Source organism: Saccopteryx leptura, chromosome 3, assembly GCF_036850995.1.
Source record: "Saccopteryx leptura isolate mSacLep1 chromosome 3, mSacLep1_pri_phased_curated, whole genome shotgun sequence".
Classification (NCBI taxonomy): Eukaryota; Metazoa; Chordata; class Mammalia; order Chiroptera; family Emballonuridae; genus Saccopteryx; species Saccopteryx leptura.
The window spans coordinates 130,129,124-130,273,302 of NC_089505.1; the positions used below are offsets into that span (position 1 = coordinate 130,129,124).

Sequence of the window (144,179 nt, forward strand, 5' to 3'; positions counted from 1 at the left end):
CTGAAGGCCCAGGGTCAAGGCACATTTGAAAAAGCAATCAATGAACAACTAAGGTGTTGCAACGAAAAAAACTGATGATTGATGCTTCTCATCTCTCTCTGTTCCTGTCTGTCTGTCCCTATCTATCCCTCTCTCTGACTCTCTGTTCCTGTAAAAAATAATAATAATTAAAAAAAAATTTATTGCTAGAGTGACATGGAGTTAAACATCAATTCTGTTCTCTTTTTTTTTTTTTTTTCATATTTACAGATGTCAGCACTGAGAGACCTTATTCTCAAAAATAAGTGTGGGAGAAGAGTTTTGTTAGAGGAATGTGGCTCATTCTTTGAACTTTATCTAAGCTATATTCCGAAAACCACATAGTGAACTATCATCAAAAATTATTTTGAGGCCCTGGCCGGTTGGCTCAGTGGTAGAGCGTCGGCCTGGCATGCAGAAGTCCCGGGTTCGATTCCCGGCCAGGGCACACAGGAGAAGCGTCCATCTGCTTCTCCACCCCTCCCCCTCTCCTTCCTCTCTGTCTCTCTCTTCCCCTCCCGCAGCGAGGCTCCATTGGAGCAAAGATGGCCCGGGCGCTGGGGATGGCTCCTTGGCCTCTGCCCCAGGCGCTGGAGTGGCTCTGGTCGCAGCAGAGCGACACCCTGGAGGGGCAGAGCATCGCTCCCTGGTGGGCAGAGCGTCGCCCCCTGGTGGATCCTGGTCGGGCGTATGCGGGAGTCTGTCTGACTTTCTCTCCCCGTTTCAAGCTTCAGAAAAATACAAAAAAAAAAAAATTATTTTGAAAAATATATCATCTGATAGTTAATAAATCAGGAGCTCAGCACAGGGCATGCTAATTGTGAGGTGCCCCTTAGACATTCAAGCAGAGATGTCAAGGGGCTGTATCTACCGTCTCCTATGGCAAGAATGGTGGTGCCCTGGCAGAATCGGGATGTGAGAGGTGGCAGCAGAGGCTGACCCTGACCGTGACCCTGACCCTGACCGCGACCCTGACCCTGACCGCCAGTGGAATCGGGAGAATGCTGCAGTGGAGTCAAAAGACTTGGATAAGTTATAAAATCTCTCTGGGCCTCAGTTTCCTTTTTTCCTTTCATGCAGATCCACAGAATCTGGAGGCAGGAGGAACTCTACTGGGACCCAAACTTTTTGAGTTCGGTAACTTCTAAGGTAACAAAATAACACAGGTGCTCCTGATTAACCAGTCCTGCACTCTGACTTTTTATTATTATTATTTTAACTTTTAAATGTAAAATACACGTAACATAAAATTACTATCTTAAACCATTTTAAAATGTACAGTTCAGTGAGTGTTAAGTATACTCACATGGTTGTACAACCAATTGCCCGAACGTTGTCATCTTGCAAAACTGAAACCTATACCCATTAAATAACAACTTCCCATTCCCTCCTCCCCTCTGCCCCTGACAACCTCCATTCTACTTTTTGTTGCTATTACTCTGACTACTCTAGATACCTCATGTAAGTAAAATTAAACAACACTTGTCTTTTTGTGACCAGCTTATTTCATTTAGCGTGATATCCTCAAGGTTCATCGTGTTGTGGCATGTGTCAGAATATCCTTCATGTTAAGGCTGAGTAATATTCCATTGTAAGGATGTACCTACTCAAAATGTTATCCCACACCGAAATGAGATTTTTGTTTATTCAAGAAATGTTTATTGAGCACATACTATGTTTGTGTACATACATCTGTATATGCTGTACTATCTATGCCAAACAAATATAAAGTTCAGAGTCTAGTGGAGATTTAAAGTAGACCCCTTGTCTTGTCCTATCTTTTCATCAATCAACCAAGCCTCTAAGTCAGACTATCAAGTTGGCACCACAATCTCAATATTCCAACTTGGAACCTGAAACTGCTAATTTCCTCCTCCACAGAGACAATGTATCTCCAGATTCTTCCTCACACCCACCCAAACCTCTGCCCCACCTACATTCACTCCCTTATAATAGCTTCGCAGTGCCTGTACCTCTCATGGGATTGTATAACTATTGGCAAAGAAGAAGCTATAAGATTGAATACTGTATTCCCAGCACTTTAAGAAGATATTGGGCACATAAAAATATTCAAAAGCTGTTTTTTTAATCCCTTATTTCAGGGGTCCCCAAACTTTTTACACAGGGGGCCAGTTCACTGTCCCTCAGACTGTTGGAGGGCCGGACTATAAAAAAACTATGAACAAATCCCTATGCACACTACACATATCTTATTTTAAAGTAAAAAAACAAAATGGGAATGAATACAACATTTAAAATAGAGAACAAGTAAACTTAAATCAACAAACTGGCCAGTATTTCAATGGGAACTATGCTCCTCTCACTGACCACCAATGAAAGAGGTGCCCCTTCCGGGTGTGCGGTGGGGGCCGGATAAATGGCCTCAGGGGGCCGCATGCGGCCCGCGGGCCATAGTTTGGGGACCCCTGCCTTATTTATATATTCAAAATAATTTTGAAAATACTGCTTGCCTACTTGTGCCAGGCTCTATTTTAGGGGATGGAACTATATTACAAAGAACAGACAAGCTTCATTCGTATTCTCATGACACATTCTGGGCGGGGGGTGGAGGTTGGGGGGTGGGAATCAACAATGAGTAAAATACTAGGCAGTGAATAGAATAGAGTGCGAGAGTAGCAAGGGCCTGTGTTTATGCCAGTTTCTACTAGAGGGTCAGGAAAGTCCTTTCTGCAGAAGTGATAGCTGAGCAGCGATCTGAAAAACAAGAAGGAACCAAGCAGGGGAAGGTTATAGGAAAGGGTGTTTGAGGGAGGACAAGCAGAGTGCAGAAGTCCTGAAGCAGGAAAGTTATATTGATGCAAGTTAAAATCACACTATACCTATTTTAGAAATCAGACAACCGGACTGAAGAGAGAGGCAGTGATTTTTCCACCTCTCACAGAAGTGGTAGCTAGGTCAGGAGTTGCATATAGTCAGAGAGTAATAATATTTACAGGGTTTGCAAACATTTATCAAAGCAATTTAATCTTCTAAATAGAAAAAGAATAATGGTTCTGGCCAGTTGGCTCAGTGGTAGAATGTCAGTCTGGTGTGTGGACGTCCTGGATTCGCTGCCAAGTCAGGGCACACAGGAGAAGCAACCATCTGCTTTTCCACCTCTCCCTCTCCCCCTTCTCTCTCTCTCTCTCTCTCTCTCTCTCTCTCTTTCTCTTTTTCTTCCTTTTCTGCAGCTATGGCTTGATTGGTTCAAGCACATTGGCCGTGGGTGCTGAAGATGGCTCTGTGGAGACTCCGTCTCAGGCATTAAAAATAGCTTGGTTGTGAGCATGGGCCCAGATGGACAGAGCTTCTGCCCTAGACAGGGGTTGCCAGGTGAATCCTAGTCAGGGCGCATGTGGGAGTCTGTCTCTCTATCTTCCCTCCTCAAGAAAAAGAGAACAAGAACAAGAATTGTTCCTCAAGAACAAGAAAAAGAATAGCCTGACTGAATTTGATCCAATACACTCCCCCCACCGGGCCGTCTATCTCATCTACTTCTCATGGCTTTCTTTACCTTTACTGTGTTCAGGTGGTTGACTCCTAAGTCCTTCTTCAGCCCAGATGTCTATTTTGAGCTAGAAATTCTAGCCCACAACTGGAAATACAAGCTTTATACATTACGATATATCCAAAAACAAAGCATTGTCTGGCACATAGTAGATACTCAGTACATATTTGTTGGATGGATGGTTGGATGGATGGATTGATGGATGGCTGGAGGATGGCTGGCTGGCTGGATGGATGGATAGATGGATGGATGGATGGATAGATGGACGGACGAACTGCTGGCCTATTTATCCAACTACTTATCCAACTGTATATATTTACCTCAACATCCTACAAGCACCAGAAGTTCAACATATCCAAAACAGAACTTTGCATCTCTTCAGCTCTCTCCTCTAAACTGCCTTTTTCTTATTTTCTTTTTCTGAGATCAGTACATACTCTACCCAGTTGCCCAAGCCAGAACCCTGGGCATCACATTTAGTTTCTTCTCTGTATTCACCCATATCTGATAGGCCATGAAGTCTTCTCAATTCTCTATTTCTAGAATTCGTTTCTATACCTATATCCCTTCTGGGTATGCTTTGTCTAAACATCTTACTACTTCTTTCCTGGATTATTATAATAATCAACTAATGGTCTCATTTCTTCCTGTTTGCCTTACAAACCTCTATTCTGTACAATGCCTATAAGAGTGCTAATTTTTAAAATGTTTTTAAATTGTATAATCTACATATTTATTCTAAAGGTATAGTAAGTGTAGAAAAGCTTAAGAAAACAGAAACCATCAATAATCCCACTATACAAAAAGAACTGTAATGTTTTGCTTTGCTTGTTTGTTTGTTTAAAACCAAAATCAGAATCATTGTATTTAAGCTTTGAATTTTTAGAGGGTTGACATTTTATTATGAATGACTTCCTACCAGGCGTCCCCAAACTAAGGCCTGGCCCGCAGGCCGCATGCGGCCCCCTGAGGCCTTTTATCCGGCCCCCCACCGCACTTCCAGAAGGGGCACCTCTTTCATTGGTGGTCATTGAGAGGAGCACTGTATATGGCGGCCCTCCAACAGTCTGAGGGACAGTGAACTGGCCCCCTATGTAAAATGTTTGGGGACCCCTGTAATATTGTTAAATATATTTGAATGCTTTCAAACATTACATCAATTGGATGTATCATAATTTAATCATTTTCCAATTACTTAACATTTACAGTTTCCAATTTCATTATTATAAAACAGCATTCGTACCTACCGTAAATTTTTGTCTTTATCTCTGATTTTTTTTCTTATGATAAATTTCTAAAAGTAAAATTATTAGATCAAATGGCTCTTGACAGTTTTGTCAAGGTGTATTGGAGTAATTTAAAGAATGCAAATCATATCATGCTAGTGTCAGCTCATTAAATACGTCAGGTCTTTGGACATGGTCATGTTCTTTGCCCAGAAATCATAATCCTTTTTTTCCCCATTTATCCAGCTCCTAGTTGTTGCTTCAGAATATAGCATAAAGTATCATCTATATAAAGATAAAATAAAATATTTTCCATTTAAATGCTTGCAGTAAGTGAGACTCTATGTTGAAAAAAAAGCTTATTTCATTTCATCTTTGCAGCCATTTTGCATAGCTATGTTATCTCCAATGTCCAGCTGAAGAAATAGTCTCATGTAGGGTGTGGCTTCTGTAGTTAAGTGGCAGAGTGGAGATTTAAAACCTTTCTGATTCTAAGCCAGTGTTCTTTATCGGTATGTGTATGATTTGCTTTTCCTCTGATCTTCCTGTCGCTTAGATTCCTCTTCTTTGGGTTTCCTACTATGCCGGGCTCACTTTTGTCTTTCTGTTTGTCTATATATCAGTCTCCTTTGTTAGACTGTAAATGTCTTAAAGACAGAAACTGTGTCTAATTCAGTGTCGGAGTTCAGTGAATATTCATTGAATAAATGAGAAATTCGATAAACAAACACTGGTTATAGTCTGGTAGCACTGACCTTGGTTTTTCTTAATTTCCTTTGCTGTCACTAATAATGACTTTATGAGCTTGTTGCCTTGGGGGATCACCACTCATTTCCTCTGATGTCTTGATTCATGCTGGGGTCCTCCACCTGAGCCGCGGTGACGTCATGGTCAGAGAACTCCTCTGCCAATCAAGGTGAGTCAAGCAGAGGAGCAAGATGTCAAGATAGAGCACTGGTAGAAAGTTTGTTTGCCAACATGCACCAGAGTAATGAGGGGAAAGGAAACACAGTAATAGAAAACAGAGGCTTAATGGGATGGAAAGAGGCCTCTGTGTGAGGCTGGAACTGGCTTCAACAGGTCAAAATAAAAATGAAAATTAAAACCTTGGCACATAAGCTTCAGTTGGAATCAAAGAGATCAGGTCCACAGCAGCCATTTTTGTCCACCAAGGCTGTCCCATTGATATCAGACCTCATTCTGCCCCCTCCTCCCAACACCTTGAACCCAAGAGCACTGTGCGGTTTGCTTAGGTACAATGGGTGCCTCACCCTATGACAGGCCCCTTCTATAGGGAGAGATTCTGAGAGCTGCTAAGACCACATATTCCACAGTTTGGTCACCAAAGTGGCAATTATCCTTTATTTCTCCTCTCCACTGTCACCACAAACATCATAGCATCTCCACAAATGCTACCTAAAGGTTTGTGTCACCCACTCAGATTATGCAGCACAAATGCACATACATGCATATGGACACAAACTTTCATGCATATCCAGAGATACACAATCATGTATTTGCAAATACATACATACATACATATATATACTTACACACACACTTTCACACATCCATGTATGTAAACTAAAGGATGTACTCTCTAGGCATTTATTCAATCACTTGGTTCCATACTAAAAAAGAAGAAAATTAAAGAAAAATGAAGCAGAAGACAAGTTCACAGTCATTAGCTGAGATATATAGACATATAGTCAATCAAAGAGCAAGAAGACAGTAGAAAGCCTGGCCTGTGGTGGTGCAGTGGCTAGAGCGTCGACCTGGAACACTGAGGTCACTGGTTGGAAACCCTGTGCTTGCCCAGTCAAGGCACATACAGGTGAGCAATGAACAACTAAGTAAAGCAACTATGTATTTATACATCTCACTATCCTCCTCTTCTCTCTGTAAAATCAATAAATAAAATCTTTAAAAAAAAATCACCAAGGTGCCTGTGACCTCATTTCTTTAAAAAAAGAAGAAGAAGGCAATGGAAGGCCAACAATACCATTCACTCTAACCTCTGGGCCCAGAGTTTTCCCAGTGAGGGCGGAAGCTGGCCTGATCTTTGAAGATGACTAGGAAGAAGTAGTTACATATGCAATAGCACAGTGGTATGAGTTTGGGAGAATTGAAAGCAGCTCAGCATGACTGGATTTCAGGGGATAAGAAAAAGGGAAGGTGTGTCAAAAAATATAGGCGTAGTGGTCCTGGCCCCATAGCTCAGTTGGTTAGAGAGTCGTCCGGACATGCTGATGTTGCAAGTTTGATCCCTGGTCAGGACACATACAAGAATCAAACAATGATGGCATGAATGAGTGGAGTAATAAATCCATGTTTCTCTCTCTCTCCGCTTCTCCTCCTTCCTTTCTCACTAACAATCAATAAATAAAAATTCAAAAAAAAAAAAAAAAAAGAAAGAAAGAAAAAAGAAATAGGGGTAGAGAGATAGGCAAGTCTCAGATCACAAAAGGAATTCCATGTTGAAATTCCAAATCTAGCAACATGATTGACTTACCTACTGTAACATTACCTCCCCCACAAAAACACAGAGAAGCACTGCATAAAATATAACAGCTCCTGCCACTGAATAAAGTGTAACAGTTTTCTTCCTTTTTTTTTTCTTAAGTGAGAAGCCAGGAGGCAGAGAGACAAGACTCTCACATGCAACGGGATCCACCTGGCAAGCCCCCTATGGGGCAATGTTCTGCTCATCTGGGGCCGTTGCTCCATTGCTGGGCAACTGAGCTATTTTAGCACCTGAGATGAGGCCATGGAGCCATCCTCAGTGCCTGGAGCCAACTTGCTCCAACTGAGCCATGGCACCATGGCTGCGGGAGGAGAAGAGAAAGATAGAGAGAAGGGAGAGGAAGAGGTGTGGAAAAACAGATGGGTGCCCTGACCGGAAATCAAACCTGGGACATCCACATACCAGACCAACAGTCTACTGCTGAGTCAACCAGCCTGGGTCAGTTTTCTTTCCCCATTAATACATGGACCAGATCAAAAATAGTTACATGTATCAGAAATGAAAGGAGAGTATAAAAGCAAGTTAGTACCTTCAAGCTGAAGCTGTAGTTAGAGATGTATATAGAGGGAAAGTCAAGGTCTTGCATATCTATCTAAGGAGTCCAAACTATTTTCTGAAATCCTTTTTTATAGAGTTTAAATAGAGAATACCATGATTAGATTTGCATATAACTACTTTGATAATGCATATTTACATATATACATATGTAAACCCACAGAACCTTTCTATTATTTAGCTCATGGATGCATATATATGTTGGGTCAAGAAAGTAAACCTGATATGAAAGGATGCACACCGACATTCAGGATAATGGTTGCCTTGGGTGGGACTCTGTGGAGTAGAGGGACTGGTCGTAAGTTGTATTGATATCTTAACAGTTTATGTCTTAACAACAATATTTGATCTGGAACAAACAGGGAAAAATGCTCATCTGTGATAGCTGAGTGGTAAGCATGTGGTTCTCATGTTATTCTCTGTAGTATAATTTTTAAATAAATTGAAATTTTAAAAATAGGAAAAAAAATAGGATTTTATTTGCTAAGCAGGTCATCAAGTGGTTAGAGTTGTGCTTGGAGAGTTCCCTTTGGCTGTGAGGACTCCTTATCAGGAGGTTGATGAGGGCAGGGATACCCGGGAAAGACACTATTACCATAGGCTGAGAAAGAGTGGATGAGGCCCGGTAAAAGTTAGTGGCCAGGGAGTAAAAGGGAGAGATGGGTTTGAAAGCTATTTAGGAGGTAAAATTGGTGATATACGGTCATCCTTTTCTTTTTCTCTTGGTTCTTTTTTTTTTAAGTCCCTCTTTTCCACTTTTTAATTGAACTGTGACATAACAATAGATAAGTATCTTTATTATATGCGGTTTAAGTGTCTGTTTGTCGCCAATAGCTTATTGGTTGCTTGTGTAACTGTACTAGCCAGTGGGGTGAAGTTGCCACGCTGAACGCAAATTGAGCAGGTCAGGGGGAAGGTGAACATTTGTTTGCATTGGCAATCATCTGTTTTACATAAAAACTACATCTTAACGTAATTTCTTTTAAGAATGCCTCCTAGAAAATACAGCACTGAAGAGGAGAGAAAAGGAGCTAAAGCTGCACAAAAACGGCTTTCTCGACAAAAAGAAACCACTGAGCAGAGAAAGACAAGGCTTGCTTCAGTCACAGAGCAAATGCGTCTTTCTCGGCAAAATGAGACTGATGAGCATAGAGAAACAAGGCTTGCCTCAGATGCAAGACAAAAAAGCCTGTCTCGACAAAATGAGTCCCTTGAACAAAGGCGGGAGAGAAAGGCAAAAAAACGACAGAGTAATGCTGACCGAAACGCAACACCTTTATTTATTGAGCTAGCGGTGGCTCTTAAGAAATGTACCACCAGTGGTTTCCTTCATTGCACTCTACTTGAAGCAATTAAGCAAGTAGAAGGGGGAAACCTCGTGGGGCACTAAGCAAAGGGGCGCCCTCGCCGCCTGCCCTGGGTAATTCAGTTTGAATTAACAGACACCTTTGCACAAATCATTTTAATTACAATTTATAATATCTAGAACAGCGGTCATTTCGTATGACCGCCAGGCTTTCTAGTATAAATCATAACTGTACTGCTTCATAAATTTTCATGAAGTGACCACCACCACTCAGATAAGTACTCTCCTGGTCAGTTTGCCCCTCAAAGGTAATTACAAATAGGACTTTAGTGATTGTAGATGACCTTCACCTGTTTTGAATATCATAAAAGTGAATTCATCCAGTATGTGTTTTGTGTCTGGTTTTATTCACTCAATATCATTTCTGTGAAATTCACTCATATTGTTGTGCATAACAGAAGTTTGAACACGTTCATTGCTAACTGTGTACCTCATGTGAGTATTTAATTCTACCGTTTAGTTATCCACTCATTTGTGGCTGGGGATTTGGGTTGTTTCTGGTTTTGGGTAGTGCTGCCATGAGCATTCTTGCACATGTCTTTTGGTGAGATATATGCATCCTTCTGTTAGGTGTATTTTTAGGAGTGAAATTTCTTGAGGAGAGGGTATATGTATGATTGGCTTTAGGAGATATTGCCGAAGTTTTCCAAGATGGCTGTTTTACATCCCCACCAGCAGTGAGCCAGAGTTTCAGTTGTTTCACATCTTCACCAACATTTGGTACTATCAGGTTATTATTATTTTTAATGTAAATGTAAGTAGTGTACCTCATTGTGGTTTTAATTTGAAATTTCCCATGACTAATAAAGTTGAACGTGCTTTTATACAGGGTGTGGCAAAAGTAGGTTTCCAGCTGTTTGTATGAAAAAGAAATAATACAATAATTAATACATAATAGTACAAGAATAAACTGGGTTTCACGTATTTACAACTGTAAATGTACTTTCACCCCACCCTGTATGTTTATCTCTCATTTGTGTATCCCCTGTTAGAAAGTTTTTAAAAAATGGGTTGTTTCTCTTTTTCTTATTCATCATTATTTACAAACTGCTTGGTATTCAACAACAACAAAAATTACCAAAGCATCCTTGATACTTAACATTCATCTCTGATACCTGAAGCCATTCATTCCACATTATTGTTTAGCAGGAGTGGGGAAGCCGAATGTGCTTGTGTGCACGTAGGTGTGTTTAAAAAGTTCAAAGGGCTGTTCAAGGCTGATTGGCATCGTTGGAAGGATTCTTGCAGAAGCTGGCAGGTGTTTTCAGAGTTGGATGCTCTAGAAGGTTACAGAAGGGGAGAGGGTCCGTATAAAAGACATCCAAGTCTTTCTGACTCATTCCATTTTCGCTCCCACAGAGGTAGGTCCCTCCTCCCCTTATCACAATACCAAAATTATTTGTTTACTCACTTGTCCCTTCTCCGACCTAGTCCTACCTGGGGCAGGCCTTTTTCCATTCATTTTGGTACAGAGGCATGGCGTAAACAGGCATGGGGCCCTAGGTAGATCTCAGGGAAACCACTTGCCGATAGGACAGGTCTTCCTGCCGAAATCTCCATAACTTCCTATATTCTTTCTTCATGACCGTCACATTAGTTCTTACTTACATATTTGTGTGATTATTGGAGTTTTTGCCTTCTCATCGAGCTTATATAAGCCCCTGGAAGCTGACAGCCCATCCATGTTAGCCATTATCCTATCTCATGTGTTTACCAGTGCATAGTACATAGGAGGTAGTTAATATTAGTTAACAAATAACTCAAGTGGTTTGGATCTGAATCCCAGAGCTAACCCATCATATGGCATGGCTTCATTTTACCCGAAGCCCCCACAAAATGGGGTTATTTTCTTCTTGAGACCAGTTTAGTCCATTAAGTACTATTGGAAAGATATAATAAAAAGGCTGGAAGACTAGTAGTAAAGGGAGACTTGGCTTTGGTCTCAACAGTTTTTCCATTAACTTGCTATGTGTACCTCTTTTCCTGCCAGCAAGTTATTTTGTCTACCTGGACCTATCTATGATCCCCTAGATTTGAAGGGAAAAATTTGGACTCTGGCCTTAAGTGTCTCCCTAGCTGCATCTTGGGGCCCAACGTTACATTTCTACTCACAGCAAGATCCTGAGAAAGTGCTGAGCTAGGGCAGGGGCCTAAATGGGGCGTGTCTACACAGCAATAATCAGGCTGACCTCGGTGGCAGAAATGAAAGCCATAAGCCACATGGGTTTATTCCCAGGCCCTGATACCAAGTGGACTTTGCCTGTGGACTTTGAAATTGCTTGGAACCAATGACTCCTTTTTTCCTTCCATTTTCTCTTATTTATTTATTTATTCATTCATTTTAGAGAGGAGAGAGAGAGAAGGGGGGAGGAGCAGGAAGCACCAACTCCCACATGTGCCTTGACCAGGCAGGTCCAGGGTTTCGAACTAGTGACCTCAGTGTTTCCAGGTCGACGCTTTATCCTCTGCGCCACCACAGGTCAGGCATCCATTTTTTCTTTTGAACAATAATTTCTGTAACTGTTATTCTATGCCTGTCCTATCATTGAATTATGGGAGCAGACAACTTGTTCCTTGAGTTTCACAGGTTAACAGACGGAGAACAATCGTGCCTTGGATAGATTAAACCCAGAACTTTATCTTTACCTGATTCAGGTAATGTAGTTTAGATTATGAGATTTGAGACTTTTGAGTTGGTAAGATTTAGATGACAGTTTGGATTTAGGGTTGATGCTATAACATGTTGAGATTTGGGGGAATGTTGCCATATTTTGCACGTGGGATGTATGCAAATTTGGGGGGCCAGAGGCTGAACTGTGGTAGGCAGAATAATGGGAATAATGGCCGCCTCAAAGATGTGCCTGTCCTAATCCCTGGCACCTACTAATGTATTATGTGATACAGCAAAGGAGAATTAAGGTGGCAGATGGAATTCAGGTCACTCATCAGTTTACCTCTGCATAGGTAGATCACTCTGGATGGAGCGCCCAGTGTAATCACCAGGGCCTTCAATGTGTAAGGAGCAGAAGAGGGAAACCAGGGAAATGGCAGAGAAAAAAACTGGGCCCAGTGTTGCTTGGCTTTGAAGACAGAGGAAGGGGGCCAGAAACCAAAAAATGCTGATGGCCTCTAGAAGCTGGGAAAGACCAGGAAGCAGCTCTCCCCCTAGAGCAGGGCTAGTCAACCTGGTCCCTACCACCCACTAGTAGGCGTTCCAGCTTTCATGGTGGGCAGTAGCAGAGCAACCAAAGTATGAATACAAAGATAGATTTAGCCTCACCAGGTGGTAGCACAGTGGATAGAGTGTCAGACTGGGATGCAGAGGAGCCAGGTTCAAGACCCCGAGGTCACCAGCTGGAGCATGGGCTCATCTGGTTTGAGCAAAAGCTCACCAGCTTGGACCCAAGGTCGCTGGCTCAAGCAAGGGGTTACTCGGTCTGCTGAAGGCCCGTGGTCAAGGCACATATGAGAAAGCAATCAATGAACAACTAAGGTCTCGCAACAAAAAACTGATAATTGATGCTTCTCATCTCTCTCAGTTCCTGTCTGTCTGTACCTATCTATCCCTCTCTCTGTCCCTGTAAAAAGAAAAAAAAAAAGATTTAACTATAGTAAGTTGTTTTATAAAGATTTATTCTGCCAAACAGCGAAAATCCAACATAAAGTACTTGGTAATTAATTATTATTATATGCTTTAATTTGCTATAACTCTGCTTTATACATTTTATAAAGTAAAGTTACTTCCCTACTTTATAAATCACCATTACTATGAAACCAGTGGGCGGTTAGAAAATTTTACTACACAGAGATACAAAAGTGAGCGGTAGGTATAAAAAGGTTGACTACCCCTGCCCTAGAGCCTCCAGATCCGTTAAGACAGTAAATTTGGATTGTTTTAACCCATCAAATTTGTGGTAATTTGTTAAAGCAGCAGTAAATATTGAATACAAGTTCTGGCCTGCTGTTTACTCTTCCAGTCTCTTATTTCTTTTTCTTTTTTACAGAGACTGAGCGAGTCAGAGAGAGGAATAGCTAGGGACAGACAGACAGGAATGCAGAGAGATGAGAAGCATCAATCATCAGTTTTTCGTTGCAACACCTTAGTTCTTCATTGATTGCTTTCTCATATGTGCCTTGACTTTGGGGCTACAGCAGACCGAGTAACCCCTTGCTTAAGCCAGTGACCTTGGGTCCAAGCTGGTGAGCTTTGCTCAAACCAGTTGAGCCTGCACTCAAGCTGGCAACCTCGGGGTCTCGAACCTGAGTCCTCCGCATCCCAGTCTGATGTTCTATCCACTGCGCCACTGCCTGGTCAGGCCTACTCTTCCAGTATTTTAGACAAGTTGTTTTCATTCCCTAGTATTCCTTATTTCTCAAAATAAATAAAAAAATGACTGCTATAAGGATCAAAAGTGTCGAAGTGCCAGGCAAACAGGTGGCTCGATAAATGTGAGTTTCCAACTTTCCCTCTCCTTCCAGGAAAGACAGAAAAGGAAATGAGGGTCCAAATGCCATTCTGAGCAGTGTACCCTCCTTTCCTTGACATTGGTTGTGTGAAAGGCTCCCGCAGTGAGCTCCCCACACTTATCTATAGCAACGCACCATATCTGCCTTTGGGGCGCCCACAGCTCCTCCCTTCCTGGAGAAACCTCTTTTAGAACACAAAGCCTCTTTAAAAGATCTTGAGGTCTAATCTTCTCAGTTCCAGTCGAGATGGAAGCTGCACTCACCTCCTCCCATGTCCACATCATGGGGTAATGTAGAAATATGGAACAATTAAGTTCAATAACCATCTGAAGACCAGCTGAACAGAAGTATTATAACTAAGGATATAAAGAAGCTGCAAGCCACATTGAGACTGGTAGGAGGGGCACAGATGTGAACAGGCTGACCCCATACCCATGTGTGGCAGCTGAGAATTAGGAGGGATATCTCAGGTATCCTGAGGTCCCCAAGCAGCAAGGGGTCTCAGCCCTACACCAGCTCCACCCTGACGACTCTGAGACTGCGCCCTCTCCAACTCATGTACTTCCAGAGGCTTTTTCAGGGGCTGAGCCTTATGGGCAGCAGGCCGGCAGCTGCAGGCCTCTGCGTGTCTTGGGCCTTTCGCGTACTTGCCGCCGCCATCAGCCTGGATTTGAAGCATGGCCCCTACCATCTGTTTCCAGGCCCAGTGCAGGCAGCTACCAACCATGGATTGTTCTAAAGGTCCTAACAGGTAGCTCTGGGCTGGTCACAGGCAGGTCTGACATTGATCTGCACCAGAGTCCTTCCTAAGAGGTCCCAGAACCAGCTTCAGACAGAGCACCACCTAATTAGCTCCACAAGCAGCACACCCAAGGGGCGGTCTTGACAGGCACCAGATGGAATCCATGGGGTCAGCCCCCACACAGCGGCTCATACACTGCGGTTGCGGCCAGTCTTCACAGCCTGAGGGTCGGTCCCACCCACAAACGGGCCAGCGGCAAGCACGGCAACTACAACGGAAGGGCTCGCATAACCCACGCGAGGGCCACCCCTGAAGCTCCTGGCTCAGGTGATTACGAGGACAGGGTATAATAGTGAATGTCAACTGTAATTGGAAAAAAACAAGAAGGGAAGGATCTGAGATGAGAGCAGAACCAGAGCCTCACTTGGCAAACAGGCTCTCAGAAATAAAGAACAACTCAGACCATCTGTACGCATAAAATGGCCGCCATATTTCCCAATGAGAGAATCAGGAAGTAGTGCCCTGAGCGGAAGCAAGCGCATTCACAGAGATGGGCCCACTACGCCCCCTCTTACCCAAACACCCATGACAGACTTCCCTCAAACATTCCAGGCTTCCAACTCCTTCATTAGTTGTTATGGCTTTTATTTAAAAAGCATATTTAATACAAGTATAGTTTCGCAGATACAAGTTTTCACTTTGTATTCTACAAAAGTCTTTGAATATTATTCTCTTTACAAAATGGAGCCTTACAAAAATACTGACAATTTAATGTTTTTATACAGTTTTCTCTAGTTGCCGTTATTTCTTTTATTGTAAAACAATGTCTACCACAGAACTACAATATTTTAGTTGATATTAAAAAAAATTAACTCAATGCTTTTTTAAGCAGCTAATGAAATAACACAGGTCGAGACACAGTTTATAATCATAGTGGATATAGCTAAAACTGTTTCAGAAATAATATTTTACATAGTTAACTTTTAATGTTTTATACATTATTTATATAATATTTATATATAAAAATCATAGCTTGCTATAAGTTGAAATGACAGGACGGCTTCTGTGGTAAAGATGTGCTTGTGGTTGATCCGTGTGGTTACATTTAGCCCTTTGAAAGGTTTGCATCCAAGGTCTGAAAGCATTTCTTCCTTCCTCCTTTCCTCAAAGGTTCAGTAGAAGGAGTCCCATCTACTGCCTAGAGTAAACCTTCCATGGGAGGACCCTTATGGATAGAGGATGAAAACTCTGCGGAGATTTAACCCACGTGTTCTGCCCAGCAGAACCTACCAGGAACTGCCCTGGAGATCAACCCCAAGACAATAGTGCTTTACCCAGCTTAGCAAGAGCGACTCCCACAGAGACTCTCGTCAGCTCCGCTGTCTGCAAGGGCAGCCCCTCAGGCACAAGACGGTCTGCTACTCTGGCTCATTCTGACTTTGAGTAGCCAAAAGGCTGCTTCATTTTTCACTCTTGCCCCTTCATTCCCCCATCCTTTGTACGGAAGGCTGCTTTCCATCAGCCAGTGGCAGGCCACCTCTTTGCTCGTCTCTGGACCCTCACAGGAAACTCGGTGGTCACAAAGCAAGGATTTCAAGGGAAAAGCAGTAACCAAAGCTAACCATGACTAAGAGTGTGCAAGTGCCCGGGTGACTGATGTACACAACACCAGCATCCTGCGACCGATGTTTTGACGTTGCAGGATGATGAGTCAGAAGAAGACAAACGAGGCCCTGTCCCCTCGATCTCTTCTGAAATTGTGCTATTTGTGAATTCCCTCATCCACAAAGAGTCTCCTAATCACTAACGTGAGGGACTGTGGTGCTGGCCTATAGGCCAGAAAGTGAGTGATAAGGCTTTAGGTTTAGGAATCTGGATTCAGGATCTGATCATCTGACTGAGCATTTGCTCATTCTTTATATTTAAAAAACAAACAAACAAAATAAACTTCCTGAACCAAGGTCACAGTAGAAGATAGAGTGGTGTGGACAGAGGGACACAAGAGGGGAGCCCTCCAATGGCTATTTTCTTGCTTCAGTGCTATTTCTGGCACCAGGTGCTACAATGTGAATTTGAGCTTTTCTCATAGGCCTGGGATGCCTCAGATCACAAAGGCGACCAGCAGACTCTACGCAAAACATTTTAGTGTTTGTTCCAGAACAAGCCCGTGTTCACTAGAACATGAACACTTAAACCAATTGCACATCCAGGATTCCGGCACTTGGTGTGAGTTTGCTGTTGTTTCCACATAGGTGAACACTACCTATTTTGGAAGGCCACAAAGTAAGACACATAATATATATTTTTTTTCTTTTTAAAATCAGTTGGGTAAAAAGTTTTCCCCTACATTCTACTGTCTGATGAGATTGGAGAGCAGCAAGACCTTGCTGTAGCAGTCATTCTACAAGAACAGCTCAGGAGGTGAGCTGCACCTACACCATGTTGTGGTGATTGTTCCTGTCAATAATGTCCACAGGTGAAAGGATTTCCTTCCTGATAGAGGGAGACAGGGAGAGCGCCGTCTTGGTCTTGAAGAGGTCCGACACGAAGAAAACCTAGAAGAACAAATCAGATATCCAAATCAGAAACTGACATCTGGGGTCTGGGGACGACAAAGGGAAGGTGACAGGAGTGACAAAGGGAAGGTGACAGGAGTATGGACTTTAGGAAAAACGGGGTCCTAAAGCATAGATTTTTGACTAGAGAAGGGCCGAGACATGCCCCAGGCTGCCACAGTAGAAATAGAATTCAGTTCTGTGGATTGCCAGCCCAGGGCTTCATGTCTTCAACCCCCCACTTCCTTATTTCTCAAGGCAAATGAACAGCAATGAAAGATAATCTCCTAAACAAAGGAAGCAAGTCCTAATTGGTCCGTCATTAATCCATGATAATTTCCCTTGCCTCACAAGACTCCAGGGTGTAACCAAAAGAGATCAGTCACTATGAATTCCTATCAGCAGGAGTTGGAGTAGGAAGCAGTTGTGACCACTTTTCCTGAAAACCCAATGATATCAACAATTTGATGGGGGTCAAGAAGCCAGGGTCTCGTTGCTGAGGGAGTCAGCAACTCACCCGGAGGGAAGGTCAATGAAAACCCGCCTATCGCTCCTCCCAAGTCCTTCCTCTGAGCATGCCACCTCACAGTCTCTCTTGATTCACTGAGAAACAGTTACTAAACACCCACTTGCAAGGGTACAAGGATGGCTCAGGCGTAGTTCCTGTCTCATATTAACTTCTGATGAAAGATTCAAGAACTTGGTGAGTTACTGGAGCAAGAAAAATTTATGCTTTATATTAGCTGGCAAAGTAAATACAGACATCAGTTTGAGCCATTTAGGAACAGGAGTTTGTATTAAGTAACCATAAGCGGCACCTATCAGTCATGTAATTTAATAGGAAACACATGGCAGGGTTTCAAACTAGGGAATAAAACACTTTCAAAGTTCCTCTGTCTAACAGCTTTCTGGATGGAAAAGTCTTTGTCCTGCAAAGGGTAATGTTCTCACTTTTGTTTTTTTTTTTGTTTTTTTTCTGAAGCTGGAAACGGGGAGAGACAGACTCCCGCATGCGCCCGACCGGGATCTACCTGGCACACCCACCAGGGGGCGATGCTCTGCCCCTCCGGGGCGTCGCTCCGTTGCGACCAGAGCCACTCTAGCACCTGGCGCAGAGGCCAAGGAGCCATCCCCAGCGCCCGAGCCATCTCTGCTCCAATGGAGCCTCTGCTGCGGGAGGGGAAGAGAGAGACAGAGAGGAAGGAGAGGGGGAGGGGTGGAGAAGCAGATGGGCGCTTCTCCTGTGTGCCCTGGCCGGGAATCGAACCCAGGACTTCTGCACGCCAGGCCGACGCTCCACCACTGAGCCAACCGGCCAGGGCCATGTTCTCACTTTTAATGATGGCATTGGTAACTCATTCTGGATACAGTCTAGGCAAAAAAAAAAAAGACTTTTTTTTTTTTTTTACAGAGAGAGTCAGAGATAGGGACAGACAGACAGGAACACAGAGATGAGAAGCATCAATCATCAGTTTTTCGTTGCGACACCTTAGTTGTTCATGGATTGCTTTCTCATATGTGCCTTGACCGTGGGCCTTCAGCAGACTGAGTAACCCCTTGCTTGAGCCAGCAACCTTGGGTCCAAGCTGGTGAGCTTTTGCTCAAACCAGATGAGCCTGCACTTAAGCTGGCGACCTCGGGTCTCGAACCTGGGTCCTCCGCATCCCAGTCTGACGCTCTATCCACTGCGCCACTGCCTGGTCAGGCAAAAAATGACGTTCTTAATAAAAGTTCATCAATGTCATGGTTCTAGCAGCCAGGGACTGGCCACACTAAGGACTTGGGTCATTTGTTGAACCAGCTGCCATAATGTCCTTTCTGTGGTGATGCAACCATCAACCAAGTGCTATAAAAATCACAGCAAGAAACTGGTGATGCGGGTTACCCCAGGAGAGCTGGGTGACTGGGAGACACGAGCAGAGCCGAGACTTACTGGTCAACAGAAAACCCTTGGCACCCTTTGAATTTTGTGTCCATTACATGAATTGTTCCCATGCATTACCTACTGAAACTTTTAATTATTATTTTTTTTTATGGAGAAAAAAAAAAAGAAGGCTAGGCTATTCCTATGCTACCCTAAGAAAGTGAAATATTAGCTAAGAAATGTAAGATTTGAATATGTACATTTACAGTCCGAGTACTCTTGAATATACCACTTTGCAAAGAAAAGAATTTAGCTTTGTGTCCCTGCCGTTTCTAAGGAAGTAGGACCAGTAAGAACTTGGCCCAAGAAGCTCTGTCTCCTAAGCTCGAGATAAACTTCAGAACCAGGAATGAAAAAAGCTGTATTCAGCCCTGCCAGGAGGCACTCCTCTGTTCGGGAACCTTTCTAAGCACTCAGAGAAGGGGTTTTCATGTGCTCATATAAGGAAATACTACCGAATATGATTCAAGTTAAATGTGGAGATAAATACACTTTCCAACTCTCCTTGGATTGGTACAGAGCCAATGCCATCATCTCTACCTGGAAATTACCGACCCCTACCTCCTCCACTGTGTACAGAGGAAGGTTTCGATCAATCCCTCTATTGCTAGATTTCCACGCCCTAGTGGCTTATTTCCCAATTTAATTTTCTGAGCACATACCCACTACATACTAGGACTTCCCATTCCTAACCGCAAGATAGGAATCATATGAAGGTTAAAGACAACGCTGTATTTGAGAAAACCTAAAGCTATGTCTAGTACATAGTTTAATAAAAGGCACTCCTTTCTGTAATTCCCTGGGCACCAAAGTAATAACTGAACCTAGATAGAGCCACATCTCCCAAACTTTGCTGATCAGCCTTCCTTTCTAGATGGGAGGCTTCTTGAGGATGGAGCCTTGGACCTAATCACCCTGTATCATGCTCCTACAGCACTCAGCACTAAGCCCTGCACACACCAGGGACTGCACAAATGTTTGTTGTTAAATTTCTAAACTCCTCCCTACTGGAAGCAAGCACTCCGGCCTTGGATCCTATTAGCACATAAAACGCCTACGGACTTCAGGGGAAACCACGTTGTCACACCACTTGCATGCGGCCCAGCGGCAAGATGAAAACTTGAGTCAAGTCCAACAGAATCCCCCCCAAAGCTGTATTTCACTTTCAGCGTGGCTTGAGGTTACACAAACACTTTTGTGGGAATCATGAAACACGATCCTGTCAAGACTCAAATGGGGCTTGGTCTTCCTAAGGCTTGGACAGCAGAACACAGAAAGGACCAATAAGAGCGAAAATGTCTTGGCTTGGAGCAGCAGTTCCATTTCCTGCAGAAGATTGTCTCCACCCAGAAAGAAAACCCAGAGGCCCAGGCTGGGGAGGGTCTGTATAAGTTAGGTAGCTACCTTAGGTCCAGGGAACAAATATACCCTCAGCCCCAGCCCCGCTCCACAGATCTCTCCTAAAAGAAAGAACACAACAGACAATACACAGTCTGCCTCCTCAAGCACAAACTCTGCATCCGAAGCACCGAGCAGAGCTGGAAGTTCAACCACCCTGATCTAGGCTTTCAATCCCATCTTTCCTTTTGTTTGCATTTTATAAATTGCTTTCTTGAGAAATGCAATCAGTAAACACTTACTGAACGATTGCTCTGTGCCACATCCTGAGATTATAAAAATAAATATACAAAAGACAGTATCCTTTGGCCTCCAAGATCTCACAGGGCCACGAGGGAGAGATCAGGGAAAACATACCACTACAATTGTTGTGTTTTAAGGATTATGATAAGGGGGAAGCCAGGGTGTTAAAGAAGCACGGAGAATGTGGCATCTAACCTAAGCTGAAGGGGAGGAGAGAAGGCCTTCGAAGGCTTTCCCTAGAGGAGGTATATTTGAGCTTGGCTTTGAAGGATAAGTGGGAGTTAGCCAGGTGGTGAATGCCAGGAATGTTATTCTAGGCAAAAGGGAGCAGCGTGCGCAAAGGCACAGCGGCGAGAGCTCCGCACGCGCGGAAGCTGCAGGAAGCTCAGCACGGCTGGGGCCAAGCAGTCAATGAGGCCGGAGAGGAGACGGCCCCATCTTCAGAAGCCTCCTAGGACACGTTAAGGAACTTGGACCTTATCCTCTGGGCCTTCAGAGCCCTTGTCAAGGCTGAATCAGGAGAGCAGCACGTTGGGAGGCTTGCACTGACATCACGATGGTATCCAAGAAGGAGGAGTTAGAAAGGGCGCAGAGAGCCCGAAGGCAGGGGAACCAGTCAGGACACTACTGCAGAATCTAGGAGAGGACGAGTCCTGAGCAACACCCATGCAGTGCTGACAGAGAAGAAGAGACGGTTTCTGCAATGCAGACAGGACTGCAGTGGGCGGAGGTGTTGCGCATGTGTGTAGGGGGAGGTAATGCTTTTCTCTGTTTTCACCTCTAGAAATCTTTGCATTTGTTCCCATCTCGAAGTTTAGGTAACTCTGCTAGTGAAAAAAAAGCATAGCTCTGTTTTCCTCTGGCTCCCCTGTGATAATTGTCTTGAGGAAGTGGTTCTTCCCTCTTCCTGGGTCCAAAGGGCAGGCTATTCTGGACCCAGTTTACTCCAGCAGTCAGGACAATGTAGCCCTGCCATCAAGAGCAAGCTGACACACAAACAAGGCCACTGTAGGCCAGAGGGGCCCCATTCACTATGATGAGGAGCTGAGAAATGTACAAGGAGTCCCCTGGCAAATGATGACCGACTGTTGTTACTCCACTGGGTCCCTGTCTCTCTCCCACTCCCCACCCAACATGCACAGCACTGTTCAAAGCTTCGCTCTGTGGAGAGGGACAGACCTGTCTTCAAAATCCATATTTTGCCATTTCCAGCAAAACACCAAAGTGGAGGATACACGACCTACCTCAGAGGGTTACTCTGAGGTTCTATGACATAACAAAAGGTACAGGTGTGGTGTATTGCCTGGTGCCCTGTAAAAGGCTGATAAACAGGAGGCATTTCACTGGCTTGTATGGTCAGTACCTATCTACATAAAGTCACTTCTCTTTTCTTCCCCTTGCGTGGAAAGAGAAGAAAGAGGAGAAAGAACTAGAAAAAAGGAGAGAGGAAGAACCAGAAATGCCTGAGACTGTGAATGAACATGGGGACGCTGTAGGATTCAAGGACATGAAGAACACGTGCAGATGGGAACATCTACTGGACAGAGGACTTGCTCTCAATGTCCTGATATTTCTGGGGCTATTTTGGAGAATGAGTCAGAACGATCAAAAAGGAAGAAGCTCCAATGTCTTGTTGCTGGCATTCACCAACGTGGGAGATGCCAGCCTCCCGGGGCACGTGCAGCCCAGCCCTGCTGTGGGGGCTGCCTGGCGGGACTCACCAGCAACCAAGCTGGCAAATAATAAGAAGTCTGGTGGTGGCCAAGTTGACAAGTTCTGAGGGCCATTTTCATGGCAGATTATGACAAAATTGTCCTTTAAACGTTTCTGGAGTCTCCGAGTGTTTCAACTTCTGAGAGTGTGTAAGAGCACTCTCTGAAGACAGGAATCGTATCTCCACTCATCAGGGTGTTTGTAAGTCCCTGTGGAGCTCAGATGCCAGCACAGAGCAGGGGAACATAAAAGCAGAACTCTGGAATCTTAGAACCAGAAGACAACAGAAAGCTGTCCATCCTGGTACTTCTCAAAGTGTTGTCCTCAGATCATCAATTTCAGAATCAACTGGATGCTTCTTGAAAAAGCAGATTCCTGGGCCCACCCAAGGCCTCCTGGAAGGTGGCCTGAAAGCAGATTTTAACAAACACTACCAGAGTTTGTTATATGGGCTAGAGCCTGGCAAACCATTAGTGGGCAGTTTATAAAATTGAATAGATGGGCTCAAATCCTAGCTCTGCCATTCAATGGCCATGTGTTTTAGATAGCTTGTAACTTTCTGAGAGCAGCTCTCTCATCTGTACCCCGAGCTTCATTGATACCTTTCTCGAGCCACCCTTAGCTTCTGTCTTTGGTACCCACACCAAACTTCTAATGACCCTTTGTCTTAGCATTAGGCATAGGCTCTAATGCAGAATGCTTTAAATACTACATTATGTTTCCCCTTTAGACTGTGAGCTACTCAAGGGAATTAACTGTGCTCAGAGCCCAGCAATGGTCGCCCTCAATAAATCTAGCGTGTCCCCCTACGCGAGGATCGACACCACGTGTTGCTTCTTTTGCGTGCACCTCGGCCCTGGAATTTCCTTTTGGCATCCCGCTCTAACAGAATAAGCAATCTACAGATTAAAGAATGATTGTCTATGCAGGGGAAGCCTTGGGACCTGGCTCACCCTCTTGCCCTAAGTATAGTAAATGTCTACAGATAAGCCATCTTTGGCAGCCTTATTTTTTGACTAAATGAGAGTTAAAAGCAATCCTTACTTTTTTACCTCAATCAAGTGCTGCCAGCGGCTTTGTGCACCGGGGGTTTGTGTGATTTCCTAACATACCTGAGAGGAAACATGATGGGGCGGAAAGAGTGTCACACGAGGAGTCAGGATCTAGTCCCAAAATTGCTACAGCTCTGTGACCCAGACCAAGTCACACTCTTGTCTAAGCTTGAATTTTTGCAAAGTGAAGAGGTTTATGACGTCAGATGATGATTCTGTGCTGTACTTAGTGCAAATGTTACTTAAAAATCTACCTTTCCATAGTTACTGTAAGGCTGAAATAGAATAATTTATGTGAAAACATTTATAAAGGTCTATTCAAATCCTCCCACAGTTACCATCGTTCATGATTATCTTGCTACTGAGGGGCACAAAGTTGGTCCCTTAAAAAGAAGGAGTCTGAGCAGCAGAGGAGAGAAAGCTGTGGGCGATTCTGGACAATAGGGATCTGTGTCCCGCTGAGAAGCTTGCAGAAAGGCACTTTTAGGCTGTCACGAAGAAGTCTCTGTAAGGAGGACCCAGGAGGCTGAAAGCTTTGCCACTGGGGTGCTAGATTCAGCAGGATCAGGAGTTCAAGAGAGTGGTACCTATGGATGCTAGGGGCTGGCATGGACCTCCACTCCTAGAAACTAGACATTTTAATGCTGAAAGTGTGAAGGGGACCACGATGTCCTGAGCCCTCCTCTCCCATTATCCCACAAGTTCCATCATTTTTCATTCCTAGGGTCACAAGACATACCATACTTTCATCCCTCTCTAAGCCTGTGCTATTCTTTGAGCATGAAATGCTCTTCCTTATCTTTTGTATCTCATAGAAAATGTCCACTCATATTTTCAGGAATCACCTCCTCTAGAAATTTTTTTCCAGCTCTGTAACAGCCTCAAGAAGAATGAACCATCCTCCCCTTGAGCCCCAATGTCCCCAGTAGAAGGTCCTGTCCTAGCAGCTGTGCCCTTCAACTGCATGTTTATTCATGTCTTCCTGTTCTAGATCAGTGGTTTTCAAACTATGTTATATGTCATTTGTAAGTTAGAAAACCAATATACTGAGTGGTCACCACAAGCATTTTTAAAGATTAAATTAAAAATATCAGTGTATCACACACAGGAAGGGTAAATCTTAGCTTGTAAAATATTTGAGTTATGTGTGGGTGCCTCCATTGGGTTATGATGGAAAATGTATTTATTATGGATTGTGGTCAAGTCTCGGAAAGCTACTACACTCTAAGCTCTTCAAGGGCAGACTCTTTTTAGTGCTAAATCTTTACACAAAGCCTAGTACTTAACACATAATATACGTTCAATCAATGTCGCATGTACCAAGCACAATACATTTTTTATTCACTGAATCCTTAATCCAAAGTTTGCGTAAGGTCATTACCATCGGTACATCATAGAACAGGAAAAGGTGGATGAGAAGAAGTGAAGTGGCAGGAATACACCCCTTTCAGTCTGCTTTGGCGTCCACCTTATCCATCCCAGCAGGGGGAACGTCAGAGGAGGTTTTAGAAGGACTGTAAACTACAGAATACTGCAAGGATACTGTCATCCTCTGCTGCGGGCAAAAGTTTATCTCTACCCTTGCTTCCCTCTCTCCCCCACATTCACATTCCTGGCACCTCTGCCCACCTGAGAGTGGGGACCTGGGGGGGGGGAGGGCAAAGAGCTAGGGGTTTGCAGGGCCAGAAGAGATTTGGGAGGTCATTTCATCCACTCCTCTGTGCCCACGCAGAGTAGAACAAATCCAATGAGAATAGATGGCCATCTGTCCCATTGGAGAAGAAAGACATCTCACACATTCATGGCATAAACCAGGTATGTTTCTGGAGGTTACTACTGTATTCCTTTGATAAAGAATTGAGACCCCTGGGATCTGGTTTCTACTCTGCCGCTGTGTGTTCGGGGCATGTCACACATTCTCCGTCTGGACCCCGCTTTCCTCTTGAGGGAGTTGTCACCACCGAACCCTTCTTCACGCTCACATTCTCGCTTGTCTCTTTACTTCATTGGGGCAAAGACAAAGCGTACCCTCACCCTTCCCCGCATCCTGGAGGAAGACAGCAGCACACAAAAGAGCTGCTGCTAGCAGGGCCCCACCCCCGGGGCAGAGGAAAACCAGGAAAGACTCGGCTGTGTGTTTATGAAATTCACCAGCAGCTGCTTCCTCTGCTGAACCCACAGCAATGGAGGCCTGGCCCTGCCCTGACCCCTCCCAGGGCCCCATAATTTGCCATCTGTTAGCGGGTCAAAGGAAGAGGTGACCAGATAGGCAAGTTGTCACCAGACAGGAAATGAACTGATGTCTGTCCCCTCATCCCAGTCCCTGGGTTACCCCAGGGAGTGGGTATAATGAGTCCAGCTGAAGAGTTCACATCTTGAGAGGAGTGACCGTGTGCATGTGTGCGTGTGTGTGTGCAGGCGGGAGAGGAACTGGGGAGATCACTATGTGCCTATGTTTACACTGAGCTGCCTGTGTGTGCCTGTGGTTCTGAGGGCAGGCGAGAGGCGGAGAGGACATGCCTGTGTGTCTGGGCATGACTGGATCTGCCCACATACCTCTGGGTCTCGGGGCGCTGGCTCTCTACTTTTGTCCTGGGTACCTCTGCCCACATGTGTGAATGCGTACAACATTGTGCACGCCTATCTGATCCTGTGTGCCCGTGTCTTCATATTAAGTTCATGATGCCATGGATGTTAGCTGTCTGTGTCAAATGTCAGTGTCTTCTCTCTCTGAAAAGGGTTCATCTAGTGAGCAGTGGGGAAGGACACTGAACCCACTCCTGTATGGCATGTGATTTTTGTCTAGACACATCAGCTCGCTGTGACAGGACTTACTCTCAGACCCGTGTAAAAGTGCTTGGCTGTCAGCCTGTTGCCTCGGCTCTATGGTGACTAAGCTAACATTCTAGGGTGATGCACTATATTCCAGGAGGGCTTAAAGATATGTCATGACCTCCAAATAGAGACCATCTCCATGGGCACTTCAGGGCGATGGCAACATCTGGGAAAGCAAGGCAGCTCAGTTACTACAAGCCAGCCACGCCATGGAGTCTCTGTGGGAGAAGGTCACAGAGCTACAGGGCCTCCAAGATCAGTTCACAGTTGAGGACATTTGGCTCAGAGGGGAAGTATCTTGCCTGAGGTCACAAGCTAATTCATCACTCATTCTTTAAGGAGTGCTTATCAAGCACCTAGTGTGCCAGCCACTGTTCAAGGTGCTGAGAACGAATAACCAGATAGTTAAGCCATGGAGTCTGTTATTAAGGCATTTGCCATCTAGTTGGGGAGACAGAGATATGAGCAGACATGATAGAACCAGGCTGGACACCGTTCCAGGGAAAGCGTGCAAAGGGCCATGGGGAGAGCATTTGAGAGCTTGCTCTCCGGCACATGTCATCAGTTTGGCTCAAATAAACTCTTACAAAAATTCTTAAAAAGGAGGGAGGGTGTAAGGAAGTCAGACAATTCTGTCTTCAAAGAAGACTGAGGGAAGGTGTGGTGGACTAAACGATGGCCACCAAAGACATCCTGTCCTAATCCCCAGAACCAGCAAGCATGTTACCTGACATGGCAAAACAGACTTTACAAATGTGACTAAATTAAAGATCTTGAGATTAGCCTGGATTACCGAGGTGGGCCCCATGTAATCCTAAGAGTCCTCATAAGTAGAAAAGCAAGAGTCAGAATCACAGAAGGAGATTTGACTATGGAAGCAGGGACCAGAGAGAGCAAAAAAGAAATTTAATAATGCTATGCTACTGGTTTTGAAGATAGGGGAAGGGGCCACAAGCCAAAGCATGCAGGCAACCTCTAGAAGTGGAAAAGTCAAGAAAATGGATTCTCCTTAGTGCCTCCAAGAGGAACACAGCCTTGCCAACACATTGATTTTATTTAGCCCAGTGAGACCCATTTTGGAATTCTGAACTCAAGAACGGTAAGAATATGAATTTATACTGTTTTATACCACTAAGTTTGTGGTGTTTTGTTACAGCAGAAACATGGGAAACTAAGAGAAGAATTCATTAGAGATGAGGAAGCTGGAACTGCTCTACATCAGGGGGACAACTGTGGAAGGTACGAGCTCAGGGTGTTGGCAAACACGGATAGGTTCGGTGTGCCTGCCGAGGGGAGGAGATGTGGGCCCTTAAAGGAAGCTTGGATCTGGCAACACTGGCTCTATGTGGAATCACATCCTGGCTTCTCTACTTTTTCTCCATGTATCTTAAACCTTCCGAGTCTCTATTTTCCCATCTCCTCAGTGGATATAAGTAAAGTACTTAACACAGCGGCTGGCATACTGAGCCTCCACTATACGGTGGGAAATATTATTTCTGTGTTAAGTTAATAGGGGCCCATCAAAGCCTGGCTGAGGAGGGTATCAGGCAGAGTGGGAAATGGACTCTGGGTTCTTGGCACCCCATGCTGTGGCCTTGTGCCACATTGTACCACCTCTTTCTTGGTCCTCCTAAGCAACCTCAGATGACGCCTCTGTGCTTCAAGACACATGGATGTTCTATAAGACACCCCTTTCCAAATCACCTTTGCACTGTAAAACAGGCTTTTGGATGCAGAGCAATGGCTGGATCAGCCCATAGGGAGGCCTTGGACACCCCCATATGCCCTTCGAAGCAGCTGTCTCTGCTGCTTATGCGTTGGGTTAACTCTGGCTGACCTCAGCTCCCCTCGCCATCTCTCCTGCCAAGTGCACAGGGCAACACTTTGGAGTCAGGGAGCATCTGTCAACTAGTTCTAAACCTTGGATGACTAGGGTCATCTCTCTGAGCCTCAGTGACCTCATCTGTAAAATGGGGCTTTGTGGACCCAAAAGGAAATGATGGTAAAGGATCTAGAACAGTGCCAGCACAGAGTAGGTACTTTACAACCGCTGGGACTGAATTCCTATCTTAGGCTTCAGTAGGCCAGAGCCAAACAGGATAAAAGTCAGAAGCCTTCAGTTCCCTTTTGTTTTTTCTTTTTTTTCTTTTTAAGATTTTATTTATTGATTTCAGAGAGAGAGAAAGTTGGTGGGTGGGATAAGGAGCAGAAAGCATCAACTCATTGTTGCTTCTCTTATGTGCCTTGACCAGGCAGGCCCGGGGTTTCAAACCGGCGACCTCAGCATTCTAGGTCGATGCTTTATCCACTGTGTCACTACAGGTCAGGTAATCATTTCCCTTCTTGAAAATAAACCCTGGTTGTCCCAGACACTTGGTCTAATTGTGCACGGCCAGTGCTCCAGGATATAAAAGAGAGGAAGGCTATGAAGGATCCCCAATCTTTTAGTTTTTTAATTGGGGTGCAGGAGACTCTAATTAGGGCAGTGGCGCCAAGAAAGAAAACACAACAGCAGGCCTTGCGGGCCTCCTCCCGCTGAGAAGGGCACAGCCAGCAAAGGGTTAGCGGTTCGTGCGCACTCCCATCCCCCACTGTCACTTCACATGAAAGGACCCAGCATCAGAGAACAAACTGGTCAGTGACAGCGGCTCTCATTATCGGCTGCTCCCTCAATTCCTCTCCCTTCTGGCCCTGACTGAAAAAAAGAAAGTAATGAATGAAGCCATCAGAACAGCCAGTCCCTTGGGTTGGGGCTCCCATGCCAGCCTGACAAACAGCTCAGATGCTGCTTCCTCTGTGGTGCCCACTCTGATCGCCCCAACTCCCCATGCTTCTTCTGGCCCACGGCATGGAGTCAGACCCTCGCTAGTGGCTGACGGGCCATCCCTGTCCCCACCGCAGCCCTGCACTCCACTGGAGCCCCTGTGCTTGGCCTGACTGGGGGAGCAGCTGGCCTGGCATCTTCTCAGGAGCAAGGGCTATGCCGCAGCCATCACTCTGCCTTCAAGAAAATGTCCCTTACAGTGTTCTCAAGAGAGGGCACATCAACTCACTGGTTCTAGCTTCTTTCTGATTAAGCATGCACTTACTTATTCTGAGCCAGGATCCCCAAGAGGCCTTGGTGAGACAGAATAACATATACATTACATATGGTCCCTGGCCCTAAGGCACCCACATTTGAAAACGAGTCACGCATCAACAATTTTAACACAGAAAACATTCTCATAGGCGAGGGAGAGAGGTTGTCATAAGAGGAGATGGGGTTGCAGCCAGGCTGAGGAATAGGAAAGGACAGGGGTGGTTTATAGCTCTCCAGTGTTCATGGTTCTTACTGTGAATGCGCAAGGGTCATACCAAGAACAACACAACCTGTAAGCGTGGTGCTTAGACACCCAGACATTGCTGTATTCTGGGATTCCTGCCGGACTGGGAAGGCATAATATCAGAATAGGTACTCCTTCGTGTTTGCTGAATAAGCCCTTCAAAACTCTTACCAGGCCGGAAAGGCAAAGATTCTGGAGGAGACAGAGGCTCAAAGAGGTAAAATACCTTATCCCATGCTTGCTGGGGTCGGTATGTAAAAAGTGTAGCCCATACATTTGGAGCAAATCAGAACTGTGGCCTGATCCAAGGCCATTCTCGAGGGAGCTCTGTGACTTGCCCGGTAAGGCCCGAGGGCTGGGGGAGGCCCTAGCCCTCACCAAACTTCCTCTTATCCAGCCAACATTGAGGGTAGGGTTTGACCAAAGGTCACAGTGGGACAGAGATATTTTCCAAGAAGCTGAGTCCTACTAAATAGTAAGTGTCCACCTGACCTATGGTGGTGTAGTGAATAAAGTGTCAACCTGGAAACGCTGAGGTTGCTGGTTCAAAACCCTGGGCTTGCCTGGTCAAGGCACATATGGGAGTTGATGCTTCCTGCTCCTCCCCACCTTCTCTCTCTCTCTTTCTCTCTCTCTCTCTCTCCTCTCTATAATGAATAAACAAAAAAATCTTTAAAAAAAAATACTAAGTGTCCACCAAATCAGCATTTGAGCACTATGAGTCAGGGACTTAGACGTGACATGTGACCTGCTACAAGTTTCTTCCTCCCTCAAACCCTAAATGTCCTCAAAGATAAAGTGAGTTAGACAACATCTAAGATCTCTTCCAACTGCCACGTTCTACGAGCCCGAGCCTGCCACAGAGGATTTTCAGACCCTGCTGCATGAAAACGCACGGGCTTGAAAGAAGCAGTCATTATTCCCATTTTACCGGAGGGGCGCCGGGGTAGGGCGACTCTTCAGATACCAAGCAGAGAAGAGGGTTGGCCCTGGCTTTGGTCACTGAGCTGGAAACATTTACCAAGCAGCAGTCCAGGGCTCAGCTTGTACCCTGATGACGCGATGCTACTTACTATGCAGCAGGCGACCAGGGCTCCTTGAGCAAATCCTGCCAGCACGTCGCTGGGATGGTGCTTGTGGTCAGAAACGCGGGACAGTCCCGTGTAAAAGGCCATCATGATCAGAGTGAACTGCAGGAGGGGCCGAAGCAGACGTGCACCTCGCCAAGTGAAGCGGGCCTGAAGGTACAGCTGCAGGCAGGAGACAGAATGAACAGACACTGAGTAACTCACCGTTGGCCCGCGTTCTAGCTCCAGGTTGGCGCACGCTACCCCCCAACCTTCAGATTGGCCTGCTGTAGAAAGAGCATTCACCTTGGACACGACCTCAAGCCAGCTATTTAAACCTTCACCCTTAGTTCCTGTACTAAAAAAAAAAAATAAGAAAAATGAACTTTTTCTAGGGAATTCGGCTAGAAAGAGCTAAGGAAGAGAATACATGACAAGGGCCTAGCACATTTCCTGGCACATATGAGACACGGAATAAACGCTTAGCTTCCTTTTCTTTACTTCTTGATTAAACCTAATTAAAGAACAGTAACCAGGGTTACTAGAGATTTCTTTCTTTTTATAAATTTTAATGGAGTGATTTTAGAGAGAGAAAGAGAGAGAGGAAGGGAGAGAGAGAAGCATCCTATGTGCGTATTGGTTGAGTCTTCCAGGGATTGAACCCTTGGCCTTGTCATATCAAGACAACGCTCTAACCAGCCAAGCGACCGGCCAGGGCGAGAGGTTCTGTTTGTTTGTTTTTACAAATGATAACTCATTTAACACCTTTGAGTGTTTCTTGGAGAGGAGGGCTAGCAATCCCTACACACTGCCTGCCTCTTAGGATTGTGATGGAAATAAAGAGGCATGATGATAAGCAGACGTTATTTTAATAGTCACAAGGAGATGCTGCCGCTTCGGAAGAAAGCAAGGCTATCAAAGGGCAAGTTTCTAAGTCACTCCTTGGGACTATGGATTTTGAATTAGAAAACAAGGAAATACATAAACCAACCAGACAATGCCAAAGAACTTTCAGAGCTTGACAGACACTGGGCTGGGTGGGGCAGGAAAGTAACCTGAAGAAAAAATGAAAGAAGGAGAAGAAGAAAAAAAAACACCTCTGGCCAAAGCAAAGAAGCTGAAATGACGTCAACTGGGCATTGTCCCCCAGAGTTATCTTGCTGCAGTTTCCGTTCTAACCTCTGGGCACAACCTACTTCCCAGGTTTCTGTGGGAACTTGGGAAATGAGGGGGGAAGAGGCAAGGGGACAAGAGGAACTTCCGACTACAAATCAAAGCAAAGCGCTTGGAGAGACCAGGAGAAAGGGAAAGAGACCCGAGGGGAGGGGCTGATGGCCTAAAGATAGGCCTCTGCCCTTCCTGAGACTAAGGGACACTTTCCTTCGGCGATCAGGAGTGAACACGCCAGAGGCAGATCTGGAGGAGGCGGAAGAGTGGAAGATTCCGGAGTCACTCTTGCCCGGGTAGGAAGACTGTCTGGCACTGAAACCTCATCTACTTGGAAGACTATTTCAAAAATCCAGGCCTGGAAAATAGCAGGCAACGTCACAATCATTAGGAAATTATATAAATGTATTACTGGAAAGCTAAGAATAACAAAAACATAATTAAGGGAATGCATTAATATTGTTGGCTGTTAAACAAGTGATAAAAAGCAATGGTTTTTCATATATAAAAAATAACCAGGCCCTGGCAGGCTGGCTCAGTGGTAGAGCATTGGCTCAGTGTGTGGAAGTCCCAGGTTCAATTTCCAGCCAGGGCACACAGGAGAAGCGCCCATCTGCTTCTCCCCCCACCCCCTCTGCTTTCTCTCTCTCTCTCTCTTCCCCTCCCACAGCCAAGGCTCCATTGGAGCAAAGTTGGCCCGGGCGCTGAGGATGGCTCCCTGGCCTCCACCTCAAGCGCTATAATGGCTCCTGTTGCTGGGGAACAATGCCCCAGATGGGCCGAGCATCGCCCCTGGTGGGTATGCCAGGTGGATCCTGGTCAGGCACATGAGGGAGTCCGTCTCTCTGCCTCCCCGCTTCTTACTTTAAAAAAATACAAACAAACAAAAAAAAGTTAAAGAAGTAAAATCATCAGAATAGCAAAGATGATTAAATAAATCATAATTAGCTTACAAAGAACCACATAGCCTTTATAAAATAAGGGACCTAAAGGACAGTTTAAATAGTGAGCTAGAATTTTATTTATAAGAACATTCATTTTTTAAAACACTTCACTTATAAACTCTTATATTGGCATGTAACTTCACTCAGATTTCCATGAAATATCCTATAAAAATTTGGAGAAAAAAAACTTGAAAAAAAAAATATTCTAAAAATAACCCAGAAGGCCAAATCTGTGGAACTAGGGAGAAGTAAAATAAAATAAAAATTCAATTATAAATAAACATACCAGGCACTCTGATACATGCTGAGGCCACAGACATGATAAATTATCATTGGGTTTTTGCAATAGTCTTCCAAGTATTTGAGGTTTCAGTGCTAGACCATCTTCCTATGGATCATAACTCGGGAGGAGGGTGGGATACATGGAAACAAAAATAAGTATACTTAGGGGTCTTAAAAAGGAGTTGGGGAGCCAGGGTCAATTACTAAGTGGAAGAGATAGTTGACTTGAATCCTGAAGACGAATAGGTGTATGCTAGGAGTCAGGGGACAGTAGTGAGGGCCGCGTCCCAGCGCAGTGGTGACTTCCAAGCCAGCCGTCAGAGCCGCACAGCACTGCACACCGTTCATGCAGCCCAAGAGGGTGGACAGGGGTGAGGAGAAACAGGCTAGGGGTAAGCAGAGGCTGGGACTCGGTCTTTATTAAGTAGGTCAGTCTTTTCGGATTTATACTACGTGGAATATTAAGGATCTTTTTTTTTTTTTTTTTCTGAAGCTAGAAACGGGGAGAGACAGTCAGACAGACTGCCGCATGCGCCCGACTGGGATCCACCCAGCACGCCCACCAGGGGGCGATGCTCTGCCGCGACCAGAGCCACTCTAGCGCCTGGGGCAGAGGCCAAGGAGCCATCCCCAGCGCCCGGCCCATCTTTGCTCCAGTGGAGCCTTGGCTGCGGGAGGGGAAGAGAAAGACAGAGAGGAAGGAGAGGGGGAGGGGTGGAGAAGCAGATGGACGCTTCTCCTGTGTGCCCTGGCCGGGAATCGAACCCGGGACTTCAGCACGCCAGGCCGACGCTCTACCACTGAGCCAACCGGCCAGGGCAAGGATCTTTTAAAATAAAGATTGATATACTAAATCCTTACTTTCGTCACTTATAATAATTATTTTTACAGAACATCTACCTATTGAGTCCCCATCGAGAGATGCTGCTGGAAGCAATGGTGAAAAATTCAAAGGTTTTAAGCAAGGCACGCAGCACCATAAAAGGTGGGTTCCTCATTTCCACTGAAATGACCTAAAGGCAAATTCTACCAGGACGAATCAAAAGCTCCCTTCCTTTGGGGAGTTGGAATGGGGATGATGTTGTAGCTCCCACTTAACACAAATCTTTAGGTCAATGGCCAGTTCAGGGAACAAGGAAGAGTATATTTGTATTGTACCCATTATGGGCTGATCTCCCTCCAGCAAGTGTTTTCAGTGGATGGGGTGGGGTGAGTAACAGAAAGAGCACAGGTTTTTATCAGAAAAGCCTCACTGAGCCTCAGTTTTCTCACATAGGAAATAAGTGTAACAACCACTACCTTACAGATGGTAATACAGGTTGGTGGTAACAAAGATCGAGTGCCTGGTGCCATATGCTGCTCAATCAACAGATAATCTTACTCTCTAACCATTTATCTTTGTTTTAAAGTGAGAGGAGAGGAGATAGAAAGACAGACTCCTGCATGCACCCCAGCCAGGATCCACCAAGCAACCTCCCTCTGGGGCCAATGCTCAAATCAACGAAGCTAATTTTTAGCACCCGAACCAACACTATCCTCAGCACCCAGGGCCACACTCGAACCAATCACGCCACTGGCTGTGGGAGAGGAAGAGGGAGAGAAGGAGGGGAGGAAGGGAGAGAGAAGCAGATGGTCACTTCTCCTGTGTGCCCTGACCAGGGATCCAACCTGGATGTTCATATGCCAGGTCTATGCTCTACCCACTGAGCAAACCAGCCAGGGCTTAACCATTTTTTTTAAGATTTTATTTATTCATTATAGAGAGGGGAGAGAGAGAGAGAGAGAGAAGGGGGGAGGAGCAGGAAGTATCAACTCCCATCTCCCATATGTGCCTTGACCAGGCAAGCCCAGGGTTTTGAACTGGCAACCTCAGCGTTTCCAGGTTGATGCTTTATCCACTGTGCCACCACAGGTCAGGCTTAACCATTTTTTCTTAATTTGGACCTGTGAGCCCCTAGATTTCGTAATTTCCCTCAACTGAAAATGCTTGTTCAAAATCCTCCAAAACTTCTCCCTGCCCCCCTCCATGTAGACTTAAGGTCACAGGCTTTGGAAATCAGGGTGGGGCTGAGGAAGGGTGGGTTTCCCAACCGGAGAAGGCACGTATCTTCCCCCACCCCTTCCACTGACTCAGATACTTAAGGCTGGAGCATAATAATAATAATAATAACAACAACAACAACAGGAGAGGAATTTGAGGAGAGAGGAAGAGAGACCAGCCATCAGAATAGCTTCAGGAAGAGAGTGTTTGTTCATGAAGAAGCAAGAAGTCAGGGGCCATGGGGAAAGAATCTCTTTGGAAAGCAGTCAGACCTGAAATTACAGTGGGTGGGGGGAAGCTTGTCCCCCATCTCCCACGCCCATATCCATCAGGAACAAACACATTTATGGAGAAACATCCTGAGGTCTCGGTACTGACCCTGGTGTCTGCAGCTGGGGCTTCAGGGGAGAGCAGAGTGGCAGTAAAGTGAGTTTTGGGGGTGATAGCCCTGATTCCAGTCCAGGCTCTACCACTGACTGCATGGTCATTTAAATTCCCTAAGCCTTCCTCATCTTTGAAACAGGTAGAACAGCATCTCCACCTCAGGGTTGCGCAAAGCACTCTTCCAGAAATCCAGGCCACCCCTTCGCTTTGGTAAACGAGCTTTACTCAATGACTGGGCTTGATTTCACCAAAACAAGTAAATTGCCAAAAAAAAAAAAAAGATTACACAATGACCTTCCACCCAGGGGCTACTTCTGATTTGAAAAGTAAGCTGGCAGCAAGACTTTCAGGCTGATGAGAGCACCTGATAACTCCCTCCATCCCACACGAATCAAAAGTCAATCACCTTGAATTTTGCTGGTTCACAGCCCAGTTCGCAGGAGCCATTCCAGGCCAGAGGCTTAGGCCTCCCCACAATCTGTGAGGACTTTCTGGAGTGCCCTGCTCCCTTGGAAACCTGAGCCTGGGGACACCATGTGGGTCAGGAGGCTCCATTCACTTTCACTCCACAGGGCAGGAAGCCCTAATTCAGGAGAAAAAGTGAAACCTTTGGACCACAAGGATATAATGTCCCTGTCCTGAACCAAGGCAACTTTCCCAGAATCTGAATTCCTACAGGAGCTTTCTAAGTCCTAGGCACCCCGAAAAACAGTGGTTTTAGGCATGGGGTAAGCAGAGCTGGAGAGAAAACCAGAAAGCCTACATCACCCTGACCTCTCCTATTGGTCAGCAGCTCTGAGGTCCTGTCTGATCCGTCTTCACTTCCCCAGCTGTGAGAAGATTTCTGGGCTGGAAGAATCCACTTCCTTTAATTTTTTTTTTTTCTTTTTTCTGAAGCTAGAAACGGGGAGAGACAGTCAGACAGACTCCCACATGTGCCCGACCGGGATCCATCTGGCACGCCCACCAGGGGGCGATGCTCTGCCCCTCCGGGGCGTCGCTCTGTTGCGACCAGAGCCACTCTAGCGCCTGGGGCAGAGGCCAAGGAGCCATCCCCAGCGCCCGGGCCATCTTTGCTCCAATGGAGCCTCGGCTGCGGGAGGGGAAGAGAGAGACAGAGAGGAAGGAGAGGGGGAGGGGTGGAGAAGCAAATGGGCGCTTCTCCTGTGTGCCCTGGCCGGGAATTGAACCCAGGACTTCTGCACGCCAGGCCGACGCTCTACCACTGAGCCAACCGGCCAGGGCCAAGAATCCACTTCCTAACCATCCTGTGACATTGCAGAAGGTAGATCGTGTTTGACTTGCAGTCTGAATAACTAGATTTGAATCTTTCCTCTGCTGCGTGAGGTCTGTGTGACTCTGGACAAGTCACGCTACTTCTCTGAATTTCTGCTTTCTCATATATAACAGAAGGGGATTTGTTCATTAAAAAAACAAAACAAACAAAAATCCCCCACATGTTGTGAGCATCTATTCTATTCTTAACTTTGAAAGACACAGACATGAATAAAATACGTTCCTTCATGAAAAAAGAATCTAAACTTAAAGTCCTTTTCTTGTACTTTTTTCTTCCAATTGCTAAAACTGCTGATTGTAGATACAATGAAGATTACAATAGAAAGGTGTTTGCTGTCCACCCCCCCCCCACCCCCCCACCGCTTCTGAGGGCGTGTGGAAGTCCCTGGCACAGAAAACTCACTCCATGAATGGAGTTCTCTTCTTCCTGGTCCTAGCTCCAAAATCGGGGTCCTGTGGAATTCTAACAAAACCTCCTTAGAAAGCTCTGGCTGCATTCAGTCTGGCTCCTCTGGTCTGAACAAGCAGAGTCAGACGTGGCGTGAGTCACGCTCCGCTTTTGCTAAGTCATTTGTGTTTCATTACATGATTTGCATACTGGTGAAACAGGTCGGTACTGTCCTCTCACTTCATTTCCATCACTCTGGGGACTCTGCTGAGAGCGAAAAGGAGGCTTTTGTCCTTCCTTCTATCCCTGCCTGCTCTCTTCCTGAAAGTGTGTCCAGATCACTGACACCCACAGGGAAAAGCTCTCTCTCCCTTCTCTCATCTCCTCAGTGGCTCACGCTTGGCTCTGCTTCATGTGCCTGGTGACTCGTCTACATGGTGCAGAACTGGAATTGCTCTCTGGGAAGTCATTCAACTGCTTCCAGAACAAAAGAGAAACTTTCATTTGACTTTTCTCCTCCTCTAAAAGGAAATAGATCTCGTTTGCTGTCACTATCAGGGGTCGAAAAAGAAACTACCATTTGGCAGAGCACTGTTTTAGACCCTGTGCTAGGTGCTTAGATGACGTAGCTTGCATGGTCACATCATTCTGTCAGGTGGACACACCATTGTGCTTATTTTGCAGATAAAAAGAACAAGGCCAAAAAGGGTCATGTCACTTGCTCAAAGAGGCATAATTTATATGGTTTAAGATCTGCCTTGTTCTAAATCCATAGCTCTAACCACAGAACCACCTGGCTTCCTTAGGTAATTAGAGCTTTGCACACAAAGCATTGCGGTCTTTTGCATTGGACTTCTGTCTTTGAAGAAAGTAGGAGACAGGACGACACAGCTGTCGCAACTGAAGGACAATCTGCATGGGACATATGAACTTCAGGCTCCTCTCTTTTACCTGTCACACATTTTTATAACACCATGTCTGAAACACAGCTTCTGTAAGAGTTTGAGTAGAACCTCTGGCCTGACCTTAATTAAGGAAACCCTGTGGACGAACTTAGGCCCCTCCCAGCAGTGTTACTAGCCCCTTCTCTGTGCTCCCACTTCAGCCCACCCTTCATCAGAGAAGGTGTCCCGTTGTTTGGTAGCAATGTACTTTTCAGGCTTTCCACATAGTGGTTTCACGTAATGAAACACAAATGACTTAGCTCCACATAGTGGAGCTCTTTCAGTGTCCACAGGTGCTCACCCAAGGTCTAGTTACAGGCCACTAACACTAGGAGAATAGGAGGGAGGGAGTGAGGGAGGGAGGGAAGGAGGGAGGAAGGATATATATGGATGGATGGAAGGATGGAAGGATGGAAGTATGGAAGGATGAGGTAGAAAGGGAGAAAACACATTTGGCATCATAGTGGATTCCCCTCGCAAACAAAGTGTCTGTTGGTGTCTGTGGGGGCTGTCGTGTTGAACAGGGTGGCCAGGGAAGGCTACTCTGGCCTGAAGAAGGTGAGGGGACAAAGTGCTGATTCCTGAGAGACGAGCAGAGCAGGACCAAGGACAAGGCCTCTACAGGTACCTGCTGCCTAATTTGAGCTGCACAAGGAGGAGCTGGGCCCATGATCCCACGTGTCTTCTCAGCTCCCAGCGTGCCCTCCACTCCCTGCTTCCTAATGGCCATTGAACGCTTACTGAACTGAATACCTACCGTTCCCAAAACACTGCCCTCCTTCCTTCTCACCTACACACAGGCAGCCCTTCCAGCTCTCCCATCTTCACCTATCAGAAGCTTTCCCTGGCTTCTGCCACCCCCCACTCAGGTGAGCTGCCACAATTCTGTGCATCTATGACAACCGACACAGCCCTAGCCCCTCCTGCACAGTGAAACAGCCTGTTGTCACAGTCTGCCTGCTTCTCTAGGCTGAATTCCCCCAGGACTCTGTCGGTGCTTTACTAATCTTTGTGTTCCCACTCCCAGCAGGGTGCTTGGTGCATAATAGTCAGTCACCAAATATGGGTTGAATGCTGAATACAGAATGCATAGCTGAGTCCCTGAAGGACAGGGCCCAGGTCTCTGATTCCTCGCAGTAGCCACAGAAGGTGGCAAAGTGACAGGCACAACAGAGAAGACACCAGGTATGCTACACAAATTGGTGCCTGCCCTAGTGTTGGCATTTTAGCCACGGCCCTCAGGAAGTGGCAGAGCTCAGAATAGAACTTAATTTTTCTAGCTAACCTTTTTTTCAAGGGTTTCACAGTAAATGTGTCCCTAATCAATCTGGGGGTTTTATGTACAGAAGGGATTTAAGCTGGGGCTGGATGCTGGACATGGGAATCAGATGTAGGTACTTACCACCAAATACAGCATAGTATACATGGAGAAGGAGGCGTGGCCAGAGAAGAAGGACTTTCTGCAAGAACAAGAGAGGGCCATGAAAGGGCCATATTCACATTCCTGAGTTACGTTTGTCTGCCTGTCTTCCCTCCAGATTGTGACCCTGAAAGCAGCACTGTCTCATTTGTTCTTGTATCCTTGATGATGCTTTGGACAAGTTGCCTGAAACTCCACAGGCACCCGTGAATGCATGAATAAACAAGTGCACGAATGAATGAACTTATCCCTGCTGTATCATAATGGTTTATTTACAAATCTACCTCAATCATTTGGTTATGAGTTCCTCAAGAACAGGGACTCCGCCATACCCACCCATCAAACCCAGAACCCCGCGCGGGGCTGGCACCTCGTAGAGGCTCAGCACATGCTCCCTGGACTTCTGTCATCAAAGGGGTGCACACACACAGTGCACACAGGAGGTGGGATCCCACCTGGCTTCCTGGACTTTGCTGTCATCGCCTCTGCATTTGTAGTTTTCAATATAGCCTTCAGAACAGTTGATCAGATTGAAATCAGGGTTGCAGACGCTCAAGAAATGAGGACGCAGGCGTCCTATGGAGACTTTGGCAATGTCTGTGAAGGACTGGCTGATGGCACAGCCAAAGAGGAAGCATCCCACTTGCTTATAGAGGGCTGCCACGTAGGGATTCTGGATCGTCGATCGGGACTTCTCCTTCAGGTAATAGATCCGATAGAATTCTCCAGTGATGATCTAAAAGGAAACCAATAGAGGAATCAGGCAGTATCAGGACCATAATCAAAACTGCTGCTGTAAAGAATATTTAATGATGTAAGAGAATGTTCAGTATATAATGCAAGTTATTACCTAGGAAACCCCAATTTTCTATTTGAGAAGTATAAAGTTACAAACATGCACAGGAGAAAAGTTCCAAGTGCTAACTAACATGGTCATTACTTCCCTTTTTCAAGAAAGTCCCACCTGGCCATGTAGTACCCTCATAATAAGAAAAACATACAACCAACTATATTGTTATGTAAATATATATATATTTTTTTTAACAGAAGAAAGAGATAAATAAGAACTTAGCTATATAAACTACAGTTAGATAAGGAATCAAAGACACAGTAAGAGTGGTCAGGATGGCAGAGGATCTGAGCAAATGGGAGGATTCTGGGATTTGGGGTAAAGGATCACCAATAAATAACATTCTAACTCTACAAAGGGCCTCAACCTTGTGCGAACATTGAGCCATGGTGGGAGTTTCCATAGTGAAGGGTGAATGCCCCAAGACCAAGTCCTAGGTTTGGGTCCAGGCTCTGCCACCTACCTCGTGTCCTTCAGCAGTTAGTTATGTACTTAACCATTCCAGGCTTCAGTTTCCTTCTCCGTGAAAGGAGGCTACACACCTTTGCAGAGTTGTTGGCTTAAATGTGGTAAGTGAACTGAGTCATAGAAAGTGATTCTTCCACCTTCCTTTTTATTTATCTATTTTTTAAGATTTGACTTATTGGCTTTTATTAAAGAGAGAAGAGAGAGAGAGGAAGGGGGGGAAGCAAGAAGCATCAACTCGTAGTAGTTGCTTCTCGTATGTATGTGCCTTGGCCTGGCAAGCCCAGAGCTCTGAACCCCAGCATTCCAGGTCGAAGCCCCAAACACTGTGCCATGACAGGTCAGGACACTTCCTTTTTAGAAGTATGATATAATGAAATGAACACTGGTCAACAAACCAAGGAATGTGTTTTGTTACAATGCCCGTCAGTGTTTGGGAATTCCCTCAAGTCTGCCTGCATTGTCCTTCCCATCCTTCAGGACTGCGAGTGAGTCCTGACACTCAGGGGACACTAATCACTATTTAAAACAAACAAAACAAAAAGCCACCAATTACTGAATACCTAATTCATACCAGGCATTGGTTTTCTATATTTTGTGAAATCCTCACAACACCCATGATAGATACTGTGGAGGCTCGGAGAGAGGAAGCATTCAACTAAACCTGTCTGGTTTTAAGAATGTGGGGCCATTCCTGGCCAGGTAGCTCAGTTGGTTAGAGCACTGGCCCAATACACCAAGGTTGTGGGTTAGATCCCTGGTCAAGGCACATACAAGAATCAACCAATGAATGTATAAGTAAGTAGAATCACAAATTGATGTTTCAATGTTTCTCCCGCTCTCTTGCTCTCGCTCTCTCTCTCTCCCTTCCTCTCTCTCTCAAATCAATAAATAAAAAAGTTTTTTAAATGGCAGCTATTAGGTTTGCAATTCTTAAAAAAAAAAGAAAGAAAGAAAGAAAAGAATGTGGGGCCAGCTGCTTCCCGGTGAGATAAATGCCTATGCTGCCTACGCAACAGAGGATCTGTTCTGTTTGGTGATGCACCAAAGCACACAGCCTGCTGCCCTTAACTCCACAGCACAGCCCCGGCCACTTCCTGGTTGCAACCACAGTCCAGGCCGAGCGATATTCAACTCATCACTCACCACAAAGTCCCTTTCACTCTGCCTCACAGGGCTGGATAATGAGCTACACTTGCCCTTTCTGGGAGCACATTCTCAACCACAAGGGAAGCAGTAGACTGACACACAGGACACTCCTTTCCAAAGCCTCCTGTTTTTCTTTCATAGTAGGCGAAGGCATCAAGACGGGGGCTCTGATCCAAGTCCTCAAAGGCTCCAAAGTCTGGGGATAAGATGGCCATGAAAGGAGGGGCATGCAACAGGGAAAACAGCTACCTCCACTGCTACCATTCACACAGCAAGTCTGTATTTCTAAGTGCTAGCTATTTCTAAGTGCTACACTTCAGTTTCCCAGATCATACTGAGTGTGATCCTATATTAGAGGGAGACAGGCAAAGGCAAGTCCAGCCCAGAACCCAGGCTTACCCTTTCCCTGGGTGAGCAGGACCAACACCTGATCCCACAGAGGTGCTCAGAGACTATCAGTTGAATGAATGAATGAATGAATGAATGGGAGCAGGACAGTGGTCCTCACAATTGCCTTGTTGCAAAATTGGAAATATCCTCTAAACATTACCAAAAGTCCTTTGATAACATGTTGCAAAGATTAAAATCTGAGAAGCACAGCGAGTCAGAAATGAAAGGATCCATTATACACAGACGAGTTCCAAGTAAACTCACATCTAAAGATTAGACCCAGGTGTTCCAAGTCCCCACCCAGCATTCTTTCCCCATTCATGGTCTAATTCCCCTTTTGAACCTGTTTACACTTTTACCCTATGTAACCTGACAGACTAACAAGTTCCAGATGTTTATTGATGCCATCGTGTTCTCTAACTCCTTATTCTTCTTTATTTATGTCATGCCCATTTGACTTTGGACACAGGGAGAAGAACACCAAACTAGGAATCAAGTCCCTTTTTACTGAGGGAATTTTGCATAAGTTAGGCTCTCCGTTTGCAAAATGAGGGCGCTAGGCTCTGTGATTTATTACCTTATGATTGCAATGACATTTATTCTCAACTTTCCTCTGCTACCTCCACCACTAACCTCCCAACCCAAAGGTAATAAGCAGAAGGAAAGCAAGTAACTTCCTCGGAGATGACCACAGGCAATGAGCAGAACCGAAGCTCTGTGCAGTGCCTGCCCTTGGATTGCTCCTGAGGTCCTTGAGTCACACACCACTGTCACAGATGAAGAAACTGTTTCTAAACTGACTCAGCTTGAGCGTGATTTCCTGTTTGATGCTGAGAAAGAACACGTGGGTTTCCACCACAAATTAGCATCTTTTACGTGAATTTACTAATGAATCTCATGCGAGTCACTTCTCTGCTTCAATTAGTTTACAGAGAAAGGGTTTGATTATAACTCAGATTTCTTTCAGGTCTAACGTCCCTCAAACTTCAGCTTTCTGTGCCCCAGTTTTGCAAACAACTAAGCTAAAATGCTTCCTCCCATCATGGGGAGATAAAGAGGTAAGGAGAACATTTTATGATACCTCAAATCCCTAATAACAATGCTAATCACAGCAGCAATCATTCTCATTTCTTTTGCACTTTACAGTATCATGTAATCTGCAACTCTATATATAGAGAAGATATACCCATTTTATACAGATGGTAATACTGAGGCTCAGAGAGATCCTGATTTATCTACAGCAGGGGTAGTCAACCTTTTTTATACCTACCGCCCACTTTTGTATCTCTGTTAGTAGTAAAATTTTCTTAACTGCCCACCGGTTCCACAGTAATGGTGATTTATAAAGTAGGGAAGTAACTTTACTTTATAAAATTTATAAAGCAGAGTTACAGCCTGACCAGGCAGTGGCGCAGTGGATAGAGCATCGGACTGGGATGCAGAGGACCCGGGTTCGAGACCCCGAGGTCGCCAGCTTGAGTGCGGACTCATCTGGTTTGAGCAAAAAGCCCACCAAAAAAAAAAAATAAATAAAAAAAAATAAAAAAAAATAAAAAAAAAAAAAACAAAAAGCCCACCAGCTTGAACCCAAGGTCGCTGGCTCCAGCAAGGGTTTACTCGGTCTGCTGAAGGCCCGCGGTCAAGGCACATATGAGAAAGCAATCAATGAACAACTAAGGTGTTGCAACATGCAATGAAAAAACTAATGATTGATGCTTCTCATCTCTCTGTTCCTGTCTGTCTGTCCCTGTCTATCCCTCTCTCTGACTCACTCTCTGTCTCTGTAATAAATAAATAAATAAATAAAAATTATAAAGCAGAGTTACAGCAAGTTAAAGCATATAATAATAATTACTTACCAAGTACTTTATGTCGGATTTTCGCTAAATTTGGCAGAATAAATCTTTATAAAACAACTTACTATAGTTAAATCTTTTTATTTATACTTTGGTTGCTCCGCTACTGCCCACCATGAAAGCTGGAACGCCCACTAGTGAGCGGTAGGGACCAGGTTGACTACCACAGATCTATAGGATTAAAAGCATAACCCAGATATTCTGACTCTTAAATCCCAAGACCTATGGCAGACAACATGGAGATAATTCTATTATTTCTATTGTTATTAAAAACAGTTTCCACTGTAGTAGAGCAGTTGTATATTTTCAAGGATTCAGCCAGGCTGAAGCCATTTAGCAGACACATGACTCCAGGACCACATGGCTTCTGGGGCAGCCCTGACAGATCTTGGAGTTAATGAGCAACAAATTATGTATTTTCTCTATCCCCTCGTACAGAAGGGTCGGGGAGTCGACAACACAGCCATAAATCATCATTATGAACCAGCCGGACTTGGCTTCTTGTAATCCTAACCTTTAAAAGACCATTTAATGAAATTTGGGCTGTGAATGACGGCCCGCATACCTCACCTCTGCAGAAGAGGCGAAGGCTTAAATTGTTCTCTGACATGTTACACACCTAACTGTGGAGTCCCAGAGTTACTGCTTTCGGACTTTATTCATTACTCACAATGTTTTTATTTCTGGGTAATAAAATAAGCTCTTCTCTCTCCCCTCTCTCTCCTCCTACTAAAGCTCTGTCTCCACCCCCAGACTCCTGCCCCTGGAGCCCTCATTTCTGCTTCAGTCAGCAAGGTTGTGATATGTAAATTTCACTACTGAGGAAAATGCCTTCAATGTTGATCCCTTTCTGAAACAGCAAGCAACAGATTCTGGGGGGGATGGCAGGCTGCCAGGCGAACAGAGGCGAACTCTCCCCTACCTGCCTCTTAAAGCTCTTGGCACAGAATCTGGAAACTAATAAACTGGGAAAGCATTGCAATTAAGCTATGAGGGGACAGAAACGGCTGCAGTTCGGGGCGAGTTTGTCTCCAATTCTAAGAGGGCCGCTCTTCCTGTCTTTTTGGGTGTAAAGAGCTCCACTGCCCACATATTCACAACTATTGAACTGTTCGGGAGAGGAAGTGTGGAGAAACATTAGGACAGACTTTTTGGATGGAAGAGAGCAGAGGGTGGTGAAAGAGGCACTGACTTTGGAGCCAGTGAAACCTTGGTCTGAGCCCCATCTCTTCCCTTAAGCAAGTGACTTCACCGCTCTGGTTTAGTTCTCCTGGTCTATGAAAGAAGACTGAGAACATCTACTTGGCAGGATCGCCAAGGGGACTCAACGTGATATGTCAAATGCCCAGCACTGGGCAGAGGAGCCCTCTGAAAGTTAATTTTCTTCTTCCATTGGGAAAGAGAAACAAAAAAATTAACAAATACTTGTAGAGAACATCTTTTCCAAGATACTTCCACAGAGCTCCTTGGAAGACAACATTCCAAGCTGAAGTTTAGAAGTGTCACTCCTCCAGGGTAGAACCAGGAAACACATGTACAGGTGACATGGGCTTTGACTATTTTATCTAAGATGACTTTTTTTTTTTTTTTACAGAGAGAGGGATAGATAGGAACAGACAGACAGGAACGGAGAGAGATGAGAAGCATCAATCATTAGTTTTTGTTGTGGCACTTTAGTTGTTCATTGATTGCTTTCTCATATGTGCCTTGACTGTGGACCTTCAGCAGACCAAGTAACCCCTTGCTCAAGCCTTGCTCAAGCCAGCGACCTTGGGTCCAAGCTAGTGAGCTTTGTGCTCGAACCAGATTAGCCCGTGCTTATGCTGGCGACCTCGGGGTTTCGAACCTGGGTCCTCCACATCCCAGTCCACTGTGCCACTGCCTGATCAGGCTAAGATGGCTTTCTTTTTTTTTACAGAGACAAGAGAGAGAGTCAGAGAGGGATAGATAGGGACAGACAGGAACGAAGAGATGAGAAGCATCAATCATTAGTTTTCGTTGCACATTGCAACACCTTAACTGTTCATTGATTGCTTTCTCAGACGTGCCTTGACCGTGGGCCTTCAGCAGACCAAGTAACACCTTGCTCGAGCCAGCGACCTTGGGCTCAAGCTGGTGAGCTTTTTGCTCAAACCAGATGAGCTCTCGCTCAAGCTGGCGACCTCGGGGTCTCGAACCTGGGTCTTCCGCATCCCAGTCTGACGCTGTATCCACTGCACCACCGCCCGGTCAGGCTAAGATAGCTTTCTTGAGGGTACAAAGTGGAAGGAAAGTCTACACCCAAGGCAGAGAGGGCATACTGTATTGTTAGTGTCATTTTTATTTTTTTATTATTTATTCATTTTAGAGAGATAGGAGAGAAAGAGAATGAGAGAGAAAGAGAGAGAAAGAAGAGGGAGAGGAGCAGGAGCAGGAGCAGGAGCAGGAAGCATCAACTCCCATATGTACCTTGACCAGGTAAGCCCCAGGTTTTGAACTGGTGACCTCAGCATTACAGGTCGATGCTTTCTTCACTGCACCACCACAGATCAGGCTGTTTGTTATTTTTTAACATTCCCCTCTATTTTGAATTATCTCAAGAAAACTAAGGTTTTTGCACAGTGTCTCAAAGATCCCTCTTTTTAGAGAGGCAGAATTCATCCTTTTCCCCTACTGAGTTTGAAGGACCAACTTCCCTATATTCAGATCTGCTTGAATAATGATATTTGCATAGCACTTTACAGCTTACAAAGCATTTTCACATCTACTGTGTCATTGCTTCTCACAACAGCCTGTGAATTACTAAGTTATAAGTGAGTTTGGTGAAGGGCAAAGAGGCCAGTGAAACACTCTCAGTCAAAAAATAAGGCTGTGGCAGGGCAGTCACTGCAGCCTGGACTTCCTCATTCTAGTTTTTAAGCTCTGATCAATGGCATCAAGCTGTCTTTCTTAGAAGTCCTAGCAGGCAGCAGGGTTTATGACCCCAGTGAAATGAATGCTGCCCCTGGTAAGGACATGTCATCATAGGCACTTGGACACCCAGGCCCCTGCTAGCCACAGAGCACGGAGTTGTTCTTTCACATCTCCGCTGTGCAGATTAATGAACTGCTTTCAGTCAAGAAGAGATTTATTCAACAAACATGTGATGATGAAGAATAATAAAGGGAGAATCATATTTCTCAGTGTATTTCTCGGTCCTAAGGGAAAGGAAACGTAACATGTCTAGGTCCTGCTTCTAAGAATGGAGACACAGCATAGCTGTATTTTCTCTGACGCTGCAGGCTCTATCTACTGCAAGAAAATGCAGTATCTTTGTGACTACAATAACTGATGAAACATTTCATTTTTTATTCTCTCATTTGGTTGTCCTCAACCTCTTTGGCAGAAGATCAGCGCTTCATAGACTGTGAAAGCTAATGAGGACACAGATCTTCCCCAGGCCACCAGTGGGCTCTATGGGTAAGTAAAAAATCCATCATCTCTGCCCTGGCCGGTTGACTCAGTGGTAGAGCGTCGGCCTGGCGTGCAGAAGTCCCGGGTTCGATTCCCGGCCAGGGCACACAGTAGAAGCGCCCATCTGCTTCTCCACCCCTCCCCCTCTCCTTCCTCTCTGTCTCTCTCTTCCCCTCCCGCAGCTGAGGCTCCATTGGAGCAAAGATGGCCCAGGCGCTGGGGATGGCTCCTCGGCCTCTGCCCCAGGCGCTGGAGTGGCTCTGGTCGCAACAGAGCGATGCCCCGGAGGGGCAGCGCATCGCCCCCTGGTGGGCGTGCCAGGTGGATCCCAGTCGGGCGCATGCGGGAGTCTGTCCCCGTTTCTAGCTTCAGAAAAATACAAAAAAAAAAAAAAAATCCATCATCTGGAATATGGACAACACAGAGGCCACCCTATGCCCACGTGTCTTATGAAGAAGGCAGTCTGAAGCATGAAGCTTCATTCTTTTCCCCAAAGTGAAGGACTCAAAGCCATGTACCTCCCAGATGACTAGCTCTGCCTGTCCATGCAAGGGTCTCCTGGCTGTTCTTTCCTTTTTTTTTTTTTCTTTCATTTTTTTGAAGCTGGAAACAGGGAGAGACAGTCAGACAGACTCCCGCATGCGCCCGACCGGGATCCACCCGGCACGCCCACCAGGGGCTATGCTCTGCCCACCAGGGGGCGATGCTCTGCCCATCCTGGGCGTCGCCATGTTGCGACCAGAGCCACTCTAGTGCCTGAGGCAGAGGCCACAGAGCCATCCCCAGCGCCCGGGCCATCTTTGCTCCAATGGAGCCTTGGCTGCGGGATGGGAAGAGAGAGACAGAGAGGAAAGTGCGGCGGAGGGGTGGAGAAGCAAATGGGCGCTTCTCCTGTGTGCCCTGGCCGGGAATCGAACCCAGGTCCTCCGCACGCTAGGCCGACGCTCTACCGCTGAGCCAACCGGCCAGGGCTCTGGCTGTTCTTTCTTAGCATTGCCTACCACACATCTCTCACTCCTTTTGACATGGATATTCCTAAACTTCCTTAAGATAGCATCACCCTGCTTTTCTTCCTCTTTCTCAATCAGCTTTTCCTTCTTCCAGTGGCTCTACTTCTGGCTTCCACCAGACAAAGGTAGGTCTTCCTAAGGTTGTATTCCTGCCTGTCTGCTGTAATCTCAGCTGCTTCAATACTTCCAATTATACTTTGGTGAAAATGCTCTCCAGAGGGCATCTCTCTTTCTCTCTCTTTTTATCTCTCTCTCCTACTTTCCCTCTCTCCCTCTCTAGTTTTAGCTTACACCTTACCCTCTATCAGCCCTATTCCAATCTTCAGTCAAATGTCCCAAATGGCTATCAAATCAACGGGATTTGCATGCTTTCCTAACCATTCTACTCATTCCAATTGCTGCCCCAAACCTCACTTTCATTCCCTCCATTTCTGCTCCAGGTGCCATGAAACATATAACTTCAAAGACACGAGATTGTAGACTCCTCCATCTCTCTTATCCCACTGTCATCCAATGTTGCTCACCCTGCTTTTGCAAGGCCTCTCACACGTCATCTTTTTCTCTCTCTTCCCCTTGGCATTGCCACCGCTGTGGTTCAGGTCTTATCTTTATGTGGGCTGGAAAATTGACCAAACTAGCTTAAAATACTTTCATCAATCTTTTGGCAATTAATTGCAGGAAAAACTCCTCAACATTCAAGGAATTTCACAATCTTGCTGTAATCTTTTCCTATCTTATCTTTGTCTTACTCCTTTAGACTCTATTTCTCCAGGCAAGCGAGTCTATTGTTTAGCCCCTACTATCCTCACAGCAATCTCTTCTGCCTGGAATGTCAGGATCTCTGATGAATCCCAAATATCTTTCCAAGTAGAGCACAAGTGCCAACTGGCATACAAGGTTAGGTCTTCCACGTAAGGGTCTTTCAAGATTGAGCTGAGAACTCAGTTTCCTTGTGTGTAAAAACAGGGACACTGAGGTACCAACAGCTCAAGACCTGTTGTGATAATTAAATGGATGAAGGGCTCAGGGAATGATGAAGCCTTTGTCAATGAAAATAACCTTCACTACTCTTCCTATGAACACTCATAGTACTGTATTTCTCTCTCAGAGCATTTGGACTGTTTTGCCTTTGAAGTTTTTGCTGCTCCCTCTGGGGTCCAGCACCCTGCACTGCCCTGACTCTCTCTTTATTCTTTGACCAATGCTTTAGTCTTCTTGAGGGTCTAACAGGATAGTCAGTCTTATACTTGCCCTGCTTCCTTTTTAGACCATAAGCTCCGAGAACAGGATGTGCCTCAAACATCAGCTTCTAGACCAAGCTGTTTACCACATGCTTGTTACAGGGAACTCACCAAGCCATCTACTTATACCAGGGTATCACCTTCTGCACAAACCACTTCATACAAGTCACTTATACATACCATCAGTCACTCTCAGGCACGCGACCACCTGCCCAGTGGTCTCAACGTTCTGTCTTCCTCCATACACTGAGCTCTCCAAGTCCAAGATCTAAAAGCTCTGATAGCTCACTAATAAAGAGCACTCTGCATAGCACTTCAATAAATGTCAGTTCAAGTGCTGGGCTTTGAAGCCAGACAGACCTGGATTTTAATTCCTGCTCTCCCATTCACTAAGCAGAGTAACCTTACACTGGTCACGCCATCCTCCTCGTAAGCCTCAGTACCCTCCCTCCCTCCCTCATTGTAAATGAGGTAAACAATACCTATCTCTTGCAGCTGTTGAAGAGGATTTAAGATAAAGCATCTTAGTTTCTGGCCCATTAGATAGCTCACAAATGTTATCCAACCCTTTACCCACTCTCTAATACAGTCTGACTCAAAGGACAGATTTCTCAGCCTCTTAAACATTATCATTTAAAATGGAGAAAATTGTCAACTTCATATTAGAGACATTATTCAAATAGTCATTAACCCCTCAGCGCTCTGCCTAAGGAAGAATCGTGGGGGCTCTCATTTCTTCAAGGGTATGAGCAGGGTGGTGGGCAAAGGAACAAATGACAGCAAATCCTAATCGCAATGCCTGTGTTTTGTTAAATTGCGAAGAGATGCCCCTCCCACCACTTCTCCAGGAATAAGTAGGTCTCAAGAAAAACTCCGTAGCCATCTGATCAGAGGGGATGACACAGTTGAAGGATTAATGGGCCCCCTCTCTGTTGGTGGCCTTGGTAATTGCACAGATGTAGTGGATTGTAAACTAGGGGACAGGGTCTCTCACTAAGGCACCGCCAGGCCAGCATGACTTCACTTTTTTCAGAGTTGAAAACTTGACTAACCTTTAATGAGGAGGCAGTCCTGGAGAACCTCGTTTCCTTGGCAGTGCTTTCTCAGATAAAGGGAGACGGGGTGTGTGTGGGGGGTAATGAAGTCCAGATGTAGGCAAACTGAGCCTGATCCTGAATAAACAAGTCTTGGATGCATTAAGCTCTTCTTCATGTCTCTCCAGCAAAAAATTTTCATGTGGTACAGAGCACGTTCCGTGGGCATCACAGAACATATTTAAGATGTTTAGGGAAGCAAATAAGACACTCCTCCCTGCTCTGGACATCCTCTGACAACTTTGGACCCAAGACCTTTTGATTTTCTTCCCATAAGGTATGTAAAAATGTGATTTTTTACAAATATATATTGAGTACCAAAGTCTGTGCCTTGTACTAGCAGTATATAATCAAATCAAATCGGTCCATATCCTGATGCACCTAACAGGGTAAGCAGGGTACAGACAAGTAAATAGACATGGCACTCAACACAGTAACCGCAAAGCTAGAGGTGGGCTCAGGGATCTCGGGGACCTTTGGAAGGCAGGGGAAGAGGCAGCCAAGGAACGGTTGCTGTAGAAGGAAACGTCTGCTTGGTGCTTATCTAGTCACTACCATGGGGCAAGAGGGAAAGGCCTGCTCTCTGCCTTCCAGGAACCTATTATCTAGCTGGGGAGACAAGACGGGGACACAAATCACATCACAAGGCAATGTGTATTGAAGGTGCTAGTTGTCTGCTGGAGATGGGGCTGCTTCTAGCAGCTCGGTGATGAGGAAAAACATGCAGCCAGCTGCACCTGCTACACTAGGGCTGTTTGGTAAATAATCGTGGAAGGGAGGCAGGCTTTTGAAGGCAGCCGTGGTGTCGTTATTTTTTCAAAAGTTTTGGCCTTAGGCTCAGAGGACTCCTGTTCTGACCCTGCGAAAGCCACACTATCCTGGAGCCCCAGTAACCTAACCTGTAAGAATCAAACTCCCAAGGCGACTGCCTGCCAGGTGCAAAAGAGAAGATGTGCACCTGAAGGCCACTTTATAAGCTGTGTGACACTACAGAAATGACAAGAACGATTCTCACTGATGATGAACATAAGGCCATTTGATGTGACCTCAGAAAGAGCCCATGGAGTTGGTGAACTATTGTCAACACCTTACAGAAAAGGAAGATACAGCTGTTTTCCAAGGGAGACAATGGCTTTGCCTGAGGTTGAAGGACAAGTAACAGAACAAATAAGCACAGAATCTAAGTTAGATGATGCCAAAATCTGTTTTTCTCCAGCTAGGAGTATTATTAAGAGGATTAGATTCAATGGGATCCAAGGGTTAAAGTAGCCTTTTATGGCTGGAGAGAGAAGAGAATTCACCCATGGATCAACTCCAAGATATTAAGAATCTATATAAACCCCTTTCAGGGCTTGACCACGGCAATCACTGATCCCATATTTATTTAAAAAGAATTCTGAGAATTTTTTCAATATTAAAACCATTGCCCATAATACTCTTCACAGCACAGCACCACGCAACATGACAGGAGGCTAGATAGGAGATGATATTTTACTATTTGCTCCTAATCTCATGGCTGCTAGAGTCATTAAGCCTTTATAAGGCAGGGACAGGATCTATTGCTTTGTGGATTTGGAAGGAATTCTTATGCTAATTCCAGAATCTGAGGTACATCTGAAAAAGAGGTCAACATGACCAGATTTTTCCCCATCTCCTGCCATAGAAGGGTGTCTGCTTTCTACAACTTCTGACTTTCTCCACCAGCGCCATTCCATTCCTTTGTTATGGGGACATTCAAACAGAAGCAAGGGCACCCAATCAGTCAAGGCTTCCCTTGTTATTTATTTGAAACAAACCTGCATGTAGCAGCACAGGACGACTCAATCCCCAGCTTCGAGTGCCCACCTCTGGCTGTCACCGATGCCTTCTGATCAGAAGAAGCAGATTCTGGAAGGAGCCAGCCAGGCTCTATGACTGGTGGTGGGACTCAGCCAGTTCACACTGGGTCTGCAGAACCAATACCTAGTTTTTTGGTTGAGTTTGGTGAACTGGTTGTTAAAATGGCACTTGTAATCAGGGTTCTCTCTAAGGTGGGCACCTGGGCAGCTGCCCAATGTGGAAATCACAAATTTACATTCTTTACTCTTTCTTAATGTTCGTCTGCACAATAGCATATTCTAAGTGCCCGAGGTAATGTTCACTCAGTCCATAGGTGAAAAAAATTTGACGAAACTATGCTTGTAATATTTATTCGTTTCATAGAACTCATTATACCTTTGATGAAATACTACATTTTAATTCCCTTGCGTTTGTTACTTCAGTAAACAAACATATAACGTAAAGAGGAAAAAGTGCCAAACAGCCAGGGGGTGACAAGCTGTCCTTTGTTTCAGCTTTGTGTATGCCCAAAATTCCCCCAAGATATTATGAGTATGCAGGTGTTCTCCAAATGGTGAAACCAATAGGAAGCTAGGACACAATGAACCAACAGAACTATCGATTTCAAGGGTTATCTTATCGCCCATTTTGGAAGCTGTGAAAGTATTAAATACATAAAATTATAAACTACCCTTTGGTATATAGGTTTTTTTATGCTTAAAACAGTCATTAGGGCAGAGAACTGGTTATTAAATTATTTGAATCCCACCACTGTCTATGACTAGCCACAATGGGAAAGGTGAAAACAGGTGCTTGTTGTTGTTGAATTGAAGCTGTAAAGCTTTGCCAGAAATGAGTCTCCTAAAGTGAACGATTCCCTTTCCCATGAGGACTCTGGCACTGAACGGCAGGCAAGCAGGCGAGCAGATCGCATTCAGAGCCCACGTCTCACACATGCCTCCAGCTGGAATGTAAGGGCTGGGTCAGGAGGTAAAGGTGCTCCTGCAGAGAGCACGGGAGCGACAGTCACACCTGGGTTCCAGTTCAGTAACTATAAGGAAAGAGCAGGAAACAGCAGTCCAAAAGCTGCATGCAGTTCCTTTCCTGGTTCTATTTTTACCAGAGATAGGGTCTTAGCTAAGTCAGTTCATGTTGGTGACCAAATAAACAAACGGTATTTTTGCAATCTGGACAGAGGTGCTGGGCCCAAACCCCACCTCATTTGCCTAGTTAACAAAGAGCTACACCTGATTCTCATTTGTCTCATCCATGTTCTCCGAAGGAGACTGGGAGCTAGTTTCTTATTAGTGTAAAGTAGATTTGGATGGTATGGTGGGGGTTGTCTTTGAGTTGCCTTGGAAACTTAATTGAATTGCTGATGGACCACATTTTTTTCTATGAATAAAAGTGGATGTGCTTCTGGGAGTACAGATGTTACAGTTAAGGAACAGTAGAGACTGTTTGCCGTGGCGTCCTCCTAAACCCATCTGTGTGTGTGTGTGTGTGTGTGTGGGTGTATCTTTAAGTCCGTCTATCATTTATTTCAATTCCATACCTTTTCCAGTTCGAAGACCCCATAATAGACTTGTCGTGGCTGGACCCTAACAAGTTCACCATTTAAAGAAAAATCTGTTCACTTATTTATAATAAAAATAGTTAAATTTACTGAGTATACAGTAGGAGCCAGGCACTGAGTTATTTTCTATATGCGCTCATTTAATCTGAAAACCTTAATAAGTAGACATATTATCTCCGTTTAAGAGATGAGCCGACTGAGGCTCAATGAGGCTCAACACGTTACATGTTCCACAGCAGAGGAGTTCAAACAAATTCCGGAGCTCACGCCTTACACCACATCCTAAACCAGGGGTCCCCAAACTTTTTACACAGGGGGCCAGTTCACTGTCCCTCAGACCGTTGGAGGGCCGCCACATAAGTGGTCCTCTCACTGACCACCAATGAAAGAGGTGCCCCTTCTGGAAGTGCGGCAGGGGGCCGGATAAATGGCCTCAGGGGGCCGCATGGCCCACAGGCCATAGTTTGGAGATGCCTGCAGTAAGACCCACAAGAATCCCTAGCTCTTAGGGTTTCGCCAGCATAAAATGCTTGCGCATGGCCCACAGGTTTCTACAGCACACAACAGCACCTGATAAAAGACCACTATTGCAGTCTCTGCTTGCCTGGCCTTTCTCAGGGCAACAGGAACACACTATGGAAACTGCCCTTCTGTGGGACGGGGAAGCAAGGTTGTGTCTTATCCTGTACCCAAGGCCACAGCAGACAATTTCATGGAAACCTGGGAGGTCAGGGAACATTCTCATTAAAACACCACCATGACACGAGGAGACAGGCACGTCACAATGAAGCACTTCAAAGCAGATTTTTCATGGAAATGCTAGCATCTGTAAGGCAGAAGTGACGGTCTTGGCAAACGGCAGGGGCAGAGCCGCTGAGCAGGAGTTTCGCTTGCAGAAGCATGGATCCTGAAGAAGCTACGTTAGCACCCTTGTGCTCATCTAGTCTGCTGCTGCGACATTTGCTTCTTCCAGAAATCCTCAAGAGTGAATTCAAACACCATTCCCATTTTACAGGAGAAGAAAACCAGAGATTCTCCTCATTCACATGGTTAGTGGGTGTCTAGGCCCCCGAAGAGTGTTTCTTTCCACCCCACTGTGCCTGGGAGCATCTCAGTAGGCAAATGGTAATAATCACATGTAAGGAGTGCACCTGGGATACAGTAGGCCTGCTGAAAACATTCAATTAACTGACCCTCCCAGGGTCAAAGACACCTGTTCAAACCTTTATACAAAAATCTGCCTTCTGTTACAAACATCATTTCCAGGAAAAGCTGTTCTTCCTCCAGAACTCAACCCCACGCTGTCAATTTGGAGCAAATAGTAAAAATCAGATTTTGAATTCTTCATTTTCTGAACACAAAGATCCTCAGTCCACCTTTAAGAAACTACTACCATTGCCAAATGGACTGTTTTTCTTTTAAAGGTTGGAAAGAATTCTACTAGCCTCCCTTCCCCCTCCCCAATTTCAAACTGTTGATTGTGTGCCTGGTTTACGATGTTATTAAAAAACAAAGAGGGGTCTCAAAGTTTACAGCCAACCCCCAGAGTGGGGAAGTCAAAAGAGAAACTTTATGAAATGTGGTTCATGTACCATCAGCAGCTTACATTTGATCCAAAGTAGGCAAGATTAGCTAACTGCCTATCCCCTTGAGCAATTCATTTGGAATAGACACCCTCCATTCCAAAATCAAGTCTGCAAGATGGAAAGAAGGCTATGAAATAAGCCAGGCACAGGTCTGAACCCCAACTTTTATGAGCTGTAGACTTTGAGCTTGTCATTTAACCCATCTAACTTTCTGATGTTCAATTTGTATAATGGGGATAATAGCACATACTTTACACGTGGTGTTCTTACTATTAGCTTCCTACTTCTTGGCTTGCTAATATAAGGCAGGCCAAAGATAAGCTTCCAGGCTATGGCTAATACATAGTTGACTCAAGGATCTGTAAGAGAGAATTATGATCTTGGTGGACATAATAATTATTTATGCCTTTCATCCACATGGCTGAGGTTCAGGAGCAAAGAACAAACTTAGGATAATAATGGAGGTATGGAATGAACAAGCTGTGAAAAATGTATGACTCGCATATTAGAATACTGGATTAAAACATGGTGGTGACATTCCAAGGAGAGCCAGGTAGGCCATACCTCAATTTCCATGAGGCTGTCATTGCTCAAGATAATTGTGGACCTTGTCCTAGTCTGTGACACACTTTTTTATCTGAATGAGGACTTTATCCTCAGGAAGACCTCAATGTAAGTCTGGACTTTTCACCTACATATGAGTAACCTGCTCAGCAGTTAAGAGTTTGCAAAGTATTTCAATATTCATGACCTCTTTTACTCCTCCCTGCAACGCTATAAAGCAAGAAGGTCATCCTTGGCTTAAAGATATACAGCTCATCAATGGATGGCCAGGTCTAGAACCAAGGTCTCTAGATTCTAAGTCTCATTTTATTTTCACTTTGACACCATGGCCACTGGGAGAGAGAACAAAGCAGTGTGTCAGAGAATGCCAATGGCATTATCACTGTTTCGGCAGCACAGTGATGATATGGAAAGAACCTAGAAAGTGCCTGTGATATCTGACAGGGCATCTTCCCTCTTCTGAGGCTCAGAGCTCAGACTCTGGGGTAAGGGACAACTGGGTTCAAATCCCAACTCTACCACTTATTCACCCAGTGACCTCAGGCAACTTACTTCTACTCTGTGGACCTCAGTTTCTTAATAAGTATAAAAAAGATAAGAACAATATCTAGGGCTTCATTGGATTGTTCTGAGGATAATGCATGTAAAGTATTTTAGAAGGGTGTTTAGCCTACTTTTATAATACTTTTAGTATACAGAAAGTCCTCACGATAGGATCTGTGACTAAGCAAACTGATATAACAAAACCAATTTTACCACAGGCTAATTGATATAAACAAGAATTAAGTTCTGATGGCATCTCATCAATGTTATAATGAAATGTCATTATTCAAGGACCTGTGTATGTGTATGTGTTATTTAGTATTTTTTTTTCTTTTACAGAGACAGAGAAAGAGATAGACAGGGACAGACAGACAGGAACGGAGAGAGATGAGAAGCATCAATCATTAGTTTTTCCTTGCATGTTGCAACACCTTAGTTGTTCATTGATTGCTTTCTCATATGTGCCTTGATCGCAGGCCTTCAGCAGACCGAGTAACCCTTTGCTTGAGCCAGCGACCTTGGGCTCAAGCTGCTCAGCTTTGCTCAAACCAGATGAGCTCACGCTTAAGCTGGTGACCTCGGGGTCTCAAACCTGGGTCTTCTGCATCCCAGTCTGACGCTTTAACCACTGCACCACCACCTGGTCAGGCTGTTATTTAGTATTTTTATTTTTATTTATTTATTTTTTTTCTTTCATTTTTCTGAAGCTGGAAACAGGGAGAGACAGTCAGACAGACTCCCGCATGCGCCCAACCGGGATCCACCCGGCACGCCCACCAGGGGCGACGCTCTGCCCACCAGGGGGTGATGCTCTGCCCATCCTGGGCGTCGCCATGTTGCGACCAGAGCCACTCTAGCGCCTGAGGCAGAGGCCACAGAGCCATCCCCAGCGCCCGGGCCATCTTTGCTCCAATGGAGCCTTGGCTGCGGGAGGGGAAGAGAGAGACAGAGAGGAAAGCGCGGCGGAGGGGTGGAGAAGCAAATGGGCGCTTCTCCTGTGTGCCCTGGCCGGGAATCGAACCCGGGTCCTCCGCACGCTAGGCCGACGCTCTACCGCTGAGCCAACCAGCCAGGGCTAGTATTTTTAAATACCTTTAATAACAGTATTATCTGCATTAAAGAAATAGGGTTAGTCAACTGCAATTCTAATTGATCAGCCAGGTTTCTGCTGACTCAGATATCCTATCATGTGATACAGGGGAAATCAGACAGGTTGAGCATGATAATCTGGGTGCTTACCGCAAGGATGGCGATGACGATCCCCACGGCGCAGAGCACAGCATCATTTATTGTCTCACCAGTTTTCAGAGGATACTTGATGCTGTCATCATTGCAATAAAACCCTCGTTCGTAAGGCTTGATGGTGCTTGTCTCAATGATCAGGAAGGGCAGGCCCGCTGGTCAAGATGGAACCATTGCATATGCCAGGGAAGAAACAAAAAAACAAGGGGAAACCATCAATGCAAGGTGGCTAAAAATGACTACAACAAAAACTACCCCAAACAACAACACTGACAGTGATATTAAGTACTTGGATTTGTAGCAATCTACAGCTTAATAATGCAAGCTGTCGCTCCTTTCACTCCACGCTTCCCTTTTCCTCCTTTGTCACCCCTCCTGTCTCAGAGGACAGAGGAAGGCAGTGGAAGAGCCAGCCCGGGAGCTTTTCCACTGCTTTACAACATCCTGCTAAAAATTAAACCCCAATTTGTGATTACTATATAGCTCCAAATCTAATGATGTCTCTTTATGCCTTCAAGTACATTCTTCTCTTAAGTCTTAACCATTTCCCCTTTGGGAAGTTCATCCTAAGGCTATGTTGCATGGAGTCGTGAAAGCCCAGGGTCTGATAACTTGAATTTGAATCCCAGATCCACCCCTTTCTAGCAGCATGGCTTCTGGTTCTCACTCTGTCTTCCTGGGCCTCAGTTTCCCCATACATCAAACCAGTTGTGGTGAGGACCCAAGGAGAAAAAAAGCACATAACATTGCCAGCACAGTGCCTGGCATACAGTAACTGTTCAATTAATGCCATCTTCAGTCTGATGCTTTCACTGTTCAAAGTGTCGTTGAAAAGACTGAGTATTGCTGAGCGGGGCCCTGCTGCCTGCAGACCTGGAGCAGAGCCCAAGGGCATCTGAGAGCACCAAGCTGCTCACGCAGCTGCTGCTGGTTTAATCAGTGGCCAACTCAGATGCCATTCCCTTAAAGGTCATGGCAAATGAATTCCATCACCTGCCAGGAAAAAGTCTCTCATAACCCTGAAGTAAGGAGTGAAAGGTCACAATATCTCATGCCTAGAAACTGTAATAGCCTCCAAATCACTCTCCTGGCCTTCACTGCCTCTTACCCACATCCACCAGTTTACTTCCTGACCATGACATTACCTTGCTAAGTCCTCTTCGATCATTCCCCATCACACACAGGATGAGATGAAGTACGACCTTCAGAGTCCCCCATGACTTAAACCCCCCTCTCCAGACTCACAGTCCTCTGCCCCCCTCCCACCCACTCCCATACTACAAGAACACAATACCCAGAGACTCTTATCTTAGTTCAGGCTCTTTTCTTAGAATGGAAGACCTATTTATCTCTAGTCCCCAAGTCCAATACCGAGCCTTAATGCCACCTCACAAAGTGAAAGGTGAGCCACTGAATGTTCGGATTGGGAAGACTATAAAAAACATCCGGTTAGTAGCCGCAGGCACCACTGATAAGCCCTACAATGTGTAAAGTACTTCATATTCATTTTTGTATGGAATCTTTCAACAACTCTGAGAGGTCATTCTAAAGCATCATTTAAGCATGACTACTGCTCATCTTCCAATAGAAAAAAGAGACTCAGAGAAACTCTTTTGCTCAGTCAGAGTTGCTTGTCCATCTCAAATGCTTACTCCCTAATTTTACTTTGCAAATTGTTTTTTTTAAGTCTATTCTTTCCCCCACATCAAGGGTCAGACTTTTTTTTTTAATTCATTTTAGAGAGAGGAGTGAGAACGGGGGCAGGAGCAGGAAGCATCAACTCCCATATGTGCCTTGACCAGGCAGGCCCGGTGTCTCAAACTGGCAACCTCAGTGTTCCAGGTCGATGCTTTATCCACTGAGCCACCACTGGTCAGGCCTAAATTGGTTTTATCTGAATGCAAATTTCATTAGCTAAAAAAAAAAATTTTTTTTTTAAACAAACCAAGATAAAAAATAAAATGAAATAAGATAATAAAATAAAATTTTAAATCCCAAGATAAGCCATTGTTGAAAAGATAAAATTCCATTTTTATGTTTTTCAAAAAATATTAAATTCATTTCACATCGCTCAAGGGCCCAGACTGCCTCTTTAAAAAAAAAAAAAGGAAAGAAAGAAAGAAAAAAAGAACCACAAACTCCACAATTTTTCAATTACTTTGGTCCAGACCGGCAGCAATAAAAATGCTCACTTTTGAAAAAGTGTATTTATGTATCACTGTGCATATGCACATGGATTTATTTGGTTTTATTCTCTGGATTTATTTGAATTCTACGGCTATTTATTTTGTGACCCCTAACTGCTTCCTGCTAGAACAACAATTTACTTTATCAAATTCATGCTGGTGCTTTGAGAAGAAAGAGCAGCAACACACCACCGCATTGTGCCTGACCTTCTCAAAGTAAACACAGAGGGGCCCTGGAAGGCAATAACCATTAGCCCTTGAAACTCCGTCTCTGCAACAGAGGGAAGGGGGAGAGGGAGGTGGCAAGAGCAGTTAGCTGATTCTGGGGGGCTGGGGTGCTGGGGGAGGTAGATATCACTTGGGCCTGAACCATCTTCATCCCACTGCCTAAGCATTTTGAAATGTGGCCAAGTTGGCTATGAAAAGTAGCTGAGAAGCCAGCAGTATGATATTAATAGTCCGCTTTTAAGTTCCACACATCGTGATAAAATCATTCAGCTTGGTGTCCGGACCCGGCTGCAGCCTCTGTGGTGCCTGGGAGCCAAAACGTTGCTAATAAACTCAGGTAGGGAACAGGCCCCGAGTTCCTTCAATTTGTGCTACACTCTCAGTCCTCCAACTTCTATTTTTAATAGTGTTCACATGATAGGCCTGTAAAACATGTTTCTAAGGACAATAAAACACATATAAAGGGCTGTGGAGTGAGACAGAGCTGGGTTAATGATCTCAACTTTGCTCCCTTCTATTTGAGCAAGCTATTTCACATCTCCAGAAGCCCCCTGTCATCTGTTCAATACGAAGAAGGAAATCTAGCTTTGGGATTGCTGGGATGACGTAATAGGTTAATGTAATCATTCATTCATTTATTCAACAAATATTTATTGAGTCTTTACTATATATGTATACTAATATAAAGAATACAAAGACGACACAAGCCCTGCCCTCAGGGATCTTACGATCTATAAGGGGAAGACACAGACACTCAATTAAAATCAGTTCAAGGAAAAAAAAAATCAGTTCAAGGTGTTGCTTTAGTTGGAAGACACTAGGCAATACCATTGGTAATAAGAGCACAGTCTGGCACATGCTATGGACACTCCATAAACGTTAAAAGGAAGAAGGAGGAAAAGTCCCACAGAGAAAGTTAGGAGAAAATTTCTCTCTGGTCAGTTCCTTTGCCCTCTTAATCTGGGAGCAATCCAAACCCCTTTTCTTCCTTCCTTGTTCAAGTGTTGGGGCGGGTTTCCGGTTCTGATTATGTGGATGATGACCACAAACAAACGAGAAGTTGGATCTGAATATGTTCTATTTGTTTTCTTAAAAGGCATGGAAATACCATTTAGGAATCCCAGTGGCTTTATTTTTTGTCTCCCCTACCAACTGTGGTCTGATTGGGGGTGATGCCAGTCAAAGCTTGACTTTGTTCCCGGAAGAGAGTAACCTCAGATTCCTTCACTCAATGTTAAAAGCATAAACATTTTCCCTAATGGGGTGGCTAGTCCTCAAGAGATATAACACCATGCCTTCCCTCTCCAGGGCACAGAGAGGAGGCTTTTCTTCTTCCAAAGCATGATCTCCATTTCCAACTTTGGCACCATCTTTACTACCAACTGCAACAGTCCCTAATCATTTCATTTCAAAAAAATTCCCAGTGCTGTCCCCTGGCGATCTAAAGGCAAATACATCATAGTACCTGTCCTCAAAGGGTTCGTGGTATTGTAAAAAGACCCAAAAACAAGTGCACTTAAGTATTTCCAATGTGTGGACTGATATATGTGTAGAGTGCAGCAAGGGCATAAAAGGCTACTCTACTAGGGCCACTAAAGATGGCCTACAGAGGACGAGAGGCTGGAGTTGACCCTTATATGAGCAACAGGTTTCTGAGGTCTAGGGGCTAAGTACACTCATGAGAAGCCAGTTCAGTTTGGGGATTCCAACAAGGCCGTTGACAAAACCGATGACAGTGTTGAAAATACAATTTTAAATTTGGCGACAGAGCTGAAAGAGACACATAAGTAAACAACGAAGGGAAAACTAGCATGAAGAACATAATAGTAGCTAGCATTTACTGAACAACTATTACGTGCCCAGACTGAGCTGAGGATCCCTACACAGACCACGGCAGTTTGACAAGCCTGGCCCCCTGTTATGTTTCAGGTGCTGATGGGGCTACTGAGGTGAGAGAGTTCACACCCAAACCCTCTGGTGGCCCACAGGCTAAGGGCAGAAACAATTATAAAAACTAACACATCAGTGAGTAGTCATCTCCAAATGGTAAATTACAGATATTGTTCTTTTTGTCATTCCTCCTGTTGGCTGTGTTTTCCAAATGTTTTACAATGAATACACATTTGCTTTAAAAGAAAAAACTTATTTCTAAAGAAAAGAAAAAAACTAACACGTTAAGTCGCCTTCCGTTTCAAAGGGATTAAAGGGATTTACCAGAGTCAAGCTGCAAGTATGAGGTGGAGCTGGATGGGGTTAAAATGATCTGACTCGTAGGTGCTATGTAAAGTGGTCACTTAAAACAGAGAGAAGGAAGCATCTACAAGTATTCATTCATTCAATAGAGATCAGCCTTTGAAGAAGAATAATGGTTTGTTTGGAACAGCCAAGGCTACAGCACTGGCTATTGTTCACTGAACAGTCACACGTACCACGTGTGCTCGAGATTCAATTTAACTGAAACTCTGAAGCCAATCTTCTGAAATTTAGATTCATCTTTTAATGAAAGGTAGATTACCAGCTTTTGGCAAAGCAGAGTCAAAAAGTGTACACACACACACACACACACACACAAGCACACACCATCTGGTGATTCTAGAACCAGACTCAAGTATTTCTCCTTCTTTTAATCAAGGATCAATTAAGTTCCTATACCTCCAGGGACCTCTTGGGATGTGTAAGCTGCAGAGGAGGCGAAATACGAACTCACTGACAAACACTTAATGGGCAGAAAATCAAAGCATGAAGAATGGCCCCTGTGTTGGGTTCAGGCCTTTGAAACTTCTTGGGCTTTGAAAAACTAACACTTGGGTAGATTGGGTGGTTGAGAGTGGGGTGTAGAAAAACAGAGGGTAAGTTTTTGTGGCCCACCCATTGATAAAGTCACGTGTAAAGTGTTACCAAAGTGACCCAGCCCCAGAGCCCACCCTCCCCCCCACCAGCCACAGCTTTGCGTCTGCACAAAATTAAACACAGCCTCCTGCTCTCAGAGTGTTTTTTAGAAAACCCTGGGTGTGGGTAGGGGAAGAGAAGGGGTCGGAAAGTGAATGAGAAATCTTTGCACTTTTGCACAACCCAAATCAAAGCATAAGGGAGGGGCTTCCCATGTGTCCCATATCCCAAGTCCTTCGAGTGCCCTTTCCAGAGCTGTCCAACCTTCCGCTTCCCCCAATCTGTAGTTACCTTAAAATAAGCAAAGCCCAGGATCTCTAAGAGTAATGATTAAATTAACATCTGCAGAAAGCCCACACACCTACCTACAAAATAACACCAAACACAGAATATGCATGCAAGTATCAAGCGTAGAGTAAGTAACTCAAATCAGGCGGCTATTAGGACTTTGTGACAGGGATTTATCCATCTTACCTACACTATGAGAGTTCTACGCACTTTACAAATGAAAAATTGAGGCTCAGAAAGGTTAAATGGATCATCTGAAGTGCAGAGCTAGCAAATGGCACCAATTTGGGCCAGATGTTAGAAATATAGATGGAAGATACTGGACTTCTGATTTCAAGGAGTTTAGAGTCTAATTAAGAATTAATGTATTCTATTCTAATCTCCACCATTGCGATGAAAAGTCATAGATTATTGTTTTCACTTATAACCAACAGAACACTAAGGCCAGAAGTTTTGTAACTTGTCCCTGGGTACCAAGGGAGTCAATTGGTCAAGGGATTTGAACCCAGGCCTGTCTCTCTTTTGGCTTATGTTTTCTTATTCCATGACCTGACCCTCCCCTTCTTTATAAATGTATTCCCTGTTAAAATATGACCAACTGATTTTTTTTTAATCGCTTAAGGCCAGAATGGTCAACCCAACTACTACTTAGAGGTTCAAAATACAAATATTTATGTTGCTTGTAAGTGACAGGGTTTCTATTTAAAGTAATTAATTGCTACTGGTCTTAGAAGTGTGCAAACTTTCTTCGGTTTACGATATTTGTCCAGATTTTTAGACTGGACACAATCCAGATGAGACAAAACTAAGTGTACTGTGAAGGTGTTTCCCACCTTTGAAAGGGTTTGCCATGAAAAACACTTGCTGTTGGCTGGTGTGAGTGTGCAGTCTTCTGGGTGTAGAGGTTCTCTTTGACAAACGCTTGATTCTTCAGTCCTGGAAAGTTCAGGCCCTTTCTTCACAAAAAGAAGATTGTCAGAACTGAAAGCACCTACATGGTAGAAATGAAGAAACTAACGGCAGATCTGATCCTGGTGCCTGGGTTTCCTGACCCCAAGTCCAAGGTGTTTAGTCTCATTCCACAAATAGGTATGGACAGTTGCTGAGTGCTGGGAACTGTGTTAGGTGCTGGGGACACGACACTGAGCAAGACACTGCACTGATTTTGAGTTCCCCAACTTCAGAAAGTTTTAGGTTCCATGGCAAAGAGATATCTGTCTTCAGTCTCATCATGAGAAAGAACTTTGGATGGTCTTTCTCACTTGAAAGTGCTTAAAGTGACAACACTTATCCTTTAAAATAATTAATATTGTCTGCTTCACACCCTCAGCTCTAGCTGTTCTGGCCTTTCTAGTTGGATTTTTAAAGGGTTGCCATATCCACCAGGAACTAAAAACAAACTAATAATCCATGGTTTGTACCTTTCACTGAGAGAGATCCAGACATCTTTTGTCACCCTGACATATTTCACAAATGTAACATTTTATTTCTAGTACTGATACACAGCTACCAGAGCCAACAAGACTTAGTGTTCCTGTACCCCAGGTAAAACTGGGTTATTTTCCAAGACCTCCTTCTTCTTTTTTGATCCTTCTTTTAATAAGGATGACAGTAAATTTACATTCATTGAGCATCTACTATGTGCGAGGAGTTTTGGATACAATAGCTGGCTTAACTCTCAAAATAATCCCCTGCATTAATTAGTACATAGCCAAAAACCTATTCAGAGAGATTATAATTCACCTCAGTGTCCTCTCTACTGATGGGAGCCATAACCAGGATATGTAATAGGACACTGTGACTCAAAAGTTTTTTCAGAGATGGGGCAGGTTAGCCTTCTTTGCCAAATACACATGACCTATGTCTGCAGATATTAGCAAAGCCACGAACTTCTAGGAAGTTTATGTTGACCTTGAACAAGAATAAGAAGTAAGCCTTAGCCCTGGACGGTTGGCTCAGTGGTAGAGCATTGGCCCAGCATGTGGAAGTCTTGGGTTCAATACCCGGCCATGGCACACAGGAGAAGTGCCCATCTGCTTCTCCATCCTTCCCCCTCCCCTTCCTCTCTATCTCCCCCCCCCCCCCCCACAGCCGAGGCTCCATTGGAGCAAAGTTGGACTGGGTGCTGAGGACGGCTGCACGGCCTCCGCCTCATGCACTAGAATGGCTCTGGCCACAACGGTGCAACACCCCAGATGGGCAGAACATCGCCCTCTGGTGGGCATGCTGGGTGGACGCTGGTCAGCCACATGCGGGAGTCTGTCTGACTGCCTCCCCGCTTCTAACTTTGAAAAATACAAAAGAAAAACACATAAAAATGGCCCTGGCCAGTTGGCTCAGTGGTAGCGTGTCGGCCTGGCGTGCAGGAGTCCCAGGTTCAATTCCTGGCCAGGGCACAAAAGAGAAGTGCCCACCTGCTTCTCCACCCCTCCCCCTCTCCTTCCTCTCTGTCTCTCTCTTCCCCTCCCACAGCTGAGGCTCCATTGGAGCAAAGTTGGCCCAGGCGCTGAGGATGGCTCTGTGGCCTCTGCCTCAGGCACTAGAATGGCTCTGATTGCAGCAGAGTGATGCTCCAGATGGGCAGAGCATCGCCCCCTGGTGGGCATGCCAGGTGGATCCCGGTTGGGCGCATGTCTGTCTGACTGCCTCTCCGTTTCCAACTTCAGAAAAATACAAAAAAGAAAAAAAAAAAAAAGAAAGAAAAACATATATATATAAAAAAAAGCAAGCCTTAGATGTTAAGATGGATTTATACAGATCCAGTCACCCTTCTGCCTCAGTTTCCCTTATGACCTAAATGAGTTCATTTGCAATATGGCTGTGCAGAGTAAGGACACAGCAAGAACCACACATGTGCATAGGGTTTTATAGCTTTTATGTAAATAATCACATTTGATCTTCCTAACAACTCTCTGAAGTAATGTTTTTAACATCTGGATTAAAGTACCATTGGCAAACTCCTATTCCTTCTTCATGACTTAAATATCTCTTCTCAGAAGATTGTTTTCAATTTTATTCATGAACTTAAGAATCAAGCATACAGGGTTTTACCTCCCACTTCTATCACATGTCACGCTTTATTGTATGACCTTAGGCAAGTCACTTTACCTCCTGAATTTGATTTTCATCACAGCACAATAAGACTTAGTACAAGAGTTTCCTCTCTCTAAAAAAGTAATGCCTGCCCAGTTGTATGCAGTGGATAGAGCATCAACCTGGGACACTGAGGTCCCAAGTTCAAAACCCCAAGGTCGCTGGCTTGAGCAAGGGGTCATTGGCTTGGGTTCAGTCCCCCAGTCAAGGCACATATGAGAAACAATCAGTGAACAACTAAAGTAGCATAAGTACAAGTTGATGCTTCTCATCTTTCTCCTTTCCTCTCTCTCTCTTTCTCTCAAAAAAAAAAAAAAAAAAAGTTTTCAACATACAGAGTTAATTATGAGGTCTAACTGAGACACAGCTAAATATCCAGTAATCGCCTTGCTCCATATATATTCATTTTTGTTTCTGTCTGTGACACAGAAAGCTACTGAAAATTTTTAAGCAGGGATAAAATGTGATCAAAGTTCTGCCAAGGCTCGCTAAAGTAGCCATGGGCTGGCTAGCCACTCCTCAAACGCAATCTGATCCCAGGGGAAAGCATGCTCATAAAATCCTATAATTCCAGGGACTTTTGGGGATTGTATAAACAGAAGGGGCTTCGATAGTGGTTAGCAGGATCCAGCACGCTGACTCAGAGAAGAAATGTCACAACAGGAACTCTGCCATGCATTCTCAAAGATCACATGAGGCTGAATGGGAGGTAAAGCTATAATAAGGGTGAAGAGAAACATTTCTTTTTATTTTCCCAACAGTTAAACATATGTTCGTCAGCATGCACACCCCCATCCAAGCCATGCTGCCCAAGTGTACACAAAAACACCAGGTTCACGTGGAGGTAAAATAAACAACGATGTGGACTGGCAGGACATCAGACACCTGGGCAGGCCAAAGTTTGAGATCGTCCAAAAAGGCAAGGCTGGGGCCAGCTGCAGTGCCAGAAATGAGGAGTGGACGCACTACTGGGGGCGCTGGGAGAACATCAGCATTCTGGTCAGCACTCCAAGGCCACCGGGCACTCCAAGGTAACCCATCAAGCTGCATGGTCCAAGTTCTACACCAAAGGACACAGGTGGGCAGCCATGACCCAAGCTGGCCTGCAGAGATGTTCTGATTGGCCCACTCAGGGTTTAAAGTTTTTTAAATTATTTGTTAACATTTAATAATGGGAAGTCTCACATAACATCCAGATTTCCAGCTTCTTCAACCAGCTTTCACACCATGTGGCCATACAGGCAGCGGTAACCGTGGCCGCCAACATTCCCTATTGATTCCATGACGCTAAGGCTGCGTGTCAGTTGCCATTCTGAGTGACCTTGGACTGTAGATTTTCCTTTACCTAGTCTACTTTAGTCATTTATGTTATACTGCCTGGCCCCCATACACATTTGGCTTTTCTATCCTTGCCCTAGGGAATATGAAAGTCCTTGCATGACCCCATGAAAATAGAAATAACTAACTCTTGGTTCAACAATGCCCTCATGGTAGGTAATGGCCACATTAGACATGTATATATGTGAGTGGATATATGCATGTGTTTATGTATATGTCTTCTTTGGTGTATATGCGTTTCTTTTGAATTTTTTTTTTTTTTTTTTTAAGTGAGCAAGAGAGAAGGAACAGGAAAGGAGAGAGATGAGAAGCATCAACTTGTTGTGGCACTTTAGTCTAGTCATTCATTGATTACATTCTCATATGTGCCATGACCGGGGGATTCCAGCTGAGCCAGTGACCCCTTGTTCAAGCCAGCAACCTTGGGTTCAAGACAGTGACCTCTGGGCTCAAGCCAGTGACCATGGAGTCATGTCTATAATCCCATGCTCAAGCTGGAAATCTTGGGGGTTTGAACCTGGGATTTTAACATCCCAGGTCAATGCTTTATCCATGGCACCACTGCCTGGTCAGACTCTTTTTTAAATTAAAAAAAAAATTCTTATATTTTTTCATTTACAGTTGACATACAAAATTATATTAGTTATAGGTGGACACCATAGCGATTAGACATTTATATAACTTGTGAAGTGGTCACCCCAATAAGTCTAGCACCCATTATGTATATGTCTTAATCTTAACCTAAGACTGAGCCTCCTATCTATGCTCAGTCTTCTAAATCCAAGGTCTGTGGCAGGTCACCATCTCAAGGCAGTTAATAATATTTGCATTTTAGATATGGGGAAACTGAGTGCAGAAGTTAAGTGACTTGCCAAAGGTCACACAGTTAGTAAAAAGAATGAGGATTACATGCCAAGGCTTGTGAAACTACCAAGCCTATACCTTAGCAAGTTTACTCCATGTGGCTGCCAGTGGGTGGGGTTATCACAGAGTTCTAGTTTTTAAGGTAACAGATATTTAAAATAAAAACAAAACAGCCTCCTTTTGATAGAAGCTCATGAATTCTAAAGAGTAAAAGCAAAATGAGAAGCGACTTAATTAAAACCCATCAGATATTTGTTGATATTACAAATCTTAGTCTAAGCAGATTTAGGCACATTACAGTAAAATGCTGATAAAGTTTTAGAACTACAAGAGCTCTCATGCCATTGACTCCATGTAACAGATGAGAAGACTGAGACCCACCACACTCTTGCAATCTAATTATTCTTTTCCTATAAGTATCCTTCATGAGCGGAGAGTCCTTCAGAAAAGGGTCCATATATATATTTTATTTATCTCAGTATCCCAGCAGCACAGAGAATAATACCTGGCACCTAGTGGGTGTTCAACAAATATGTATTGAATAAAAGTATAGGAAACAAACTAAAATTCTGAATATCTGACTACACCTCTAATACACTCTATGGCCTGTGGGTTCTTTTTCTGCCTTCTGAATCCTGAACTCCCTGGCTAATCTCTATCATACCCCAAACCCTGTCTTTCTAGCACAATCCCCCAAAGCAACACAATGCCACATATTCTCATGAACAGCTGACATTTCCATAAGAAATAATTTATGGGGAACCTCACCAGCTTCAAGTCTCAGATGGGTGGTTGAGCTGGATAACCTGAATTATCAGTTTCTGGGGCAGACGCAGGTAAGTGGAAGAGGCCACTGGTCAGTGATTCGGCAATGACAGCCCACCTTGCCCAGCTGCCCAGGGGCAAAGGGATCGGTGTTAGCCTACTCCTAACCCATCAGGGACTCTCTGCCCTGAAGAAGCACTAAATAAAAGAGCACACACGAATCTCAACAAAGCAGCTCAGATCTGGGTTTGAAAACCAGTTTTGCCACTTATAATCTATGCAATCTTCAACAGGCTGCTTAACTTCTCTGAACCCCAGTTGTAAAGAGAAGATGCCAACAGCCACCCTGAAGAGCTGTGAGGATGATCTATCACATGGTAGGTATTTAAGGCCGAGTTCTCTGCTCTCTCAGTCCTGAAAATCTATCATCTTGCTGTTTACAGGATGCCAATCAACCAGCTGGACTGGTTTCCTCAAGAAGGTGGCTGAACTAACCTGGACATGGCTGTGTCAGCTCGCACAAGGACTGTCACTCAAGTTGAGCAAGACTGGAGCCATTCCAGTGGGCGGCGGATAAGACAACCGTCACCCCAGGAGCAAACTCCCCATTCCCAGCCCTGTCAATGTTCCTTTTGTAAAACACTGAAACTTTCTTCAACCATGACAGCTGCCACCTGCACAAATAATTCAGGGATGTAATTTTGTAACTGAATACAAGCCCTGAAAGCTGAAAAGTTTAAAGTCCAAAATAATCCCTTTGACCTTCTGCTTAAACACTCACTAATCACTTTTTAATTTGTAGTTGATTTCCTCTCTCTGTGCTGTCCTTATAAGCTCCATTTTCACTTTAGAAGTGTCCAGGGAGTGAATGGTATTACAAAACACCTGATTAAAGTACAACTCAAACTCCTTTCCAGACATCTGAGGCTGGGTCTGTGCCCCACTGAGTTTTACACTGTGCTCTGGGTGGCAAGAAAGTGAAGGAGAAAAAGGCTGCTTTGAATGAAGAAACTCCTCCCTGAGAGAATTATGGGCTACAGAAACTAATAAGATGTGGTCCCGCCCTCGAAGAATGCATACTCAGGGGATAAGTACCCATGATGCAACATGACAGGAACTCCCATGGAAGCATTTCTGAAATGTTCAAGGATCCAGAGGACACCCTTAGCACATGACCTGGCAGCCAGCAGGGATGCAATACCAGTTTATTGACTAGCCCAGTAAACACATTTCAAACATTCCTTGCTATCTTTGAATGGCAATAATGTGTTTAAAGCTATGCTCAGAGAAAATCAAAATCCAGAATTGGAAAGTTTCCCCCTGTTTTGCCGAAAGTTTTGCCGAATAGGATTCGGGCAAATGGTAAAGAAACAGTGGAGCCAAAAAATGGCGGGCCATTCCTTTATTAAAGTCTCGCACCGGCCGATGAGCAAACACACAGGGCTCCCATAGCCACTGACGCATTCTCCAGTTCCACAACCAGGAGAATCTTCTCTGGTTCCTCCTAGAATCAAAGGCCTCACCAGTCTCAGTGGAGCTCACAAAGCCCCTCAGCTCTGGTTCCCCATCTGCACACCTTCTCTTTCCTTGCCAACATGGCTTCTTCAGCATTCTGCATTCTCCCTGCAAAACATGGCTTCTTTCTCTTCTTCTCTCTCTTTTCAAACTTTCTGGCACAAAAACCTCTCCTCCAGCAAACATTAGCAAAACAATGGCCCTTCCCAAGCAGGAAGGTAATTTGCAATTTCACAGACCACATATACTTGGTGCTGCCCAGCCTGCAAGGCAAACTATAAGCGATTAAATATAAAAATCATTATTTGCCTGACCTGGTGGTGGCGCAGTGGATAGAGCGTCGGACTGGGATGCGGAAGGACCCAGGTTCGAGACCCCGAGGTCGCCAGCTTGAGTGCGGGCTCATCTGGTTTGAGCGAGGCTCACCAGTTTGGACCCAAGGTCGCTGGCTCCAGCAAGGGGTTGCTCGGTCTGCTGAAGGCCCGCGGTCAAGGCACATGTGAGAAAGCAATCAATGAACAACTAAGGTGTTGCAATGCGCAATGAAAAACTAATGATTGATGCTTCTCATCTCTCTCCGTTCCTGTCTGTCTGTCCCTGTCTATCCCTCTCTCTGACTCACTCTCTGTCTCTGTAAAAAATAAATAAATAAAATTTAAAAAAAAAAATAAAAAAATAAAAAAATAAAAATCATTATTTTACAAACTTATTTGACCAAAAGGTTCCCAAAACATAGATGCTGAAACCATGCAAAAAGAAAAAAAACTGTTACTTAAACATAATATTCAATCCAGAAGTCATTTTTTTAATTGGGGAAAAGGATTTCTAGTTTAATCATGACTAGGATTGCTAGTCATAAATTGAAGTAAGCTGATGCCAAATAAATATATTGGGATCATTCTACTTTGTGTGGCTGTTCTAGCAAATTAGCCAGCCTCTCACCTAAGTAACAGTCTCAGGTCCTGAGCTGGGTCAGCTCAGCCAGTAGCCTGGACAGGAAAACCATTTCAAAACCAGTTTTTGGTTCAGTGAAGACATGCCTGATATCAGTAAGATAACACGGGCGAGGGTGGGAGTATTAAGTTTCTTTGGCCAGGGCTAACTGTATAACCACAATGCTGCTCTCTCAGGCTCTGCTTCTTCACATACGAGGGCAAGGGGTTGTGTTACCAGGCATCTTGTGGACCTTTTTAAGTTTAGGAGGTCCCACCTTTATCCAAGGAGTGCATGGCACTTTATATAAACAAACTGAAGGCTTCATTTCCATGGCATCTATACAGAGCAGATGCGCATTACCCTGCCCACTATATCCTGGCTGGCATAACTGAGGAGCACGCTACTTGAAGTTTGTAAAGCTCCACTGGCCAAGCAGAGCCCTCCAGAGTTCAAGGATGCTCATTTATAAAGAACAACTCCAGAAAACATCCCCCAAACCTGCAAATCTTCAGATACAAACTAAATTAATGATTGGCAGCTCTTGGCTCGGTCAAAGAAGTAGGTATCAGAAAAATAATAATAATAATAATAATAATAATGTGGTGTGGGTTGGAGGCGGGTGGGAATTAGCATTCGGTATATACAGCTGCAAACCGAATTCTACTGTAGGTGCTTTATAGCCGGGCCTCATTTTTTCCCCACATCAGTAATCCTTTCTAGGTAGGCAAATTAGCAGTTCGATCTTGGACAGGCCAGACTGATGATCAGAAACGGGGTCTCAGAGCAGCCCAGCAGGCACTCGCTGGGTCAGACTGGCTCCCCACAGCTCTGTGCAGCCATCACATCACCTGTCTGGAGTGAGAAGGGATGCATTTCAAATAGGCCAGCCCACTGCAGACAGAAATCCCTGCGCTCCGGGGCCACCCTCAGTTGCTTTGGCAGCCCCGCCCCCCCCCCCCCATGTCAGAATGGGGACAACACTGGCATCCAGATCCTCGTGGGAGAATCGGCTGCAGCAAGAACTCCTAGGTGGTTGGCTATAGGAACCCTATTGTTCCAGGGGGAAGCTCTTTTGCCAAAACTCTCCAGGAAGCCACTGCTCTGTGATGCATTTTTTAGCTGTTGAGAGAAAAGGGTAGTTCCTGGGATGTTTCTTCAATGGTTCTGGAAGCCAGGCCCTTAATCCTTGCAAAGCAGCTAGGAGCCAGCTTTTCTCACAGGGACAGAATGTCTAGAGTCCTTCCTCCAAATAAAAACAGAAAAACTCCCCAACTACCCCTTTACAAAGGCCCAAGATGTGTGAATCAGGCCGAGGGGGAAAGGAGGGTCTGGAGGCCCAAGGGGGTTCAGGCTTTCTCTGAACCCCTCCTCCCCTCATGACCCTGCCCACCTGACCTCTCTATTGCAGTAAATTACAAAGCCCCCACTGTTGCTCTGCCCATCCTCCTACCCACCCACCTATCCCCCACCCACGTGCACTTTTTTAAAGGGCAAAATGCCAAATAACATTATTCCCCTTCACCATGGTATCGCCACGAGAACTGCCTGGTATGTTTGCCTGAAAAATGGAAGGTTATTAAAGAAATCTCGGCCTCCGGTACAGCTCTCCCTTTGTGGAAATGGATTTGCAAAGAAATGGAAGGATCCCCAACTGAAACTTAACTGGGTGGACAACAGTGGAGAGCAGGGCCCCTGGACCTACCTGCTCAAACACCTAAGGAACACTGCTGCCCTGTTGGAGGAGGCGGCAGGCCCTTGTGCCCCCTTGCAAAGCCACTTTCTCCAGCCCCGGTTCATTCTTCTGCACGAGGTGGCTCTCTGTAACGGGGAGCCTCACCTCAGAGCAGGGGCCCTATTCCATGGTGTGAGGAGGAAGGGTGCATTTACAGCACCTGTCACACACAATGCAAACAGGAATGCTTGTGCGCGGTGGAAATTGCAGAACACTGTTCCACCGCCCGTATTAATTCACCAAGCAGCCGGAAAAATAAAGAAGGGTTTTCTGAGTTTGGTTTGGTGACAGTTTGTAACTAGTAGACCTAGGGACGAGTCCCTCCCTCTCTGCCAGGTTGTGGCAGCGTGACCCTGGACTAGTGAGTTCTCAGGACCTCAGCGTCCTCACCGGCAAAGCAGGGCATGCACTGTGCAAGGGCTGCTACAAGGGTTTCCGGAGGTGGGTGTGTCACACGACCCACACGTAGCGGAGCTCTCTCACCCTGCTGCCCACCCCCAAACACACAAACGGAAGGGGGCCAGATTCCCCCAAATCCGACAGGATCTGTGAGAAATAATCCCTCCTAACGCGCTCCAAGTACCGCAGAGAGCGCAACTGCCGTGTGGGCTCCTGCGTGTCGGTCAAGCTGACAGAATGAGTTTGGGGAAATTAATTATTCAACAGGCTCTCCCTTCACAAATCCCCTCCAAAGGAATGGTTTGATGCCTTTCAGCACACTGACTATAGAAAATACTGAAAGACCAGTGCACTTCAAAAGCCTCACAAAAACCCAGGCCTGGGTTTGGCAGGAGTTCCTCAGCCACTGGGTTTTTCTGTGTGTGGTTTATAATAACATGCAAACCCAATGCCAAGTCCTAATCTATTAAGGGACTGCCAATTAGCAGGAGGCTTAGAGCTGCAGGTTTGAGAATCGGGAGCAGATCTAATTAGGCTTGCAAATCATTTCTCTCCATCGCCCGCTCACTCTAGGCACACTGGCCATTTGTTCCACACAGATCCTGTCTGTATTCCCATGCACACGTGTGTTTGTTTGTTCGTTTCTTTGAAGGTTCTAGTCCTGAAGCCTAGTGACTACTTTCCCATCTGTCTTTAAGGGTAAAATTGGGGATTGTACACAATTTGAACAATTGAACAACCTAGACAGTGATTCTCAGGTTTTGCCAATCGTCACAACCATCAGGGTCACTGACTACAAAACACAGCCAGGCACTGCCCAGACCTACTCAATTATTCGATCAGAACTTCTGGGGCAAGGGCCTGAGAATCCTCACTGTTAACAAGACTTTGAGATGATTCTATCCCAAGATGATTTGGTAGTCACTGCTCAAAAAAGGAACAATTTCGTTTCTGCATTTTAGGACTTAAAAAACAATAACAACAACAATGTATAATACACAGAAAATGCAAATTATATATGCATACACCACATAAACACAATTTTAAACCACAGAGTGTCAAATGTTTACCTACTGTTTGCTAGGGATGAGAAATATTGAGATGAGTAGACAGGGTTTCTGCCCTCAAAAAGCTTTGTGGCCAGGGGACCAGGAATACCTTAATTGAGAGACCTGTCTGGCCTCCTAGATCTGGTGAGAACTCAAACATGAAATTCTCCTCCCACCTCTTCCCTGCCTCCGTGTGAACCTAGCTTTTCTAACAGCTTCATCAGGCTGACTCGGAAAAGAAACAGGATGATTGTGGCCACCACCAAACAGCAGAAGCCAGCCTTAGATGGGGAGAAAAAGCTTGAGAAGCATATGGTTTCAAGATATAGGATGAAAAAAAGGTGCCTTAGCCAGAAGACAGAAATGGAGTGGGGCGTAAAAAATGCCGAAACCCCTCTGGAGCAGAAACAGCCCTGGGCTGGCTCTTGAGCCCCAAATTAGATTCTTGTGATTTAAGTCCCGTTTCCTCTCCGAGCCTCCCTATCTAAAGAAAGGAGGTTGGGATCACTTGGTCATATACCAAAGCATATCTGGAGTGAATGTTTCTTCCTGGAGCCTTCATCCAAGTTCATTCACTGTTGAGCTTCAACAGGGTGATGTATAACCTAAGAACCAGAGCTGTCCAGAATACCCCCTAAGAAAATGTAGCCTAAACGGTAACCTTTAGATGTCCTACGAGCTCTAAAAGTATGTTTTGTGAGTATGATCTCCAAACAGGACTGATTTTTCTAGCCAGCAGGGGCAATATTTTCTATTTATCCTTTACAGCTAGATACACAACAGAGACTCAAAGAAATACATGTGAAGTAGACAGTGGCTTGCCAGGCTGTGTTTTAGAAAGATCACTGTGGTGACACAAAGAAGAGGGACTAGTAGAGCATGGGACCTTTATAACTAAAGCTCCCTGCTATCTGAAGTGTGACCAACCACCTTCCTCAACCAGGAGGCCATGCCAGGGCCTGGGCAGCACAACTCAACTAAACCCTGTCTTCTTCCCGAGAGCGTCTGGAGCTGCTCCCTCTTTGCTTCCAAGGCCTCACTGAAATTGATAGCTGGAGTCTCCCTCTTTAGACTTGCTCAGGTTATCTTAACACATAGCACTATTTAGGAACACACTTAGGTGGAGATAAGAACAAAAGGGGGTAATGAGGGTAATCATTTGTGGGAAACTGGAGAACAATGAAAGAGTAGTGTGGTGTAGCTCTAAGCATGTGGATGTTAGGGGCAGAGACCCCGGGTCCTGACTGCAGTTCACCTCTCACAGTCATGTGAGAGGAATAATATTGTGTGCAAAGATGCATCATATAATGCCTGGAGCACCACGATGCTCAAAAATGTTACCTTATGAATATGGAATGGTGCATCTCCTGTAAGCAGAGGTCAGGGTGATTTTGGTCCTAAAGAAATTCATTGTTTACTTCACATAGAGTGACCAAATATGCATTATGACAGTCACCACCTTTTGACTTTGTGGGTGACTGACAATACAAATGATCAGAAAAAAAGCACAGGCTTTGGCGCCAAATAAGAACAAAACAATCTATGCAACAGCCTTAGCAAATGCTCTAGAACAATTAAAAATTTTAACTAAGCACAGTGTGCTGTACGTAACCTCATTTTTACCTAACATGATTATAAGGTTTTAATTGGTCAAACTCAGTTAAATTTAGCAGTTAACAACCATCAGACATTGTCTCACACTAATCAAATTCAGATCAAGGAAGACTTCTTTGTTTTGGGTATTTTTAAGTCAACCTAGAAAACAGGATATGATGAAAGTACACCATTTCAGAGCCATGTGGGCCTAAATTCAAGATCTCAAACAATTTGGCTTAGGCCTCATTTTCCTCACGTATACATGGGGAGGGAGGGGACAGCAGTTATGGGTCTAATTGTGTCCCCCTCTCCAAAAGCAATTCTTATGTTGAAGCTCAAACCTTAGGACCTCAGAATATGACCTTATTTGGAGATAGGGCCTTTACAGAAGTAATCAGGTGACATCGATGTCATTCAGGTGGGTCCCTATCCAACGTGACTGGTGACCTGATGAAAAGGAGGCATCGGGACAGAGACGTGCAGACAGGAGAGTGCCGTGTGGACATGAAGACAGCCATCCACAAGCCAAGGAGAGAGGCCTGGCGCAGGTCCCCCAGAGCCCGGGGACAAACAATTCTGCTGTTGAAGCCACCAAGCGTGTGGTGCTTTGTTACAGCAGCCCAAGTACCAGGGGCAACCGTGCCACCCCCAGAGGGCTCTGAGCTGGGGGGGTGTGGCCAAGGAAAGCAAAAAGAATAAGCGATGCTGACTTCTGAACGACAGTCAGGGGCCATGTGGCCAAATAAAGATAAAATAACTGTTAGCAACAGAGAAAATCATATGCAGATGTACCTAAATAACCAACAGGAAATAAAATAAAAATGACTAAAAGGAAATCGGCCCAAATGGTGTTTGTGTTAAGCAGTGGATTATGGCTGCTTTCCCCCTTTTCTCAAATTTGCAGGGATGCCGTTTAAGAGAGCAATAATAAAAAGCAAATTTACCTTTTAGAAAAAAGGCTCAGCATGTTATGCTCGCGTCAGAAACGACTTGGGTGTTTCTGTTCTGTTCAGTGTTCACTGAACTTGTATGTACCAGGCTCCAAATAAGGCACTAGGAACGCAAAAGTAGTAAGATGAGGTCCCTGCCTCAGATTTCATTGTCGGTTATTCATAAACTCGTGCTTATTATCTCTTACCTCTCCAAATATGCAAAGAAACATAGTATTTTCTGTGAATTTTTAATCTACCATACAAATACATTAATCCAAAGAGGGAGAGAAAAGTTGTGTGTGTGGCCTAAGTATCTATAAACACATCAGAAACTTTTCTTCTCAATGTTCTTATTCAACAGATTAATCAACCACTGTAATTTCTCTGATTAGGCCCAGCTATCAAAGACTGCATTAGCAGTGCAAATCCAAAGCAAGGGAAGAGCCATCCTTACATCTCATGATGAAATCTGACCTATGTTAAGGTAGCTATTTGCTGATTCAAGACCCTGGCACCTGTGAATTCATTTGCTGACCCAGCTTATCTCTGTACAACTACTGTATAGGAACCATATCATTAAGGGCCACGTAAAGGACACTACAAGACAGAGACTGAATACACTTAGAGTCTTGACACTTGGAAGACACACACCTCAGGCTACACAACTGATGCGCATTTGGGACATAAAGTAAACATTTAATATCAGATTCATGAGATGTCCTTTCTTATCTCGCATCTCTGAGCCTTATCTGTTTGCAGAAGAATCAGTCTTCCAAATATGTGAGCCAAAGTCACCGCTCATCCCTGTGGTGATAGGGCTCAGTCAACCCAGGTCTTCACAGCGTAAGTTCAGTTCTCTGGTCAATGGTTCATTTCCTTCTGTTGTTCCTATTGTTCTTTATCCCCCTTCAATCTTACCAAGCAGTTGACAGAAAGCGGGTCTTTTCTAGTCATGTACATTTTTTGCTTAACCGATAAAGTTTCGAGGGACAAAAATTAAAAAAAAAGTGGGTGGGGCATGAGGAACAGAATCCACCGGAATTTAAATAGTTTTCTCTCCCTTGAGTTACATCATTGGGTCTTCTCCCATCTTTATAACTCCTGTCTAACTAAACTGTCCCTGCTGGGCTCCTTCTGTTGGTCAGTTTGCTGCTATTTAGAACATCTCTGAAGAGGAGTACTAGCAGTTTCACTTCAGGGAAAGTCAAATGTAAAATACCTGTTTGGGTGGGTGGGGGGGAAGAGGGTTGTATGTATGTGAACACAGCTAAAACATATTTATTGGGAAAGACTGTCTCCTTTACTTCAAATCTTCAAGTTTTGGTCAACTAGATTTTGAGCTCCTTGAATAGGAACTGTACTTTTTAACTTCATAGCTACATCAATCAATCCAGTACATGCAAGTGATGAATAAATATTGCATGATTAAAGTGGGAGAATGAGTCTGACCTGTGGTGATGCAGTGGATAAAGCATCAACCTGGATTGCTGAGGTCACCGGTTCAAAACCCTGGGCTTGCCTGGTCAAGGCACATATGGGAGTTGATGTTTCCTGCTCCTCCCTCCCCCTTCTCTCTCTCTCTCTCTCTCTCTCTCTCTCTCTCTCACTCTCTCTCCTCTCTAAAATTAATAAAGAAAAAAATATATTACTAAAAAAAAAAGTGGGCAAATGAATGAATTCACGAGTGAAGTGGCTTTGGGTCTTCAAAGAAAAACACTGGTCTTCAGGTCAGACATCCTTGCTGGAATGGTAACGTCTGTGTGTACCTTGAGCATTTTCCTTTTGTGCACAAAAACATATACTGTTGTTAAGTCCACATTGTATAGGCATGTTGATTAAGCTGACAGGGGTAGTAAGATAACGCGTCTGACACCAACTTTCGAGGGTCTAGAAATAAACTCGCGCTGTATGGAGAAACTTTATATTTCCTCCATCGATCGATCTCATAGTCCCTCTTCAACCCAGCAAGTCCCAGGGCGCATTTCCAATCCCACATTGCTCTGTGCTGAAGCCAAAGCCCAGTTTCCTGCCTCAAAAGGCCCTTTGTTTGGGCTCTCTCTCCAAATCAGCGTATCCTGAGCTTGAACCCTCTTGCTTTTGGGAACTCTGATGCTTTGGCAGCAGAAGGCTTTGCCAGAAGGTTTGTGGTCCTAACAGCTTTCAAAAACCTCAATGTGAGGGCATGTCTCTAGCTAAGAAACTCTTTTCATGGGAGGGGGAGAAGGAGTATTATTTTAAGAGTTGCAAAAACAACTTCAAATTGACTCTTTAGTCGTTAATTGCTACCAGAAGACTGAGAACTTCTTGTTCTCTTGTATTTAATTAAGATGATAGTTTTAATCAACTTTAAATGATATTGGTTAATATGTTCTGCTCAATCTCTGGCAAATTTTGCCTCAGAACACTGGAATTCATTAAAGACAAATATTCAACACGTTCTCTCCCAATTAGAAAACACCTCCCTGAAGCAAGTGCAGATGCAAAAGTAGCTCCCTCCTGCAGGTGCCGTGAGTCTCTGGAAGGGCTCCAGTGCTACTTTACAAAGATCAGATAAATTGCACCTAATCAACACTTTGTATATCACACGTGCCACAAATCCAGGCAGCACGCTCTTATCTGCTCATTGGTTCTGAAGCTTGCTATGACAGATACAAGTTTCCAAACCAAAGGTCTCTGGGATGCAGGGTAGATGAATGTTGAAGAACTGGATCCCTATCAGACATACTCTAGTCTTAGAACAACCAGTAGGACAGGAATCTTGTCCCTATTTTACAAATAAGAAAACTGAGGTTCAGGGAGGTTATAACCTTTGCCTCAAGTGATAAACTAGTAAATAGTGGGGCCAAGATTTGAACCCAGGAACTGTCTGACCCCATAACAAAATCCTTTTTCCCTTGTGCCACGCAGCCTCTTAAATGAGTTCAAAACTTGATGACACTAAGCTAAAACTGTGAAACCTAGTGACGGTGAATCTCTTCATATATTCCCTTAATTTGCAACCCTATGGTGGGATTCAACAATTCAACAGGGTCAAGACCTCCCACTGTCCTAGGTGCAGAGTCTTTCTTTATTTGATGACCTCAGCAGACCTTAAAGACCATCCTATCTGCCTTATTATTTAAGTAAGGATAGTTAGATGAGCAGAGTGTCATTTGTTTAAGGTCACTAACTAGTACCAGAGCTGGAAATGACTTGAAATGCGGTGGAAGTTCCCCAAAGTTGGATTGGTTGAGGAAGTAGGGTGAGCAGAATCCAGCTTTAAGAATGAACACTCTTGCCTGACCAGGCGGTGGCGCAGTGGATAGAGCATCCGACTGGGATGCCGAGGACCCAGGTTCAAGACCCCGAGGTTGCCAGCTTAAGCGCGGGCTCATTTGGTTTGAGCAAAAGCCCACCAGCTTGAACCCAAGGTCGCTGGCTCCAGCAAGGGGTTACTCGGTCTGCTGAGGGCCCGCGGTCAAGGCACATATGAGAAAGCAATCAATGAACAACTAAGGTGTTGCAACGCGCAATGAAAAACTAATGATTAATGCTTCTCATCTCTGTCCGTTCCTGTCTGTCTGTCCCTGTCTATCCCTCTCTCTGACTCACTCTCTGTCTCTGTAAAAAATAAAAAAATAAAAATTAAAAGAAAAAAAAAAAGAATGAACACTCTTGCCTGACCCATGGTGTTGCAGTGGATGAAATGTTGATCTGGAGTGCTGAGCTTGGCCATTCAAAGCCCCAGGGGACTTACCTGGTAAAGGCACATACAAGAAGCAATTTCTATGAGTTGATGCTTTCCGCTTCTCTCCCCCACCCTTCTCTCTCTCTCTCTCAAACCAATAAATAAAATATATTTTTTTTAAAAAATAGACACTCTTACCCATAGGCAGAGAAAAAGGGGAGATTTCTTTGAAGGGAAAAGACATGCTCAAAAGACCAGAAGGCAGACCCCTGTGGGGTGAGTCTATGAAACGAGACCAATATGGGTGAAGGTTGATGTCAAGGAGAATACCTCTGCACTCAAAACCAGGCTGGCAGGAACTTGGAAGAATGATGAGAGGGTTACTCCTTTTTACAGTAATCATATTTCTGGAATATTTTTACAATAAGAATAGACAGAGTGGGCAAAAGTAGGCTTTCAGTTCTGAGTACATGAAACAGAGTTTATTCTTGTATTATTATTAATTATTGTATTATTGTGTTATTTTCCACACGAACAACTGAAAACCTCCAGCCCTGTATTATTGTGCTTTGTGAGGTTATGTTAAAAGTTTAAAAGGCTTGTCGATTACTGAAACATGGGCCAATATCTGATTTCACAAAATAACCAAGTCCAGAGTATAAAGGGTTGCTTTAAAATACGGTATTTACTAGATTTAAACTTGAATCTGCACAAGGTAAGAGTTTTGTTTCCTCTGGATTTTACAATCCATTTTCTAACTTCTCTGAGCCCGTTTTTCCATCTATAGAATGAGAGTGGGCAGGAACCACACTGATCCATCATTAGGTATGGAGTACATTAAAGGTGCCCAATGAATGTTTGTTGAAAAGACACACCACTACCATTTATTCAGTGGCTTTTAATTATAAAACTAATTAATATTATTATTAATGCTAATAATTACTTATCAACATGGTACCAAACATACTTGATGCTGGGCTAAAATTATAGGAAGGTAGATTGTACATTAATATAACCTTTTGAACCATTAGAAGTGCTTCCAAGGAACAAACTTGCCATCCCCACAAGTATTAAGCTGAGGCTTAATGCTAACCCAGAAAAGATGATTTAGAGGGGTTAATCCACGGATGGGGGTGAGAGTGGGAAGATTGGTTCAACAGTCTTGAAGGCTGAGTTTTGAAATAAGATACACAGCTATGGGGCTAATTCCTAATACTTATCATCTCTGTGCCTCAGTTTTATCATCTGTGACACTGGACTGATATACCCATTAAACGAGGATATTGCAGGGACTAAATAAAGCATGTGAAACATCAGGAACACAGTAGGTGCTCTCTACTCTCAGTTCCTTTCTCTTCTGAACCAGACATTGTGGTATTTCAATCTCAGCCCTCTCAGAATGGAGAAGTGAGAAACCTCCAAATAAATATCTAACAAGGCAAACAAACAAACACACAGGGGGTTGTTCTAAAAGGTTTTTCCATAAGTAAAAGCAAAGATCCAAAACCACTTTTGAAATGCTAGAAGAACAAGTATGGCAATATGATCCAACAGAAAAAGGTTAAGGGAGAAAATCATTTACCTTCCTTCTTTGAAGTGAGAACCTCACCTTGCTTTAAGAAATAGAGATTTCAGAGGAAGTAAGTACCCAGGTCAGCAGAAGAATTAGAGAATCTTTCATGCTGGAAGATTTCATTGTCCCCTGTCACACGTGAGTCAACAGAGTCACGGAGAGGGAAGGTTGGTTGGCCAATGAGACCCAGTTAGTTAGCAACAAAGGCAGGATGTAACCCAGATTTCTTGACTCCCAGCTTGGGCAGTTTTTTGCTCTGTAGGAGGGCATGTCTACTCTCCCATTCAAAGGCCTCCTTAAGGCAAGACAAGGATGAGAAAAAATCACGCATTCTAACTACAGCCCTGGCTTTTAAAAAAAGTTTTAGGACTTTTTATAAAATAGAAGCCATCGTGGTTAGTACAAATTCAGTCTGTTGACCAAGTTCAAAACACTGTGAATGCAAAATTGAACTTAAAATACCTAGTTGCTCTTAAGTTCCATACTCCCAATTCTCCCAGGTTAGTTAATACTTCATTAGGGGCTGTTACAAACTCTAGCAAGCGAAGGCTTTTTCCATTTCATCACATGGACTTGCAGGAGGTATGTATTAAGCACCCCGTGTTTAGCTTTATAATTATACTTAATAATAATTCTGCTATTTATAGAAGGAGATACTATGCCAGTGACTACCTTAAGGTAGTATCGGCAACACAATTTTTTCTTTTTGCTTATCTGTTTTTTAAAGTAACTTTATATTAGCATTTTTCTTTAATTAAAAAAAAAAATTTCAAAATCTATTACATACAAGAAAGTTATAATCTATTAAATGGAACCTTACAAAATTTTGCAACAAACTAAAAATTTTTGTATCAGAAAGGTCAGTGCTATGGAAGCCCAAAGAAGACTTAATTCTGCCTGGAAGAAGTCAGGAAAGGCTTCCCAGAGGAGGTGGAACTTGAATTGAGTATCAAGAGGTGAGTGGCATATACCAAGCAGAAAAGAATGAAAGAGCAGGAAAGTGTCTGGGCTAGTCGCAGGCCAGAGCTGTCTGGGACAAGGGATATGAAGGGATGGAAAACAAGGGAATAAATGGAGTAGAAAGGACTGTTGGGGGTCAGATTCTGAAGGGTCTCAAATATGCTAAGAAGCTTATTCTGCAGTTAATGAGGGGTCACAAAAGTCCTGTTCTGAAGAGAAGGACCTACCTGACCAGAATCGCTGTTTTGAGAAATGACTCCCGTATACTCATTGCGTAAATAATACAGAGAAACTATCCTCCTAAAAAAAAAACACCCCCTGTAAAGAAATGTTTTCAGTTCTGGTATATAACAGCATGTACCTAAAATGGGATACAAATAGACTGGAGAGAGAGAGGATTCAGAAGACAAGAGAAAATGATATTCATTGTACAAATATGACTTTACACTCATAAGCTTCAAAGCATTTTCCTATGTACGTCCCTGATCCCCTACCCTTTGGCCTCAACAGCTATAGGAGGCAGGCAAGGAATAAACCACCACCCTCATTTTATCATGCCTAACATGGCAGGAATTTGTCAGGGGTCATCCAGCTGATAGAGCAAAGCTGAAAACAGGGCCCAGCTCAGTGCTCAGCTAGATTTTTTTTTTTTAATTTTTAAAAATGTCATTTAATGATCAGCTCGAGGCAATGGCCAAGTTTTCATCATCTGCCTGTTGTTGGTGTGCTTATCTTCTCATCCTCTCACCTGCCCCTTTAGGGTGGGATCCACCTCTTCTATTTCTTGTCCCCGCCTTGGGGCTTTGTATTTATCTCAATAAATAACCGAGGGGCAGATAAGACAGACAACTGCGTCCTAGGAATGTTCTCTATACTTCTCGTACCACAGAGACTACTAGTCAAGAGCCAAGGGTCCACTTTCCCATTGGTCTTATATTTCCCATTCAGCACTGGTCCAAGTGGAGGAACAGGCCTTGCTACGACTCCTCCGATCTGAGGTGTCTCTTGCCAGCTGCTTTGCTGCTCCGCATTCTAAATGTGGAGGGTCCGTGTTTGTCAAAGCTCATGCCAACTCTGTCAGAAAAAGAAATGCCACAAAACTTCTTTTAGGAAAGGGAAAAAAGGACCTACTTTATACACTTGCTCTCATGCTAATCACACCGCCACCATTCAAATCCCAGCTGAATAGAAGCCCTTACAATAGCCTGGGAAATACACAGAGCCTTTAACCAAAGTGTAGGCTGCTTCACTCAAACTGTTGCATTTCTCTGGCTTTTTAACTCCTTTGGAGAGACTCATAAAAAGAATGAACGCAATTGCAGTTCTATCACTCTGCAAAAAAGTCATTCCGTTTCTGTATGAAATTGGCAAAGTATTCTCCAGCCATGACTTCTACCCTTGCCTTCTAAGGCTCTGCAGAATGGAGCCAAAATTGACTTTGACATAACTTTCAATAAAAGTGGATTCATGGTCTAAGTGACCAGCTCAAAGCAGGTTCTGGCAAAGCACTTCCCCGGGAATCTTAGTAAACCATCTCTGCTAGTGATTAACTAGTTGAATTATTAATACAGTGTGTCACCAGCTAGCCACCCAGAAGAGCTGAGATGGGCATTGCTGACCCGGTTATGGAAAACTGAAACGCCCTCCAACATCCTCCCTAAAGTTGTTGTGAAATTCAAGTAGATTAATAATGCATGTGAAGCCCTTCACACTGCTGCTTGCCAGAGAAGTATTGAGTAAAGTTCATGCCCTTCCCCTGCCCAGTCTATAGATAGATTTTGAGTCTAATCTTTCTTTATCCTCTAGAAATTGACAATGAAACAGGCAACACTCAAATGAGCAAATGGCTGGAAACCCCACATCACAGCTGAACATGTAACTAGACCAGATAATTTCATTTTAAAGCTTTCTTTCTTTACATGCTTATTATTGAAAATAGTAGCCAGTGCAAATTCCAATGCGAGTCTTCACTGTTGGAAGAAAGAGCATAGGTGCTGGGTGGTTCTCACCCCAGATGCGCTACCGTTTTCCCTGCAGGATCCCCAGCAAACCCCTCAGCGGCTCCTACAGGCAACTGCTTCATCTGCAAAATCAATTAGAGCAGTGTCGCCCCTTCAGGACGGTACAATGTTATGAGACGCACAAATATGCCTAACTATAAAGGTCCAAAAATGTTCTTTTCCCAGTGGACATTTGGAAATAATGATATGCTGGGTGTGGTGGTGCTGACGTTTTGTTTTGCTGGCTTTTCGGGGCTGGAGAGCTGGAGATCTAGAATGAGAAAAATCAGATGAAGCAAGAAAGGATATTTACATTCAAATCTCAGCTGCAGCCATTATTGTTTGGTAGAGCTGTTCAGTGAAAGAGATGATTAATTAATGATAATAAAAATGGTTGAATTTTCAGCTGAGGCCAGCACAACCATAAATAACCAGTTTAAGGCAAAATTATAATTATACATTCTTCAACCATGCCAATGGCTTTAGGAAAGGATGGCTTATTTCCCCCTGCATTATGAATGTTTTGACCTGATTAGTATCTTTTAATTTTCCAGCCAGCCCCTCGGAATTCTACATAATGCCCAAGGTACCAATGTCCGCAGCAATGGTTTACAAGGATGAGTAAAGCCCATCCTCCCTCCTGCCATATCATTGGGACCCCACTTTCCAGAGTTCAGGGGAGAAGCCCACTAAGCCAAAGCCTCAAGTAAACTGGTAACACCTCAAAAATATGTCTAAAACTTCGGCCTGCCAAGAGTTCCTCCCTATGATCACGGCGCGTGCAGCTGCATCAAAAGAAACTATACACTTGGTCCAAATATCTTTAAGGCCAAGATGACAGCAAGACAAATGCAATGATGAGAAATAGTGTCCTAGGCCATCCGTCCCTAGAAACCAACACAGGCTGCAGACTGAAACAGCTCTATGGGCAAGTGTCTAATGAAATCCACCCCGTGGCTGAGCATTTCTGCCACTTCCTGTCCGTGGTTGCTAACTTTTTAACAATGTGGATCATTTGTGGGGAAGAGGCTACTGGTGGAAGGTCTATTTACTGCATTTAATGAAGGTGCAGCATCCGCAGCTGCTTACCAGAGAAGTTCAAAATTTCTCAGTGTGACCCAAAGGTTAAACCAAACCACAAGGACAGCAGATTGAGCCTATGACGACCCATTACCACTGCCCGATATGAGGGACAAAGGCCTAGTTCAGGATCCTTCTCGCTTTAGGGAAACATCCCAGGATCTAGTGGTCTTTCTCTCTTCTATGTTTACAGAGCTGCTTGTCCATTCTAGGATGTCCCAACTTTTCACCACCAAAGACCCCCTGCAGCTCCCATCTCGAGCCTCTGTGATTTCTGGAAGACATCTTTATCTACCAATAAACTGCTTAAAATCGTTTCTCCCCTTTTGTTAATCAAAGTACATGAAGTGCCGATCCCATCTCCTAGTTCAGGAAAATGACTAGCAAGCCCAGCAAGAGCTGACAGGTATCATTCTAAATTCAAATGATAAGCAGAATGCAGATGCTTTGACGAGTCTAGACAGAGGCTCATGCTCTGAGGTAGTCAGAGCAAGTTACTCGTAGAGAAACCCACGATACACATGAGGTACTTTTGAAGTACTGAAAAGAACGTAAGATACCTCCTGATTGCCCTAATTGATCTTTCTCTAGGTCCAAAGAACCCAGGGTCAGAATCGCAGGTCTCCCTCATTTTGGACAACGCATGAAGTGTTGCCGATGTGAAAGCCACCAGAGTTGTGGGAAAGTGGGCCTTCAGAGACACCTGAGGAACATAAGTAGAGTAAGTATAGGTCCCAGTGGTTAAGACTGGCCTCACAAGACAGGCTTCTTAGATCTGGCCCTGACTCTCCGCCTCACTTGCCCATTGCCTTTGGTAAGCTATTTTTAACCTCTCTGAACTTTTCAGTTCTGTAAAATGAAGACAGGCAGTGATAAGGACTTCACAGGAGGATTAAACAAGAGAATGCACGCACACTGGTTAAGCCAGTGAGAGGTGCAAAGCTAGCACTAGGTAAATGTTAGCGATTGTCATTATTTAGTCAGCCTTGAGTCCAGCCAAACACCAGCTCCAACACACATGAGCTGTGTGAACCTGGGCAAATCATTTACCTTTCCGAGTTGCAAAACCAGGTTATTGACATCTTCCTTCTTCTGGTATTGAAAAGATAAAGTGAGATATCATTTAAAGCTCCTAATAATAAAAGTGCCTTTTCCTCACCTCTTGTAACAGTTGTAGTTTAATTTTTCATACACTTGTAAGTGAAATTTACAACTTGACGCTCCAACTAATTCCTAAACATTTGTACTTGTATTCTTTTTTTTTAATTTTTTTTATTATTATTATTATTATTATTTTTTTTTTTTTTTACAGAGACAGAGTGTGAGTCCCAGAGAGGGACAGACAGGGACAGACAGGGACAGACAGACTGGAATGGAGAGAGATGAGAAGCATCAATCATTAGTTTTTCATTGCGCATTGCAACACCTTAGTTGTTCATTGACTGCCCTCTCATACGTGCCTTGACCGCGGGCCTTCAGCAGACCGAGTAACCCCTTGCTGGAGCCAGCGACCTTGGGTTCAAGTTGGTGGGTTTTTGCTCAAACCAGATGAGCCCGCGCTCAAGCTGGCGACCTCAGGGTCTCGAACCTAGGTCCTCTGCATCCCAGTCCGATGCTCTAGCTACTGCGCCACTGCCTGGTCAGGCATGTACTTGTATTCTTTACTATCTCCAAACATCCAACACATGAGTCTAAAAAATACATGGTAATTTAATTTCTGAGATGATAATTACATATACAAGAGGGAATATGTGAATAATAGACCTTATCAGGAACTATGGTTCTAGTTCATGGCTTAAAAATCTTATAAATCAGATACTAGGAATACATAGGTTTTAATATTAATATTTGCACTTTTAACTGTTTTCAAGAACTCTGAGGCTCCAAGGTTTTTTTCATTTGCTGAGGTAGGAATCTGCTGTCACAGCCTGGTTTGTGGAAGAATGTTACTCAGTGGGTGAGTGGGTCTGGCTGACCACCCAGCACCTGTCCCCAGTCAGCCTTATTGTTCTCTGCTCACTCATCTTAAATCCAATGATATTACTAAGTTGATTTAAAATGTTGTTTCTTTGTGACTACTGCTCCTAAGAACAAATGCCCCCATAGTGGCTTCATGAATATGTGAATTCCAAAGGTCTTTGGTAAAACTTTTGCATTTTTTTCTTACCCATTTTGATTAGTCCTAATATCTTTCTAAGATGGTGCTGCCCTTTGGCAGTTCCTCAAAAAGTTAAACATAGAGTTACCATACGATCCAGCAACTCTACTCCTGAGAATATACACCCAAGAGAATTAAAAACACATGTCCACACAAACATCTGTACATGAATGGTCCTAGCAGCACTATTCATTATAGCCCCCAAATGGAAATAACACAGAAGCCTGATAAATACATAAACTGATAAATATATAAACTAAATGTGGTATGTCTATACAATGAAATATAACTTGGCAATAAAAGTAAATGTAGTGCTAATACATGCTGAACATGCACAATACAGGATGGATAGTCCTTAAAAACATTACGCTTAGTGAAAGAAGCCAGTCACAATAGATCACAATATATAATTCCACTTATACATGCAATGTCCAGAATAGGCAAATCAATAGGAACAGAAAGTTGATTGGTGGCTTCCATGGGACAGAGGGATGAGGAGAGTAGGTCAGAAAGTGAGTAATGTGAGTACAAGTTTCTTACTGTATTGATGACAATATTCTAAAATTGATAGTGGTGATGGGTGCCCAACTCTGTGAATCCACTAAAAGTCAGTAAACTGTACATGTTAATTGGATAAACTTCTGGTATGATGAATTATATCTCAATAAAATTGTTTTTAAAATACCATTACTACCCACGAAAAACCATCTCTGTAAACCAAGAAGATTTCTAACGATCCATGTATTGTAAGGGGCATTTGAGAAATTTAAAAATTCCAAAGCAAAAAAAAAAAGGCAAGTTAACTGCAGCGTCATCTTTCTAATAAGACTACGAACATGAAAAAGCATTTACTAACCCTATAATATGAATTTTGTAAGTCTTCTATAAACATTGCATTTAAAGTGTTTTTGGAGGGAGTGGCTTCGCCATAGTTGAAGTTCCCAACCAGGAGATCAGGAACTACCTATAACCTCCTTCTTGCCCGTCCTCCCCGCCCCCCAGTGCCTTAGGCTCAGCTCTCACCAGCTCCCAAACCATCTCCCCTCTCCACCTCCAATTTCCCTCCCCTCAAGCCCAGCAATTGCAACATGAATCAGCTTAGACTAATCTCCTTTTAAATTTTTCTTCCCGAATATGTTCATCTAAACGTTGTCTGTAAGATGTTTATATTTTGTTCTTACAAATTTTAACTAACCTTAAGTTACTTCTAAAATGGTGCAGCCACAATGGAAAGTTTGGCAGTTCCTCAGAAAGCTAAACATCAAATTAATCCTACACCCAGTAATTCCACGCCTCACTATATTTTGTGTTTGTTTTCTATATGAAAATTTCTACAATAAAAGAAAAAGGAAAGCAAAAACAAAAATAAAACTTTATTTGCTGTGTTGGTCCTCCAAAAAAAAGTTCCAAGTTCCTTAGCTGCCGCCATCCAGCCTGTCTTTATGATAATGGCTCCAAACGATTTCTCCAGCCTAGCCTCCCAGATCCTCCTTGCCCGACTCGATACTCGATGCAAACAAACCGTACTCACATTCCAACAACTCACCCTTCCCAAGTATGTTTCCATGTCTCAGCACCTGTTTTCCCTTGACTACAAATACCCAATCCTTTTTCATAGCTTATGAGTTATTGTTTCTCTTGCAAGACCCAGGTCCATACCCATAAGCAAACTGCATCACTCTTTACCAAGCTGCCAAACCCCTTCCTTACCACTACAAAGTATGGTGTGTGTGTGTGTGTGTGTGTGTGTGTGTAATTATGCAAAACTCTCCCCCATTCACCAACCTGGGAATTCTTTTTTGCGGATTTTTTTAAAATTTATTAATCTTAGAGACAGGGAGAGAGAGAAAGAGAGAACCATCGATTTGCTGCTCCATCCGTCCATGCATTCATTGGTTGACCCCCTCACCTGTCCAACCAGGCATCAAACCCACAATCCTTGCACACTGTGGTGACACTCCAACCAACAGAGCTACCAGGCCAAGGCCAGCCTGGGAATTCTTACAGAGCAAGGAACCTCCAGGATCTAGCATATAGTAGGTACTCAAGGAACATCTGCAAAAAATGTATACTTGAAAAGACAGATACAAACACAGACTTAAATCGACTCTCTAGAAATTATATGCTGGTTGCTGCAAACTAATTTAGGGGTCAGATGTAAAGAAACCATCAATGAGAATGGCTTCCTTCGTGTCAATATAATCATGTGTATTATGTGTTTTAGAGATACATAAACAGGAACCAAAGCATACTGCTTATTATAACAAGGCGCTTATACTGATTTGCATTTCTCTACATAGCTCTCTAGGCATATAATTTTGTTAATTTGTGACAAACCTCAAAAACACACTTACCACCAATACTGATTGCAATATATACTTTCAAAGCGCACAGAAATCACCAAGTTCCTTTCAAAAGTTTCCAACTGGGTCTTATGTGTGTTATTTTGTTCGGTTTGTTTTTAATTTGGAAATTTTAAAGCAAATCATAATTTATAATTTACTCTGGACCTAACAGGAGAATAGTTTCACAGTGATGTTCCAGAACCTTACCAAGACTTCTTCGGATGGCTGCCAATTGAGGCATGACCTTGAGAAAATTATTTAATCTGAGGCTGAGTTTCCTCCTCTGTCAAATTAGAGTAATTTCTATCTCAAGAGGTGGTGGAATAGCTTTTAAAGAGCAAAAACTCCGAAAACATGGGCTCTCTTTTTTCTCTCCTTCAATACATCATTTGAAAAAGATGGTGCCTGCCTGAGCTCAAATCAGTCAGCGGCTATCTTTGGTAAGAAGCACTTTCTAAAACGTGCGTCAGTTTGAAAAGTTCCACATCACAGATGGCCTAGTCCTTCAAATTCGTCTCCTGCATCTCTGACCTCTCTCAACTCCCCCCCCACACTGATCTGGATTAAAAGTTAAACCTGTTCGTCTTGTTCCTCTTTTAATAGACACCAGCAAGAGAAAGAGTAGCCTCCAGAGCTCTCTGGAGAACTCTGCCACAGAGATGGTATCAAATTTCAAACTGACAAGTAAACACCTGAACAGCAAAATGTAGAATGCCAAGACCTTGGTTCTAGGCCTTGCTCTTTCACTGTCAATGGACAATTCCAGGGTCACTGGACCTTTCCAGGCCTGGAATTGTGAATCCCGGGAGTGAGTAGAGGACCCCACAACAGTGATGACAGCAGCTACCCCCTGCTGAGTGTGTGCACTGCTCTCTGCCACACAGATCCTCACAACCTCACACGCAGACATTATTCCATTTTACAAATGAGAAAATTGAGGCTTGGGAGACATTCGGTAATTGCCGAAGCTTATATAGCTAATAATAGTAAGTAAACTCCCATGTGTCTGACTCCAAAACCAGTGCTTTACCCCTCAGACCTCCCAACCTTCCCCTGTTCAAAGAGGCCTGTTTTTTTGACTGAGATAAACAAAATGACCTTGGTATTGTTGATAATGATGTCTCCGAGGGGACTTTCAAATTCCACGAATTTAGGCAATGAAAAACTGCTCTGATGGCACTTTCTTGATTACGTCCACAGACAAGCTCATTTATTTAGGTGAAGCTCTGTCTTCTCCACTGCCTGAAGTGATCTTTAAGTTAAGACTCATATCTGTGTCCTCTACTGAGCCCTACAGAACATACTGTACATATTCAGACTCAATCAAATTAAAATAAATAAAATGAGATGAAAAAGAAAAGAGTGGGTCTTCTTGGCATTAACTGCATTGAAAAGTGGGCAGCCAGCTAAGCTGATGAAAACTCTGTTGTCTATCTAGTGAAGCCGATGCCCTTGTGCAAGTTACTAACTTCTCTGAGCTGCGGCTGCCTCATCTATAAAAGGGATCTAATATCTATACCACATGGTTAGCATGAATAATAAATATGATAACCAGAACAGTTATTCCCTTTATCAACAAATATGTGGAGTGCCCTGGAGAACAAGCTTTTTGATCATTTTCAATCACAGATGTTTTATTTAATTAGGTTTTTTTTCTGGGCTGTCAAAAGATACAGAGAAGAACTGATGCTAAAACAGACCATTTGTACAAACCTCTTCCCACCCTTCTAAGGTGTATTTGTGGTTCTCTTAAGATGGCATGGCATCTTTCTTTCAAAGAAGGAGGAGGCAGCCCCCAAAGGCTATTGAAGTTCCTACACTGTAACTCTCTCCGACCAGAAAACCTGCCACTGCTCTTCTTCAGCTAATGGGAAACATTTGTATTTCTTCTGCCAGTTCTTGCTTAGGAGTCTCCTTACAATTTTTTTCTCCTCAGGTATTTCAGGCAATTCTATTGCCAAACAATGAAAGGATTCCTTAGAACCACTAAGGAGTGAGGGTAAGGGGAAGGAAAGGAAGTTACTATTATGACTATGAATAATATTAGCAACATAATACCTGATGATGATACAGTGGGTTTTTTTTTAACAGATAGAGAGTCAGAGAGAGGGATAGACAGGGACAGACAGGCAGGAACGGAGAGATGAGAAGCATCAATCATTAGTTTTTTAGTTGTGACATCTTAGTTGTTCATTGATTGCTTTCTCATATGTGCCTTGACCACGGGCCTTCAGCAGACCAAGTAACCCCTTGCTTGAGCCAGCAACCTTGGATCCAAGCTGGTGAGCTTTTTGCTCAAACCAGATGAGCCCGCGCTCAAGCTGGCGACCTCGGGGTCTCAAACCTGGGTCCTCGGCATCCCAGTCCAACGCTCTATCCACTGCGCCACTGCCTGGTCAGGCGATGACAGTGTTTTTTAACTTTTCAAAGTGCTTTCAGATCCATGGTCTCATCTGAGTGTTATCACAGGTAGGTTCACTGGGTTTGCTTATTTCTTTTACAGGTCAGGAAACTGAAGCCTGGACAGGGTAAATAATTTTTGCCTATGTCACACTGATCTTAGTTTTATGTCAAGATTCAAACCCATCTGTGCGTGAATCCAAAGCTTGTATTATTCCTACATAACTTTGCTGAGCTAACTTTGATCTATTAAAGGCTCTGTTGGGGAATCTAATTTATTCCATTCACTTTTTACTCATTTACAAACTTCAGTATCTCAAAAGAAAATACTTAGTTAACACATCACTTATCCAAAGTGGTCAGTTAGCTGGCAACTTGAACTATCTAGAACTCAGTTTAGAACCCAGAAGTAAAAACAAATCTCAGCCTCTCAGCAATTAGGAGACCCCACCAAGTCCTTGCACTAAAGATCACAGTAGACCTAAGGGTGGCACGCAGAGGTAATTTTTCCTTTTGAAAGAACTGTAACAAGCTTGTTTGTCTTTACTGAGAATGACAGGTGCACTGGCCACAATGGAAAAAAAAGTACAGACAAGCTAACAATGTGTAAAGTGCCAGAACATTCAGTGCAGGGACAAAAGCCCTCCACATATGTTAACTGCCCTTAAGACATCAGTTGTTAAACAGCATAGTGATTCTCAAATTGGCCTAATCAGAACCACCAGAAGCTTTGATAAAATACAGAATCCCAAGCACTAGCCGAAAGCCTACTACTGATTTTGACTCTCTGAGGAATGGGTCTGAGAACATGTATTTCACACCAGATGGGTCTCCTTATTAGGTGAATATGGGTAATATTGACTTAGTAGGCATCCCCAAAATAGATTATTACTCCTCAAATAATGTGCACTGAACTGAACTGACACACAGGGTAGGGTTTCTCCATAAATCTGACTGCCTACACAGGGAAGAAGTCCTTGAGGATGATCCCGTTAGTATCATGCTATGACCAACTGGGCTTGCCAGCCCAAACAGCTGCACAGGAAGGGGGGAAGAAAGAGTCAAAATTAACAGGAAATTCATTGGGCTAAAAGTAGAGAAGGCCACAGACTGACTTTAGCCATCTCCCCCAAAGGCAACTACACCCTCATGGTATATCTCTTAGGTATATTAGAACGTTAGGGAAGAAGAGCAAATTAAAAAAAAAAAAAAAAAAAAAAAAAAAGACTAGCCATCTGGACAATGAGAAAATAGAGGTTTTCAACCATCCTAGGAAAATCAGCTGGGCTTACCTACTAAATGGAGGTTCCCTTATTTATTGAAGTCCTTGCAGGATGCTCAGCTAGATAGTTCACCAGTTGATTAAAGAAAACCTGTTTCTATATTCTGTGGTTCACATGGTAGATTAAGTTAGCAAAACCTATCAAGTTATTAAAGACACATACTCCGTGACCACAGTAACTGAACAACAGAAAGAAGGCAAGTCACCTTGTTTACTTGTGATGACTATAAATTTCAAGAGGCAGGTAAAACATCCAGCCAAGAGAAATCTTAGCCAGTATCTCAGCAGATTGGATGAACTTCAGTAAAAGTGCTTACCGTTTCTCCAGAATGAACACAATGTAAGCAAACTGTCAGCAGCAGTTCTTGGGTAAAAAAAATGTAACAACTTGTCACAAGAAAAGTTATTACTGGGTTTCTACATCACAAGACCTACCAGACAAATAATATTGTTAGAATTAGAAAAGGTCAGAGATTATCCAGTCTCTTCCCTTTGTTGAAATTATAAAGAAACAAAGCCCCAGAAAAGTCAACTGAATTTTCCCAGTCATATAGCCATGTAGTGGCAGTACAAGGCCAGAACTTATTTTTCTAGACTACTCATTGCTGTGAGGACTCAATGTGGTAATGTATGATGAAGAGCTAAACAGACAGCATGCAAGAAGTAGGCAGTCAGCACATGTGAGTGTCATTCCTCTCTTCTTAAAATTGGTCACAGAATGTTGTATGGCAGCCTTGGGCATCAGACATAATCTCACCCAACCAGCCATTCTACCAATGGAAACAAAACAAAAACTGAGATCGAGAGAAAGCCTACTTACCCACAACCACACACCCAGATGGTGCCATTAGATGGCCTGGAATCTGAAGTCTCTGGTTTCAAATCGCCCATTCTCTTCACTACACAACACCGTCTCCCTCTCACTATCAAAAATGAATAGTTTAATGATACATGATGATTTTATGTATCCCATATAGGAAAACAGTGCTAGAATTATATTTAACCATTTAATTGCAAATTAAAAACATCCAAAAACATCCTGGAACCAATAAATTATCTAGCAGGGTTGCTGACTATCCAAATTCAACATTTCTACCTGTTTGAACCTCCCTTTCTGCCTCATGGCACTCCATCCACTGACTTTGTTTTCTGTTGGAGAATGGAACAGGAGTCAGGACCTTCAGACCATCAGACCACCACCTGCTTCCTTAAACATCTCCTGTCTCTTCCATAACCTCAGTTAACCTACCTCCTAGTATCAAATACCACATGAAGAGCAGTCTTTCTGAACAAAAACACATTCTCTAAAGAGGATGAGATGGTAATCTAGGGCTCAAGAATGCTGCTAAAGTTTAGATCAACAATGAATGGAAATCATCTGTCCTCAACGTATTGGGCAAATGTGCCGTTCTTTTCTTTGAAGGGAATGGTTTATGGTCTTCACTATAACATCATTACTGAGTATTTATTTCATGGTCTCATCTACCAATGGGACATAATATATAAAAATAATCACAAAACCTTCATCCAGAGCTCCAGATTACAAATCCCTTGCATTTGTCCAAGTCCTAAGAGATGACAAAATAAGTTTGACATCCAGTATGTCTTCTGATCCTCACAGCAACGTGATTAGTGGTCGTTCTGATCACCATTTTGCAGATGTGCTAGCTGAACTAAGAGGATGAAGGGCCCTGAACAGGCCCACAGGCCAGAAAGCGGGACCTGCCTACCCAGGAAAGTGCATGGGTTGGAAGGTGGCACTCCATTCGGATCTAGAGAGGGACACAGGGAAGAGCAAAGGCCTGGCACATAAACGGCAGCTCAGCGTGGATTTACCAAGTCTTTGCACTGTGCTACAACCACGTACTGCTTCATGTTCTTTCTTTGGAACCACTGTCTCATGGGGTAAAAAGTGCCCTCAAAATCTGGGAATTACTTATTACTAGAACTAGCTCCCAATCAAAACAATGTCATGAAGCAACAAGGCCACATCACTTATTGAACTGCCTTATCCATCTGCTTAGGAGCAAATGGGTAACTGGGAAATGTGGAGAGGCAGGATTTTCTGATGAGAATCTGAGTTTCAGGATTCTTCAGATATGACAGGAGAGGGGGATGGACTCCAGTCACGTTCACTGAGAGTTAGGGATCAACTTCAATATAAATCTGCCCTTCCCCTCTCAGACACTTGGTTTTCTCATCTATAAAATGGGGATAATCTTTTCATGAGGGTTTCAGTGAAGAGTACATAAGGCAATTTATATCAAAAAGAGGCTAGCGATAATAGAGGCACCCCTCCCTTCTTGCCTGAGAATATTCTCTACTGCTCTCATGTAAGTAACCTCATACACCAGAACCAATGCACAGAAAACAGGGAGAGATATATATTATTTAATGGCAAGGAAAACAAAATCAATTTCAGAAAAACTACCATGCCAAGATTCACAACTGAAAAGGTGAAGATAGCTGTCCCATGGAAGGTAAACTCTCACTGGTGCTCTCAACACAGGATTTTTTGACCATCAAACAAGAGCGGACTTTTGTTTTTTCATGAAGAGGTTAACATTCTAAAAGCTATGTGGAACAAGTTACACTGCTTGCATATTTCCACTTACATAACACTTATATAGCACAGGAGCTTTTTTTTTCACCCCAGATAAAGGAGATGAAGTTAGGTATATATTCCTGCAATAGAATAAACAGAAAACTCTGTCTCTCTTTCTAATATATTAGTGCCCTGTAATCTGAACCATATAATCAATAAACTATATAAAAAATTAAACCATACTGACAGTCTTAGGCAAAAAGTAAAATAAGTAAAAACAGTTTTTTTAGGACTGTGGTGTGTGGAATATTAAAATCACATGCTGTGTTATTAATTTTCTTTTGGAAGCCTAATAAGAGTTCTCCTGCATAAATTTCTCAAGTAAATATTTACCTTACAGTTTTTCCCATTAAAGTTGTTTAAAGCACTATATTAGTGGTATTGTAATTAGCCCCATGCTTAGGGGAGGCACTGATAATAGGTCACTTTGAAAATGACTTAGTTGATATGGCTTTAATGGCAAGGCACATACTTTAGACGGATAGCAATGTGCATCTTATAATAAAATACAAGGTGCTATTATCATTAGTTTTCAAGGTAAACAAAATCACTTATTCAAACAGATCAGTAGTGAGTAAACGTAATAAACAACCCGGTTTAGAACATTAGGTTGGGGTGGGGGTACTGGGAGAGTTGAGGCAAGTGAAACATACACCTTCCTTATACTTTCCATGCACAACGGAGCAGCTTGGGGTTTTTGTGTCCCTGCCTACAAAACAGCTGATAGGTGTGTCTTTTTGCAAATTCTTTCACACCTGTTTCTCTTTTAATAATAATACACCATTTCTTGGGACTGGAGAAGGAGAGCAATGATGCTGTACAAAGGCTGTCAAGCATGTTCTAGCTGGGCTTCCTAGTCACCAAGTAGGAGGTAAAAGGGTACACTGGACCAGGTGGCAAGAAAGAGATCTCCCTACCACCAACCAAACACACCAGTAAACCACTGGAAGCTCCAGGCGAGTTTATAGCAAACAGCTTCAATGTGTTTAGCGTTTCCTGATTCTCCTCCAGCACCCGGGAGGGTCTTTTAAAAATTCAATAGCTTGGCAAAGAAAGTATTAATCTTCCCACTGTGCATGATAATAAACCAGCTGCGTTCAGGAAGGTAGGCCCTCCAGTGACAATTCCTTTACATAGCATCTTAATGTTGAATTTCCATGAAGAGGGATTTGCAGTTACTTTTCTTCTTTTGCAGAGCACAATTTTACCCTAAACTATCTCCCCATATCTAAAGGGGGTCATTCTTATTTTTAAACTCTAAGAGACCCATCTATTTTTTTACTCTCAAAATTTACTATGGACAGGAAAGCCAAGGAGGAATGGATTTCAGCAAGGACCCAGCTACAGAAAGTCAGGATCAGAGGTAGCGTAAGTCCAGCCCAAGAAGTCTCTGGTGTGCACAATGGGCCTGGACAAATCCATTTCAAAGGGGGCTTAAGTCTCTGTGCAGGAGTTCTATTTTAAGGGAGCTGAATAGGGAACACAGATGTTTCTCAGTTTAGCGGAGTTGGCAGAGCAGCTCTGGACCAAATCCGAGTTCTTAATGCAGGAAGGGGCCTTGGAGAGCATCTAGTGCAACCCACTCACTCAATTGATGAGGAAACTGAGGCCAATGAGGCAGTTGGGTGGCACACCCAACAACTGGCAGAGGGGCAGTGTTCTGATGACAAGTCCTGTGTGCTTTCCATTACACCATGATTCGTTTTTTTTAAAAAAAATTCTAGGCTGACTTCAACCTTGGAACTCCTGTAGGTTCGTGTCAGTAGCGTTTTCCCTCCCTGCACCGAGTTCATAAATCCTCTCCCACTCCAATTCCTTTCACTCCCACAGATCCTCCAACTACTTTGATAAACAGAAGTGGACTATGGCCTCAACCTTCTGGGGTGCATTAATTGTGGTCCCAAAACTTGACGGCGGTTTGCTCTTTCTCACTGTCTCAGAGTTCTCATCGGTGTGATGGGGCTACTCACGCGAGCTGCAGGAGTCAAGAAAAGGGCTACTTTAAATGACCACCTGGCACACAGCAGGCGCCTAAACAATAACTATAGAATGGGTACCCGCATCAAGCCCCTAGAGCACCTTCCAAACCCCTAGGAGGCGTTGAGGAGAGGAGCGAGTGGAAAGGCCAGCCTGCAGGTCCAGCCCGGCCGGGGCAGCAACGGCGGAAGGGGTTGGTTGTTTACATACAGTCAGGGGAAGGCAGCTCGGCTCCAGGCAGGAGCCGGCGCTCCAAGCACATCCATTTTATTTGGATGGAGAGCAACAAGCAACGTGCTGGGTCTAAAAGCATGGTTCAGCCAGCTTCCCCTATTCTAAGAGGATGAACCCACATCTTCCGTGGGATTCCACCTGGGCTTCCAAGTGGAGACGGCTTTTAAAGAGCTGGTTTACAGTTGCCCGCGAAAGCCTAAGCACGCCCAAATATTCATGTGCAGGCCGGGAAGTCGATGGGATCGGGGAGGGCTCGGGCCAGGGGGCCCGAGGGAAGCGAAATCTCCCCCGAGAAGGCGGTGGGGGCCTCCCGGGGCTGACAGCGCGGCGGTGCCCGGAGACGCAGCGAGCTGGCGGCCCCGCGCCAGCGAGGAAGTGCGGAGCCCCGCGCGCAGGCACCCCGCCGGGCTGGGACCCGCGCCGAGCGAGGAGGGGTCAGGGGCCGGGGGACAGCGGGGCTGGGCTCACCCAAAAAGAGGCAAAAGAGGTCGAGGCAGATGAGCAGCACCCGCTTGCTGCCGCCCTTCCTTGGGTTGTTGTTGAGCGCCGGGCTGCCGCCGTTCTTGCTCTCCGGGACGATCGCCTTGTCGTACTTGTAGTTTTGCATGGCGCTGGCTGCGGCGCGAGCCTCCCGCCCCGCGAAGACGCCCCGCAATAGCAGCCAAACACCCGGACGCCGGGGTCGCTAACTGGCCGAGGCTGCTCGGGAGAGTGGCGGGTCGGCCCAGGTTTGGGAAGCGACAGCGCGAGTGCGGCTTCGCTGCCTGCTTCCAACACAGACGGTGGTGTTTTCTGCTCCCTTTTGGGTGCCTCTGCCTTCTTTGCTCTATCAGCCCCAAATTGTTCGAAAGTCCAAGGGGAAGGGAGCCAAATCCCGAGCAGAAACTTTTGCAGAGCTGCCCTGCTCGGGACGCGCCGGGGTGGCGTGTGTCTGCGAGCGCGAGGGAGCGAGTGGGGAGCGCGGGCAATGGGCCACCTTCCTCCGCAGCTGGTGACTTAATGAATGGGAGCTGCGCGCAGCCCAGCCACTCCGGAGCGCCTGCCCCAACTCCAACTTTTCCTCCTCCTCCTCCTCCTTCTCCTCCTCCTCCTCCTCCTGCTGCCGCTGCTGTTGCTGTTGCTGCTGCCGCCGCGGCTGCTGTTGTGATCGCCTTGGGTTTGTTTTCTGCACTTTTATTTCACGAGGTCCTTTAAAAAGAGAGAGAGAGAGAACGAGAGGTACCTCCTCACTTGGCTCTGAAGGGATTCAGAAAGCACAGCCCCTTCCTTAAACTGCCTAAGACGTAGGATAATTAAGGCCACATTTCCCCCACCCCCTTCCAAAAAAAAAAAAAAAACTAAAAGGAAAAGTTACTTTCAAACCAGAGAATCAGGGAGCCCCTAGCGTTCAGAAACATCAGATTGTCACAAAAGGGGAGGGGGGGAATATATACACATTTTCATATATATGGAACATTTTCTCGCTGGCCTGGGGTCAGGCAAAAGTTAAGTCTTCACAGCTGAAATGTACTTCTCCTCACAAATTTGAAGCTTTTGGGCCTTCCCTCACCCCGCACCCCCAAGTCTTTATTTCTATTTGAATTGCATTATCCTGAAAATATTCAGGGAAAAACTGTCTTTGGTTTCTTGAAGATCTTAACACCCAGCACTATACACTGTGCTAGATTCTGGGGACAGTAATATGAAAAAGACTGCAGAACTCAGGAGCTGGACTTCATAGATTTTATTCCTGGCCGTGCCTCAGTTTCCCCACATGTAAACTGGAGATGATAACTCTCCCAAATAGAGTAATTGTGTAGATTTAGTTAGTTAGTCCATGTAAGCCCTAGAACAGTGCCGGGTACACAGGAAGTGCCGTGTATGGGTTCCCTGAGCTTTACTCCTGTGTCTGGAGTGAAGGAGGCCCGAGCCCTCAAGCCCCTGTGCTAGTTCAGCAGGCCTCAGTGCCACCTATAGTGTGGGGTGGGGGGTGGGGGGGGTGGCGCAGGAGGTATCAGATTTAACTTGAGTTTTGGGGCAGTCTAAGCTTTACCTTAGATTGTCATTTTATTTTTAAACTATTTTGTGTGACATAATCACTTAATATTTTTTCCAGGTAAAACATTCCCAGGGCAAGGGCAAGGACCTTCCTTTATATTCTCTATAGTGCCTAGAAGAGAGCTAAGCACACAGTGGACAATAAATGAACATTTCTTCCAGATGTCTCTTTTAATGCATCCTGTAGCTTTATAATACATTTACACTGACTTGTTATGGGGTTCCATAACCTTATATCCAGACACCATCAGCCACTTGCCCATTTTCAAACAGTCTTTTTATATTCCACACCCTTGCCTTCCTACTCCCTCTGCCTCTAAAGCACGTCCATCCCTTCTCTTGCTCTCAAAATAGTGCTCTTGCTTTACGGTCCTCTGAAATGCCACCTCCTCTCTCAGCCCTTTCTTGACCCCTGGACAGAATTTAACTTCATCTTCGACACTTTGTTTATAGCACTCTGGTAACGCTTATCACAGTCTGATTGGTGTTGTAGTTAGTAAAGACTAGTCCACTCTATAAATTATCAGTTTCACAGCATATCCCCAGTACCTGGCACACGGCTTAGTGGCTGCTGGATTAAGCTCAAGTCCAGACTGAATAACAATAAGTGGGGCTGATAAAGAAAGGCCAAAGTGCTGTCCTCTGGGAGTTAGAGTAAGTGACTCTCCAAGACAGTGCTAAAGCTGGGATACTGCACATAAGAAAGAAAGAAAAATAGCAGCAAGTAAAAGCCAGGGTAACGGACAGAACAGATTCCTTAGATAGCTTTTCAGTGAGAAATTCCTTCTCTTGAAATATTGAAGTAACAGAAACAATACAAGGCTGATTTTTTACCATTATTGACATTGTTAAAAGAATTTAGGGACTCCAGTGTCTCTCCCTTGCCTGTCTAACTTTCTTTGCGATTATAATCATTCTTCAAGTTCTAAGTTATCAAACCATACCTTTGGAATTTCCATCTAAAAGTGATGGCCTTCCTGAAACTACACCCCACTCTGCTCTATGCCTTCTTAGAGCCCGAAAAGTCCTTATGGCATCTGTACTACTCAGAAGGCCACTTATATTCTACTGTATACAACTCCATTCTTTTTTTTTTTTTTTTTTTTTTTTTTTTTAGTGAGAGGAGGGGAGGCAGAGACAGACTCCTGCATGTGCCCTTACCGGGATCCACCCGGCAAGCCCACTAGGGAACAATGCTCTGCCCATCTGGGAGCAGTGCTTCATTGCTTGGTAACAGAGCCATATTTTTTTTTAGTGCCTGAGGGAGCCATCCTCAGCACTGGAAGCTAACTCACTCCAGCCAGTTGAGCCATGGCTCCAGGAGGGAAAGAGAGAGACAGAGAGACAGAGAAGGGGAGAGGGAGGGGTGGAGAAGCAGATAGTCACTTCTCCTATGTGCCCTGACCGGAAATTGAATCCCGGGCTTCCACACACCAGGCTGATGCTCTATCACTGAGTCAACCAGCCAGGGCACAACTCTGTTCTATTATTTGAATTTTATAGTTACCTCTCTTTTCATTATCTGTGAAATGACATTTATTAATTTAAAACTAAAAGCCAGACTTTTACTATCGTTAAATGTATTATAACTCAGCAATCCTTGTTGGTTTCTTTCAAGTTACAGGGCAAGATTGTTAACTTAGCTGGCACTGGATTGAATACTATGCTGATAGCAAAATGGCACCAGATGTTAGACCAATGAAGTCAGATCGGACCTCAGTTCAGCAACCTCGGTACCTGAGTTCTGGCTAAGAAAGAATTCAGAGCCAAGACTCAAATATAAGGAAAAACTTATTTACAAAGTCACAGATGTAAAAGAAGTGAGCTGTAGAAGAAATGGCTCAAGAAATAAGCTACAGAGGCAAAAGAAGAGCCCTTGGAGCTTAGGAGAAAGAGTGAGGCAAGGAAAACATTCCTAGGAAGGTGGTGGGAAAGGTGCAGTTGTGTCCCATAGAGAAAGCTGTTCTGGGTCCCTGGTTCTCAGTGTTTTTAAGGTGAGGAATTTAGGGGAGGTCCCAGGGAAGGATCTCAATAGCATATCCATCAACTCTTCAGGTGTGTCCTTTCAGAGTTGTGGTCTCCACTGATTGGGCAGGGGGCTGTTAGTTATCCAATCTGGTCCTGATGTCAGCCATGGTGTCACTTTGTCTGGTTTTGCTGCTTTTCTGGGCCTGGAGCTGAAACACAACTGTAGCCTAAATGTCATCTCTAGTTTGACCAAACTCTGTCTCCAGGGTCAACAGACCAGAGCCTTTGTTCCTAAGGTTATTTGATGCGGGTCAGAGCTTCATTGTCCTGAGGCCCCAATGCTTAAGGGAATAATCGCGCAAGGGCTTGTATGGGAGTCATACGAGGCTATTTTTCCGGCCCCTTGTTTCTCCACCGAGGGGATCTAAGATAGCGATATGAAAGGTCAGGGGATTTAAACCACATGACTGGCGATATGCTGGGGGAGGAAAGGTCACCCTAGGGATGAGGTGCCTGTCTTCCAGTTTTTGCCCATTGCTAAGCTAAGCACCTGGGGCTTTCTGTCCTTGTGACCGTCTGTATCTAGCCCATTGTCCTTCCTCTGCTTGTGTGTCTCTAACTGCTTACCACATTGGGAACTCATTTTGCTTTAAGGTGCTCTAAATTAAACTCAGCTAATTATTAAGAAGGATAAAAACCTGCTATTCCATGAGCAAATGAAAGAGAAAATTATTGGCTGTTTAAAAGAGAGTTATATTTCCATTTAAAAGGGTCTATGTATAGGTCAATATTTTTTTTTCATAACAAAAAGATCATAGTGTTAATTGGTGCACAGAGTTGTATGCAAACTCGTATATTTGGATAACTCTTTGAGGGAAGAGAACACTGCAAAGACTCATTGAAATTGACTTGAACAATCCATAAATATAGTGTCAATACCATTCTTTCAATAACAGGAAATAAAATAGCCTACCAGATACATAAATGTGAAGGCTTCTCTGCTATAAAACCTAAAATTGAACAATCAAACGAGCAAGTAAAATGCCACAGAACAAACTTGATATTTTAGAATGGTGTCATTTCAAAGTAATTTACTAATTAAAATTCCTCCCAGTAAACAGAGCCTACCAAAATTTACAACTAAAATGGCATCCAGATCATTAAACTAGTCTGTATAAAAACTGTAGCATCAGTGGGGATAAATACCTTTTTCATATTAAGACATTTAAATGCCTTAATATTAAAAATTAAATTAAAAATATTGTTCTGTGGTAGCAACAGCCATCATTCTTAAATACTAACACCTCCCATCAGATATAAATGGCCTTTATTTCCTTTTCATTTTTTAAAATGTTTTATTTATTCATTTTAGAGAAGGGGAGGAGAGAGAGAGAGAGAGAGAGAGAGAGAGATAGAGAGAGAGAGAAGAGGGAAAAAGCAAGAAGCACCAATTCCCATATGTGCCTTGACCAGGCAAGCCCAGGGTTTTGAACTGGCGACTTCAGCGTTCTAAGTCAATGCTTTATTCACTGTGCCACCATAGGTCAGGTAAATGGCCTTTATGTCAGAGCTCTTTTGTTTCCTCATAATTTTATTTCTTTCTTTTTGACCACTATCATTCAATAACTAATTTTTTTTTTTAATTTTGAAAGGCATGAATTGGCTCTGAAACTACTTAAGGGAGATATAACTGAGTTCTCTGTACATAAAGTTGTATAGTCCAAAGGTCAAAGCCCTAGTTTCCCAAGCCACTGAAATTCTAAGAAGACAAATGAGTTTGAGCTACTAATTACTCATTTATCCATGTTCTTTAAAACCTCTGGTTTTACATTTACATTCCACCTCTGTTTTTTACTAGACAAAAACTGCTGGCTTGCTGCTGTTGTTGGACTCCATCATGAGTGCTCTCAGAGGACTGAATAGAGGCCTCCACAGTCATCCTCTTGATAAAAGACAGGAAAGAGCAGAGGGTGTGAGGTCTACCTCAGATCTGCTGTTTGACCTGAGGCAAGCTGAGCAACTTCTCTGAACCTCAGTTTCCTTGTCTTTTAAATGGGGCTGTTTTTCTCTGGTGCAGGGAACTATAATATTGAAAATGAAATAATATATTTGAAAATGGCTGGTACATAACAGAGCAGTTAACAAATGTTAGCTGAATGTTACTATATTTGACTGAACACTTTGTTTCTCAATACACCAAATTTCATATATGTGCTGCAGAAGAACACAGTACCCCTAATTTAAATACAAACATACAAAAAGCATTTATCAATTACTGACTACATACTCCACATAATGCTCATCATTTAATTTTATTCATTCTTCACCAAATGCAATAATACTTTCAGTATCTTTATTCCTATCTTCTTTTAAATGTGCAATTTCTTGAGATTTCTGAAGGTAGTACATCAAACATGCTTTGTTTTTTAGACAATTTAGTTACATACTGTTTTCTTCAGGATTGTTTGTGAAACTCAAGAATAGCCATTTACTTAAACTAATAACCTTATGCAAGTGAGAGCACTTTCATTTTAAAGGCATTTCATTCCTATTATCTTATTTTATCCTTACACCTCACTGAAGTAGGTGGGGTTGCTATCATTAGCCTGTTTTATAGATGAGAAAACTGAGGTAAGCCCATGGTACTGGCTAGAACTGGTTTTCCCTATAGATAAAATGGAAATGATTCTAACCTTAGTCACTCAGTATAAACTAGAGCCCTTTACAGTTTCTGTGTTGTTCATCCATGTTTTAGAAATAAATATACAGAATGCTGTGAAGATGAGAAGTTTGTAGAGATTCCTGAAGCACCAGTAGAATACAAGTCTCTCAATTTCTAAACCCAAATTCTTTTCTGTACACCGCAAGGTTAGTCTCACCCTCAAAGGTGCTCAGAAATTTCAGCTTCTCAACAGTAGTTTCAGAGTAATTTAGAGGGACTACAGAATTAGCCTCAAGTCTATTTAAAAGACAGAGGATAAGTTTTATTTTGTTTTATCTTGTCTGTAGACTTGGAAAGAAACAACATTGTTGCATCTTGTGTCACTGAAACAGAAATTTTGAGTTCATTATTTGCCAAGCCTTTATTTTTTACCAAAAGGGAGCTTGAAGAACACAAAAAAAAGTAGTGTTAGTGTAGAACAGCCTCCATTCATGTGAATGTTTTTACTTTTCTGCAAGCCGGTAATCATTTCTTTAGTTAGAAATTAGGGTAGTTAAGAGATAACCTTATAAGAATTCAAACAATGAATGTAGTTCGTTTAAATAAAAAACAGAATCTGGAATAGATGAATTTGCAAATAGAGATGTTGCAGTTTGTCTCTAGAATGGGTCAAACAAGAGTGGGACTGATAATTCAAAAGGAGACGGATGCTGCCACCTTGTGTCCTTGTAAAAAAATGACTCCCAAAGTGAAAAGTCATAATTTGAGTATGCAGAATAGTTGGGATAAGAATTCACAACTTTTATATCATATATGAAATAATAATACAACAGTTATTGAAAATTTCCTGATCTATGTATTTTTCATCCTTGCAACAGATATTTACTGAGCACCTACTATGTACCAAGCACTCTTCTAAAAACTAGGAATATGGCAATGAACAAAGCAGACAAAAACGCTGTCCTCATTGAGCATTTAGTGCTCTAATTACTATATGTGTATGAATTCATTTAATATTCTAAACAACTCTATGAGGAAGGCTTTCCTATTTTATAAATGAGGTTACTGGGACAACTTTTGGTTAAGTAACCAGTCTAAGATTATGTGGCTTCTTAATGATAGAGCCTGTATTTGAATGTGATATAAGAACCACCAAGACTTTAATCATTTGTCTAGACCAGCAATTTTCAACTGGTGTGCCATGGCACCCAGGTGTGCTGCAAGAATTTTTAAAACATTCAATAACTGACTATTTAGTCAGGGGCAATGACCTCTTTTCACTTAGATTGTCAAATAAAAAGAATGACAATAGTCAACACAACAATAGTCATCTGATTTGAATGAATCAAAATTATACCTATGATATATTTGCAAACATATATATATTTTGGTGTGCAGCAGAATTTCGGTAATTAGTTTATGTGTGCCATACAATGGAAAAGGTTGAAAATCACTGATCTAGACTGAACAAATTTTGTTCTCTGACACAAGGGAAAGATTAGTGGTTTCCCCAAGTGGTACTTTAGCTGTGCATGTCTGGGAGGAAGGTTAAAAGGTGTGTGTGTGTGTCTGTGTGTGCGTACGCGCGCGCAAGGGTACACATGTGTGTGCATTCATGCATATCTATACATTTATGTGTGTTATTCACATATAACTCCTTTATATACACCTCTCTGTATAAATATTCACTGTGTGTGTTTATTCACTGAATATGTGTGTGTGTTTATTCACTCATTTAACCATTCATCAAATTTTCATGAACACCTAGTCCATACTAGAATTCATGCTAGCTGCAAGAGATAATCAAATTAAAACTTATGATTCCTTTCTTCAAATGACTCATTTTTAGGAAAAAAGTGTAAACAAATCACTTGCCATGTTTTTGTGGCATGTATTACATTTTACTGTAAAAACTTGTTTTCTTCAAAAGACTATATGTCCTTCAAACAAAAGACAAACCTTTGTGCCTAGCATGGTATGTAATAAGTCTTCCAAAAGTAATTGTTAAATGAATGATGAACAGAGAGTTATAAGTTCCACATAGGGCCATCAGGGAAAGTTTTACAGAGCAGTTAAGTCATAGCTGCATAATATAGTTGAAACAGATATATAGTATAATAACTTGAATACATACAAACAAAAGTGTAAAACCTCTACTTCACACTGTACACAAAACTTAATCCCATATAGATTATTGACATAAATGTGAATGATAAAATATAGCTTTTAGAATAAAAACAGGAGAACACAGTTATGACCTTTGGGTAGACAAAGATTTCTTATACAGGAATAGAAAATATTAATGACAAAAAAGAGATGTAAATTGGAATTCATTAAAATTAAGAAGTTATATTTAGCCCTGGTTGGATAGATCATTTGCTTCGAGTGTCAACCCAATATGCCAAGGTGGCAGGTTCGATCCCTGTTCAGGGCACATACAAGAATCGCCAATAAACACATAAATAGGAGAAAGAGCAAATCAGTCTTTCCCTTTCTTTCTCTCCTTTTTTCTCTCTCTCTCTAAAACAAAACAAAATAAAATGAAAAGAAACAAAAAACTTATATTTATAAACACATTCAAGGTAACAAGCTCTGGCCTGTTGTCTAAATTCAGCCCAGTACTTGTCTTTGTACAGCCTGTGAGCTCAAAATGGTTTTTACATTTTAACATGGTTGAAAAAAAATCAAAAGAAGAATATTTTGTGATGTGTGAAATGTATATGGAATTCAAATTTTTATTGTCCATAGATAAATTTTTACTGGAACACAGCCATGTTTATTCATTTAACATATGTCTGTCTGCAGCTGCTTGTGTACTTACAATGGCAGAGTTGAGTAGTTACAACAGAGATCACATGGCCTACAAACTCTAAAATATTTACAGAAGTTTTCTTACTGCTAAAATGCACAAGTAAGTGAAAAGGCAGTTAGTTCAGATTAGAAAAATACATATATCCACAAAGAGGACTTATATTTAGAATATATAAAGAAGTACAAATCAATTATAAAAATATAAACAATCAGGTCCTGGCCGGTTGGCTCAGCGGTAGAGCGTCGGCCTGGCGTGCGGGGGACCCGGGTTCGATTCCCGGCCAGGGCACATAGGAGAAGTGCCCGTTTGCTTCTCCACCCCCACCCCTCCTTCCTCTCTGTCTCTCTCTTCCCCTCCCGCAGCCAAGGCTCCATTGGAGCAAAGATGGCCCGGGCACTGGGGATGGCTCCTTGGCCTCTGCCCCAGGCGCTAGAGTGGCTCTGGTCACGGCAGAGCGACGCCCCGGAGGGGCAGAGCATCGCCCCCTGGTGGGCGTGCCGGGTGGATCCCAGTCGGGCGCATGCGGGAGTCTGTCTGACTGTCTCTCCCTGTTTCCAGCTTCAGAAAAATACAAAAAAAAAAAAAAAATATATATATATATATATATATATAAACAATCCCCCAAAACTTTAAAAGAGAGAATCTTGAATAAGTACTTTACAAGTTAGGATATACAAATGGCCAATAAGCATAGGACATGGTGCTCAAAATTATAGTCATTAGAAAAATATAAATTAAAACCACAATAAAACCCTACTATATACCTATCAAGATGGCTACAATTAAAAATCTTGACATTATCAAGTGTTGGTAAAGATATGGACCAACTGGAATGAAAATTGGTATAGCTACTTTAGAAAATTATTTGGCAATATCTACTAAAACTAAACACATTCATATCCAAGTCCTAACCATTCTACTCTTAGGGCTATGCCCAAAAAAGATGAAGACATATGTTCAACAAAAAGACAAATACAAGAAGGTTTATAGTGACTTTATTCATGGTAGCTCACAAATGGAAGCAACACAAGTTTAACCATTCAAAAGAAGAATGGTTAAATACATTATGATAGCTCATATAGTGGAATGCTATGCAGCAATGAAAAAGAATGCACTATACTTACACAGAAGAACATGGATGACATAATTGTAGACATAATTGTAAATAAAGAAGTTAACACTAGAGTGCATACTATATTACTTTTTAAGAAATTGAAAAATAAATAGTCAATAGTGATAGAATTCAGAATAGTGGTCACCTATGGGGAGGGGGTTATTAACTGGGCATAGGCAAGAGGAAGCCTTCTGAGTGCTTGATTTGAATGGTGCTTACATGGGTATATATCATACTTATGTAAAGTGTAATTGTGTGAAATTAATATGTGAACATAAAGGTTTTGCACTTTACTGCATGTATGTTATATAGACTTAAGCCATAATAAGGTAGCAAAAGTATGAATGAGAAAGAAAATAGTTATGTATGGTATGAATGGGAAAAGAGAAAAATGAGTGAATTTTTTTAATTTTCCAGATTGTTAACATTGATTAAATTATCTATTTTATGTTGGTCAACAGAGTTAGTAATTATTCTGTAGTCCTGGCTGGGTAGCACAGTTGGTTAGAGCATCATCCCAATATACCAAGGTTGCAGGTTCAATTCCCAGGCACAACAAATAAAAGAATCAACCAATGAATACATAAATAAAGTGGAACAACAGATCAATGTTTCTCTCTCTCTCAAAAAAAATTAATAAGTAAAAAATAACTTAAAAATAATAATCATTCTGGAAATTTAACACACTTTGTTGTCCCAACTCCGAAACAAATACCAGCCCAATCTTGCTGTTGGATCACATTAATGGCTATGGTCATACGAACATCTCTAACTCAGATATTTTTTTGTATGTGTGTGTGTGAAAAAGAGAGAGAGACAGATAAGGACAGACAGGAAGGGAGAGAGATAAGAACTATCAACTCATAGTTGTGGCACTTTAGTTGCTCATTGATTGATTTCTCATATGTGCCTTGACTGGGGGGATTCAGCTGAGCCAGTGACCCCTTGCTCAAGCCAGTGACCTTGGGCTCCAAGCCAGCGACCTTTGGGATCAAACCAGTGATCACGGGGTCATGTCTATGATCCCATGCTCAAGCTGGCAACCCTGTGTTCAAGCTAGTCAATTCAGAGTTTTGAACCTGAGTCCTCAGCATCCCAGGCCAATGCTCTATCCACTGCGCTACCGCCTGGTCAGGCATACCTCAGATAATTCTTAGTTATCTACCTTACTTCTGCATAGACAATGCCATCCTCCTGTACCCTATCCCTCCCCCCGCAAAAAAAAAAAAACACTTCTAAAAGACAACCTTTTATCTTGGAAAAGAAAAGATGGGGAATGTGAGGAATTCTATGTCAAAGCAATGGAGAACTAAAACACCTTTACTGAATGTAGTGGATTGAATAGTAACTCTCCCCCCCTCCAAATAAGATATGTTTATGTCCTAAGCACCAGAAATTAAATATAACCTCATTTTGAACAAAGATCTTTGCATATATAATTGTTAAGGATCTTGAGATGATATCATCTTGGATTTCCAAGGTGGAACCTAAATTTAATTTTAAAATATCCTGGTAAGAGACAGAAGGAAAGTCGTGCAAACACAAGAGAAGACCATGTGAAGATGGAGGCAGAGATTGCAGTGATGGGCCCAGAAATGCTGGGGTGTACGGAAGGCGGAAGAGGGGAGGAATGGGCTCTCTCCTACAGCCCTGGGGGCAGAGTGCTCCTGCCAGAGTTTGGACTTTGGAACTTCAGCCTCCAGAACTGTGAGAGAACAAATTTTTATTGTATGAAGACACCCAGTTTGTACTAATCTGTTAAAGCAGCCCTAAGAAACTAATACATTGAGTTCCTGAGTGCATTATTTTCTTCAGTTCCACAGAAACCTTTCCTTTCTTTAAATGTTAGAGGGTGGGGAAATGTGATACAGCCGGGCAGGGACAGGAAGACACAGACCTGTGCACTAAATGTTCCTTCTGCTGGAATGTTCTTTAGGCCTTTGTTTTTTTCACCATGGCCACATCTCTCCCGGTGCCCTGGCTTGTTTGTTTCTTTCCCGTCTTCCTCACCAGACTGCATACTCCAATAGAATAAGAACTTCTGTCTTTTTTGCCCATTAGCCTTCCAAGTGCTTGGCACTTAGCAGATATTTCTTGAGTAAATGAGTGAATGAGTGAGTGAGTGAGAGAGTGAGAGAGTGAGAGAGTGAGCGACTAGCTGGGAAGGCAGAGACCAAGGCCTCAGGGAGAGGTAATGATAATTTTAGATACTGTTGAATCAGAGTTCTCACTTGAGGAAGACTACTTTGTTATTATTCATTAGGTAAAAGACACAGCTCTGGGGTTTCGTCCCTTAGCGGCCGAAGTCCCACACCAAATTCACTTTTCTCAGGTATTTTACTGTCTAAGTTGAATTTCATATTTGCTGATTGCATTCTATCCCCCCAGTCTGGCCTGTTCCTCTCCTCTTAGACAATCCTGTCTCCATTTTCTTCTCATCTGGCAATATTAACTGGCCTTTATCTCCCATCTTAAACTGTTGAGCAATTTAGTGGTGTTCCCTATGTTGAGAGAGTGTCTCAGATTCATCTAACTTGGATAAAACTTAAAAGTTCCATTAGTACAGAATTCAGGTGAAGAAATAAGAAAGGAAACTTTAGTAAGTATTTTTGAGTCTACTAAACACTGCTTTTGTTCATATGCATTATATCATCTCTTCATGTTAACCCTGTGAGGTAATAATAATAGCTAACTACTTATGTTGAACTTACTCTATGCCAAGCCCAAAGCACTTAGCATGTATTATTTAATGCATATACTATTTAACAACCAAATGACCTAGGTGCTACTATTATCCCCATTTGGGAGTTAAGCAAATAAGATTCAAAGAGATTAAGTAACTTTCTCAAAGTCACACAATTGTAGTCATGGTAGAGCCAGGATCCATATCAGTCAGTAGGGGTCCAAAATCTATGCTCTTAACCAACAAGCTGTAATAACCCAACAGGTTATTATTTGCCTATTAAAAGTTATTATTAGCTTCATTAAGAAATAAAGGAATCAGGAAAAAAAATAACTTTTCTCAATGTCACATAGGTAGTAAATGGCAGAACCAATATCTGAACCCAATCTAAATTATTTATCATACTATCTATGTATGTCTACTTGGTTATTGTCAAATGCATCTCAAATTTAGCATATCCAGAACTACATCACAAAAAAACGCTCTTCCCCATGGTGTCCCCATCTAAGTAAATGGAATCTCCATCTACTCATCTACTCCATTCTTCATGCCCTACATCCAGTCACTAATTTTCATTGATTCTCCCTCCAAAGTATACCCTCTAATCCATCTATCTCTGTGTTCAATCTAACCGTTCTTTTTTCCTCATCTACTGTAATAACTTTTTATTTGATATCTCTAGTTCTACATTTGTTCACTTCTAATTCTCTACAGACCACCCAGGATGATTTTTTAAATGGAAATTTGCTTTGGCTATAGGTACCTGATTAATTCCTTTAAAAAATTTCTTTAAGGCTTACTATAAAATTAAAAATCATTCATACTGTGGTCATTATCTAACTCTCCAGCTAATTTCTCATCTTGACCATACACTCTAGGGACACTGGCTTTCCCTCTGTTCTTTATAGACATTAAATTCCTTCCCAATATGTGGTCTTTACATATATTTTCCCTTTTGTTATGTTCTTTCCCTCCCTTGTATTACCTTCAATTTTATAAAATAGCTTTATAGAGATGTAATTCACATACCATAAAATGCACTTAAAGTGGTTTAAATATATCCACCAAGATGTGCAATCAAATCCAAAATCAATTTTAGAACATTTTTATCACTTCCAAAATAAAACTTGACCCATTTTCAATCACTACCTGTTTCCTTCAATTCCTCCAGCTCTAGGTAGTCACTAATCTATTTTCTGTCTCTATGGATTCACTTATTCTTGACATTTCATATAAATGGAGTCATGCACTATATTATTTTTTTGTGATTGGTTTCTTTCATTTAGGATAATATATTCAATGTTAATTCAAGTTGTAACATATATTAGTATTTAACTTTTTTTTTTACGAAGTATTATTCCATTGTATGGCTATATTACCTTTTTGTTTATCCATTTGGTGACATTTGGGTTGTTTCTACCTCTTGGCTGTTATGAATAATGCTGCTATAAACATTTGCGCCCTTGAAGGGAATTTAGCTTTTATTCAGAGTGAAATAAAATTCTATTTTAGAGCTGGGGTCAGAGGAGTGATGACTTAAGTGTTAAAAGACTGACTCTGGCTGTTTTGAGAATAGACTGAGGGTAGGCAAATGTAGAAGCAGGGAGTTTAGTTTAGAGACGACTGTAGAAATCCAGGTGAGAGATGTTGTGGATGGATTTAAGGTGGTAGTAGCCGAGAAGGTGGAGAGAGAGTTCAGATTCTGGAGATATTTTAAAGGTAGAACTAACAGAATTTGTTGACAAAATGGAAAAGTGGTAGAAGAAAAAGAGAGACATCAAACATAACTCTTAGATTTTTAACCTGAGTAATTAGAAGAATGGCGTTGCCTTCCATAGAAGATGAGAAAGACTGAGAGCAAAGGAGGTCTGGGGAGGGAAGATAGGAATTCAGGTTTGTACATGTAAAATTTGAAATGTCTATTAGTTATTCAGGGTGTCCAGGAGACAGATAGCTATATAATATAGATATAATTTTATTTGTCCTTATAACATCAAATAACTTGTATACCAATTTAATTTTTTATTCACCTGGTAAAGAATTGTGAATATCTATTATGTATAAGGTGTAACTCTAGATATCCCATAAAGATAATCTAACTCTGGTTATGACTCAGACAGTATTCTACATGTTGCCAATAATCAGTGAGCACAGTATGGAGTCAGGAAACATGAATATGAGTTGTTTCTATTCCAAATTGATTTTGTGATCTTGGGCAACTATCTCCAGTGATATGTGCTTCAGTTTCTTCCACTTTAAAATGGGGAGGTTGTACAAGATGATAGCCAGAATCACTGACCCCCCTCCATAGCCCTAAAAATTCTTCCACTTGCATATCGTAATTGAAACCTAGCTTTCCCAGGTAACATAATTTCCTTGGAACTTTGCTGGGGAAGCCAGATACTTTTCCTTCTCCTGTTGATTCACTGGGCAGAGGAAAAGAAGTCAGCCTGTATTCTCCTGACTTTCCATGGCCACTTTCATACCTCTGTTTCTCTTCCATGAACCTGACAATCTCTATTCTTTAAAAAATAAACAAACAAATGAATCCTTTTTATATTATCATTACAAGAGTAATACCATATCAATATATAAAAATAAAAGTTATGTTCTCCCCCTTTTCTATACTAATTTCTCGTAATGCTGCACTCACACATCTGGTGTGGCGTTTATAACATTCTGCCTGCTATTATAGTTATGTGTGTGCTTGGAGATTACACGTGTCATGAGACCTGTCACTATATTGTACTCGTTTTTACAGTTCTCATAGTGCTCAGCTCAGTGCCTTGTCAATAACAAATAACCCCCAAAATGTATACTGAATTAATAAGTGAGTCAATAAACCATGTATAATAAAATATATTTAGAAAACTCTAATACACAATAAAATAAAAATGTCCAGAAGGATCCCTTCTAATGTCTGTGGGTGGTTTTTCTGCTCTTTTTGAACTTTTTGGTAATATCATTATACCTTCTTTGATTTTATATCCACCTATGAGGTCATGGAATTCTGTCTGGCACATGCAAGATATTTCTGATTTTTTTAAAAAAATGGCACAGTGAAATATTACTGCAAATAAAATTAGCAATTTGAATCCCAAATCTGTCACTAAGTAGCTGTGTGACTTCAAGCAAGTTGCTATTGCTTCCTAAACCTCAGCTCCCAACTTGATAATGAGAAACAGACCTTATATACTGGATTGACATAAGAATACTATGAGATAATGAATGTGGAAATCCTTGGTAGACAAAAATGACTGTATTAAAGAGTTATTTAAAAAATAATTTCTGCCTGACCTGTGGTGGTGCAGTAGATGGGGTGTTGCCCTGGAACACTGAGGTCGCCAGTTCGAAACACTGGGCTTGCCTGGTCAAGGCACGTATGGGAGTTGATACTTCCTGCTTCTTCTCTCTCTCTCTCTCCTTTCTAAAATGAATAAATTAAAAAATTTTTCTGAGAAGATATACCATTATTACATTATTTTTACCATTAAAATGATCAAAATTCTTCAGTGGGATAGTTTAGTAAATTCCTAGTTTAATGCTAAGATTTGGCAGTGATTTGACTTCTGAGGCATGCTCTTTAATTTCAGATCATATTTACCATTCATATAAACATTGATATGTTTATATACATTATATATGATTATATGTTATTTATGGACAGAATTCTGTTTATAAAAATTTTGGAAATTTATGTAAGCTAGAGCCACCACATGTGGTTCTGGGATTTCCAGTCACATAGACATCCAGGAAGCCCCCCACTTTGCACAGTAGAGGGGTCCTCATAGTCAGCCATTTAGTTAGCAAAGAGTGGAAAGACTTAGTATAAACACCTAATAAATTCTGTGTTTTAGGAGACATATTTATAATGAATTCTCAAAACTGTATATGTCAGGCTTTATTACTACTAGTACTAAAAACATGAAGAAAAAGTATTGAGACAAATATTAAAAGTGAGGTGAAATGGTATAGCTAACTAGATAGAGATATAGGTATAAATTCATTTTTGTCTTAAGTGCTTCACATTATGTTACTAATGTAGTCTGGAAATCATTCTTTAATAAGAAGTGTTTCCATACAAAGGTACAGTCATACTTTCTGAAAAACTATATAGCCTTATAAATAAATCATAATGTCTAAAAAATACATAAAAACATATTATATAGGTATATTTAAATACATGAATGTTTCAGTATAACATTTTTCCATTCCTCCTTTATTTATTTTTTTAGAGAGAGAGACAGGAAAGGAGAGAGTGAGGAAAGAGAAAGAGAGAGAGAAATCAACTCGTAGTTGCTTCACTTTAGTTTTTTATTGATTGCTTCTCATATGTGCCTTAACTGGGGAGGGGGGGCTCAAGCCAAGCCAGTGACCTCTTGCTCAAGCCAACAGTGTTGGGTTTAAGCCTGCAAGTTTGGACTTCAAGCCAGCAACTTTTGGGCTCAAGTCAGGGACTTTGGGCTGCGCTCAAATTACAACCCTGCGCTCAAGCTAGTGAGACTGTGCTCAAACTGATGGGCCTGTGCTCCAGCCAGTAACCTCAGGGTTTCGAACCAGGACCCTCAGCGTCCTGGGCTGACACTCAATCCTCTGTGCCACCACCAGTCAGGCTATGTACAAGTTTTCTTATGAAATATAACTGTATGCTTACTTAGCTATGTTTCATCAATTTATCCATTTATTTAATAAATATAATTGAACACTGATTCTTGTTAAGTCCTAGAACAAATAATTGTCTTCAAGATGTTCACAGATATGCATTGTGGGTCCTAGGGCTCCTGAAAAACCATACAGTATACTTAAGCTGTGATTTGTGTGGAACCCAGCATGAGGTTAAGCCTCACACAAAAAAAGGGGGGCGTGAGGGAGATAAAGATCATCCCTAATTACCATGGGGTAAAATCACCCTGGTAGGAAAGAAGTTAGTCAGCTTGGAGCTCAAGCTGATCTTTTGACAGAAAAATTGTGTCAAGTAGAACAGTGACTCACTAGCAAATGTGTCATCCCAGCCAACAGGGAATAATTTATAAAGCTCTTTGTGAGCCAAATGCAAATGCTGGAAGAGAAAAAACTTCTTCCATTCCCAGGCATGACAATTCTACCAGTCAGGGCAGAAAGAGCGGCGTGCAAATGAGCCCCAAGAGTGCCAAAGCAGCAGGGGACACCTGGCCCAGCAGTAGCACCAGAAAGAAACCTTCATCCAAGATTCAAGTCGAGCCAGGGACCCCTTGCTCAAGCTGGCAACTCTGGGCTCAAGCCAACAACCTTGTGCTCAAGCCAGTGACCTTGGGATCCTGTCAATGATCTCACGCTCAAGTCGGCAACCTTGGGTTTTCAACCGACTACCTCACCGTTCTGGGTCGATGCTCTATCCACTGCATCACCCTAGTCAGGCCAGTTGTTTAATCTTGATATCATGATAGTGTGCAGTCAGATAGACTGTACTACTAACGAGCATGTGTGGCCATGGGCAAGCTACTTCTCGAGTTTTCTGATACAGAAAATAAGCTGCACCTGCATTACAGGGCTCCTGTGCAGACTAAGCAAAGAATTTACATGCCTGACTAGGTGGTGGCGCAGTGGATGGAGCATTGACCTGGGACCCTGAGGACCCAGGCTTGAAACCCCGAGGCTGCCAGCTTGAGTGTGGGCTCACCAGCTTGAGCGCGGAGTTGCTGGCTTGAGCATGGGATCATAGACATGACCCCAAGTTCACTGGCTAGAGCAAGGGGTCACAGGCTCAGCTGGAGCCCCACCACCACCCCCTAGTCAAGATACATCTGGGAAGCAATCAATGAACAACTAGAGTCCTACAACTGAGTTGATACTTCTCATCTCTCTCCCTTCCTGTCTGTCTGTCTCTTTTGCAAAAAAGAAAAAAAAGAATGTACATGAAGTGTTAAATAAAATGCTCGATTCATGGTAATGTTTTATAATTCAGTCACATAATGGGACTACTTGGAAAATACATTGTTTTATTAAAGATTAACGTGTCAGCTTTGGTAACTAATTAAAATGTACAAATTTCTAAAATGTATAAACAAATGAGAAAGCAAAGTTAGTATTCTATATCAGACAAAGAGATGCATCCAAACAGAAACAGCTAAAGACAAAAAGACAAGGTTGAGGCCCTGGCCGGTTGGCTCAGTGGTAGAGCATCGGCCTGGCGTGCAGGGGTCCCGGGTTCGATTCCCGGCCAGGGCACACTGCTTCTCCACCCCTCCCCCTCTCCTTCCTCTCTGTCTCTCTCTTCCCCTCCCGCAGCCAAGGCTCCATTGGAGCAGGGATGGCCCGGGCGCTGAGGATGGCTCTATGGCCTCTGCCTCAGGCACTAGAATGGCTCCGGTAGCAACAGAGCAATGCCCCAGATGGGCAGAGCATCGCCCCCTGGTGGCCATGCCGGGTGGATCCCGGTCGGGCACATGCGGGAGTCTGTCTGACTGCCTCCCCGTTTCCAACTTCAGAAAAATACAAAAAAAACCCCAAAAAACAAAACAAAACAAAACACAAGGCTGAGAGCTCACTCTCAGGCCAGCCTATACAAGTCTTCATCTGAAAAAGCTTAGGAGGCTCTTTGCATTATGCCTAAACTTTGTTACCTGACCTTTAGATTACTTGCTTATATCTACATGAGAAGAATGGTGATAGAATCTAAACCCCTGCACTCTGTAATTTACAAGTTGCTAAACTGGTCTGTGTCCATCTTTGCTACGGAAAGAAGCCACCTCAGCAGAATTATTATTTGAATATATTAAAATCTTTAACCCTTAGAGCCAAAAGGACTCAATTATAGATTGGACCTCATTTTATCCTAAAAATTATCTTAGACTAAGGGGCTTGCTTAAAACAGAAAAAAATAATAATAACAAGATCCCAAATCTTCTGGCCCTCACCCTATCACTTTCTACAACACCGTATCATATTGTTTCTTTTGGGGGCATGGGGGGAGAGGCAGGGAGAGAGAGAGACAGGAATATTGAGCTGCTCCTCTATGTGCCCTGACCAGGGAATCAAATCTCCGTGCTAAGGGAGGGACAATGCTCCAACCAACTGAGCTATCTGGCCAGGGCTTGCTTAATTTGTTGTTCCACTTAGTTGTACATTCATTGGTTGCTTCCTGTGTGTGCTCTGACCAGGGATTGAACCAGCAACCCTGTTGTTTCAGGACTATGCTCTTAACGAACTGAGCTAACCAGGAAGGGTCGTTATGTGAAGGAGTATGTTTCATCAAAGAATTAGGGGAAAGAGCCTTTACAGTCATATTGCAGTAGGCAGTTGGGCATGAGCAGAATAGGAATGATAGGCCAGGTACCAAAGGTCACCAGGGCAGAAAGTCCCGGGGTGCCTAGCAATGGCCAATTGTAGGGTGGGACCTTGCCCCCAGGGTAATTTCTCCTCCCCTGTCATGTCACTGGTCATGGGGTTTAGACCCTCTGATCTTTCATATCACTAGTCCTGTGGTAGACCCCCTCAGAGAAGGAACAAGGGGGTTGGAGAAGAGCCTCATATGATCCTTTGCACAACCACTCCCTTAAGCATTAAGCCCTAGAGATAACATCTAGGCCTCAGTTGTGTTTCAGCTCCAGGCCCAGAAAAGCAGCAAGGTCAGGTGGGATGAGGCCATAGTTGACATCGGGACCAGCTGTGATTACTAATGACCCCTCCCCCTACCCTGGTGCCAACCAGTAAATAGAAACCACAACCTTAAAAGGACACACCCAAAAAGCTGATCAATATTTTGTTGAGATCCTCCCCTGAGACCTTCAGATAAAACCCCTTAAGACAAAGGACCCATCTCAGCTCTTTCTCCTGACCACTCCGTGCCTTTTCCCACTCCTGTCTTTTCTCAGGCTTGGTTTCTCTGCCTTTCTTTCTCCTAAGCTCCAAGGGCCCTTTCTTTGCCTCTATAACTTATTTCCTGAGCCCACGGAGCACAGCTGGCTCACCTTCTCCACCTCTGTGACTTTTTAAATAAATGTTATTTATAGATTTGAGAGAGAGAGGAAGAGATGTGGAGAAAGAGCTGGATGACAGTGTGCTTTGAAGAGGGAACTTTTAAAGATGGGAGAGTATTCGGATTTCCAAGGGGATCAATGCAGGAGAGTGAGAGGGATTATTACTACAAGAAGGAGAGGGAAATATAGAAGCAAGCCCCTGAGACAGCCAGAGGGAATCAGATCTGTATTAAGGGAATGGCTGACAGTAGGAGAGCCTCTTCATCAGATGAAACGGGGAGAAGAAGGAGATGAGGGCAGGCACGGATGGGTGTGTTGATCTCATGATACGATGATGAAAAAGTGTGAGTCTGATGGTTTCTATTTTCCCAATTAAATTGGAAGTGAGGTTGTCAGTTGAAGGTGATAGCAATGGTGACACACAGCGTCAGGTTAGAGTCTATGAAACAGATACCCCAAAGAATGTGAAAGTGAGCTTAGAAGAGAAAAGTCATGTGATGGTTGGACAGTATTGACAGCTCATTATACTCATCAATGGGCAATTTTGCTGTTCTTCTGTATTTAGGATCCTGTTTTGTAAAGTAATCAAATTCATCTCTACAAGAGTCGGTCTGAATTAACCAGAAAATGGTTTTAATTCTCCACTTTACTTAGGCCTTAGCCTGGATCTCCCAAAGCAGAGCCTGAACCAGACAGTTTATATGCTCTTATTTTATTAAGGAGTACAATCTCAGGGAAGAAGAGTGATGGACAAGGAGGGTGAAACAAGGAAGGAGAGAAAGCCAAAATGAGGATGTTATTGTTATATATTTTTTATTGATTTTAGAGAGAGAGGAAGGGAGGGGAGAGAGAGAGAGAGAGAACATTGATTTGTAGTTTCACTTACTTTTGTATTCATTGATTGACTCCTGTATGTGGCCTGACCAGGTATCAAATCCACAACTATGGCGTATCAGGGCAATGCTCCAACCAACGGAGCAACCCGGCCAGGACAGGACATTATATGTCAGTTGTTGCAAAGTGCAAGTGATTGCTGGATTCGAAAGGTCGTGCTCTTACAAATTAGGATGTGCTGTATCTCAGGACTGCATATTTAGGAAGGAAGGGGATAAAAAAGAGGCAGATTTTATCCATTGGCTATGATCTGCATTGTCAAGTTGCATATGCCTGGGTGTATGCAGGAAACTCTGGGGCGGAAGAAAACATGTGCTAGGCAGGGGTAGGAGGTGTGGTGTTTTCAACTCAGGCTCCTGTGAATTTAGAGCCCTTACAGAGCTGGCCAGCCCAGCGACAGCTGGGATAAGAGACAGATACATCCAAAGAACTATCTGATACAATCTATTGGGAATACAGCTTACTTAATTAGGCTAAAGTCAAGAAAAACTTTAGAAACACAGACAACAGTGGAAATCAATTAGCCATTTCTAAAGTCATTATGAGAAGTCCTGGGTGGTGAGCTGATCAGAGGTTTTCAGAGGCCTTCTACATAGCAGGAGAATTTCAGATGCTTTGGAATGAAGCATTATGCAGGAAACAAATTTTAAATTATTTTAACAGGGCAGAGAGTCATGGATTTCGAATACTGTTTTGTTCTTCATCATAAAGCACTCCTGTCCCGCCCTCTAGTGTTCACTAGTTTATTAGGGGAAATGTGTAAGGAGTGGCTTTATCTGTTTCTCAGTGATGGCACTACCAGCATTTTGTGACAGGACAATTTCTAGTTATGAGGAACCACCTCCAGCGCTTAAGGATATTTATGTTCTTGTGCCCCCCCCCCCCCACCTCGCTACACAGCAATGGCTACCCCCAGTCAGGACTGTAAATGCTGCCACACATTTTCAAATGGGCCCTAGCACCCCAACCATTGAGAACCACTGCAAAAGGGGCTGATGGTGAGCCCCTACTTTACAGATAAAGAAAATAGGACTTAGGGAAGGTAGGGAACAGATCACACTAGAGATGAGCAGTAAGTATTCAACAAACAAGTCCTTTTCTAACTTCTGTTCCTCTACGGAAGTCCTTTAAGTAACTTCAGCACTCTGAGTGCATTGGTCATATGACACAACTTACTTTAAAAATTCTATTTTTACAAAGCCAGATTTCTTGGAGTGCGGCTCACTTGTAATATTGTCATGGTAACAAAGATAGAATAAATGACAAGTCACAGAGAAGTCACAAAATACAAAGATTATTAAGAGTTTGAGAAAGAGATTATAGGAGGAAATATTAAACAAAGTAGGCTGTTTAGCCTAGAAATTAAAATGGGGGTTTGATGATGGCCTTCTAGTAGAAGAAGGGTTTTTACACAGAGAATGATGTATATATGTGACATGTGGTGCGGTCTGAGATGAGATGAGTTCTTGGTGACTGCATTGGGATAACATCTCTACAGTGTTTGAAAGCTTACCAAGCACTTCCACATACATGATCTCATTTTAATAATTTGTAGTGTTGAGTTAAAAATGTAAATGTCATATGTGTCTTATGTAGTTATTTAAAAGACTAGGAAAAAACAAACATTACTGATAAATATGAGAGAAAAAACTATTGAATATAAACATATTGAATAACCGGGTTTTAATTAGATATGAAGGTGGGAGTCCATGCCTGACTACCTGACATCTGGGTGATGCAGGAAGCTGATTAATTTAACTGAAGGTATAGGTATGAACATATTACAAGACCTGACTAGCTGAACAAATCAACAAGGCATTAATCAAAGTGAAACCAGTTCAAAGAAAAAGTTTGCATGCATGACAAATTGCAGATTTTCGTGAAAACAAACCCAAAATTTTAGAAAACAATGAAGTTAGGAACATAGGTTTATAGGGATGGCAGAAGACATAATGAAAAGACAGAACAAAGATGGTATAAGAGAGACGCCTACAAAGAGAGTTTTGAGGAGAACTTCTTATGAGAACAAAACCATATGTCAGCTGCAACCATGTAACTAATTACTCATGAGAAATTGTCCCTTGTGTTCTGTATGTGTTAGCCCAAATAAGTAGAAATGGGTATCTGACATAAGGGATAAGAAAGATTAACCAAGTATTGTGCGTGAATGTGTTTTTGGAGGCACATTATCTACCAACTTTTAAATCAAGGCATTATTTCCTATGATGGTGCCTTTATATCCTCCTCTTTGACATTATTTATCCAACAAATGGAGCACCCATTGTGTGCCAGGCTCTCCTCTAGGCACTGGGGATACCCTAGAGAGAAGAATAAATATATGTATTCTTCCCCTCATGAGGATTACTTTCTTATGTGTGTGTGTTGGGGGGATAGGAAATAGGAAAACAAACAAAGTAAAAATATACAGTATGTGAAGCGTGATAAGTGGTACAAAGATAGTAATGCAGAGAAGGAGGATAGGAACTGTTGGGACATTGGTGAAAAAAATAATATTTGTTGCTCAGGATAAAATAATAGGTGCAAAGGGCAGGCTGACAACTGTGTGTAAGGACATTGCCCAGTATTACATAAAGATACATTTAATACAATACACATAGAAAACAGAATCAAAGAAAATATGCTAAGAATTAAAGTGATTCTTTTTTGGGTTGATGAAACGAGGAATGATTTTTAAAGTGCTTTTCTTTATAGTTTGCTGTTTTATTGGTGCCTCTATGATTAGTGTGTATAACTCTTATAAATCAGAAACAATAAAAAAATTTAAATTATTTTTCTATGTTTTCTATCTTCACTAAATAGAATGGTTTCTATCCCAGCGTGGTATATTTATAATAGTTGTATGGAAGAATCATTTTCTATAGTGATCAAATAAAGCCTTCCTGAAATGATTTATATCTCTCTTCATCATCATTCACATTTCTATAAAAATGTTATCAAATGTTAAAATTTTGCATCAAAAGCCCCTGAATTCTCTCCTTGAGAACTCCCCTTGGAGGCAAGGTGGTAGAATGGTTAGGGACCTAAATTCCTGGGTTTGAACGCCACCTTGCTCACTGGCTGTATGACTTGCCAAGTTATCTAATGTTTCTGTGCCTCAGTTTTCTCACTCAGAGAACAGAATGCATGTAATTTCTGCGTCATAGATTAAAGAAAAGTGAGTTTATTTCTATAGAGTACTTAGAACAATGCTTGGTATATATTAAATGTTATTCATTATTATTCTAAATGTAATTTTCCAGAAGACAGGGACCACATTTGATATTTTTCTATATTCTTAGCTACAATTAAGCACAGTGCCAAAACAAAAAGCCATCCATCCATTATATACTCATAGGCCCTAACATGCAGGGAACAGGTGATATTTGGTGTGGGCAAGGGGAAAATAAAATGTCAAGCAGTTTGCTATGTTATGTGTGTAATCCACTCTCTACTGCTGAGGTAGATAGCAGATATGAAAGCTGAGACTCTGAGATTAAACAACCTGCCCAAGATCACCTAACTGCTAAGTGTGAATTAAATCCACGTTTGACTCTTTTCATTGTACAATGTGCTGGAAATAAACGTGAATATATGGATGAGCAAATTCTAGAAGAATCTGGAATAGTGTTTTGAGCTCCTTCTGGGTTTATTCATTTACCATTGTATTCCCAGAACTTTCACACAGTGCTGACTTCACAGGAAGAACTCAATAACTACTTATTGTTAAATGAATAAATAAATAAGGGCAAAGGTACAAATCAAGGAATGAATGGGCAAAATAACCTTTCAAAAAGTTATTTTTCAGCCTTAATAGCTAATCTCCTACATTCAGTATATTGTCATGATAAATGCTTTTATTCAGTACCTGGAGAAAGCGAAGGAAGTAATTCATTACCTACTGGTTACATGTGTAAGTTCAGACCAACTGGTTCACCATTATCTGCAGTTTTATTTTCATAAAATGAACAAGTCATAAGTCTCCAACTGTACAATGATAAGCTTCAATTGTTTGGCTGTGGGTTCATTTGGAATAAGCAAGAGTATTCAAAGAAATATGTCTAGGATAGCCCAAATATATATTTTTTTCTGACTCAAAAAAGTTTGGAAAAACACTTTTTTTATATTTTAAATGATTGTATCTCCCCCCCCCCCAAAAAAAAAAAAATTAGCCTCAAGCTGGCAAAGGTCTACAGGAACTCCTGGAAGGACTATTACACATACTTATTTTTATTCAAATGAGTCCCCACTTCCTCTTAATACAAGTATGAGAAAAACACTAAGTTTAACACAGAATGAATTTGTTTAAAATCAGATGTCAACATGATAAAAACGCATTATTACATCTGCAGGGTACAGTGAAAAAAGCTGCTGCAAAAATCAGCTGTAAAAATAATTCTCACTTAGATGAAAAATACCAGATAGTTCAAAAATGAGCCCATATGTGTCTTTGTGAAGGAAGTTTATGTCCAACCAGATGCTTATAAATCATTTTTCAATTTATAAAAATATGCTTTCTTGCATGATTTTAGAGTATATAAGAGTATTCATATTGGAAATGGTATAATATCATTATGTTTTATATGGTTATAGTATTTCTACTCACACATACAAATCTACATTATAATTAGTTTTGGAACATGAAGATCGCTTTGAGATATCCAGTTAACTATAATATGCAAATACTATGGAGTGAAAAATGGTAGAAATATAAACAAGATGAGTGTTAGTCATAGATGATTTAAAATTTTTATGATCTATTAATGCACAATATTGAACAAGAAATCTTTTCTAAGTGTTAAAATTAGAACCTTGCTATAAATGAGGGCTTTGCTGTTTGATATTATTTTCATATTAATTTATTTAATTATATACATATAATTTAATAGATATTATTTTTATATCTGGATAGGTAGTTCTATATTCCTGTAGTCACAGAACATAGTTTCCTTTCTTTATTTTGTTTCCTGTGGTCATTGGTGGAGAGTGAAAACTGAAGTATTTAATAAGCTTATTATCGTTCTATTTTATTAGGATGAAACTGTTTCCTCATGTAATTTTCTGCACTGGATTAGATGAAAGGCAATGGATTTTATTGTAAAAATGAATCATTGTCCTTCTAAGTTGTGTAGTATAAAGGGAATCGTGACAGATATATAACTATTAGTTATTAATACACACATATAGACACACAGGCATATTGTAGGTTATTGCCTGGCTTCTAAATATTTGCACTCTGTAAATATACTTAGTACCATAAGGTCAACATCATGTTAGCAGTGATACAAATGGACATATTCCACAATCTGCATATAACATTTGCATCTTTTTTGTTTCTAAAGTCACTTCAAACAGTCTGCCTTTCACTTACATTGCTTATGGTTTTCACACAAGTGTGCTTACAAGGTTGACTTTTGTATTAATCATGTTTTGCTGCAGTGACAAACAACCCCAAAATTTCAGTGGTTTACACTAATTAAGATTTATTTCATGCTCACAGACCCGCGAATTATCTACAGCTTTGATGAGCTCTATGTATTTTTATTTTTTTCACTGTGGGACTATTTAAGGAAAGCTCTTCTTTTGGCAGAGATCAGAAACTCAAGAGGTCAAGCCAACCCACATAAGCATATTTAATACTTCTGCAAGCATGGGTGCATGTCACATCTGCTCACATTCCATTGGCCAGAGCAAGTCACATGGCCACTCCCCTTATCCATGCAGAAGGAAAATATATTCCTCCACCTGGAAGGAGGGAGGAATAGGAGAGTAAAAATATTAGTTGAAAAATAATATAATCTATCACGACTGCAGATTTAAAACACAAGTTATATCCTTGAGTTACAAAAAAGCGTTAAATACTAAAATATCATTGCAAATTTATTAAATTTTAATACATATTTGGACAGGTACTTACAAAGGACTTGATTGTATGGGAGCCAGAGTGAAAATTTAGATTAAAAAAATCTGTTATAGTAACTAAATCTAAGAAAGTGCAAAACAAAACACATTCATCCCTCTTTGGGGTTTCCATAGCACCTATGCTTACCTCAGATATATTTCATATAGCTATTCTTTCTGATTGTTCATTTCTGAAGACAGGCACAGTATCTAATACCTTTCTACACCTAAGGCCTAGCAAAATCCCTAGCACAGAGTGATAACTCAGTGAATGTTGAAATACTGAAGGAATCATAAGTACGATACATAATCCAGAATACAATAGTTTCACCTTATCTGCAGTTTCACGTTCCTTGGTTTTGTTTATTTGGTTAACCTCAGTACAGCAATATTAAGTGGAAAATTTCAGAAATAAGTAATTCATAAGTTTTAAATTATGTGCTGTTGTGAGTAGCATGATGAACTCTCCCACTTGCCAATGCTGTCCTGCCCAGTGTGAATGATCTCTTTTCCCAGTATATTCACACAGTATATGTTAGTCACTTAATAGCCATCTGGATTATCAGATCAACTGATTCAATTTTCCAGTGCTGGCTTCAAGTAACCCTTCTTTTATTTAATAATGGTCCCAAAGCCATTTGCACAACTTTTATTACAGTATATTGCTATAATAGTTTGTTCTATTTTATTATTAGTTATTGTTTTTAATCTCTTACTCTGCCTAACTTATAAATTAAACTTTATCACTGTTATGTATGAACAGGAAAAACATAGTATATAAAGGGTTCAATGCTATTTGTGGTTTCAGGTGTCCCAGGAGTCTTGGAATAGATTCTTCTCAGATAAAGAGAGACTACTGTATGTTATTCTTTTTTCTATGGAAGTTATTTCTACTTTATAACATGGGAAAACTAACATTTTATTTTTTTAATATATTTATTTTCTCCTTTGTGTGTTATTTTTCTGAAGCTGGAAACAGGGAGCAACAGTCAGACAGACTCCCGCATGCGCCCGACCGGGATCCACCCGGCACGCCCACCAGGGGCGATGCTCTGCCCCTCCGGGGCGTCGCTCTGCGGAGACCAGAGCCACTCTAGCGCCTGGGGCAGAGGCCAAGGAGCCATCCCCAGCGCCCGGGCCATCTTTGCTCCAATGGAGCCTTGGCTGCGGGAGGGGAAGAGAGAGACAGAGAGGAGGGGGGGGGTGGAGAAGCAAATGGGCGCTTCTCCTATGTGCCCTGGCCGGGAATCGAACCCAGGTCCCCCGCACGCCAGGCCGACGCTCTACCGCTGAGCCAACCGGCCAGGGCCACCTTTGTGGTTTTTTTTATTTTTCCTTATCTGGGTCTTCTCACTTTTCCTTTCCTCAGTGAAGTAAAATAAAATAGTTGAACATGCTTGGTTTGATATACTTCAAATATCTTCCATCAGATAAGCTTTGTGCACGTGTGTGTGTGTGTGTGTGTGTGTGTGTGTGTGTGTGTGTAATATAGAGATATCTGTGCAAACACTTTTTATACATTTTGGAAATAACTACAGGGTACTCACTATTCATTTAGTATACTGGTGATGAAAAGCAGTTCTTGAACTGGGTTCTTTCCACACTTTTTTGTGATTTGCTTACTGGGAAAACCTTCAGAGATTCAAATTATGTAGTTCTGAGCCTGTCAGAAGGATTATTACCATAGTAGGACAGTTAAAAAGATTTCAGCTAGATTGTATAATGCAGTGCCTTCTGAGTAAACAGCAGACAACAATATAAAGGAGTAAGAAAGTTGATGATAAAATAAATGGAAAATAAAATGAAAGTAAGTATAATGCAAACTGGTCTCTTAACATTCAACACTTCAATAAACCTTTCAGTTTCTATAAAATTATTGTTAAACTTACTTGGCTCAATTTCATATTTTTCATAATTCAACTTCACACTGAAGTCATAAAATATTTAAAATTAAAGTCATACAGGCCCTGGCCAGTTAGCTTGGTTGGTTAGAGCATTGTCTGAAAACAATAAGGTTGTGGGTTCAATCCCCAGTCAGGACACACATGGGAAGCAACCAATGAGTGCACAACTGAGTGGAACAACAAATAAATACTTCCCTTCCCCCTCCCTTCTTCTCTCTGTCTAAATATTCAAAAATTAAGCTCTGGCAGGTTGGTTGGAATGTCGTCTAGAAGTGCAGAGGTTTCCGGTTCAATCCCTGGTCAGGGCACATAAAGAAACAGCTAGATGTTCCTGTCTCTCTCTCTCACTCCCTGCCTCTTTCTCAATAAACAACCAAACAAACAAATAAATAAGTAAAGTTCATACAAAATTGCATCTTTGCAAGTCATCCAGAAATAATACAGAGATATCATCTGTACAACTTCCCCTGCTTTTCCAAAGCACAACTTTCCAATTCTGTAGCTGGTTTTATATAGACTATATGACAAGAATAGAAATATTATTTTAATGTAGCTACACAATAGGAAACAAAATTTGCTTATGATTTTTATATATGCATTTTATCCTACTATGGGAACCTAATTGTTCACGACAAAACTTTTTTTTTTTTAATTTTTTTATTAAATTTAATGCAGTGACATTGATAAATCAGGGTACATATGTTGAGAGAAAATATCTCTAGATTATTTTGACATTTGATTGTGCTGTATACCCCTCCCGCAAAGTTAAATTGTCTTCTGTCACCTTCTATCTGGTTTTCTTTGTGCCCCTCCCCTCCCCTAACCCCTCTCTCCTTCTTCACCCCATCCCCCCTCCCCCAACCCCCTGCCCCTGTTGCCAACGACAAAACTTTTGAGGACCCAAATGGATATGATTTCTTCGTTCAAGTAAACTTGGCTTTTTAAAGTATCAGTTAAAATGTGAAAACATTTTAGGAACTAAACAAATTATTCAAATCACACAGCAAAACCAGCTTGCCTAATGAAATATTAGATTTGTAATAAATATTCAGATTTTAATTTAATACCTTAGACACATCATGGCAGAAATAGTAAAGTATTTAAAAATAGTTATCATTTGAAATCTCAAGATTCTTTGTTCAGTGCAGATACATATTTACCATCCAATAACATCAAGTTGTTTTTACCTGGCGCTTGACTCAAACTCACTAAAACTCATGTCATAAAGCCATGATATTGAGCTTCAAACAGCAAAGGAGTGAAAACATACAAATTCTTGTAGGGATTTATTTTTTAATTTATATTAGAAAAAATGTTCCTAATTCATGGGAAAAAGTAAGGAGCTATTCATAAACCTTTGGCTTATTTCCACGAAAATGCTTCATTTATTGAACAGGAAATACGTGTAGAATGTGCTTTTAACTCAGAATTCATTCCTCCAATTTATAAAAGCTGTTCATTCCTTCTACTATCAATCCAAATATTTCCTCACCTGATACCTTTCAAAAACCTTAACTCTTTAAATAAAGCTCAGCAATAAAGTGTCTGTGGCACCGTCTTTCGTGAGGAAGAGGGAAAAGCAATACCTTTTCAAACTATAGAAATGATCCCTGAAAGTATAGTCTTAGCAATACCTTTTCAATGTTGATAACTTCTAGTGAGTGACAAGGTTGGGGGTCACTTGGTATGACAAGAAACTTGCCAGAGTGGCATGCTTCTGGTTTAATTGATACTATGGCAACCTTTTTCTGGTGAAAGCCTGAAGTTTGCTAGGATGTGTCCAGATTTTGTAGAATGGATTTTCGACTGCTAGGAATCAGCAACAGATTGTTGAGACCTTTACTGTTTGGATCAGGAATGGAAAACAAGTAAATGTCAATAAGGTGGAACAGACTTAACCAGCAAACTAAGAAGCAAAGTAAGAAACAGCGGGTTAGAGTTAACAACAGGTGTGTATACAACCAGTGCAGAGAGCCTTTCCAGCAATAATTTAGGGCTGAACCTGAGTTTTGGGTTCAAGGACTATAGTCTATGATAGTACTTAGAAACATGGGATTTATTTAAAATAGGTTTCATTAATTCTGTCTCAAAATTTGTTTTTCCTTCATTTGCAGGTTATTTTCATTATGTGATCACCACACAATTTAGCTTTTGTCCTGTGGGCATCATAAAGATACCATACGATTTTAGACTAGGGGAATAAAAAAAAAATGGTAGAAGAAAAATAAAATCACAGTCCTCTTTTATAAGTCTATGTTTCTGAAGGTATTTATGTCATAAGCAATGAAAATAAGTAAAGTAAAAAAAGTAAAGTAGCCTGACCTGTGGTGGCGCAGTGGATAAAGAGTCAACCTGGAAAATGCTGAGGTCGCCGGTTCGAAACCCTGGGCTTGCCTGGTCAAAGCACATATGGGAGTTGATGCTTCCAGCTCCTCCCCCCCTTCTCTCTCTATGTCTCTCCCTCTCCTCTCTAAAATGAATAAATAAATTTTAAAAATTAAAAAAAAAAAAGGAAAGTAACTTCTTTCCTGAGAGTTTGGTGACAGAAATATATAATGAAGTGCCATTTTAATCCGTGAGTGAAAAAGTAAGTAACTTGGTTTTAAATTGTTTCCAAAAAAAAAATTGTTTCATGGGCATAATTTTTGAGGTTTGAATTGGATTCTTAAAAAATTAGCATTTAAACTTAACAAAAACAATTTATTTAATGATCGAAATTTATAGTAAGCCAGATAATAATTACCCCAAAAATCTATATTAAAATTTTTATGTTATATAAAAAGTAAATTAGAATCACTTAATAAAAGAATGCCTTTAAATTTCTTTTTCTTCATTGTTCCCCAAACAACATTTGAAAGAGCTTATAAAAGTCTTGCAATACAAATTTAAAAATATAAATGGAGATATTAAGGTGACTTATTTTTATTCTCATGAGGAAAATTTTAAAGCCCCATTTTTGAGAATATAGTGGAAGATAGCTTTGACCTCTATTTTTTTCCTGGAAAAACTCATGGGAGAGGCTGTGATAAATTTTTCATTATACGTTATAATTATGAGCATTTCCCTAATCTCTGTCTGTAGCCAAGTAAGCCTGAAATTCTACACAACTTAATATAAAATCTAAGTGATAGCAGGTGGATCAAATAATGAAAGAGTATAAGAGCAGGATAATAGTGGGATGCCAACCACATGCTCACTTTCCAAATTCTGGCAAGGGCCCCAAAGTGTCAAATTTGCACGGAGACTTCCTCCCAGCATGCTTTGTTCTCCCTCCTACCTTTTCCCCAGTAATAGGAGAAGCTTTCTGGGGAACTAGGATGAAGACACAAAGAAGGGGGGGAAAGTGAGGGAAATACAAGCTGCCTTCAGTCTTTGGGAAAGTATAACATGTACCCAGAGAAGGTAAGCACTAGACAAGTGGTGGAAGAAAGCCGAAAGACAGGTGCTCTAGAGTTGGGCTGCCAAATTATGGTTTGTGGTGGTAACTGTATTGGATGATCCCCTTCACATGTTGTTCAGTCCTTTCCTGAGAATTCTGTTTCAAGTTCTGCTTTGTAAAGGGGCTGTAAACTATTGTAAAAGAACACAATCACCCTTTCAATTGTTAAAGAGTAGTTGTCACTGGGAGAAGAAAATAGCCCCAAATCCCTCCTCTTCAATTTTGAGGCTCTGTGGACTGTAGAGGGCGCCACATGGACAAGCAGTGCTGAGGAACACTGGGAAATGGAAAAGAGTACGTGTCACTTTGGTTCCACAGAGAATACAGAGGTCAGCTTAACAAAACCTCAGGGAAAACTCAGTTCCTATAACATTTCTGTTTGTTTCCAAGGCTAGCATGGACAATATTATCTTCCTCTATCCCATACAAGTAAATCGTTCATGGCTCTATTAGGAGTGGACTAATTTTGTACAAAAGGCCAAGTCTGAATTCCATTTGAACTTGGTGGAAATAGTGTTCCTTCCTCCTTTTATTCATTCATCAAGTATTTAAAGAATGCTTACAATGTGTAAGGCTCAGTGGGGCAAGAGGTTGTTAGAAAAGTTACTAACAATAGTATAAGTACAGTAGTTTATTAACAAAATAAGTTATATCATATTCAAGAGTGCTGCTTTTATGGCTCTCTCCTAAGAGAAAGGGTAGAATTATGCCAAGGGCTCTAGGAATTTCTAAGGGTATGCACTACTCAAGTCGAGCAGTATACACACACACACAAAGAAGAGTTGAGAGTTATACAGAATGGCAGTATACTGAAGAATAAAATGTCCTTATTCTTAGGCTTTTATAGTCACTGTATATCAATAACTGTCCAGGAAAGTAATAATTACACAACAGCTACAGGTTAATAGAATGCCAGAATGAAAGATAAATTCTAGCTCAGGGTGATGAGGGAATACTTTGTGAAGGTGGAAAAAGATGGGCATGATTACACGATCTAAGACTTTAAAAGGCAAGATAGCACTTTAATTATTAAACAATACATTCTTAAAACATTTATTGAGAACCTAAGTGCTTGGGATACAAAGATAAACAGGATAAAATCCATGCCTTTAAATATTTCAGGCAGGGGACATATACACCAAAATAAAACAGAGAAAAAAATGCCACAGAACAAATACCATGTTATGGTACAATATGGTGCTAGAACAGAAGTGATACAAGATCTTACAGGACGGAACAGAAAGAAACCTTTAGTGCTGCCTGGGAGCAGAGAGATAAATTAAAATAAAATTTTACCTAAACTGAGATTTCATTCATTTGTTACTCATTCATTCAACTAACATGTATTAAGTGCCTACTGTATGTTCACAGTTCTTGCTCTCAAAGGACTAATAGTCAATGGTGGGCCAGACATATAAATAAATTGGTATAATGATAGATTTAATTAATTATAATGCACACAGCATTATTAAAGACAGGATGGTCAAATGTATCTGGGAGTTTGAGGAAACTCTGCATAGAAACATGTAGGAGTATTTGTTTGGCAGATTGTGATTGAGAATCCCAAGAAATAAAGAAGTTCCAGACAGTGAGAACAATGGGAGAAAAGGTACAGCAGTGTGTGAGAGCTTGGTGTGGACACCAAATAGAAATAAATTAGGCCTAACCAGTGGTGGCACAGTGCATAAAGTGTCAACCTGAAACACTGAGGTCACTGATTTGAGAATTTGTCGACCTGGAACACTGAGGTCACTGATTTGCCTGGTTAAGGCACATATGGGAATTGATGCTTCCTGCTCCTCCCTACTTCTCTCTCTCCTCTCTGAAATGAATAAATTTTTAAAAAGTTTATAAGAAAAATAGAAATAAATGTAATGTGGATAGAGCATTGGGTAAGGAAGATGAGGCAAGAAATTAGGTTGGTAGGGACTAGATTCTAGAAGGTTCTTAATACAGACTTAACGACTTTAAATTTTATTCTGTAGGCCAATATTTTCTCAATTGGATTCCACTAAGTTGAGTTGCAAGGCTGTGTCTCAGGAAGACAAAGGCCATGCCAAATGGCAGATTTTAGGGGTCCATGAATTCAATGGTAAAGTGTTAAACAATTTTTAGGCAACGTAAAGTTTTTTAACATTTTTTAAAAGGAGGTAATTAATAGGCTAAGAAAGATTCATCCACAATGCAATGCCAGAAATCTAAGAGTCATCCAAAATTGCTTCATTTCTCTCTTAATTCATAATTAAGCAGTTACTAATCTTTTTATTTATAAATGGATTTTTAATCTCACAGTTGAAGCTATTATATATATAGGTAAGCTATTGCTTTATTGACTTTTTTTTTATTCATAAGTGAGATTTTTAAATTAATTTTAATGGGGTGACATTGATAAATCAGGGTACATATGTTTAGAGAGAACATCTCCAGGTTATTTTGACATTTGATTATGCTGCATTCCATTACCCAAAGTCAAATTGTCTTCTGTCACCTTCTAACTGGTTCTCTTTGTGCACCTCCTCTCCCCCACCCCGTAACCCCCACACTCTTGTCCATGTCTCTGAGTCTCATTTTTATGTCCCACATATGTATGGAATCATATTGTTCCTAGTTTTTTCTAATTTACTTATTTTTCTCAGTATAATGTTATCAGGGTCCATCCATGTTGTTGTAAATGATCCAATGTCATCATTTCTTATGGCTGAGTAGTATTTCATCGTATATATGTACCAAAGCTTTTTTTTTTTTTTCATTTTTCCGAAGCTGGAAACTGAGAGGCAGTCAGACAGACTCCCACATGCGCCCGACCGGGATCTACCCGGCACGCCCACCAGGGGGCAATGCTCTGCCCCTCTAAGGCGTCGCTCTGTTGCATCCAGAGCCATCCTAGCGCCTGAGGCAGAGGCCACAGAGCCATCCTCAGCGCCCGGGCCATCTTTGCTCCAGTGGAGCCTTGGCTGCGGGAGGGGAAGAGAGAGACAGAGAGGAAGGAGAGGGGGAGAGGTGGAGAAGCAAATGGATGCTTCTCCTGTGTGCCCTGGCCGGGAATCGAACCCGGGACTCCCGCATGCCAGGCCGACACTCTACCACTGAGCCAACTGGCCAGGGTCTGTACCAAAGCTTTTTAATCCACTCGTCCTCTGACGGACACTTGGGCTGTTTCCAAATCTTCACTATTGTAAACAATGCTGCCATAAACATGGGGGTCCATTTCTTCTTTTGAAACAGTGCTATGGTGTTTTTGGGGTATATTCCTAAAAGTGGGATAGCTGGGTCAAAAAACAGTTCGATTTTTAATTTTTTGAGGAATCTCCATACTGTTTTCCATAGTGGCTGCACCAGTCTGCATTCCCACCAGCAATGTAGGAGGGTTCCCTTTTCTCCACATCCTCATCAGCACTTATTCTGTGTGTTTGGTTGATGAGTGCCATTCTGATTGGTGTGAGGTGATATCTCATTGTGGTTTTAATTTGCATTTCTCTAATGTAGTGGTTCTCAACGGTTGAGAACCGCTGCTCTAATGATTAGTGATGTTGAGCATTTTTTCATATGCCTATTGGCCATCTGTATGTCCTCTTTGGAGAAGTGTCTATTCATTTCTTTTGCCCATTTTTTGATTGGATTGTTTGTCTTCCAGGTATTGAGTTTTACAAGTTCTCTATAAGTTTTGATTATTAACCCCTTATCAGAGGTATTGTCAAATATGTTCTCCATTGTGTAGTTTGTCCTTTTATTCTGTTCTTATTGTCTTTAGCTGTGCAAAAGCTTTTTAGTTTGATTAAGTCCCATTTGTTAATCCTGTCTTTTATTTCACTTGCCCGTGGAGATAAATTGGCAAATATATTGCTGCGAGAGATATCAGAGAGCTTACTGCCTATGTTTTCTTCTGAGATGCTTATGGTTTTATGGCTTACAATTAAGTCTTTTATCCATTTTGAGTTGATTTTTGTGAATGGTGGTCTAGTTTCATTTTTTTGCAGGTAACGGTCCAATTTTTCCAACACCATTTGTTGAAGAGGTTTTCTTTACTCCATTGTATGCTCTTACTTCCTTTGTCAAATATCAGTTGTCCATAGAGCTGTGGGTTTATTTCTGGGTTCTCTATTCTGTTCCATTGATCTATATACCTGTTCTTATGCCAGTACCAGGCTGTTTTGAGTACAACGGCCTTGTAGTATAACTTGATATCTGGAAGTGTGATACCTCCCACTTTATTCTTCCTTTTCAAGATTGCTGAGGCTATTCGTGTTCTCTTTTGGTTCCATATAAATTTTTGGAATATGTGTTTTATATTTTTGAAGGAAATCATTGGTATTTTAATCGGTATTGCATTGAATTTATAAATTGCTTTGGGTAATATAGACATTTTAATGATGTTTATTCTTCCTAACCATGAGCATGGTATATGCTTCCACTTGTTTGTATCTTCCCTGATTACTTTTATCAATATTTTATAATTTTCCGAGTACAACTCTTTACTCTCCCTGGTTAAATTTATTACTAGGTACTTTATTTTTTTCATTGCAATGGTGAAGGGGATTGCTTCCTTAATTTCTCTTTCTGATAGTTCATTGTTAGTGTATAAAAATGCCTCTGATTTCTGAGTATTAATTTTATATCCTGCCACCTTGCTGAATTCATTTATAAGGTCTGGTAGTATTTTGACTGAGACTTTAGGGTTTTCTATATACAATATCATATCATCTGCAAATAATGATAGTTTTACTTCTTCTTTTCCAATTTGGATGCCTTTTATTTCTTTTTCTTGTCTGATTGCTGTGGCTAGGACTTCCAGAATGATGTTTAAATAAGAGTGGTGAAAGGGGGGCACCCCTGCCTTGTTCTTAAGGGGATTGTTTTTAATTTTTGCCCATTGATTATGATGTTGGCTGTGGGTTTGTCATAGATGGCCTTTATCATGTTGAGGTATGTTCCCTGTATTCCCACTTTGCTGAGAGTTTTGATCATGAATGGGTGCTGGATTTTATCAAATGCTTTCCAGCATCTATTGAAATTATCATGTGGTTTTTCTCCTTCCTTTTGTTTATGTGATGAATCACATTGATTGATTTGCAAATATTGTACCAGCATTGCCTCCCAAGAATAAATCCCCTTGATCATGGTGTATGATTTTTTTCATATATTGCTGGATCCAGTTTGCTAATGTTTTGTTGAGGATTTTAGCGTCTAAATTCATCAGGGATATTGGCCTATAATTTTCTTTCTTTGTGTTGTCTTTGCCTGGTTTTAGAATCAGAGTTATGCTCACCTCATAAAAGGGGGCTTGGAAGTCTTCCTTCCCCTTGAATTTTTTGAAATAGCTTGAGAAGGATAGGAGTTAGTTCTTTTTTTTTTGTGTGTGTATTTTTCTGAAGAAGGCAACGGGGAGGTAGTCAGACAGACTCCCACATGCACCCAACCGGGATCCACCGGCATGCCCACCAGGGGGCGATGCTCTGCCCATCTGGGGCGTCGCTCTGTTGCATCCAGAGCCATTCTAGTGCCTGAGGTAAAGGCCACAGAGCCATCCTCAGCGCCTGGGCAAACTTTGCTCCAATGGAGCCTTGACTGCAGGAGGGGAAGAGAGAGACAGAGAGGAAGGAGAGGGGGAGGGGTGGAGAAGCAGATGGGCGCTTCTCCTGTGTGCCCTGGCTGGGAATCGAACCCAGGACTCCCGCATGCCAGTTTGCTCAACCACTGAGCAAACTGGCCAGGGCCATTTCTTCTTTGAATAGTTGGTAGAATTCACTTGTGAAGCCAACAGGCCCAGGACTTTTTTTTTTTTGGGGGGGGGGGGTAGTTTTTTGATAACTGTTTCGATCTCATTTGTTGTAATCGGTCTGTTTAGGTTTTCTGATTCTTCCAGATTAATTTTTGCAAGATTATATGTTTCAAGGAATTTGTCCATTTCACCTAAGTGTCTAGTTTTTTGGCATACAGTTCTTCATAGTATTTTCTTACAATATTTTGTATTTCTGTTGTGTCAGTTGTTATTTCTCCACTCTCATTTCTAATTTTATTTATTTGAGTCCTCTCTCTTTTTTTCTTGGTGAGTCTGGTTAAAGTTTCATCGATCTTGTTTACCTTTTCAAAGAACCAGCTCCTGGTTTCATTGATACTCTAGTTCTTTTAGATTCAGGGTCAAGTTGTTTATTTGAGCTTTTTCTAGCTTCTTGAGGTATGCCTGTAATGCTATGAACTTCCCTCTCAGGACTGCTTTTGCTGTGTCCCATAAATTTTGAGTTGATGTATGCTCCTTATCATTCATTTCTAGGAATTTTTTTATTTTTTCTTTGATCTTATTGTGAACCCATTCATTATTTAATAACACGCTATTTAGTTTCCAAGTTTTTGAGTATTTTTCAGTTTTTCTGTTGTGGTTGATTTCTAGTTTCATGCATTGTGATCAGAGAAAGTGCTCAATATGATTTCAATCTTCTTAAATTTGTTAAGACCACTTTTGTGCCCTAACATGTGGTCTATCCTAGTGTACCATGAGCACTTGAAAAGAATGTATATTCTGCTGCTTTAGGGTGAAAGGTTCTGAAGATATCTATTAAATCAAGTTGATCTAGTGTGTCCTTTAAGTCTGCTATTTCTTTGTTAATTTTCTTTCTTGAGGATCTATCTAGTGATGTTAGTGGGGTATTGAAATCCCCTACTATTAAGTATTGCTGTTGACCTCGTCCTTTAAATCCATCAAAGTCTGCTTTATATATTTAGGTACTCCTATATTAGGTGTGCAGATATTTATAATGGTTATAACTTCCTGTTGGATTGGTCCCTTTATCATTATGTAGTGACCTTCTTTATCTCTTACTATAGCCTTTATTTTAAAGTCCATTTTGTCTGATATAAGTATTGCTACCCCAGCTTTTTTTTCATTTCCATTTGCATGAAATATTTTTTTCCAACCTTTTATCTTCAGTCTATGTGCATCTTTTGTTTTAAGGTGTGTCTCTTGTAGACAGCATATGTATGGGTCCTGTTTTCTTATCCATGCAACTACCCTGTTTTTTGATTGGATCATTTAATCCATTTACATTTAAGGTTATTATTGATATGTAGTTGTTTATTGCCATTTTATTCTTTAGACTGTATTCCTCTTTTGCTATATTCTTTTTCCCCTTTGATCTGTTTACAACAGGCCCCTTAGCATTTCTTGCAGCATTGGTTTGGTTGTAATGAATTCCTTGAGTTTTTTTTTTTTTTGTCTGCAAAGCTTTTTATTTCTCCTTCAATTTTAAATGATAGCCTTACTGGATAAAGTAGTCTTGGTTGTAGGCTCTTGTTCTCCATTACTTTGAATATTTCTTGCCATTCCCTTCTGGACTCAAGTGTTTCTGTTGAGAAGTTGGAAGTCATCCTTATGGGGGCTCCTTTGTAGGAGATAGCCTTTTTTTCTCTAGCAGCTTTTAATATTTTCTCTTCATCACTTAGCTTTGGTATTTTAATTATGATGTGTCTTGGTGTAGATTTCTTTGGGTTTCTCTTTAATGGAGTTCTCTGTGCTTCTTTAACTTGTGAGACGTTTTCCTGCCTTAATTTAGGGAAGTTTTCAGCTATGATATGTTTGAACAAAGTCTCTATCCCTTGTTCTTTCTCTTCTTCTTCAGGAACCCCTATGATGCGGATGTTATTTCTCTTCATGTTGTCACAGAGCTCTCTTAGAGTTTCCTCTGATTTTTTGAGTCTCTTTTCCTTTTTCTGCTTCGCTTCCATGCCTTCATTTATCTTGTCCTCTAACTCGCTGATTCGATTCTCAGCTTCATCCATCCTGCTTTTAATTCCTTCCATTGTGTTCTTCATTTCTGATATTGTATTTGTCATTTCTGACTGATTCTTTTTTATTATTTCACTGTCGTTTTTTATATTTGCTATCCCTTTATTTAGGTGTTTGTAATGACCATCTATTGTTGTTCTAAGATCTTTGAGTATGCTAACAATCATTATTTTAAACTCTGCATCTGGTAATTTGGTTATATCTGATTCATTTAGGTCCTTTTCTGGGGATTTCTCTTTATTCTTTTGTGTTGCACTTCTCTGCCTTCTCATTTTGTCTGTGTAAAATAAGGTTTTTGCCACTCTAGTCCACTGGGTGTGGCCTCTGTGTTCCCTAGGTGTGGTCTGTCTGCAGGCCTGCAACCCCCTCTGCTGCTGCTGCCTAGTGCATTTGGGTATGGGTGTTGCCTGTACCAGCCCACTGGGGCTGTTGCTGTGGTTTCAGCCTCTCCTTCATGGGTGGGGCTGTGATCACGTGCTCAGGTGTACAAGCCTCGGTGGCTTTGGCCTTTGCCCCGCCCTTGTGGGTGGGGTTATGATTGGCCCTGAGGGCAGGGTTGAGCACCTTTGCTAGCTGCGGGTCTCCACCTGATTTCAGGATTTCACTCCCCCTCTGCAGGAGGAGCCCGCTCATGGGATGGTTGCAAGCCTTGGCTCCACAGGCCGGGTGGGGCTGTGTACCCACACTCAGTTGCAGAACTCTGCCTGTTCTGGGCTTTCGCTCCGCTCCTGCATCAAGCCACAAGCCTCAGTTCTGTGGACGAGGTGAGGCTGCACTCCTGCGCCCTTACTCAAGGTGGGTCTTCGCCCATTCCAGGGCTCCTGCCCTTCCCCCATGGGCTGGATTGCAGGTGGCCCGCTGGGCTTGACCATTTTCCTGCGTCCCCTCCTTCCCAGCCAGGCAAGACGGAGCTCACATCTGGGCCTCAGTTGTGGCAGCCGGCTTCCACCATAGCCGACAGAACCGCGCTTCCGCGTCCTGCCACTGCCCGCTCTCGAGAGAGCCCTAAGCTGTGTGGGTGGGCGTGCTGCAGCTCAGACCCTAACACTCACTACTGTAGTTCCACAAGCTCCCTCCTTCTAAGCGAGTCTGCTCTAAGTACCACGGGAGAGCTTGTTTGACTGGTGTCCTGCTTCCCTTTGCTGCTATTGCTGTTACGAGGGGAAATATTCACTTCAGATTTGGGGAGTGACTCATCCCAGGGGTTAGGGTGGCTGTCTCTCAAAGTGTATCTCCCTGTGCCTCCTAGATTACACTCTCTTCCTACTTCTCCAGTCCTCTCCTCTCTCTCCGTCCCCCAGAGCCCCAGGTGAGTGGTTGTGAGAGAGGTTTTCTGCGCGGTCCCTTTAAGAAGAATCCTGGGTCTGAGAAATCAGTCTTTCTCACAAACAGTATCCTGACTTGTTTCCAGCTAAATACTGTCCATACGCCTCTTCTAGGCTCTGGGGCTGCAGGCTGGGGCTTTGTTCCTGGGGCTCAGGACCCTTCCCTCTCTGCTAAACTCACTTCCCGCAATGCGAGTTTCTCCAGGCTGTCATTCACTCCGGGGAGCTGGCCAGCCCTCTCCACGTTTCTGCTTTTCCTACTAGTCTCGGTGTGGCTTCTTCAGTGTTCCTTGGTTGAAGAGTCCTCTTAGTTTAGTCCAAAGTTGGTTTTTCCATATGATGGTTCTTAAAATTAAGTTGTAATCCACTTTGGTTCTGGGAGGTGGAAGTTGGTATGTCTGCCTACTCCATCGCCATCTTGTCACTGCCGTAGTTACTAATCTTATTTATTCTTTTTAAAAATAACTCTCACATCCATCCTTTCCATTTTTGTCTTACTAGAACTGCCAGTGGTTCGGGTCCTCATCATTTCTCCACTGGTGGAATACAAGAGCCTTCTAACTTGCTGCTTCATACTTTTCAGTCCTATCCACAACTTTGTTATATCATATGTCATACTGTTTTGAAATTTATTAACCTAAGTGTATATGTTTTCCATTAGAGTATAAGTTCCTTGAAAGCAGGTATGGGATTCCCTGAAGGTTCATCAAACTGGTATGCACTGCCAAATATTCTCTAGTTTATTCACTCTATCTTACACCACCACTTTTTCCTTTTCTACTGGACCATTTCCATCAGCATACAAGAATGCTGTATTTTTCCTCATCCTAAAAAAAATCTACCCTTGTCTCCACATACTTCTTCATAGCAAAACTCAAAAACTTCTCTGCTCCCTTTTATAGTAAAACTTAAAAGAATTATATAGAATCATCTTCTCTATTTCTTCACTTTAATTCTGGCTTTTATCTCCATTATTTCACTAAAAAATCATTTGTCTAGGTCACCAAATCCAATAGTCAACTCTTCATGCTCAACTCACTTGATGTATTGGTAACATTTGACATGGTTGATAATAGTGTCTTGAAATATTCAAAATACTTCCTTAAATTTCCTCTTATCTTAGTGGGTATTCCTTTTCAGTACCTTTTGCTAACTCTACCTCTTACAGATTTCTAAATCTTGACTATCTCAGTCTAAGAATCTCTTTTTTTGTTGTTGTTTGTATTCATTTCCTACAGAATCTCCAGTTGTATGGTAATATGTATATGCTGACGATTTTAAAACATACATTTTCAGTCTGAACCTCTTCCTTGAAGTTCATGCTCTGTGATCAATTACCTATTTGATATGTCCTTTTGAATTTCTATTAAACGTCTCAAACTTACCAAGGTCAAGCAGAATTTTGTTGCTCCTCGT

The 144,179-nt window shown here is 42.6% G+C and overlaps 1 protein-coding gene across 1 annotated transcript; it reads right to left on the reverse strand.

The window, feature by feature from the left end:
* Positions 1-15,039: 15,039 nt before the first annotated feature.
* Positions 15,040-101,453, reverse strand: PLPP3 (phospholipid phosphatase 3). Its single transcript, XM_066376393.1, has 6 exons — positions 100,758-101,453; positions 58,196-58,353; positions 39,838-40,118; positions 39,365-39,422; positions 30,523-30,699; positions 15,040-16,961 (listed from the first exon to the last, which is right to left on the reverse strand). The coding sequence occupies exons 1-6, from the start codon at positions 100,894-100,896 to the stop codon at positions 16,839-16,841; spliced, it is 936 nt and encodes a 311-aa protein (XP_066232490.1). The 5' UTR covers positions 100,897-101,453; the 3' UTR covers positions 15,040-16,838.
* Positions 101,454-144,179: the final 42,726 nt, after the last annotated feature.

Coding starts and splice junctions, on each gene's coding strand:
- PLPP3 (XM_066376393.1), bottom strand. CDS start 100,896: ATGCAAAACTACAAGTACGACAAGGCGATCGTCCCGGAGAGCAAGAAC. Junction 30,700..39,364: donor ATACTATGCTGTATTTGGTG/GTAAGTACCTAC, acceptor TCCTGCCTGCAG/CTGTACCTTCAGGCCCGCTT. Junction 16,962..30,522: donor CCCTGGTCGCCTGCTGCATA/GTAAGTAGCATC, acceptor TTGTTCTTCTAG/GTTTTCTTCGTGTCGGACCT.